Source organism: Triticum urartu, chromosome 2A (assembly GCF_056163025.1).
Source record: "Triticum urartu cultivar PI428250 chromosome 2A, HENAU_Tu73, whole genome shotgun sequence".
Taxonomy (NCBI): domain Eukaryota; kingdom Viridiplantae; phylum Streptophyta; class Magnoliopsida; order Poales; family Poaceae; genus Triticum; species Triticum urartu.
The window spans coordinates 751,149,354-751,254,279 of record NC_141874.1 but is presented as its reverse complement, the minus strand read 5'-3'; the positions used below and the strand labels follow the sequence as shown (position 1 = coordinate 751,254,279).

The following is a 104,926-nucleotide window of genomic DNA, read 5'->3' as shown; positions in this document are numbered from 1 at the left end:
TTCAACCATATTCGAGAGGGGAGGGGGTCGGATACGATAATTATTTTGTGTACAAAGAGGACAACCTTCGAAAGATTGGCTTTTCATGTTATTAGAAATGCACTGCAGCTATCCGAATGCTTGCATACGGAGTGCCCGGTGATCTTATTGATGAGTACGTCTGTAGTTGAACAAAATTCTAAACTGATGAACAAAATTTGAAATTCTAAATATTTTTTTGAAAATGTGAACAAATTTTGAACAATATGATTTTTAAAAAATCTAAACATTCTCTGAATTTGAACAACTAATAAATGTTTTGAAAAAATTTGAAATTCCGAACATTGTTTGAAAAGCATGAATAAATTTTGAAAATTTGAACAGAATTTGAAAATTTTGAATTTTTTTTATTATGTTGCAGAATTTTCGATTTTTTTATTTTTTAAAACAATAAAGAAAGAAAAAAAGAAACAAGAAAAGAGAAGAAAGAAACAGAAAAACGGAACAAGAAAAATGGAAAATGAAAACCATAATCAAAAAACCAGAAAAGAAAGTGTTTAGGAGCCTTCTGGAAGGTTCCCAAACTGGAAACGTTTTTTTTTCTAGGGAAAATCGGAACATTTTTTTCGGAACAGATCAGGAACGGTGGGTCGAACGCTTGGATGAGCCGGCCCAAACAATCGATCGGGGTGTGCGATGCCTCGACTGTTTGCCCCAAAATGCGGCTAATAGGAAATCTGCAAAGACTACTTTACTTTTTTTTCGATGTCAAAGACCGGTTTACTGGTAGGAAGCAAACCCACCTAGCGGTTAGTTTTTTTAGAAGAACACCACATTTTGTTTCATTCAATAATGTTTAAAGAGATACAAATGTGATCCGGTGGATCAATAAGCCACACATGTCTATCAATACAAAGTGTAGTGGATGATCTAGCTAATCTGGTTGCAACTCGTAACTCTTCGGTGTTCGTGGACAAACTCGCGACTCTGCAGTCTCGTCTTTCTATCGTCAATCTCTCTAAGGTTCATGCAGTACTTGCCAAGGTTCCGCTCGCTCTTTAGGTCGTTTATGACTCTCAGACAGTCAGATGGAATGCGTACTTTTCAGACGGCCAGGTCCTCCGCAAGAGCTAATGCTTCTCTGCACGCGCACGCCTATAGAGTAGCAGGTTCTGTCACACCTTGAAAAACTACCCCGGACGCTCCCAAGAATACGTCACGGTCACTTCGACAGACCACACCAACAACACCAAAGTTTGAAGATTTCGCCACCGCTGCATCAACATTCATTTTAACTGCCCCATGCTCGGCGGTAACCATTTTGTACCTCGCAAGCTTGATGTTGCGTTTGTTGTACATCTGGTTCGTCGCTTGGGTAGTTCATGTATCTCCTGCAAGTAACGCTCAATGAATAAATGTGTCAAGAATGGACTCTGGAACTCGTGTTCATGGATAGCCCTTCTTCTTGCCCATCAGATTGTCCATAGTGTGGCTAGGACCGAGATGAATTTATCCTTGCTCAATGTATTACACAAACTGAAAAGCCAAAGCTTGGGGTCCGGTGTCTCGTCGCCATAGACCGGGACCAGTGCATGATCCTCCTGGAGTGACCACACTCCTTTGGCCATGTTACAGTCGAGGAGATCATGCCTCCATAAGTCGACAGCAGCCGGCGAAGCGCTGAAACCAGGCCCAGGGTGCTTGTTTCAAGCCGTAGAGCGACTTGGCGAGGCAACAGACATGTTGAGGCCGATCGGATGTAACTTTTCGAGTAGATGATTTTTCATATAAAAAACTTTTTCATCCGAGTTAGTATGCAAAAGTTATGCCCATTTTTACAAATTTCAGAGAGATTTTGCAAATAAAGTCAAAATTCACATTTGCAAATTTTCCCAACAACTAGACCACATATCACATGGGAAACTTATTTTCTTTTATTTTTTTGACATTTCCATCATTTTCTTTTATTTTTTTTAAAACTGAAAAGGCGATCCGGGGGGGGGGGGGGGAGGGGGGGTAGAGTTTGAAAATGAGACCTTTAGTACCGGTTCGTGCCACGAACCGGGACTAAAGGTCTCAACCCCATTAGTCCCGGTTCGTGCCTCAAACCGGGACTAAAGGTCTAATCTTTAGTCCCGGTTTGAGGCACGAACCGGGACCAGTGGTTGTGGGCCAGGAGCGAGGCCCATTGATCCCGGTTCATCCCACCAACCGGGACCAAAAGGTCCAGATGAACCGGGACCAATGGCCCACGTGGCCCGGCCGGCCCTCTGGGCTCACGAACCGGAACCAATGCCCCCATTGGTCCCGGTTCTGGACTGAACCGGGACTAATGGGCTGATCCGTCCTGGACCAAAGCCCTGTTTTCTACTAGGGACTGGTGGGGAGAGCACGTCGTGCATCGCCTGCCTGGGGGTGGAGTGCCGGGGCACGACCTAAGGATGCTGGGCGCGGATGTTGGGGGGGGGGGGGGGGGGCGGTGGCGCAGGAGCGGAGCAGCGGCCGGCCATCAGTGCATGAGTCGCTCGCAGTCCGTACAGCCCGATGCTCCTCAAGCAGCAGAAAGGAGCGGACCTGGAGGAATCAGGGCAATGGCACCTGCGAGGTGACATGCGGGGTGGTACTGTCGGCTGAGCCCACAAGGAGACGAAAGACATGTCGCGTCTCCGTCACCAACTGGCCAAGATCACGCAGCTTATCAGTGAATATCTTCAACCGGGTGTAGTACTGCATGATGGTCATATGGCCTTGCACGACGGCAGCGTCAATGTAGACGGCACGCGCGAGTTGGCTGTCGTAGAAGATGCTGTGTCGAGACGGTGAGTGCGGTGTCTTGCGGGTGCATGACAGCGTCGAGGAGCTCCGGCGAAATGGTGGTGTAGAGCTAGTGCAGCACGACATGATACAATAACACTCGTGTCCCCCGCTGGTCGTCTAACACGGTCATCTCCAGCCTACGCCATGTCGGCCTTGCTTTTCTTCCTGTGGGCGTCCGACAGGAAATCGATCGGGTTCCCCGTGCTTTCTTTTGTCCCGGAGAGACGCCTTGCTCCGGAAGGATGTGCGTCGGCCAAAGGACGTGGGCATCCGGGGCCTCGCGGCGCAAAATTCTAGCACGAGAGATGCTACATCGATGTAAAGACTCACATATGTTTACGGGTTGGTCTGAATTGGCCACGTTTAATCTCTATTTTTAATGGAGCAGTTGGTAGTCTCGCTTCCAGATTTTTTTTGTCCCGTTTTTTTCGTAGGTTAACCATCGTAGATTTTTTTCGATGTTGGTTTCTTATTCACCGGTTTATTTACCCCTCAGCTCTTTCCTTGCAAATTAGTACTTTCCAAACGTGCACGCAATCATGGATCTAAATTTACTAACTTATCCAAATCAACCGATACCTTTCATTATTGCAAATTTCTTTAGGAAACAAATAATAGATTTTAAGGAAACAAATAAAAGATTTTAAAGACGCATCATACTTTACTAACAATCACTAAAAATCAAATCTAAATTAATTAACCTTATCTTAAATCACTCAATCACTTTAATTAGAAAACATTTTCTTTCCTAACTGCACCCCGCTTAGTGTGCACATAACAATCCGAAGTAATTAGAGTCACATGATTGAATCCATTTATTTAGAGCGACATGATTGAATTCATTTATTAACAATAATCCTCACCAAAAATGCATTTAGCAATTTTAGAGGGCGGACCAAAACTCTGCCATCCGCTCGCCCGCGTTTGTTTAGGTACAGAAAAAAATGGCATATGGAAACAACACGACCGGGGCGGCGGCGCAATCTTCGGGGATAGGGGATCGGAGGAGAAGGATTGGCCTGGCAGCATGATCGGGGGGCTTCCCCGTGGCCGCGGCCGTCCTCGCGATGCCACCTACCCGAAATCAACGCTGCTCCTTGCCGTCAGCCAAGGCGATGCCGCCTGCCCTCCTACCCACAGTCCGCTGCCGCGTGCGGCTACGGCGGGAGGAGTAGCGACGGGGCCGAGGTCCTTCATGCGTTTCGGGATGGAGGCCATGATTTCGTCGAGGTCGTTGCTGCCTCCTACACTCAGGGTGTGTCGCCGAGATCGAGGCGAGCATGAGGAGCTATGGTCACCGCCATGGTCACCCCATCGCAGGGGATGGAGCACGCCGTCGGCCTACAGCTTGTGGAGATCACTGTTGCTCTTCAGGTCGCGTGGTGACCGGATCTTGCCGATGTGTCCCTCCCCGACGACCTCCTCTTCGCCCGGTAGGCTGGCATGGATCTCGCCACTGCTGCCATCAACTTCTCTGCCTCGAGCTCGACGGTCAGCCACCATGGATCCCCCAGCTGGAGGGTCACGTGAACCAGCCGTCCTCCCATGCTGCAGCGGTGAGAAGGTGACATGGCTCTCCGTACACGAAGAGTGGAGTTCAGTCAAGTACTTATATACTTGGCCTCTACTGCTGATCCATGTACATGGAGAAGAACAGACAACCGCTCATTCATGCTTCGTTCCACTCCTTTGCGCTACATTACTGGAGGTGACATTTTCCTATCTCTCTATGTTGTAACAAGCCTGCTGCCGGCATAGTTAATGGATTTTTTATTTAAATTTATCGCTGCTTAGTGCTTTGTTGCAATTGTTCACCCAAGATTCTTATATATAATCTGAGCGTATGTAGGCATACTTAGCTTTGCTATTCCATTTTTTCTGGCGCATAGAAATAAGAGTATTGTCCAGGTTAGGTATTCAATTGAGTATGGTATTTGGATTGCTATCAGAATGTCTTTTCTATGCATGTGATTTCTCACATCTGGTTATAATATTTGTGAAGACGTGCATTGCACGTGCACTTGGAAGCGGGCCCGTGGCCCGCGCTGGACGGCGCCGACGCCGACCCGAGCCACCTCGTCCGCGTATTCTTGGAGCTGTGGCTGGTTGATTTACATGAAATTAATTCCCTCAGTTCTGGTGGCAAATATAATACACATAATCTATATTGTTATGCACTAGCGTGTATGTGTGAAATAGATGGATTATGGTCCCGTACCCAATAAGATGGATATATGTGTGTGTTAGAGAGAGAGGGAGAGGGGGATAGAGAGTGAGGAAGAGGGAGGGAGAGTGTGTGTCTGTGTGTGTAAGGATTTGATGGTTAAAAAGGTCGCCAATGTCGTAATATTGAACTCTTAAAGTTAATGTGGCCCTGTTGCAACGCACGGGTGTTCTTCTACTTGGATTAAGGGGAGGGCCGCGGGTGCGTCTGATTGGGTGGCTTGTTGCCAAAGATCGTGTTCACTCAACAAGTGCAACCAGGACGAGGACCGCTGTGAACTTTGTTGCAAAACCTCTGAAACAAGTGCGCACCTGCCCTTCGGCTGGTGTCGCATTGCCCACGTTTGGCACGCCACTGTTTTAGTAACAACTCTATGCTTCTTCTTTTATTTATTTTCGAGGTGCCGCTAGGGATGAAGACTGAAGACTTGAGTGTTGTTCTCAGAAAGAAGAAAGACGGGTCCTATATATTGATGGCTGGGCGAATTCTTTCTATAGTTCATGCCATGTTAATTGCAGAGAGAGCTATTTCCATATATGGCATTATAGTAGTTGAAGAAGTTGTATATTTACTGGGTGATGCAATGTGTATAGGAGGCAAACAAGAAACATAATATTTGATATCATGACCTACCCCATCATTAAATGCTATACATTGCAGTTTTCGGGCTTTTACACAAGCATGCCGATGATCAAAACGACCTACCAAAGGCATTAAGTAAGGTCTAGTTTGACAGAGTGAGCAGCAACTGTTCCTTTTCACTTTATTGAAGAAATCATATACCCAAATAAGTGATAGTGTGCTTCTGTGTTGTTCCTAGTTTTGGCTGATTTACAGAATTTCAATGCCTAGTCTGTTTTTATGTTTCCCGTGACAAACTGTGCCACTTTTCCACAACTTGCTCTAAGCTTACCTATTTAGAATCAAAGAATAAAATCCCAACTATCCATGAGAAAAAACTCAAAAGTATCCAATATTCTACTCAGAAAGAGGAAAGAAGGATCTTATATTTGTCACTGGGCCATTCCTTTCTCAAATTCCTGCCATGTTAATTGCCGAGTTATTTACTTCCATGGATGGCATTGTAGTAGTTGAAGAAGTTGTGCGATTCCTGGGTGATGTAATGTCTACAACATATTACTATTGTATATTAGGCCAGTTATAGGCGCCGATGCGCCGGGCCCAACTTTTGGCCGGATGCCTGGTAGCCATCCGATCTGGCGACTCCAACGAACTATATCCGCCCCGTGTACAGCAAAAAAAAAAAAGAAACACCAATGGCTTGAAGCATCGCCAAATCCGTCCGTGTCTAGACTCGAAGCACCGCTGGCTCGCCGCCGCCGCTCGTCGTTCTCTAGTCATAGCTTTTCTACCTGTTAGTCGTAGCTTTTATCGTCGTCGGTTGCAACATCCTTGTCTCTAGTCATATTTTTTCTCCTATCCAACACCCGTGGCATCAAACGCGACGGGGCTGGGGAAAGAGGTTTGTCGCGGAGGTGGCGTGGGAGATGGCGGCCAGCTTGCCGGAGGAGAAAACATGTGAGGAATGGGTAGGGGATCTCCCCCATGCTAATGGGAAGGGGAGGCCCGCGAGGCAGCGACTATTGACTTCTTCGTCACGGACGCCCGGACTCCGACGACTTCTTCCCCGACATCGACAACCTCCTCGACGACATGGCTGGCGAGGACATCGACCCCAAGACCGGTGCATCTTCTCCCGTTCCGTACGTTCTCATACTCTTCCTGTTAGAGGTTCTGTCACAACTTCTTGCTCTAGTGTCTGTTCTAGATGTGTTCGGTTCTAGTCCATATATGCATATGCTATTTACCTTCTCACTGTCAAATCACATGACTTGTTTTATCACTGCTATACTAGTCGTGCTTTATCTAGTATTTCTGTTAATAAAATCATTCGGTAAATTGCTCATATTTCCAACAGAATTTGCTCCTCCGACGATGGAGAGATATTCTTAGGGCCCTCTCGGTGTAACGATCTCCAGCATCGTCTGGCCAGACACAGGTGACTATGTCACGGGGATGTCGGAATACGTCAATGTGAAAGACGATCAAAACAAGTAATGAGGAGACCGGTATAGTAGCGTGTGTATGACTCAACAGGATACCGTTACATCTCACCTCGGGTTTTGTAAAGTATCGCGAAGCAAGGGAAACATCACATGATAACCAAAGGTTCACTCAGATGTCATTCGTGTAATCATAGGGATCGATATGGACATCCACAGTTCCGCTATCGGTCATTGAACGGCGGGGTTTCGTTCATGTCTATGTTTCACCGAACCTATAGGGTCACAAGCTTAAGGCTATCATGATCTGCTGAGTATTAGTAGGATGAGAGTATTGAGGATTTATTTGTGGAATTTTTCATTAATATTCAAAATAGAATCGAGAGGAACCGGAAGCATTTCGGGGTCACGGGAAGGGTTTCGGAGTTTATCAGGCAATATTGGGTTTTACCGATAAATAATATACATGTGGAAAATATTTTCAGGGATGTTTATGAAGGAAATATGCCCTAGAGGCAATAATAAAGTTATTATTTATTTCCTTATATCATGATAAATGTTTATTATTCATGCTAGAATTGTATTAACCGAAAACATAATACATGTGTGAATACATAGACAAACAGAGTGTCACTAGTATGCCTCTACTTGACTAGCTCATTAATCAAAGATGATTATGTTTCCTAACCATGAACAAAGAGTTGTCATTTGATTAACGGGATCACATCATTAGTTGAATGATCTGATTGACATGACCCATTCCATTAGCTTAGCACCCGATCGTTTAGTATGTTGCTATTGCTTTCTTCATGACTTATACATGTTCCTATGACTATGAGATTATGCAACTCCCGTTTGCCGGAGGAACACTTTGTGTGCTACCAAACGTCACAACGTAACTGGGTGATTATAAAGGAGCTCTACAGGTGTCTCCAAAGGTACATGTTGGGTTGGCGTATTTCGAGATTAGGATTTGTCACTCCGATTGTCGGAGAGGTATCTCTGGGCCCTCTCGGTAATGCACATCACTTAAGCCTTGCAAGCATTGCAGCTAATGAGTTAGTTGCGAGATGATGTATTACGGAACGAGTAAAGAGACTTGCCGGTAACGAGATTGAACTAGGTATTGGATACCGACGATCGAATCTCGGGCAAGTAACATAACTATGACAAAGGGAACAACGTATGTTGTTATGCGGTCTGACCGACAAAGATCTTCGTAGAATATGTAGGAGCCAATATGAGCATCCAGGTTCCGCTATTGGTTATTGACCGGAGACGTGTCTCGGTCATGTCTACATTGTTCTCGAACCCGTAGGGTCCGCACGCTTAAGGTTTCGATGTCAGTTATATTATGAGTTTATGAGTTTTGATGTACCGAAGGAGTTTGGAGTCCCGGATGAGACGGGGACATGACGAGGAGTCTCGAAATGGTTGAGACGTAAAGATCGATATATTGGACGACTATATTCGGACATCGAAAAGGTTCCGAGTGATTCGGGTATTTTCGAAGGTACCGGGGAGTTACGGGAATACGGGAGAAGAAGTATATGGGCCTTATTGGGCTTTAGGGGAGAGGGAGAGGCAGGCCGCGCCCCCCCCCCAAGGCCTAGTCCGAATTGGACTAGGGGGAGGGGCTGCGCCCCCTCCTTCCTTCTCTTCCCTCTTCCCCTTCCTTGTCTCCTACTCCTACTACATGGAAGGACTCCTAGTTGGACTAGGAAAAGGGGAATCCTACTTCCGGTGGGAGTAGGACTCCCCTAGGGCGCGCCATAGAGAGGGCCGGCCCTCCCCTCCTCCACTCCTTTATATACGGAGGCAGGGGGCACCCCATAGACACACAAGTTGATCTTCGTGATCGTTCCTTAGCCGTGTGCGGTGCCCCCCTCCACCATATTCCACCTCGGTCATATTGTAGCGGTGCTTAGGCGAAGCCCTGCGACGGTTGAACATCAAGATCGTCACCACGCCGTCGTGCTGACGGAACTCCTCCCCGATGCTTTGCTGGATCGGAGCCCGGGGAGCGTCATCGAGCTGAACGTGTGCAGAACTCGGAGGTGCCGTCCGTTCGGTGCTTGGATCGGTCGGATCGGGAAGACGTACGACTACTTCCTCTACGTTGTGTCAACGCTTCCGCTTCAGTTTACGAGGGTACGTAGACAACACTCTCCCCTCTCGTTGCTATGCATCACCATGATCTTGCGTGTGCGTAGGATTTTTTTTGAAATTACTACGTTCCCCAACAGTTTAATTAATAATAAAAGGCTCTAATAATTATTAGGGGACTTTTATATTTAGTTTAATATAAAATGGGTTTTAAAAGGCCAAGTGGTTGAACGCTATTTAGTTTAATATAAAATGGGTTTTAAAAGCCACTAGTATTGGGAAAAGATCTACAAGCATTACCATGTACACAAAAAATATGTGGAACCAAACCCAATCCATAGCACCCGCAATAAGGCCTGTCTTCAACATAGATGGTCCATCATCCAAGACAGTGTGAACAAGTTTTGCGACCATTATTTTTCCATGGTTGGCCAGAACCGGAGTGGTGTTGGAATCAAGAATCATGTAAGTTGACTTGATTCATTTTGTCATCACTTGAATTGCCAGTTTTGATTATTGCATTCCCATGAGTGATTCTTGTTTCCTAGATGGGGTTGACGGTTACTTTGTACGAACAAACCAAGGGGAAGGCATTCACTATGTGCCATTTGTTGGTTGAATCTCTACTCCTAATGAATGAGTTCGTACGTCGTTCGTGTGTGTGTGTGTGTGTTAGTTGGCGAAGTGTGCAGGGATGTGACCGCGTCAAGCGCTGGACCCGGCCGCGTCCGAGCGCGTGCGTGTGCGTGAGCTGTGGAGTGCGGGACGTGGCGATTGCGTGAGTGGGGTGTGTCGGGAGCGTATCATGGGGCATCAGTGCGCACACGTATAACCCCCCCCCCCCCATGTGTTGTAGCCAGTGGGTCGAGTTCGTGCGCGAGGAAGAAACCACCGTTGTTGCAGCGGGCGTTCGTGCGACGGAAAACTTCTTGTGTCCATCGCGTGCTCTCTCCCTTCTCCTTTCTCCATTCGGTTTGAGCCATAGAGAGGTGTCAGAGAGAGCTGCCGGCGTGCTAGGGTTGGAAAACTCCCAACAGTTGGCATTAGAGCCACGGTTGAGGGGGTGATCGCCGGTGATTTGGTGATGGGGAACGTAGCAGAAATTCAAAATTTTCCTACGTGTCACCAAGATCTATCTATGGAGAGACCAGCAACGAGGGGAAGGAGAGTGCATCTACATACCCTTGTAGATCGCTAAGCGGAAGTGTTCAAGTGAACGGGGTTGATGGAGTCGTACTCGTCGTGATCCAAATCACCGATGATCCTAGTGCCGAACGGACAGCACCTCCGCGTTCAACACACGTACAGCCCGGTGACGTCTCCCATGCCTTGATCCAGCAAGGAGAGAGGGAGAGGTTGAGGAAGACTCCATCCAGCAGCAGCACAACGGCGTGGTGGTGATGGAGGAGCGTGGCAATCCTGCAGGGCTTCGCCAAGCACCACGGGAGAGGAGAAGGACTTGGGAGAGGGGGAGGGCTGCACCAAAGGCAAAGGTGTGTCTCAAGAGGCCCTCCTACCCCCACTATATATAGGGAGCCCAAGGGGGGGGGGCGCCGGCCCTAGGAGATCCAATCTCCTAGGGGGCGGCGGCCAAGGGAGGTTTCCCTCCCCCCCCCAAGGCACCTAGGGGGTGCCTTCCCCTTGTGGGACTCTTCCCTTTTGAAACCCTAGGCGCATGGGCCTCTTGGGGCTGGTGCCCTTGGCCCATGTAGGCCAAGGCGCACCCCCTACAGCCCATGTGGCCCCCGGGGGCAGGTGGCCCTACCCGGTGGACCCCTGGGACCCTTCCGGTGGTCCCGGTACAATACCGATGACCCCGAAACTTGTCCTGATGGCCGAAACAGGATTTCCTATATATAAATCTTTACCTCCGGACCATTCCGGAACTCCTCGTGACGTCCGGGATCTCATCCGGGACTCCGAACAACATTCGGTAACCACATACAAACTTCCTTTATAACCCTAGTGTCATCGAACCTTAAGTGTGTAGACCCTACGGGTTCGGGAGACATGCAGACATGACCGAGACGTTCTCCGGTCAATAACCAACAGCGGGATCTGGATACCCATGTTGGCTCCCACATGTTCCACGATGATCTCATCGGATGAACCACGATGTCTAGGACTTAATCAATCCCGTATACAATTCCCTTTGTCTATCGATACGATACTTGCCCGAGATTCGATCGTCGGTATCCCGATACCTTGTTCAATCTCGTTACCGGCAAGTCTCTTTACTCGTTCCGTAACACATCATCCCGTGATCAACTCCTTGGTCAAATTGCGCATATGATGATGTCCTACCGAGTGGGCCCAGAGATACCTCTCCGTTTACACGGAGTGACAAATCCCAGTCTCGATTCGTGCCAACCCAACAGATACTTTCGGAGATACCTGTAGTGTACCTTTATAGCCACCCAGTTACGTTGTGACGTTTGGCACACCCAAAGCACTCCTACGGTATCCGGGAGTTGCACAATCTCATGGTCTAAGGAAATGATACTTGACATTAGAAAAGCTTTAGCATACGAACTACACGATCTTTGTGCTAGGCTTAGGATTGGGTCTTGTCCATCACATCATTCTCCTAATGATGTGATCCCATTATCAACGACATCCAATGTCCATGGTCAGGAAACCGTAACCATCTATTGATCAACGAGCTAGTCAACTAGAGGCTTACTAGGGACATGGTGTTGTCTATGTATCCACACATGTATCTGAGTTTCCTATCAATACAATTATAGCATGGATAATAAACGATTATCATGAACAGGGAAATATAAATAATAACCAATTTATTATTGCCTCTAGGGCATATTTCCAACAGTCTCCCACTTGCACTAGAGTCAATAATCTAGTTCACATCGCCATGTGATTAACACTCACAGGTCACATTGCCATGTGACCAACATCCAAAGAGTTTACTAGAGTCAATAATCTAGTTCATATCACTATGTGATTAACACTCAATGAGTTCTGGGTTTGATCATGTTGCTTGTGAGAGAGGTTTTAGTCAACGGGTCTGAACCTTTCAGATCCGTGTGCGCTTTACAAATCTCTATGTCATCTCCTAGATGCAGCTACCACGCTCTATTTGGAGCTCTTCCAAATAACTGTTCTACTATACGAATCCAGTTTACTACTCAGAATAATCTGGATTAGTGTCAAAGTTTGCATCGGCGTAACCCTTTATGACGAACTCTTTTACCACCTCCATAATCGAGAAAATTCCTTAGTCCACTAGTTACTAAGGATAACTTTGACCGATGTCCTGTGATCCATTCTTGGATCACACTTGTACCCCTTGACTGACTCATGGCAAGGCACACTTCAGGTGCGGTACACAGCATAGCATACTGTAGAGCCTATGTCTTAAGCATAGGGGACGACCTTCGTCCTTTCTCTCTATTCTGTTGTGGTCGAGCTTTAAGTCTTAACTTCATACCTAATAACTCAGGCAAGAACTCCTTCTTTGACTGATCCATCTTGAACACCTTCAAGATCATGTCAAGGTATGTGCTCATTTGAAAGTACTATTAAGCGTTTTGATCTATCCTTATAGATCTTGATGCTCAATGTTCAAGTAGCTAAATCCAGGCTTTACATTGAAAAACACTTTTCAACTAACTCTGCATGCTTTCCAGAAATTCTACGTCATTTTTGATTAACAATATGTCAACAACATATACTCATCAGAAATTCTATAGTGTCCCACTCACTTCTTTGGAAATACAAGTTTCTCATAAACTTTGTATACACCCAAATCTTTGATCATCTCATCAAAGCATACATTCCAACTCCGAGATGCTTACTCCAGTCCTTAGAAGGATTGCTGGAGCTTTGCATACTTATTAGCATATTTCAGGATTGACAAAACCTTCCGGTTGTATCACATACAACCTTTCCTCAAGAAAATCGTTGAGGAAACAATGTTTTGACATCCTATCTGCAAGATTTCATAAATAATGCAGTAATCGCTAATATAATTCCAACAGACTCTCAGCATCGCTACGAGTGAGAAAGTCTCACCGTAGTCAACTCCTTGAACTTGTCGGGAAACACCTTAACGACAAGTCGAGCTTTCTCAATGGTGACACTTACCATCATTGTCTGTCTTCCTTTTAAAATCCATCTGTACTTAACAACCTTACGACCATCAAGTAGTTCTTCCAAAGTCTACACTTTGTTTTCATACATGGATCCTCTCTCGGATTTTATGGCCTCGAGCCATTTATTGGAATCCGGGCCCACCATCGCTTCTCCATAGCTCGTAGGTTCATTGTTGTCTAGCAACATGACTTCCAAGACAGGATTACGTACCACTCTGAAGTAGTACGCATCCTAGTCATCCTACGAGGTTTGGGAGTGACTTGATCCGAAGTCTCATGATCAATATCATAAGCTTCCACTTCAATTGGTGTAGGTGCCACAGGAACAACTCTTTGTGCCCTGCTATACACTAGTTGAAGTAACGGTTCAATAACCTCATCAAGTCTCCACCATCCTCCCACTCAATTCCTTCGAGAGAAACTTTTCCTCGAGAAAGGACCCGATTCTAGAAACAATCCCTATTGCTTTCGGATCTGAGACAGGAGGTATACCCAACTGTTTTTGGGTGTCCTATGAAGATGCATTTATCCGCTTTGGGTTCGAGCTTATCAGCCTGAAACTTTTCCACATAAGCATCGCAGCCCCAAACCTTTTAAGAAATGACAGCTTAGGTTTCTCTAAACCATAGTTCATACGGTGTCATCTCATCGGAATTATGTGGTGCCCCTTTTAAAGTGAATGTGGTTGTCTCTAATGCCTAACCCATAAACTATCGTGGTAATTCGATAAGAGACATCATGGTATGCATCATATCCAATAGGGTGCAGTTATGATGTTCGGACACACCATCACACTATGGTGTTCCAGGCTGTATCAGTTGTGAAACAATTTCCACAATGTCTTAATTCTGTGCCAAACTCGTAATTAAGATATTCATCTCTATGATCATATCATAGATCTTTTATCCTCTTGTCACGACGATCTTTCAACTTCACCCTGAAATTACTTGAACCTTTCAATAATTCAGACTCGTGATTCATCAAGTAAATATACTCAACATCTACTCAAATCATCTGTGAAGTAAGAACATAACGATATCCACTACACGCCTTAGCACTCATTGGACTGCACACATCAAAATGTATTACTTCCAACAAGTTGCTTTCTAGTTCCATTTTATTGAAACCGAGGCTTTCAGTCATCTTGCCCATGTGGTATGATTTGCATGTCTCAAGTGATTCAAAATCAAGTGAGTCCAAATGGTCCATTTGCATGGAGTTTCTTCATGCATATACACCAATAGACATGGTTCGCATGTCTCAAACTTTTCAAAAATGAATGAGCCCAAAGATCCATCAACATGGAGCTTCTTCATGCGTTTTATACCGATATGACTTACGTGGCAGTGCCACAAGTAGGTGGTACTATCATTACTATCTTATATCTTTTGGCATGAACATGTGTATCACTATGATCGAGATTCAGTAAACCATTCATTTTAGGCGTAAGACCATTGAAGGTATTATTCAAATAAACAGAGTAACCATTATTCTCCTTAAATGAATAACCGTATTGCGATAGACATAATCCAATCATGTCTATGCTCAACGCAAACACCAAATAACAATTATTTAGGTTTAACACCAATCTCGATGGTAGAGGGAGCGTGCGATGCTTGATCATATCAACATTGGAAACACTTCCAACACATATCGTCAGCTCACCTTTAGCTAGTCTCCGTTTAATCCGTAGCTTTTATTTCGAGTTACTAACACTTAGCAACCGAACCGGTATCTAATACCCTGGTGCTACTAGGAGTACTAGTAAAGTACACATCAACACAATGTATATCCAATATACTTCTATCGACCTTGCCAGCCTTCTTATCTACCAAGTATCTAGGGTAATTCTGCTCCAGTGGCTGTTCCCTTTATTACAGAAGCACTTAGTCTCGGGTTTGGGTTCAACCTTGGGTTTCTTCACCAGAGCAGCAGCTGAATTGCCGTTTCATGAAGTATCCCTTCTTGCCCTTGCCCTTCTTGAAACTAGTGGTTTCACCAACCATCAACAATTGATGCTCCTTCTTGATTTCTACTTTCGCGGTGTCAAACATCGCGAATATCTCAAGGATCATCACATATATCCCTGATATGTTATAGTTCATTATGAAGCTCTAATAGCTTGGTGGCAATGACTTTGAAGAAACATCACTGTCTCATCTGGAAGATCAACTCCCACTCGATTCAAATGATTGATGTACTCAGACAATCTGAGCACAAGCTCAACAATTGAGCTTTTCTCCCTTAGTTTGCAGGCTAAGAAAATCGTCGGAGGTCTTATACCTCTTGACGTGGGCACGAGCCTGAAATTCCAATTTCAGCCCCCGAAACATCTCATATGTTTCGTGACATTTCAAAACGTCTTTGGTGCCTCAACTCTAAACCGTTTAACTGAACTATCACGTAGTTATCAAAATGTGTATGTCAGATGTTCGCAACATCCACAGACGACGTTCGAGATTCAGCACACTGAGCGGTGCATTAAGGACATAAGCCTTCTATGAAGCAATGAGGACAATCCTCAGTTTACGGACCTAGTCCGCATAATTGCTACTATCAACTTTCAACTAAATTTTCTCTAGGAACATATCTAAACAGTAGAACTAAAGCGCGAGCTACGACATAATTTGCAAAATCCTTTTTGACTATGTTCAGGATAAACAAGTTCATCTTATGAACTCCCACTCAGATAGACATCCCTCTAGTCATCTAAGTGATTACATGATCCGAGTCAACTAGGCCGTGTCCGATCATCATGTGAGACGGACTAGTCAACATCGGTGAACATCTTCATGTTGATCGTATCTACCATACGACTCATGCTCGACCTTTCGGTCTTCTGTGTTCCGAGGCCATGTCTGTACACATGCTAGGCTCGTCAAGTCAACCTAAGTGTTTCGCGTGTGTAAATCTGTCTTACACCCGTTGTATGTGAACGTTAGAATCTATCACACCCGATCATCACGTGGTGCTTCGAAACAATGAACTGTCGCAACGGTGCACAGTTAGGGGGAACACTTTCTTGAAATTTTAATGAGGGATCATCTTATTTACTACCGTCGTTCTAAGCAAATAAGATGTATAAACATGATAAACATCACATGCAATCAAATAGTGACATGATATGGCCAATATCATATTGCTCCTTTTGATCTCCATCTTCAGGGCTCCATGATCATCATCGTCACCGGCATGACACCATGATCTCCATCATCATGATCTCTATCATCGTGTCTTCATAAAGTTGTCTCGTCAACTATTACTTCTACTACTACAACTAACGGTTAGCAATAAAGTAAAGTAATTACATGACGTTTATGTTGACACGCGGGTCATAAATAAATTAAGACAACTCCTATGGCTCCTGCCGGTTGTCATACTCATCTACATGCAAGTCGTGATTCCTATTACAAGAACATGATCAATCTCATACATCACATATATCATTCATCACATCCTTTGGCCATATCACATCACATAGCATACCCTGCAAAAACAAGTTAGACGTCCTCTAATTGTTGTTTGCATGTTTTACGTGGCTGCTATGGGTTTCTAGCAAGAACGTTTCTTACCTACGCAAAAACCACAACGTGATATGCCAATTGCTATTTACCCTTCATAAGGACCCTTTTCATCGAATCCGATCCGACTAAAGTGGGAGAGACAGGCACCCGCCAGCCACCTTATGCAACTAGTGCATGTCAGTCGGTGGAACCGGTCTCACGTAAGCGTACGTGTAAGGTTGGTCCGGGCCGCTTCATCCCACAATGCCGCCGAATCAAGATTGGACTAGTAACGGCAAGATAATTGACAATATCGACGCCCACAACTACTTTGTGTTCTACTCGTGCATAGTAACTACGCATAGACCTAGCTCATGATGCCACTGATGGGAAACGTAGCAGAAATTCAAAATTCTCCTACGTGTCACCAAGATCTATCTATGGAGAGACCAGCAACGAGGGGAAGGAGAGTGCATCTACATACCCTTGTAGATCGCTAAGCGGAAGCGTTCAAGTGAACGGGGTTGATGGAGTCGTACTCGTCGTGATCCAAATCACCGATGATCCTAGTGCCGAACGGACAACACCTCCGCGTTCAACACACGTACAGCCCGGTGACGTCTCCCATGCCTTGATCCAGCAAGGAGAGAGGGAGAGGTTGAGGAAGACTCCATCCAGCAGCAGCACAACGGCGTGGTGGTGATGGAGGAGCGTGGCAATCCTGCAGGGCTTCGCCAAGCACCACGGGAGAGGAGAAGGACTTGGGAGAGGGGGAGGGCTGCACCAAAGGCAAAGGTGTGTCTCAAGAGGCCCTCCTACCCCCACTATATATAGGGAGCCCAAGGGGGGGGGGCGCCGGCCCTAGGAGATCCAATCTCCTAGGGGGCGGCGGCCAAGGGAGGTTTCCCTCCCCCCCCCCAAGGCACCTAGGGGGTGCCTTCCCCTTGTGGGACTCTTCCCTTTTGAAACCCTAGGCGCATGGGCCTCTTGGGGCTGGTGCCCTTGGCCCATGTAGGCCAAGGCGCACCCCCTACAGCCCATGTGGCCCCCAGGGGCAGGTGGCCCTACCCGGTGGACCCCCGGGACCCTTCCGGTGGTCCCGGTACAATACCGATGACCCCGAAACTTGTCCTGATGGCCGAAACAGGATTTCCTATATATAAATCTTTACCTCCGGACCATTCCGGAACTCCTCGTGACGTCCGGGATCTCATCCGGGACTCCGAACAACATTCGGTAACCACATACAAACTTCCTTTATAACCCTAGTGTCATCGAACCTTAAGTGTGTAGACCCTACGGGTTCGGGAGACATGCAGACATGACCGAGACGTTCTCCGGTCAATAACCAACAGCGGGATCTGGATACCCATGTTGGCTCCCACATGTTCCACGATGATCTCATCGGATGAACCACGATGTCTAGGACTTAATCAATCCCGTATACAATTCCCTTTGTCTATCGATACGATACTTGCCCGAGATTCGATCGTCGGTATCCCGATACCTTGTTCAATCTCGTTACCGGCAAGTCTCTTTACTCGTTCCGTAACACATCATCCCGTGATCAACTCCTTGGTCAAATTGCGCATATGATGATGTCCTACCGAGTGGGCCCAGAGATACCTCTCCGTTTACACGGAGTGACAAATCCCAGTCTCGATTCGTGCCAACCCAACAGATACTTTCGGAGATACCTGTAGTGTACCTTTATAGCCACCCAGTTACGTTGTGACGTTTGGCACACCCAAAGCACTCCTACGGTATCCGGGAGTTGCACAATCTCATGGTCTAAGGAAATGATACTTGACATTAGAAAAGCTTTAGCATACGAACTACACGATCTTTGTGCTAGGCTTAGGATTGGGTCTTGTCCATCACATCATTCTCCTAATGATGTGATCCCATTATCAACGACATCCAATGTCCATGGTCAGGAAACCGTAACCATCTATTGATCAACGAGCTAGTCAACTAGAGGCTTACTAGGGACATGGTGTTGTCTATGTATCCACACATGTATCTGAGTTTCCTATCAATACAATTATAGCATGGATAATAAACGATTATCATGAACATGGAAATATAAATAATAACCAATTTATTATTGCCTCTAGGGCATATTTCCAACATTTGGCTCATCCCGTACGGAGCTGGTGGTGGAGGCGCGATGTCACTGCTCGTCCCGCAGCTGATGTTGTTGAACTACACCTCCTGAAAGATCAAGGTGGAGGCAATCCTTGGTGCTCAGGGGTTGTGGGGCGTGGTGGCTCAGGCAAACGGTGTGGCGATCAGTGCCAAGAAGAGCAAGACGGGATGTGCGGAGATGAGATGAGGAAGAAAAGATAAAGATTTGCGGTGGGAAACAACGCGACATGATTTATGTGATGAGGGCACAATCCCTCCTCCTTGACGTGTCACATCGCAGTGCCCGTTGTAGACGACGGAGGCACCGGTCTTCCTCCTCTCTGTATCACAACAACTTGCCTGATGTAGATGACGAGGGCGTCGTCCCTCTTCACCACGTCACACCTTCGTGCTCGATGTAGACGACAATGCCGTCAGCGGTCAGTCCTTCTGCAATGACCAGCCGAATTTGGCCGACCACGATGCCAGATCGGCGGGCGTGTGGGCTTGGTGCCGAATAGGTAGTGCGAGAGGTTGTCGACAGAGAAGGAGGTCGGCGATGCCTTGGCGGGAGAGGAGGATGCGGGTGATATCGTCAAGAGAAGGGATGCTATGGGGACAAGAGGGGACGTGCTCGGCCAGTGGCGGGGAGAGCAGGGGCAGACAGATGGCGTTGAGGGATTGGAGGATGGGGCGACACGTTCGATGGAAGGGAGGTGGCGGGGACAGTAGCGAACGGGTGGCTGTGAGGGAGAGAGTTCTACACGAAGCCACATATTCTGATGTTGGCAAACTATTTGATAGCAAGCATGGGGTAGACAACACCGTCTCATTGTGCAACTTGGTAAGTAAGGTATCTTGTCCATTATTATCATGGTGATTTATGATTTATAATAGCTAACACTCGTAGAATATTCAAGATACAAGCATTTATTTTTGTTATCACTATATTCAAGATAATACTAATTTAGGAAATTGATGGGGTGTGTTTGGCTATTTTGGTTTTGATTTAATGCTCTCGTGGAATGATAAAAAATTGGTTTGCACGATGAGTATTCTGTATCACACATTTTTAGTCCTTCCACGTGAATTATTCGTAATAACTACATATATTGCTTGTGCAGAATGGTTATGAGTTGAGAAAGAAGTTTTCATTATCCTTTCTCAATGATTATGCGAACGAAACTAAAGACAACATTTATGATATAGTGTGAGAATATCTTAAGCGCATCAAGTATATCTTAATTCGTAATAGATTATTTAATTAGATCACTGCTCTCTATGTATACATCGCCAAATTACCTTTTTTATCGACTTACATTGCAAGTGAAGTAGACTTTAATTATTAACCGATTGTTACTTGCTATCTTTTACATATATGTGAAATTTACCATGCATTATGTTTATGTATAACTCCAGCAAAATATTTCAAAAGCCCATAGCAACGCACGGGCATTCTACTAGTTTGAATAGAAAACCAAAGTGACAACAACTCATCGATGACCTCGAGAACAACAATAAGAAGTTGAAGAGAAACGATGGCTCAAGGTCCCAACAATCTATTGGATAGGATGACGAAGATGAAGGGAAGGAGGGACAAGTCACGGTGCCAAATATGAACAACCAAGTGAATGGAAACAAGTGGGAGAAGGGCAGGGTCGCGCGTGACGTCGCAGCGAGCAAAATGTCCGTGATATGACGGGCATTTTTTCACTAAGGAGAAGAAGGACGTGAGGTACAAGCTCTTCTTGGATACACAAAAAGAGAGGATGGATTAGGAGCGGGAGAGGATGAACAACAAGTTGCAACATCGGAAGCAGATGATTGACTTGGAGAAGCAGGAGACGTATGCCAAATGGGAGCTCAAGAAGGGAAAGACTTTTGAATCAATTGATCTCTGGAAAGAGAGGAGCTCGAGAAAGAGAGATTGCAGCTGGCTCGGGACACGGAAGATCCGAGGATCTTGTTGGCTGATGCTTCCATCTTGGGTCCGGAAAATAATAAGTGGCTTGAGCCAAAGAAGGTGATTAACACGTGCAAGTGCCGGAATGATTCATTCTTGTATCTCCTATCTATGAATTGTCGTATTTTCTTTTGGCATGTGAACTGTTGAATTGTGCTTCGTTTTTGCTATGTTGCATTGGCAATGAATCTGTGCTATATGATGGGCGTGGTTGTCCGGGAGGCATTCACTATGTGAGGGGTGTGGTTGTCCAGGAGGACAAGTGAGGAGCCATCCAGCGTTGTCCGGGGACGTGCCCGCGGGCGTTTGGGGGTCAGATTTACCACGTCAGGCTCTAGATGCTCTCATCTGAGACGACGATCTTTCTAGTTGTCATCGGCATCATTTAACTCCTGTTTGTGTTTCAGAGGTGGCATCGAGAGCAATACGGCATGGATTTCTCCAGGACCAATGTGTAATTTCAATTTCTATATTGCATCGACATTTTCATTAAAAAATATTTAATTCCACAGTGCAGTTGTTTTTTGGGGGCAAGAGAGATGTGTGTCCGATGCACCGAGAGAAAAGGAATAAGTGAAGGTTGATTCAATGTGAATTCAACTTGAATTTATCGTATTGTGGGGCGAGGCCGGTTTGATTTGAATTTGATTGGACCGTGTGAAGCGAATGAATTGTGAACCGACAAACCTAGACTAGATTGACCAGGTTAATTCGGTGAAAGATATGGACGAAGACAAATCATGAACTAGAGAAGATAGAAAAATTGCACACCATAGCTAAAATATACGAAGAACACACTTGTATTTTAAAACTAAGCTAGCTGCCGGTTCGCTCTCGTATAAACTACTCCGTCTAAATTACATTAGCTCGACTCAACTAGATCGACTAATAGCTTCACTTTTCTAGAAAAATAATAGTAATAAATTACACTAGCTCTCTCGTCTTGACTCTGCGTAAAAATGCAGACAAAACCATACCGAACTAAATTGAACTAGATAACTAGTTCATAAACCCGCCGGGCAACCTGATATAAAACTGATCAATGGACTTAGAAGAGCAACATCATGGCCATCAACCCAGCGGCTGTCAGGGCCGCGGCCGGCAGGCCAGAGGCGGCCCCGCTGCTGCTCACGCCGGGCCTTGTCGTTGCTGGTGTTCCCGTGTCCGCCGGCTGGCCCGGCGTCGTCGCGCCGGTCGGAGGCTGGCTCTTCGCGCCGTCGTCAGTAGCCTGAGGAGGCGCCTGCGGCGGAGCGTACGACGGGCTCGATGCCGGTGCGATCCTGGACGATGGCCCTGCGGGGGCGGCCCAAGCCGACGGGGCTGGAGCGGGCCACGCGCCACCTCGATACGCTGACGGCGCCGGTGCGGACTTGGACGACGGACCTGCGGCGCCAGCGGACGGCGACGACGACGACGACGGACTCTTCGCGACGTGGTGAGCCGGGGACGCGGCGGGCGGCTTAGAAGGCGAGGGCATGGCTGGGGCCGGGGCGGGGGCTGCATGGTGGCGACGCCCGGTGAGAAGCGGCACTACGTCGGCCATCGACGCCGCCGGCGCCGCGGCGAGCACGGCGGCCACCAAGAAGAAGACGAAGAGCCTTCTGCACGAAGCCATGGTCGTCGATCGAGATGGTCGCCTACAAAGAAAGACGTACGTACGTGAGGACTGCAGATTGGGTTTTTCGCTGCTGCGCTGCTGTGAGATCGATGGCGGCGCCGGGGCGCCGAATAAATAGCGAGCCGGCATGGAAAGGCGACATCAGTTCCTGATCTGCCGCCGCGCATATATATGGAATGTGCTCGACCGACCGACGTACTGGTTCCTTCTTCCCCGCGTCCTGTGTGGACCGTGAATTCGTGATCGATCGATCGCGCGCGGCCGGCTACCACCATATGCATGGATGGAATCGGAAACAAATCGATGCATAGCTGGCCATGCCAGGCCACGCGCGTTCTACGAAGGTTCCCGGCCGACCGGACTATGGCGGTGCAGTCAATGCGTTCCATGATCCATCGTCTCCTTATGTCTCGCTGCTCAAACCCTGGATCTGTGTACGTTGTGGGTTGTTTAGTGCATGGGGTGTTTGATACATGCATTAAATGTTTCTTTTTTGGAGTTCGGATTTTGTCCATGGCAAATCGAACTTTTTTTATGGCAACTTTAGTTGACGCGAGGATATTTAGTTTAGTTGGTAAGCATGGTAATTTTGTCCTCGGTTTGTTTTTCTGCCAGAAAATTGCAATCCTCGCGTCAACTGAAATTGTCATAAAAAACATTCGATTTGTCATGGGCTAAATCCGAATGTTCGAGATTTATCATTTTTTTCTTTTTTTAAAGTAAGAAGAGCTATGCTGTGGACGAACACGCATAAACATAGTATTTGTCACGAAAAATGCTAGAGTATTATCATAGTAAGAAGAGCTATGCCTTTCTTATTTAACAAGCCGACCGATGGTAAAGTAATGTTGGTTGTGACCTCTATTGTTTGACCAAGCACTCAAGAAGGCAAGTCTATGTGCAAGATGCCTCTATTGTCTCAAGGTAGCTTCTAAAGTAAAAGTAGATTGAGCTTGAGAAGTCCAAGAGGTGAAAGTGAAGGCATGCAAATATTCACATGACGATTGTGGTGCCCTTTGGCACCTTTGTGTATGAGCATGTAGAGCCTAAGACCACATGTTTCAGTGAGGAAACTGGATCCCAAGAGTTAAACTCATGATTTTGCACATTTAACTTCATGTAAATAACAAAAGTCTAAGATCTTCATTATTTGCACATATAGGGATGCACTATCTAATGAACTGATGGTGGAATATTTTTCATTCATACACCATAGTTACATGTTCTTATGCTATAGTAAAAAATGGCTTCATTTGCACTACTTTTTTTTGTATGAGCAAAACTAATGGTAAAAAATGGACTGATTTACCTAAGAGTCCCTAGGGTTCCACGACCGCAAGCAACAAATATGTTGGAGTTACAATATGTTCCATCACATTGGGGCACCTTGAATTCATTTTAATTACCATCAACATTCTATACATGAGAGCACGTACACATTGATGTTATATATCTATGTCCATATTCTGGTCCACCCAATCGCAATGATAAGTGTATATGATCCACGAGTTCATCGTATTTGAAACAATAACATATAAAAATTATAGTAATATTGCAGTTTACTAATAAATATCAGCAATAAAAAGGTGTTTGCATGCTTTTCTACTTCCTAACAAATATCATATGCAATAATGTAGGTAAAGTCAAGTTGCATATTGGTGCTTTGGGAAATGGTATAAACTAATCTAAGGCATTACCTATTTGTTATAATAAAAATCACAATAAGTCGTGTTATAATAAAAATCACAATAAGTCGCGTTATAATAAAAATCACAATAAGTCGCATTCGAATCTCTGCCATTTTGTTGACACTCTCTTGATACATGAAACCTGATATATTGGTGTTTTCTTCCCTGTACAAACCTGATTTGCTTTAAAATTTACTTGGGCCCTCTTTGGCTGGGCTCAAGCAGCTTGTCTGTGTTGCTTCCATGGTCCTAAAAGCTCAAGCCCAATCAAACACCAAATATTGTTGATGGGCTTGGCAGAAGTTATCTCTCCAATTGCACTGGAATGGAAAAGCACTTCTGGACAGCCCTGAGCCCACCACCGCAGCTTCTCATCCACTTGTCACAAAATTTATCCCTCAAAAAAAAAAACTCGTCACAGAATTTCCCCTTGAGGGCTTGTGCATTATTGTCCCCTAAAGAATGTTGTCTTCTTTCCATTGCCTTGCACCAACGATAGTACTTTTTAGGAAAATACTATCTTGTTTGTTTGGGTTATCCCAATGACACCGGATATCTAGCTCCACACAAGGGAACAAAGTACTATCGACAAAGCCATAAACCAAGTGGAAAAATGGAATTCTTTAACCATGCTCATTTTCACTTGGGAATGCCATTGAGCGCTCCTTTGGTATGTTCAAGATGAAATGGCATCTTCTAAAATATGTCACAAGTTACCCGGTTGTGAACCAAACCCAGATAATAGTTGCATGTATGGCGCGCCATAATTGGATAAGAGAGAGTACTCTCCGTTACAAGTAGTTTACTTGTGTGAGTTTACTTGTGTGATTAGGATGACAACCATGTGTCGGGTAACATTCAATCTGAGCAATCTACATCACTTCATGGCCTTTATGTGGGAAATGAGCATGCCAACATGAATGACATTTGTGAAAAATATTGCAAATGCTTTGATGGGACAAGACGACAAAGAGGAGGATGACGAAGATGATGACTAGTGTGCGCAAAGACTTGGCTTGTATTTTGGTCCTAACTTAATTGTAATATGGGGAACCACTTATAGTTTGTGATCCTTTTATTACTAATCTATCATGAGGTATTAAAGTGGATGTGTGCATGTGTGCATATGTTAATGGATTTTATTAGTGATAATTACGTAGCAATAAAAGAAAATATATTTGGGCTAAATAGGTGCTAAGCATGTTTTTTGAGCTACTATGCAGCATAACTTGATAAAATCGGTGTTTAAATAACATGTTCGTTATCCGTGGGCATTATAGACTTTCACTGCCAGCTATAGCCTCACTAGCCGCGCGCCCTAAAAAAGTTACCAAACATGTTTGTTTGGCTTCTCGGCTTCTACTAGCTCCAGCCTGCTTCTCGGCTTCTATCAACTCCAACCGCTTCTTAGTCAGCCGCAGCCCCAACAAACAGGTCCTTAGACAATGGAACAAACACCTTTTTAGAGTTCATCGGAATAAATTAACGGTCTGTACATCAAGCCTGAGAGCCTCACAAGGAAGAGATAATTTTCATTGGTGATTGAATCGTCACACATGTATAGGGAAGATTATTGACCATTGCATAAAACTTTTGTCAATATCATTTTTCAGTAAAAAGAATTGAGTTCACTGAATCAGTGCCAAAGGCACACATGTGCTTGAGAGTCAAATGCTATGCGATTCCCACATTGTAACAGCACACTGCCGCCACACGCGCGGAGTCTCACACTCTTGCTCCGTCCCCCTTCCTCACGCGCGGACCACACGTGAGGAAGACACACGCGTTCGTTCCAAAGCCCGGGTCGGGTCGGGTCGGGTCGTGCGGCCGCAGAACAAGAAGACAATTTCCTCCACCTGCTCCCTCCCTCCCTCCCTCCCTCGGCTCGGCTGCTGCAGCGACAGGCTTTTCCTCCCTCCTTTTCCGCTGCTCTGCGCCAATGCTCCGCTCTTCATCACCACACGCCGCGCGCACCCACCCACCACCACCATCACCTCCGGGAGGGGGCTGCTCTGCTCGCTCGCCCCTATCCATCCACCTCCCCCTCACCCTCCGCCCCCGCTGCCGCATTCCTCCCCTCCCCTCCCTCCTCGCGCGCGCACGGCAGCCTCCGCCGCCGTCCGTCCCCGGCCGGAGGCACAGAAAGAAAGGTAGCACCACCGCTTCTCCCTCTCTCTCTCTCTCCCTCCGATGACCGTTCTTCCCCGGCAGATCAGCCTGCACGCCTTCTTCTTCAGCTCTCTTCTTTCCGCGGCCGATCCTCCTGCCAGCGGCGCAATGCTACCAGGCAGGCAGGCAGGAATGGGGTTTTCGGCCCCCTCGTTTTGCCCGATCCTTCCTATTTCGGGTGGGGGTTTCGGTCCACAACACAAAAGGGGGAGATTTTGGGCTGCGGCGATTTCCGCTGCTCCACGGCGCTCCGATTCCTAGATTCTGCTGGGGCTTTTAGCACGGACCAAAATCAACATCATCTGACTGTTTGAAACAAACTACTATAAAGTGCACATATATTCTGTATTTGATATATGACGGTGCCACGGAAATGCTGGGATGTGGATTCCATCTCGCCATGGGTTGCTGCCGTTGGTGTTGAAAAACTGCAGATTTCGTGCCTTCGGGTGCATAATTTTGGCACTAGTAAGTAGTAGGATGCAGCTTTCGATCTGCACTGATAGATAGCAGGGGGGTGTCACTCACAGACACAGTGCTGCAGATATATGCAACTCTCTACAACCACTTGAACCCCCAAGGGGAGGGGAGCAGACTAGCTGCCGTGCTGAATTAATTAAGGCTGTTTCATTTATGCGTGTTCCTTCTAGTTTTGTGGATGGCTACCAAAGTGCGCGCGCACAACACATCGTCTGCCTCGATTCGGCTTAACAGTCTAGGAAGAGAAAACATGCATCTTCTGTGGCTTACACTAGCTAGATCTCAAGGTCTCTACTGCCATTTGGGGAAGTGATTTATGTGTGTTCATTTCAGTTTTGTTTGTGACTGCCAAATTGTGCTGCTTCATATGGGCCAACTGATTACTCACTACTGTAGTGCACACAGCACATTGTGCGGCTCGATGAGGGTTAAGAGCGTGGGCAGCATGCACATTGTGCGGCTTACGCTTGAGTCTAGAAAACTAGCAAGTACAATGCAGCTCCATAAGGGAAGGGAACTAGTTTCAGCACCAAATCAAACAAGACCAGCATTGGAGGAAGTGGGTGCTCCACACTTTCTGAGGTTTCCGGTAGAGTCGCGGTTGTGGTAAACAGGAGTGCCACTTGTTCTTGTTTTCATGTGTTCCTTTTGGTTTCATGACTATCGAATTCCGCAACTTGGTGTAGGATCATGCGATTTACTTGTCACTGTAGGAAGCAGATTGTGTGACTCGATGCGGATTAAGAGTGTATAGGAAACATATCGTGCAGCTTACACTAGATTGCAAGGTTTATACGGGAGCACATTTGATTCATTTTTTTACAACGCGTCGATGCTGTAGTGTGTGCTGATCATTCGATTCTTCTTCTATATGTAGGCAGCGAATTGTGTGGCTCGATGTGGACTAAGTGTGTAGACAACACGGCTTGTGGCTTGCGCTAGATTTCGAGGTCTCTACCGAGGGTGAATTTCTCTTTTTTTTACAAGGTACCGATGATATATGTGTGCTGGTCATTTGATTTTTTTTTGAACGAATGGTCATTTGATATTTGTGCTATGTGTTTGCTGATCATTCAATATTTGCGTTAATAACAAACTGATGTCCTGTATTGCTTTTGCTAAATAATCTTCTCCTCTGTGAACCAGTTGTTGGTGCAAGAATGGGGCGCAAAAGTGACCTGGCTGACCAGCTGCAGGAGGATGGCAGTGATGGAATGAATGCTGTTGCTGCCGAATATGAAGAATGCAGTGAAGAAGAAGAACCATTTGAACGTGAATTCTACGATGATGATGATGATGATGATGATGATGATGACAAAGAAAATGTGGGTGAGCCAGAGACACAAGCTGTGGATCCTTGTGATGATCCTTTTGCGGAAGAAGAGGAGGCTAATGCAGAGGAACCTTGCGGTGGCATCACCCCACTTGAAGATGAGGATGCCAGTTACGATGAACCTTTTGTTGATGAACTCTGTTATGAGGAAGAAGACAGTGGCGAGCAGGACCCATATTATGCGGAGCCTTTCACGGATCAGCTCTGTGAAGTGGAGCCATGTGATGTTGAGGTGGCTCATGAGGAAAAGTTTGTGAAGAAGAAGTCCAGTCCTGTTCAGGCTATCAAGAAGGAACAAAATGAGGAAGAGGTCCTAAAACAGGCACTGGGAAAGGGCAGCAGCCATGAGCACAAGGTGGTACCAGTGACTGATGAAATTGAACTGAAGCCGTTCAAGAAACGATTGTCTGTCAGGTTTGCTACTGATGTGTCTTGTTACACATACAGTACTGAAAGTTTTGGTGCTGCCAGGTTGGAGAAAAGGAAAGCTCAGTTTGATGACCAGGACAGCCGCTTGTGTAAGAGGCAAGAACACACAGTTTCTTTACCTCAGGAAGGTGTCAAGCTGAAAGAAGTGGATGACACTAACCTGTATGTGGGTAACCTGCCAGCTTCTGTGACTTCTAACAAGCTCAAAGAGCTATTTCTACCTTTCGGACGAATCGTTCAATCAAGAGTGGCGGATGATCGTTTCACTGGTGTAAGCCGGGGATATGGCTTTGTGAAGTATGCTGAACCTCGTAGTGCCACAGCAGCTATTGAACGCATGAATGGGCGCCTGGTTGATGGGAAAACATTAGAGGTTAGAGTAGCTGCAGTTCCAGCTCCACCATCAGTATCCAATCCATCCATGCAGTCCGTGTCAGAAACTTGCAGTCTGCCCTCAAAGGAAATCGACCCAAGCTACTTGTATGTCTGTAACCTCCCCTCAGCCATGGACACGCTGAAGCTACTCGAGTATTTTCTGCCTTTCGGGAAAGTAACTGATATAAGGATGCCCAGGGATCACACCACAGGTTTAAGCAAAGGATATGGCTTTGTGAAGTACTCTGATTCTCATCATGCAGCTCAGGCCATCATCCATTTGAATGGATTTCTGGTTGAGGGTAAAAAGATAGACGTCCGAGTGTATGACACCTCTCCACCCAGACCCAACAAGGAAATCGACATGGCGAATCTATATGTCTGCAACATTCCTGTATCCATTGACACAAATAAGCTGGTTGAGCTTTTCTCGCCATTTGGTAAGATCACCCATGCTAGAGTGGCAGCAGACCAAGGATATGGCTTCGTCAAGTTTGCCGATTCTCAATGTGCTGCTGAGGCTATTGCACTAATGAATGGATCACTGGTTGAAGGGGAGACATTAATTGTCAGAGTTGCAGGCCTTTCATCATCAGCATCCAGCTCAGCTGTACAAGGCTCGCCAATTGCCTCTCCAGAAATCAACAAATTTAGACTGTACGTCACTAACCTTCCGCGGACCGTGAACGCTGATAAGCTGGTTGAACTTTTCGTGCCCTTTGGTCGGATCAGCAAAGTCATGATCAATCTGGAGTATAGCCTAGTGTTCTATGCAGATGTAGCGTCAGCGATCAAGGCTGTCGAACGCATGGATGGGTACCTAATTGGTGGAAAGAGGCTAGTGGTCAGGCGATCAGACTCCTCTTGTCCAACCGATGGGGCAGATCATGGTTCATCACAGTCAGCTGCCAAGCCCATGAGAGAAATTGATATGGCCAACTTGTGTGTTGCCGGCATCCCACCGACGATGACTGGCGATCAGCTGGTCGAGCTTTTCCGGCCGTACGGACAAATTGTGCAATCTAGGATGTTTCGTGGGTATGGCATGGTTAGGTACCAAAACTCTTCGTCTGCCGCTGCTGCAATTGATCATATGGATGGTTATCTCATTGGAGGAAGTACCCTGGCTGTCAGAGTATCAGGCCTTCCTAATCCTGTTGATTTCAACGCTGCAGCAAACGCTCCTCTAACGCTACAACAGAGGCCTGCCAATGCCAATGCTGCTGCAACAAATCCCATGGATCTCAACGCTGCCACAAATGCTCCCCCAACACTACAACTGCAACAACCGTGGCCTGCCAATGGGCAGCAGAAACAAATCGACATGACCAACTTATATGTCTGCCATCTCCCGCCCTACGTCACCACTGAAAAGCTGATCGAACTCTTTCTGCCATGCGGCCAAATCACTCAAGCCAAGGCAGTTGTTGACCTATGCACTGGTGTGTGCAAGGGATACGGATTTGTCAAATTTGCTGATACTTATGCTTCTGCCGTGGCTCTCAGTTACATGAACGGTTACCTACTGGAGGGCCACATCTTGGAGGTTAGGATAGCTGGTGTCCATCAAAGCGCTATGGGCAGCTACATGGCGCATCTCTACTCCCAGTTCACAGTCCCTGATCCCTCAAAGACGGCAATTGGAGTACCAACGTCGCATTGGCCATACCATTTTGCTGCCGAATCAGCATACACTGAGAACAGGGGCCAGGGAACCGACGCTGCTTCTCAAACATCTCAGCCACCTGAATCTCTATCAGCCAGTTCATCATTTGCTCCTGACATGGAATGGTCTCCTGTGTCCTCAACCCATCTCGCCGACACTAGTTCTCAGCAGCAACAGTTGTCAAGCCATGTCACCGACACTAGTTCTCAGCAGCAGCAACAATCTTCAGCAGGCTGGGCTGGTCCGCCTGGCTTCGAGCCCCCTCATGCGCATGCGGCGGTCTCTCCCCCTCAGCCGCCGCCGTCAGCAGTACCTTGGGCTGGCCCACCCGGCTTCGAGCCCCATTCCATCCCCAAGAAAGATGCCGCCACCGCGACAAAACCTTCCCAACATTGCTCCAAGGTCCATCTGGCAGAGTCAGGAGGCAACCAGAAAAGGTGTTCCATCGTCTAGCACCATCTGCTTTCAGGACACACTTGTGGCCCTCAACACCAATGATGTTCTTTTGTGCCTCAGTGTATCTCTTATATTACTTCTGGAACAAAATGAAAGATCCATGTGCTAATTAACATCATTTGGTTTAGCTAAGTATTTAACTAGTAGTAGACTTGGTTGGTTAGGGCGAGCTGGCTGCTAAAATGAAGACAATTAATTGCCAGCGTAATCGTATTGTTAATTAACCTGCATGGTTATTTGTGATGCCAGCTGATGGCCTCCACTTTAGTTAAGACGATTAATGGTTCCATTTCCATGCTGGCTTGCTGGTGTGATGCATTCTGAACTTTTAAATATGCTAGTATTTGTTCAGTCGAGTACAAGTTCTGTTCTGTTTTCAGAAGAAAGGAGAGTATCAGATTCCAGTTAAAAATCTACATAAGATTTTGGTTTTGTGTTGGGGATCTGTGTGCTCTCAGGCCGCAGATCTTTGAACAGAAATCGTGTCTTTTATTCTTCATTTAATTAGAATAGTGATCATGTTTTACAGTCTGTAGTACCGCAACTCTAATTTTTCAAATTGAGTTTCCACTAGTTTTTCTTTCATGTGTTGGTGTTTGCATTGCCGATTCAGCTATCTCTGGAGTTCATATCTTGAACAATGTCTTGTGAATTGTTCTCCAGGTGGTCTTATTTTGATGGCAGAGCTGGTTGAAGTAGAGCTCCGTTTTCATGCAGCTAAGATTCTCCTTTTCTCTTCTTTTTTATCCATTTAATTTTTTCAAGATTTTTTATTAGTTTTTAATGATGTTAATGCTATTCTTAATTTAGCACTCCCTCCGTCCGTAAATACTTGTCCTAGAAATAGATAAAATGGATGTATCTATAACTAAAATAAGTCTAGATACAACCATTTCCAGGACAAGTATTTCCGGACGGAGGGAGTATTTCTATGAGTAATTTCTTGCCATGAATTTGTATCATGGGTAATAAATTTTTTCTACATTTCAAAAAGTTGGCATGCATTGACATAGGACAGGAGGCTTAGCTAACACTGGATAGTTAGATTCAATATGAGGCCTTGCATGTGTCAGCAAATTTGTGAAGACGCTTTTTTAAAGAAACAAACCATCTACTTAGATGTTTGTAACTGTTAAGGTATAAAACTGACCCATACTTCTGTGATCAATAATGTACTAGCAAAAATCGCCATTTTCCGAAAGCACAAGAGAATTCTCTATTGTACAAGGTGAAAGCCCATATTAATTTTTAAAGAAGCCAATTGCTCATTCTTTATTTTTCCCAGCACATGAAAGTTGAACGATTGTTTGTCAAAAGCTGGCTAGTTTATTTTGTGGAAGACTGGAACTTTGATAGCTAATATAACCGGGGAAGCGTGAATTTGCTAATAATTCAGAAGCTCACATTCCATTCGAAAAGATTTTCTCAGCAGTTGTGCTCCAGGTATAATTGTTCAAGCACAGGAAAGCTGGGGGAACTAGACTGAACACCCACCAGAATCCATCAACCAGCCTACATTTACTAAGCAGTTCAGATCCAACAACCATCACACGCATGGACCAAGGAACTTCGGCGTCTCCAAAACACTGTCTCAACAACAAATCAACTTTGCGAATGAGTTCTTGGTTAGCATGGATATGGGCTGCTCGATGCTGATCTTCGCATTGCAGGCAGTCTGTGCCAACGCCTGCACCAACTCATCGACCCTTGGATGATCTTTCTGGCAGTAGATTTTGATCCTCTCGATGCAAGGGTAGCTGCCTGAGCCCGATGGCGACGCTCTCCTTATTGGCAGCAAGAGTTTGCATGTGGTGCATTCGTCCTGCAGAATATCAACATCAAGGTAGTCGTAGTGTCAGTAAGAGTTGTAGCAGACCAATTGGTACGTGGACATATATGCTTCTGAGTAAGTACCATTTCGAGCTTCAAAGTGAGCTCCTTCAGCTTGTCCGAGCACTGGAGAATCCGGTGCAGTGGGTACAAGTCAGCAGTCATGCACCAATCGCCCAGCACCAACCTTGTCAGGTTGCTGAACATCGGGCATGTTTGCAAAGTTCCCTCAAATGTGCGCTTGAAATTCATCCATCAGACATGAAAGCAAACATTCTTAGACTAGCAACATTGGCATTTTTCATCATATGGGTAAGAAACAGAAAAGAACCCATTCTTACCTCATGCAATGGCGCATGCAGCTCCAACGTTGTGGCATGTGAAAGGCCATCAAGTAGATGTAGATGATGATCCAATACTGTGTACTTATGATGAAAATATTTGGGTATTAGACTAATCGAAGCTGTTACCAGACAAGACAGATCCCTGGTTACTATACCACCAATTTCTGTGTCAAGGATAGAGAGATGGGTAAGGTTCCTAGCACAAATCAGGAGACCGGAGGTAAGCTGGCAGTCACTGATATGCAGAACCTTGAGTGACCTCGATGAGATCTCCTCACGGTCACAGAAACCACACCACTCCAGCTCTAGATGTTCAAGCACAGGGCAGTCGTAGTTCAGCGGCCTAAATAACCCATGTTTCAACATGACAGATTGGAGCCTGATTGTTTTGAGGTGCCGAGAAGGAAAGATTACTGTCCTATCCAAACTGAGAGATCCAGAAATATGAAGCAGACGAACTTTGTGCATAATGGCATGACGAACCACACGGAACATTTGGTATCATTAACCCATTGGGCAGAGATTCGGGCTTCATCCAAGGAAGTGGTACAGTCATGCAAGAGCAGCAAGCAGTCCCCGAAATTCTCCAGCTTCCGTTTATCCACGAAATCTTGGCTGTCGATGCGGATGAATGGTGTAGAGCACCAAAGATTGCGCCATCTTGGTGAGAGAAGACTTGTGCGCACGACCTCCGGCATCGGCAGGAAGGACATCACATGGTGGAGCAGATCATCGGATAGGCTGCTGAGCCTGTCGACACCATTCCTGCTGCCTCGCGCACTCTTGGAACCACGGGGAATCGAAGTTGGTGCCGACATTTCATCAAACAGAACAGCTGCATGAATCCACAAAGGGCTAAATAATCAAAATCACTGGTATACACATTTTGAGAAATCCTACATACACACGAAGGCATGAAACGATTTCAATCATGAAGCAGCTGTGTTAGCGGTCACACAATGCAACATTATGTAAACGCATATAGTTCAGGGAGCGAGAAACTGTGGAAAGTTTAAGCTGCAAATACCACCACCCTTCTAGTTCTAGAGAGGTGTGTTTACGACATTGCTTCAGAGCAAAGTGGTAAGCAAAAAAAGAATCTGAACCGGGTAGCACCTTTCTGTTAACACACTAATAGGAGCAATTATGTTCTCCAAGATATCGAAATAATCCAACAATCACTGCTTCGAAAAGTATTTTGTGTTCTTATAAGCATTCCAGTTTAAATTACAACACTTGACATAAGTTTAACAGTAGCAGCAAAGATGGTGCTAGATGCAGAGCATGGTAAATTGGTGATCAGTCACAGACAGAATTTTGTGCCCATTACAAAACTTACAAAGCTACTCTTAATGAAGAGAGTTCGGGCCATTACTTGGTTACAAAAAGGGAAACGTGGTGACCATTAAGTTGTTTCTCAAATACTTCCTCTGTAAACTAATATAAGAGCATTTAGATCACTAAAATAGTAATCTAAACGTCCTTATATTAGTTTACGGAGGGAGTATCTGTAAAGTAAGTTGACAGTTGATGTACTCACTTTAGTATATTTTCCTTGAGTACTTTCTAATTTATATAACCAGGAAGTATCATTGCATGATTGACATCAATTGTGTGTAGGTTCAATTGTATGGTTGACATGAACATGAATTGACATCAATAGCAATATAAGCAGGAGCACTGTGTGCATTAATTATGCATCTTTATCTTCCCAGATTTGGTAAGCAGAATTGCAGGGAGATCAGCTGTACCTTGCTAACTTGCTAAGGCAGGTCGGCAGTGCTGGTCTGGCGCCGCGGAGGAGGCAGCGATGATGCGGACTGCGGACGCCCAGCGGGTTGGAGGCGAGCCGGCGAGGGAGAGGACCGTGCGGCCGGCCGGCGCCGTGATGGGAGCGAGCTAGCTACAGCCGACAAGGGACAGTACAGCGGAGCTGCGGGGCAAGCCGGCGAGGGGAAGGAGAGGGCCAGAGGGGAGCGGGCCGGCGGCCGACCGGCGACGTCTGGGAGGGGAGCGGCCGACGGTCGAGGGAGAGGAGCGGCGCTGTCAGCCGCCGTGTGCCCGTGTGGCGGCGTCCCTCTCTGTCGATAGGAGAGAGAGGAAGTCATGGGAGCGGGCTGCTGCCTTGCTGGGCTCAGGCCGATGGGCTGCCGTTTTGGGCCCCATATAAATTGTCAGAATTCTAGGTGGCCCACGGCCCACCCGTGCTTCCCACTAGCGACCAAGGGGATGGTCTATTTTATTTTATTTTATTTTTTGAGACTAGGCCGGGCCCTACTGCTCATTGCGTCAAAATGTCGACAGAACGCACAGGCAATACCCCGCATCGCTAGCAATGGGCCGGCCCATTAAACCAGACCTAGACATCCGGTTTTGGGAAGCCTCTAGAAGGTTCCCTGAACCGTTTTTTCTTGTTTTTACCGTTTTTCCTGTTACTTCTTGGGTTTTTTCGTTTTTTCTTTTCTCTGTTTTTCTGTTTCGTTTTCTTGTTCTTTTTCTGGTTTCCGTTTTTTTTCCTTTTTTTTGTTTCTTTCGAAAATTGTTCAGAAAGTCCAAAATTTGTTCGTGTTTCTAAAAAAGTTCCAAATTTCAAAAAAATGTTCGTGTTTAAAAAAATTGTTCAAAATTCGAAAAATGTTTGCTTTTTCCAAAAATTGTTCCGGCATTAAAAAATTATTCTGAATGTTTTTGTTCAAAAAATTTCACATTTTTTAGAAAACGTTTCTGTTTTAAAAATTGTTCATGTTTTCATTTTTTCAGAAGTTTCAAAAAATGTTCCAGTTTTAAAAATTGTTCATGTTTTCATTTTTCAAAAGTTTAAAAAAATGTTCCAGTTTTAAAAATTGTTCACAAGGTTTTAAAAAATCGTGTTTGGAAATTTTGTTCAGGAATTTGAAAATATGTTCACCTTTCCAAATTTTGTTCTGAAATTTGTAAAAATGTTCTGGTTGCAAAAAAACTGTTCAAGATTTTGAAAAAATGTTCTTGTTTTTCGAAAATTTTATAGCTTTTTAAAAGTTGTTCACAAATTTGGTAAGTTTTTGCTTTTCACACAACATTCCGTTTTTAAAAAAAATATTGCTTCCGAAATTCTTAAACTAATTCGGATCTGCGTAGCTTGTTTGTTCTTTAAGTTTGATGCTAGCCATTTCATCAGGTACGACAGCTAGCCTAGTTGGCAAGAAGTCATGCTGTGTAGCCAAGCATCGCGTGTTCGAATCCCTGTTAACTCGTGTTATTTTTTTAGCTACAGGGCACGTTCGATTTCTGTTGCTGTCGCTGTCTTCATGGGCCGGCCCAGTCGAAGTCACCCCTGTGCGAAACGGCGACGATTTGACGCAAAGAGCGTCACATAGACATCGCCTCACCGTCCCAGTAAATTCTCCCGGTTCCTCACCCTAGCCCAACATGCAAAGAAACTCTTTGGCCTAATTCTTCTTTTGATGATCGATTCAACCTCTGATCAAAAAGATAGACATTGGTTCTATTTCATCTCTTCAACAAATTTAGTAATAAGCATAACGGCCCTATTGTTTCGATGGAGAGAAGAACCTATAATTAGCTTTTCGGAAAATTTCCAAACGAACAATTTCAACGAAATCTTTCAGTTTCTCCCGTCTCTCGTTCGCTATTCCGCCGCCGCGTCTTGTTGCTAGCTAGGGTTTCGTTTCGCCTCCCAATCATCTGATCGATGGCGGCCGAGGAAGGCGAGAAGAAGATGATCACGCTCAAGAGCTCGGACAGTGAGGAATTTCAGGTCGAGGAGGCGGCCGCCATGTAGTCGCAGACCATCTGCCACATGATCGAGGACGATTGCGCCGACAACGGCATCCCGCTCCCCAACGTCGACTCCAAGATCCTCTCCAAGGTCATTGAGTATTGCAAGAAACATGTCCAGGCCAGCCCCAAAACGGCCGACTCCGGCCGCCACCGATGCCAGCTCCTCCACCTCTACTGCAACCCCCGCCCCCGCCGAGGACCTCAAGAGCTTTGACGCCGAGTTTGTCAAGGTCGACCAGAACACCCTCTTCGACCTCATCCTGGCTGCAAACTACCTCAACATCAAGGGATTGCTCGACCTTACTTGCCAGACTGTTGCAGACATGATCAAGGGCAAGACTCCGGAGGAGATCCGCAAGACTTTCAACATCAAGAATGACTTCACACCCGAGGAGGAGGCGGAGATCCGCAAGGAGAACCAGTGGGCTTTTGAGTAGAAAATAGAATGCTTAGTCTTCGTGTTTTCTTTTTTGAGACTTCGTATCGTCGTATGTCGCTGCCTTTTCTATGTCCTCCTAGTGCTAGTGGTCGTAATTATTCTGGAGTCTAAACGTCGTTTATTCCTGCAAGAAAAAACCTATCTTTTGGCCATTGGTCATTACCTATGAAACTGAATTATTAATTGTCAAGTGGACGTTTTGCTTCGTTACGTCATCCTTAATTAGCTGTGATTTATGTGTGTGATTTGAGATATTTTTGGCTATCTTAAAATAGCCATATTGTTTCCTACAAGCAAACATGCCCGTGCGTTGCAACGGGAAGAAATATCCCCCACATGTCCTTACCCACTGAGCATGGTTAAAGACCTCATCCTCATTCCCCTAACCTAATAAACATGACTAATACCACGTCCTCAGGTCCATATTCTCCATTTCAATATGACATCAGACACATGTTTCCGCTTGTCCTCTTTGTTGTCCTTGTCGCCGGCGGTCGCAGTACCAGTTGTCACTAAACAATGTTGGCTAGGTCGTTGAGCCTCCCTCGTGTCCGACGAGATGACGAGCGTTGAACAAAGATTTTTTATCATCCGAGTAACATATTAGGAAAAAGTAGTGCACATAATATATGCCCGTGCTATCATATAAATTGAGTAGTTTGTGTCAGATAGACCATGAAGTCGTAATTGGACTCCTCATACATTATATGGGTGTCACTGGGCCGAGCTATGCTGGTCGTACGTGAGGAGGCGACGAAGAAAAGGATTCCTTCCATACCCCTAGTTTAATAAATTAAACTAAAACAATGCATTCATGGGTGTATTTCAAATATTCACCCCATTTTATTAGTAGATATAGATTTAAAAAAAAGTTAGTTATAGTACCTCCCATTTTTCAAGAATATTTATGTTTTGAACAAGTCTTTGCCTTTTCAAATTCAAATTTCATTTTTTGTTTTTAAAAATGTTCGCAAATTTTAAAAAATCAGTATAGCACCTCCTAGTTTTCAAAAATTGTTCATGTTTAAAAAAATATTCAGGTTAAAAAATGTTATTTTTCTAAGTGCTCAAATTTAAATTTTTTCTTCACAATTTTGCAAAATATTTGCGTCCTAAATTATATTCAGTTTTTGCAAAAAAATATGTTTTTCTTTTGCTCTCAGTATCTGGCATGGTTGCTAGTTTGATTTAATACGCTAACTGTCACATAAACATAAGAGCTTATCTAGTCTAGTGGATACCTTTATGAGCCCTCTAGCTTGGGTGTCTGGGTTAGATTCCTTGAGGCACAATATTCTTTTTCCGTGGACTTTTTTCGCTGGTGCGGGAGCTGTACTAATGGGCCGGCCCATCATGGCTATGAGCGTCTGAATTTTTTTTGGCAACAGAAAACGCGTGACGGGCGAAAATTTATGTGGGTCCGACCGTATGACCAAAAAAAGTGAAGAAACAATCCTTCCTTTAATATTAGATAAAGATAAAGATTACAGGATGGTCTATGGTTTGCTGAGCAAATTTGGGAATTCAAAAAATCATCCTACAGTCTGATTATGGACACAGTTACGCATACTATGCTACAGGCGAAATGTTTCGATAAAATTCGGTTTGCGCACTGTCCAAAGGAGGCCGACACGGGGTGAATGAGGTAGCTAGGTCTGTCTCTTTAAATTCTGATGAAGTTTGTGTTTGGGTCGCAACTTGCCTTTGCTTTTGAACCATGTAACTCTGTTTGATAATGAATAGAATGGGGCTAGAAGACTTTTCCTGAAAAAAACACTAATTAAACCTTATGCAGCGTACCAAAACAACGAAAATGGGGCCGAGCGGGAAATATCTTAGATTACGCAGCTACCAAATACACCCTCATACATTTTGCGCCAAATGTGCGCATACAAAATCCGCTATTTGTGAATGCATGCCACTGGTACTGTCTGTTTACAACAACAACGGCGATAAATTACTTCCAAAGGGGAGTAACGACAAAAATTGTACTGAGTTCAAGGGGAGATCTATTGAGGAATTATTCTGAAACGGGGAGCTGGTTGAAGCAGAGCCCTGTTTTCTTGCAGCGAGCTATTCAGTCTCTTTTTTCCCTTTCTTAACCTTTAGGTTTTTTTTCCAATAATTTTCTCAGTGTTTAATGATGTTTGCACTACTCTTAATTAATTTACTACTCCCTCCATCCCAGAAAGGATGTCGCAAAATCATGATTTCTTATGAGATGGCCATGAATTTGGCGAGTATTTCTTATGAGTAATTTGTGGCCGTGAATTTGTAATCATGGATGGCAAAAATCTTTGTACCCTTTCAAAAAGTTGACATGCATTGGCACAGGACAGGAGGTTTACCTAGCACTGGATAGTTAGATTCAAAATGAGGCCTTGCATGTGTCAGTGAATCTGTGAAGACACATACTCCCTCCGTTCCTAAATATAAGTCCTTTTAGACATTTCAAATGGATTACAACATACGGATGTATGTAGACATATTTTAGAGTGTAGATTCACTCATTTTGCTCTGTATGTAGTCACTTGTTAGAATCTCTAAAAAGACTTATATTTGGGAACGGAAGGGGTATTTTTTAAAGAAACAAACTGTTATTTAACGAAAACACGAGAAGAACTTGCATTTTCAGCAAATCTGTGAAGACACTTGTTTCTACACTTTTTTTAAAGAAGGCCTTGCATGTGTAGATGTTTGTAACTGTCAACGTAAAAAACTTACCCATACATCTGTGACCAGTAATGTATTAGCGAAAAGTGCCATTTTCCGAAAGCACAAGAGAATTCTTTAATGTACAAGGTGAAAGCCCATATTAGTTTTTTCAGAAGCCAACTGCTCATTCTTTTTTTCCCAGCACATGAAAGTTGAAAGATTTTTAGTCAAAAGCGGGCTAGTTTATTTTGTGGAAGGCTAAAGTTGATAGCTAATATAAACAGGGAACCGCAAATTTGCCAATAATTCGGAAGCTCACATTCCATTCGAAAAGATTTTCTCAGCCGTTGTGCAGGCAAGGCAATGCTCCAGGTATAATTGTTCAAGCACATGAAAGCTGGGGAAACTAGACTAAATACCCACCAGAATCCATCACCCAGCCTACATTGACGAAGCAGTTCAGATCCAACAACCATCACATGCATGGACCAGGGAACTTCGGCGTCTCCAAAACACTGTCTCAACAACAAATCAACTTTGCCAACGAGTTCTTGGTGAGCATGGATCTGGGCCGCTCGATGCTGATCTTCGCATTGCAGGCAGTCTGTGCCAACGCCTGCACCAACTCATCGACCCTCGGATGATCTTTCTGGCAGTAGATTTTGATCCTCTCGATGCAAGGGTAACTGCCTGAGCCCGACGGCGATGCTCTCCTTATTGGCAGCAAGAGTTTGCACGTGTGGTGCATTCATCCTGCAGATTATCAGCATCAAGGCAGTAGTGTCAGTAAGAGTTGTAGAAGACCAATTGGTACTTGGACATATATGCTTCTGAGTAAAGTACCATTTCGAGCTTCAAAGCGAGCTCCTTCAGCTTGTCTGAGCACTGGAGAATCCGGTGCAGTGGGTACAAGTCAGCAGTCATGCACCAATCGCCCAGCACCAAGCTTGTCAGGTTGCTGAACATTGGGCATGTTTGCATAGCTCCCTGAAATGCGCGCTTCAAATTCATCCATCAGACATGAAAGTAATATTCTTAGACTAGCAACATTGAGCATGTTTCATCATATGTGTAAGAAACAGAAAAGAACCCATTCTTACCTCATGTAATGGCGCATGCAGCTCTAACGTTGTGGCATGTGAAAGGCCATCAAGTAGATGTAGATGATGATCCAGTACTGTGTACGTATGATAAAAATATTTGGGTATTAGACTAATCGAAGCTGTTACCAGACAAGACACAGATCCCTAGTTACTATACCACCAATTTCTGGGTCAAGGATAAAGAGATGGGTAAGGTTCCTAGCACAAATCAGGAGACCGGAGGTAAGGTGGCACTGACTGATATGAAGAACCTTGAGTGACCTTGATGAGATCTCCTCATGGTCACAGACACTGCACAACTCCAGCTCTAAATGTTCAAGCACAGGGCAGTCGTAGTTCAGCAGCCTAAATAACCCATGTTTCAACATGACAGATTGGAGCCTGGTTGTTTTGAGGTGCCGAGAAGGAAAGATTGCTGTCCTATCCAAACTGAGAGATCTAGAAATATGAAGGACACGAACTTTGTGCATATGGCATGACGAATCCACACGGAACATTTGGTATCGTTAACGCAGTGGACAGAGATTCGGGCTTCATCCAAGGCAGTGGTACAGTCATGCAAGAGCAGCAAGCAGTCCACAAAATTCTCCAACTTGTGTGTATCCATGAAGTCTTGGCTGTCGATGCGGATGAATGGTGTAGAGCACCAAAGATTGTGCCATCTTGGTGAGAGAAGACTTGTGCGCACGACCTCCGGCATCGGCAGGAAGGACATCACATGGTGGAGCAGATCATCGGACAGGCTGCTGAGCCTGTCGACACCATTCCTGCCGCCTCACGCACTCATGGAACCACGGGGAATGGATGTTGGTGCCGACATTTCATCAAACTGGACGGCTGCATGAATCCACAAAGGGCAAGGGCAATGCTAAATAATCAAGATCACTGGTATACACATTGCAGAAACCCAAGATACACACGAAAACATGAAACGATTTCAATCATGAAGCAGCTGCGTTGGCGTTGGCGGTCACACAATGCAACATTATGTAAACGCATATAGTTCAGGGAGCGAGAAACTGTGGAAAGTTTAAGCTGCAAATACCACCACCCTTCTAGTTCTAGAGAGGTGTGTTTACGACATTGCTTCAGAGAAACTGGTAAGCAAAAAAAAAGTTGAACCGGGTAGCACCTTTCTATTAACACACTAATATAGGAGCAATCATGTTCTCTAAGATATCGAAAGAACCCAATAATCACAGCTTCGAAAAGTATTCTGTATTCTTCTAAGCATTCCAATTTAAATTACAACACTTGACAGTAGCAGCAAAGATGGTGCATTGGTGCTAGATGCAGAGCATGGTAAATTGGTAATCAGACACAAACAGAATTTTGTGCCCATTACAAAACTACTCTTAATGAAGAGAGTTCCGGCCATTATTTGGAAGTTCTTCTCAAATATCTACTCCCTCCGTCCCATAATAGTCAAAAACGCTCTTATATTATGGGACGGAGGGGGTATAAAATAAGTTAACAGTTCATGTGCTCACTTTAGTATATAAGCAGGAAGCATCATTGCATGTTTGGCATCATTTTATAGTTGACATGAACATGAATTTACATCAATGGCAACATAAGCAGGAGCACTGCATGCATCAATTATGCATCTTTATCTTCCCAGATTTGGTAAGCAGAATTGCAGGAAGGGGATATCAATTGTACTCCCTCCGTCCGGATTTATTAGGCCTAAAGACAACTTCTTTTAGACCAAGACACATAGTAAATTGCTCACATTAATTCTTCCATTCCACTCCCAATGCACTCTCTCACATGCATGCAGCCAATGAAAAAATATGCATAAAGTGAATTAATTTCCCAGCCATGGCACCAACAACAATGGCTTTCAATACAACCAATGAAATGGTTGCATGCATGCACCTTTCCAAAGCAAGGCCTTATAAAAAAGGACATGCTTGTGATGCTAAGAGGCCTAATAAACCCGGACGGAGGGAGTACCTTGCTAACTTGCTAAGGCAGGTTGGCAGTGCCGGTCTGGCGCCTCCGAGCAGGCGGCAATGGTGTGGACTGCGGGCGCCCTGCAGGTTGGAGGCGACCGGCGAAGGGAGGGTACCGTGCGGCCGACGGCGACGGCCGAGGGAGGGGAGCGGCGCTAGCTGCGGCTGTGTGCCCGTCTCGCTCCCCTCTCTGTCCGTCCGATGGGAGAGGAAGTGATGGGAGGAGTGGGCCGCTGCCTCGCTGGATTGCCGTTTTGGGCCTCAAAATCTGCAAATATGACATCATAAAATTATAAATTCTCAGAATTCTGGATGGGCTATGGCCCACCCGTGCTTCGCAAGGGGATTGTCTTCTATCTCAAAAGAAAAAAACAAACCTAAAAAAAATCTCAAAAGAAAAAAAAACCGCAAGGGATGTTCTATGGTTTGCCGAGCAATTGGGAATTCAAAAAAAAAAAATCATCCTACGGTCTGATTATAGATACAGTTACGCATACTATGCTAGAGGGCGAAATGTTTCGATGAAATTCCAACAAAGCTTGTTTTTGGGTAGATGACCCCCCCTAGTTTCCTCTTGCCTTTGCTTTTGAACACTGTAGCTTTGTTTTTTTTGCGGGGGCAATGTAACTCTGTTTGATAATCAATAGAATGAGATAGAAGACTTTTCCTGAAAAAATAATAATTAAACCTTATGCCCTGTACCAAACAATGAATAATGGGCCGAGTAGGAGATATCTTAGATCATGCAACTACCAAATACACCCTCATACATTTGTGCCAAATGTGTGCATACAAAATCCACTATTTGTGAATGCATGCCGCTCGTATAGTTCTGTTTACAACAACAATGGCGATAAATTACCCCCAAATGGGTGGATGAAACAAATGTATGAGTTCAAAGGGAGATCTATTGAGAAGTTATTCTGAAATGGGGAGCGTTTGAGGGGTGTGGGGTAAATTAATGAATCTAAATGGGATGGTACTCTGGCAATCACCCCGAGAGGAGGATTATTTGCATTGCTGCACCGTGTCATTGGGGCTGGTAACTGCACATCTAAACGGCCAATCAGCACCAAAGCCAGATAAATAAAATCATGGGTTGAACTCGGCTAAGAGACCGAACAAGACATCAACTTTAACCTCGCTAAGAAGTAACAGAAATTATGTTTCACATCTAATTCACAATGGGAGTTGTGCTATAATTCCGAAGGAGTATTGATGCCATGATACATATTCAATTCAATGCTCCACTCAAGAAATATGACCTAAAAATGCTAGTCCAGATGAGTAAAGAGTAGAATGCCATGCAAGTAATACGATGATGAAAAGCCGAAATACAGTTGTTTCACCATTCCAATATATGCATGCCTATTTGTTTTATATCTAAGAGTAATAAACTATACAGTTGGACAAAGATGTTCTCTGCCCCCTGTTCACTAGAGGACTATCCAAGAAATCCCCTATTCAGCATATCAAACAAACTTTCTTGGTTTCATTAGCATAAAGATATTAACTTTTAAGTTTCATTCCCTGCGGTTCTTTATCTCTTGAAAAATGTTCAAGTGTATAGCTGGCCGCAAAATCAAAATTCAAGGCATGATTTTGTTGTCATTCTGAGAATCAAATCAAACATCGACCGTAATATTCTACCGTGTTGCGGAGAGCTGTGAAGATTCATCCCATCTAGGAGTCCTACATAACCATTAGGAACAACATTAGACAGCACAATAAAACCATATCGACATGCTTTCTAACAGCAAGGCGGCTTCAGGTAGCCTTGTTGTGAAGGCAGGAGGTACAAGTAAGTAGAGCCCCATTCCACTCTCTGATGTCAACAAAAAGGCCTGGATGGATAACTCATCCATTAAAGAGGCTGAAGCGATCCTCCTCCGTGGCCGGCTTAGCCCACCCCAGCTCGTTCTCTTCATCCTCAACACCATAATCGTCGGCACCATCATCTGAAATTAGATATGGTTCCAATGTCGAACCCAAATCCTTGGTACCATTCGCATGCTTCGCTAAGGGTCCATCGGATCATTTTGTCCGGCTCAAACATCCTACATAATACGTTATAGATGTTTGAGCCATGGTGGAACATGGTGGAACCTTAAGATTAGTTTTTTGTGATTTGTTTGAAGATGTTTGGGTTAGATTTCGTTTAGAAGGAAGATATACTAGTTGTGTTGAAGTACTTGCTATTGTGTAGTATTGGATTTAGAGATAGAAAAAAAATATCGTGTTGAATCCTAAGATTATTTGTTCCTAATTAGTCTCGACTGGGGAACGCATGTTCATCTCTGGCGACTGGGGAAGACGACACCGAGGGAGGCTGCGGTTGGGCTAGGTCCCACCCACGGCCCCGCTTGAACTACTTAATTCAGGGCAGCAACGGCATGACACTTGGCGTTTCAAGCGTGCCACGTAGGGTGAGAAACGCGGGCGTGGCTTGACCGTGGGCCACGGAAGAAACACGCAAGGGTTTGTCGTTTCCATATGGATAAGAAACGCCACGGGCCCTGACGTTGCAAAAAAAAAGGTCATCTTGCAAAATAATCTGGTGAAGAGGTTATTTTGTGCTCAAGTTTTCTAACAAGGCCCCTGCTCCGCAGAACAAGACAAGGCACGGCAGCAAAAATCCCCCCTCCCTTCTCCCTCAGAAGCCCCTGGGATAGCCGCAAATTACCTTTCCCTCTCACATTTCCCTTCACCTTCTCTCCCTCCCTCGGCTGCACCTGCAAAAAGACAGGCTTTTCCTCTCCTTTTCCGCTGCTCTGCGCTGCTCTGCTCTTCATCACACGCCGCACGGCTCACGACGCACCCACCACCATCACGCCTCCGACTCCTCCGGGACTGCTCTGCTCGCTCGCCCGCCCCTATCCACCCACCACCCCACCTTCCCCTCCCCACGCCTCCTCTCCCCTCCCCTCGCGCGCGCACGGCAGGCTCCGTCTCCGTCCGTCGCCGTCCGTCCCCGGAGGCAGAGCAAGAAAGGTAGCACCACTGCTTCTCCCTCCCTCTCCCCTCCGATGGCCGCTTCTTCCCCGGTAGATCATCCCGCGCGCACCGTTACTGGGTGTTCTTTCCGCGGCCGATTCCCCATGCAGGCAGGAATGGGGTTTTTGGCCCCCTGGTTTTGGCCGATTCTTCTTATTTTGGGTGCGGGTTTCTTGCCACAAAAGGGGCAGAATTTCGGGCTGCTGCGATTTCCGCTGCTCCAGGGCGCTCCGATTCGGAGATTCCGCTGGGGTTTTTAGCACGGACCACATCAACTGAATGAGGAAATTTCCCTCAAAAAGGAAAACTGAATGAAGAAATGAAGTGCAGATGTAGTAGGTAGGACGGTTGCCACGGAAGTGCTGGAATGGATTGTTCCGTCCGGCCGTGGATTGTTCTTGCTGTTGCCAAAAAAACTGCAGATTTGGTGCCTTGTGTTGGATAATTGGCAGCAAGCAGGATGCAGCCCTTGATCTGCACTGGCAGCAGGGACAGGGAGGTTGTCACTCACGCTGACTGCTGCAGATGTATGGCACCCCTCTAAGACCACTTAAAACCCCATGGGGAGTGAGGGGACTAGCTGCAATGCCAAATCGAATAACGCTGTTTGATTTATGTGTGTGCCTTTTAGTTTTGTGGATGGATACCAAAGTGCGCGCAACACATTGTGTGGCTCGATTTGGCTTAAGAGTGTAGAAAACATGCGTGTTGTGTGGCGTACACTAGATCTTGAGGTCTCTACTGGCATTTGATTTGGGTGTTCCTTTTAGTTTTGTGACTGCCAAATTGTGCAATTTGATATCGGCCAAGCGATTACTTACTACTGTAGTGTATGCAACACATTGCATCGCTCGGATGCGGGTTAAGGGCGTAGACACCATGCATGTTGTGCAGCTTACACTTGAGTGTAGAAAACTAGCAAGTACAATGCAGCTCCACAAACAAGGGAAGGGAACTAGTTTCAGCACCAAATTAAACAAGACCAGCATGGGAGGAAGTGGGTGATCCACACTTTCTGAGGTCTCTCGTGCAGTCGTGGTTGCGGGAGTGTCACTTCTCTATGTGTGTTCCATTCAGTTCTGTGGCTATCAAATCGCGCATCTTGGTATTGGCCAAGCGATTCATTTGCATCTCTCTCTCTCTCTCTCTCTCTCTCTCTCTCTCTCTCTCTCTTTACAAGGCACCGGTGCTATATGTGTGCTGGTCATTTGATACTTGTGCTATATGTTTGCTGATCATTCGAATTAATAACGAACTGATATCGTGTATTGCTTTTTCTAAATAATCTTCTCCTCTGTGAACCAGTTGTCGGTGCAAGAATGGGGCGCAAAAGTGACCTGGCTGACCAGCTGCAGGAGGATGGCATGAGTGCTGTTGCTGCTGAATATGAAGAAGGCAGTGAAGAGGAAGAAGAACCATTTGAACGTGAATTCTACAATGATGATGATGATGACGACAGCAATGGGGGTGAGCCAGAAACACAAGCTGTGGATCCTTGCGAAGATCCTTTGGCAGAAGAAGAGGAGGCTAATGAAGAGAAGCCTTGCGATGGCGCCGCCCCACTTGAAGATGAGGAGTCCAGTTACGATGAACCTTTTGTTGATGAACTCTGTTATGGAGAAGAAGACAGTGGTGAGCAGGACTCGTATTATGCGGAGCCTTTCACGGATCAGCTCTGTGAAGTGGAGCCATGTGATGTTGAGGTGGCTCATGAGGAAAAGTTTGTGAAGAAAAAGTACAGTCCTGTTCAGGCTATCAAGAAGGAACAAAATGAGGAAGAGGTCCTAAAACGGACACTGAGAAAGGGCAGCAGCCATGAGCACAAGGCGGTACCAGTGACTGATGAAATTGAATTGAAGCCGTTCAAGAAACGATTGTCTGTCAGGTTTGCTACTGATGTATCTTGTTACACATACAGTACTGAAAGTTTTGGTGCTGCCAGGTTGGAGAAAAGGAAAGCTCAGTTTGATGACCAGGACAGCCACTTGTGTAAGAGGCAAGAACACACAGTTTCTTTGCCTCAGGACAGTGTCACGCTGAAAGAAGTGGATGACACTAACCTGTATGTGGGTAACCTGCCAACTTCTGTGACTTCTCACAAGCTCATCGAGCTATTTCTACCTTTTGGACGAATTGTTCGATCAAAAGTGGCGGATGATCGTTTCACTGGTGTAAGCCAGGGATATGGCTTTGTGAAGTATGCTGAACCTCGTAGTGCCACAACAGCTATTGAACGCATGAATGGGCGCCTGGTTGATGGGAAAACATTAGAGGTTAGAGTAGCTGCAGTTCCACCATCAGTATCCTATCCATCCATGCAGGCTGTGTCAGCAACTTGCAGTCTGCCATCAAAGGAAGTTGACCCGTGTAGGCTGTACGTATGCAACCTCCCCTTATCCATGGATACGCTGAAGCTACTCGAGCATTTTCTGCCTTTCGGGAAAGTAACTGATATAAAGGTACCCAGAGATCAAGCCACAGGTTTAAGCAAAGGATATGGCTTTGTGAAGTACTCTGATTCTCATCATGCGGCTCAGGCCATCACCCATTTGAATGGGTTTCTGGTTGAGGGTAAAAAGATAGATGTTCGAGTGGCTGAGGTCTCTTCAACCAGAACCATCAAGGAAATCGACATGGCGAATCTATATGTCTGCAACATTCCTGCATCCATTGACACAGATAAGCTGGTTGCACTTTTCTCGCCATTTGGTAAGATTACCCATGCGAGAGTGGCTGCGGACCAAGGCTATGGCTTTGTCAAATTTGCCAATTCTCAATGTGCTGCCGAGGCTATTGCACTAATGAATGGATCACTGGTTGAAGGGGAAACTCTAATTGTCAGAGTCGCAGGCCTTTCACCACTTGCATCCAGCTCAGTTGTACAAGGCTCACCAATTCCCTCGCCAGAAATGAAGAAATCTAGACTGTACGTCACTAACCTTCCGCGGTCGATGAACGCTGATAAGCTGGTTGAGCTTTTCGTGCCCTTTGGTAAGATCAGCAAGGTTGTGATCAATCTGGAGTATAGCCTAGTGTATTATGCAGATGCAGCATCAGTGACCACGGCTGTTGAACACATGGATGGGTACCTGATTGGTGGAAAGAGTCTAGTAGTCAGGCGATCAGACTCTTGTCCAACCGCTGCAGCAGCGCATGCTCCTTTATCATCACAGTCAGCTGGCGGCACGCCCACAAGAGAAATTGACATGGCCAACTTGTATGTTGGCGGCTTCCCACCAACGGTAACTGGCGATCAGTTGGTCGAGCTTTTCCGGCCATTTGGACGAATTGTGCAATCCAGGATGTTTCATGGGTATGGCATGGTGAGGTACAGTGATCCTTTGTCTGCTGCTGCTGCAATTGATGAAATGGATGGTTACCAAATCGGAGCAAGTACCCTGGCTGTGAGAGTAGCAGGCCTTCCTAATCTAATGCCTCGGGTGGATTGTCTAACAGCACCACAGGTGCCTCCTGGCAATGAGCAGAAAGAGGTTGACTTGACCAACCTATATGTAGGCCATCTCCCGCTCTATATCACCACCGAAAGGCTGACCGAGATCTTTCTGCCATGCGGCCAAATCACTCAAGCAAAGGTAGTCGTTGACCGGCACACCGGAGTGAGCAAGGGATTCGGATTCGTCAAATTCGCTGATACTTATGCTGCTGCTGCGGCTCTCAGTTACATGAACGGTTACCCGCTGGAGGGGCACATCTTGGCGGTCAGAATAGCCAATGTCCATCCAAATGATATGAGCAGCTACATGGGGCGTCTCTACTCCCAGTTCAAAGTCCCTGATCCCTCTACCATGGCGGTTGGAGTGCCAACATCGTCGTATTGGCCGCCGTGCTATTCTGCTGAATCAGCTTACGCAGAGGATTATCGGGGGCAGGGAACTGATGCTGCTGCTTCTCAAACGTCTCAGCTGCCTGAATCTGTGTCAGCCAGTTCATCATTTGCTGCTGAAAGGGATTGGTCTCCTGTGTCAAGCCATGTCGCCGACAGCTCTCAGCAGCAGCCTTCAGCAGGCTGGGCCGGTCCGCCTGGCTTCGAGCCCCTCCATGCGCATGCGGCAGTCTCTCCTCCTCCGCCAGTGGTACCTTGGGCTGGCCCGCCAGGCTTTGAGCCCCATTCCATCCCCAAGAAGGAAGATGGCGCCACCGCGACTAAACCTTCCCAGCCTTGCTCCAAGGTCCATCTGGCAGAGTCAGGAGGCAGCCAGAAAAGGCGTTCCATCGTCTAGCACCATCTGCTTCCTTCAGGGCACACTTGTGGTCCATGGAGCCCTCAATCGGCCCCAGATGATGTTCTTTTGTGCTCAGTGGATCTCTTGCATTGCTTCTGGCAGAAAGAAAAACCCATGTGCTAATTAGCATCATTTGGTTTAGCCATGTACTTAACTAGTACTGTAGTAGTAGACTTTGGTAGTTAGGGCGAGCTCGAGCTGCTGGTAAAATGAAGAAAATTAATTGTCAGTGTAATCGTATTGTTAATTAACCTGCATGCATATAGCAGCCTTGCATGGTTATTTGTGATGCCAACTGATGACCACCATTTCACCAGTTTCAGTTCCATTCCCATGCTATCAGTGCTTGCTGGTGTGATGAATTCTGAACTTTTAACTATGCTATCAATGTATTATTTGTTCAGTCAAGTTTCAGTTCAGTTCTTTTCTGTTTTGGTTTCAGTTAAATTTACTCATGAGATGATAAACTCACGCGCCTGCTGGATTTCGCTGGTTTTTTGTTGAGTCGACATCTTTGAACATAAATCATGCCATTATTATTTATTTTAAAAAGTACAATTATTCATTTGTGCTTCTAATTTTTCAACCGAGTTTCAAATAGTTTTTCTTCCAGGTGTTGGTGTTTGCCTTGCCCAATCAGCACTGCCATTCTAGCTCCTAAGTTTCACTGGCATGCAGCCTGCATTTTGTTTTTCCTTTAGTTTATCTCTTGAAAAATATAAGCGCAAAACTGATTGAAGTAGTTGAAGTAGAGCTCTGTTTCCTTGCAGTGAGCTATCCAGTTGCCTGTTTTTTCTTAACCTTTAATGATGTTTGCATTTTATTTCTCATGAGTATTTTGTGCCCATAAATTTGTGGCTTCTAAAAAGATGGATGCATGCATTGGCACACCATGTGATAAGCGCAAAATGGAAACAAGGCAAAAAAGAAGCGATTGATTGGCACACCATGTGTCAGCAAATGAGGTATTGCATGTGTAAGCAAATCTGTGAAGATACTTCTCTGTGAGAAACAACCATCAAGATGCCTGTTACTGTTAAGGTAGTACTCCCTCTGTAAAGAAATATAAGAGCATTTAGATCTCTAAACACTCTTATATTTCTTTACGGAGGGAGTACTTATTTGTTTTCATTATGCAGTACAGTAGGGTTTTTTGTTCTCCACTTGTGTCTACACTGAAGGTATCACATCACTGATCACAGATGTATATATAGGTAACTTATATTTCTTTACGGATGGAGTAATCCTGAAGTAGATTCACTCGTTTGCTCAAGTAAAACCAGAGTACTGACTGACTGACTCTCTACTTATACTTCATAAAAAGAGAGGCAAAATAAGTCAGTAGCATCATGCTACCAGAATAGTACAAGTCAGCTAGCACCAGTAACTAACTAATCAGATTATTTTGCAAAAAAGAAAAAACAAGGCAGATTAATCTACAGAGAAATAATACTTCGCACAACACATAACTCAGAAGTCAGTCTTGCGCAAACAAAGAAATTTCCTGGTGGATACAGAGCACAAGTTCCAGCGCCGTCCCATCCTGATATCAATGCTTGATATATGTGCTTTTGGGGAGAGATATTTGAAGAGAAACCATGTTATAAATTATTATTCGTGGTGTTTGCAGAGATATTTGAACGAGGTCTTGCTTTAGCATGGATCAGGGCCACTCGATGCTGATCTTCGCATTGCCGGCAATGGGCAGCAACGCCTGCACCAACTCATCGACCCTCGGATGTTCTTCTCGGCAGTAGATTTTGATCCTCTCGATGCAAGGGTAGCTGCCTGAGGCCGACGGCGGCGCTCTCCTTGTTGGCGGCAAGGCTTTGCATGTGCTGCATTCCTCCTGCAGAATATCAACACGAAGGTGGTAGTGTTAGTAAGAGTTCTAGCAGACCAATTGGTACTTGGACATATATACTTCTCAGTAAGTACCATTTCGAGCTTCAAAGTTAGCTCCTTCAGCTTGTCTGAGAGCTGGAGAATGCGGTGCAATGGGTAGAAGTCAGCAGTCATGACCCAATCGCCCAGCACCAGGCTTGTCAGGTTGCTAAACGTTGGGCATGTTAGCATACCTCCCTCAAATGCGCGCTTCAAATTCATCCATCAGACACCAAAGGAACATGTTACAGTGTTGCAAAGAAAATATAATACTAACATATACAAGGGGAAACTGTCAGTTTAAAAAAAGAAGACCGTCCCTTAACTTTGAACCCAGAAGCAGACTAACTAGGCAAGCAAATACATTCTCTCTCGAAATAGGCTTTCACCCCGTTTTATAAATAAAGAAAGCAAACACCACGTCCGTACAACAAGTTCAAGTGCAGCAAAGCAGATAAATACATTCACCTACACTTGTATGGGTAAGAAAAGAAAAAAAGACATTCTTACCTCATGTAATGGCGCATGCAGCTCCAACGTTGTGGCATGCGGAAGGCCATCAAGTAGATGATGATCCATTACTGTGCCCATATGATGAAAAGATTTAGACCTTAGATTAATCAAAGCTGTCACCAGAGAAGACAGATCCCTAGTTACTATAGCACCAGCATATGGGTGAAGGATAGAGAGATGGGTAAGGTTCCTAGCACAAATCAGGAGACTGGAGATAATGAGGCAGTGACTGATATGCAGAACCTTGAGTGACCTTGATGAGATCTCCTCATGGTCACAGACACTGCACAACTCCAGCTCTAAATGTTCAAGAACAGGGCAGTCGTAGTTCAACGGCCTAAATAACCCATGTTTCAACGTGACAGATTGCAGCCTGATTATTTTGAGGTGCCGAGAAGGAAACATTGCTGTGCTATCCAAACGGAGAAATCCAGAAATATGAAGGAGACGAACTTTGTGCATAATGGCATGACGAATCCATGCGGAACACGTGGTACTATCAGCACGGTAGGCATGGATTCGGGCTTCATCCAAGGAAATAGCACCGTCACGCAAGAGCAGCAAGCGGTCCCCGAACTTCTCCAGCTTGCATTGATCCACAAAGTCTTCGCCGTCGATGCGGATGAATGGTGTAGAGCACCAAAGAGAGCGCCATCTTGGTGAGAGAAGACTTGTGCGCACGACCTCTGGCATCGGCAAGAAGGACATCACATGGTGGAGCAGATCGTCTGACAGGCTGCTGAGCCTGTCGACACCATTCCCGTTGCCTCCCGCACTTTTTGAACCACAGGGAATGGATGTTGGTGCCGGCATTTCATCAAGCAGGACGGCTGCATGAATCCACAAAGGGCAAGGGCAAAGCTAAATAATCAAAATCACAGGTATACACATTTCAAAAAATCCTTGATACACACGAAGACATGAAACGATTTCAATCATGAAGCAACCATGTTGGCAATCACACAATGAAACCTTATATGTAAAAGCATACAGATTAGGAAAGGGAAATACATATGCAGCCTTGAGCGAAAAATTGTGGAAAGTTTAAGCTGTAAATACCACCATCCTTGACATAAATAGCTCAACCAAGTCTCACAACATTTCAGTTCAGGAAATATGTTCCAAATGTGTACATTTCGAAGCAATTGCATCAATTATTCAGTTGTATATAAGCAGGAAGCAGAATTGCATGATTTGCATCAAAGGAGATATGACATGAACATGAATTGACATCAATTGTATGGCTGGCATGAACATGAATTGGCATCAATGGCAGTATAAGCAGGAGCAGTGTATGCATCAATGATTCATCTTCATCATACCAGATCTGCAGGAAGGTCAAATGTACCTTGCTTAACTTGCTACGGCAGGTCGGCAGTGCCGGTCTGGCGCCGCGGAGGAGCCAGTGATGGTGCGGAATGCGGACGCCCTGCAGGTTGGAGGCGAGCCGGCGAGTGGAGAGGACCGTGCGGCCAGCCGGCCGGCGGCGTGATGGGAGTGGGCTAGGTGGCGTCCGCGTCCCTCTCTGCGGTTAGGAGAGGAAGTGATTTTTTTTTCTTTAGGCGAAGGAGAGGAAGTAATGGGAGCGGGCTGCTGCCTCACTGGGCTGAGGCCGATGGGTTGCTATTTTGGGCCTCGAAATCTGTCAAATATGATGACATGATAAAAAGAATCCTCAGAATTCTCGGTGGGCCACGGTCGGGACTCCCAGTAAACAATATATCAATTATATCCACTCTAACCAGAGTCCATTGAACCCTAAAGAAAACAGAGTCGATTGTCAACTCATTTGTTCGTTTGGCTCAAAAAAACAACTCATTTGTTCGTGACTGGACACATTGCCGAGCCGGAACAGATTCGCGTCCCAACAGTGCCACAAGCAAGACCAGCTTGTCCGATGAGTGTAGTTGTGCCAAGATGGGGATCACCTCCTGAAGGGTGCACTAAATTCAATGTTGATGCAGGGATCTCCCACGATCATGATGTTGGTGTAGCTACTGCAATATGTCGCGACCGTGATGGCACCTATCTTGGATCACCAATGTTGGTTATTCAGGGCCTTCTAGACTTGGGGACAGTTGAAGAAATAGCGTGCCGAGAAGCACTGGCATTGGTGGACGATCTGGGAATCCGTCACCCTTTGGTGGCTTCAGACTGCAAACTGGTTGTTGATTACATTCAGAAGGGTGGGGAGGAAGCTGTGAAGAAATTATTAAAGAGATTAGAGATGAGGAAAAGACTCTTATTTCTTGTAACTTATTTCATGAATCTAGAGGTTTGAATGCCGATGCTCATAGGTTAGCTAGATTTGATGTCTATCGCACTCCAGGGAGACACGTTTGGCTGGGCAACCCCCACGATCCTTTATTGATTAATATAAACACTTTGATTGATTAATAAAGCCTGGTTGTTTTCGCTTAAAAAACATTTTAAAAGGAACTGGCCAATTAACTTTGGAAAATTCACTAGTGCAGAACCGGACAATAGCACCGGTTCGTAAGGCCCTTTAGTGTCGGTTTCGTAACCGGCGCTAAAGTGTAGGCACTAAAGCACCCCCCCTTTAGTACCGGTTCAGCACGAACCGGTGCTAAAGGGCAACCACGTGGCACGAGCCAACTTCGGGGGCAGGGAGTCCTTTAGTACCGGTTGGTGTCACCAACCGGTATTAAAAGGTTGGGGGGGGGGGTTTGGGTTTATGATTTCTTTTTTATTTAATTTTGTATTTTCCATTTAATTCTTTTTCGTTTGTTGGTATTTTACGATACTACATATTGTACACATTATGCATATATATAAATAGAATTCCCCGGCGCCTGCTTCAGAGCCTTTGCGAGAATGGAATTTGATTAGATAATAATTAATCAAGTATGATAATTAAAGAGATGGCAGCTAGCTAGTACTACTTAATTGCTTACCTGGGGTCGATACCATTTCAGATTTTGATTCCATGGGCCTGGAGTGGCCCTAATGAACTTTGCCCAAGCCCTGCCCGCCGACAAAGAAAATAAATAAATGAGTTATTAAATAGTTGTTATCAGGAAATGACGAACTAATTAAATAGGCTGAGATATAGTTAATAATGATTGAAATTACCTGTTGACTATCTCCTTCACGATGGTGTAGTCACTTGCTTTCTTAAGTAGTGAGTCTAGTACTTCAACTGTTCCTTTATCAACTTTAATGATTAACAAGATCCAGTGAAATCTGCATGCACACACGTTTGCATGTCTTAATTAAGCGGGCATATGTAAGCAAAAACATGTAGTTAGCTAGTAGGCAAAAACAGAATTTGTAGTACAAGACAGTGTGACTCACTCGAAGTTGTAAGGAAGTAGTATATCTTCATTGTATTTGAGGCGCTTGAAGAACTCTAGCATGCTTTCCTCTACACTTTTTTTCGTAATATGGATCTAATTTTCATGTGTATTCATTAATGGTATTTGGATCAACGAACTCAATGCCATATCGTCCACCTTTTTTCATTTTATAAATCTTCATCCTGCATAATACCACAGAAAAGAATATAGTGAGGATAATTACAGGTAATGATTGATCAAAATGATCACTACAGCTAGCTTGAGAGTTAAATTACAGAAAGAAATCACTTACAGATAATAGCAACTGACGATAGATTTGTCGAGTGTGTCTTGATTGTATAGCTGAAACAGTTCTGAATACTCAACGGCCAGAGCTTTCTCATGGTAGTAATGCTCCTCCTTGACATTCACCATGAGGGACTCTCGATTAGAAATCTTGGTAATGTCCATGTACCATCGATGCAATTCATACATTCTCGTTGGGAGGTTCTTGACCTCGTCTGGCTCGACCAAAGGTTGGCCCCGTACATATTTCCGTTTTATTTCCTCCTCTCTAGTCGGAGACATGGGCTTGATATCGAGGAGTTGTCCAACAGTGATCCCGATCGCTTCAGCCTGTGCAATATGCTCCTCGGTTATTACCACATCGCCCACCCCGGGAACGTTAACGGTTTGCCCACAATAATATTGGGCGCGCCTACTCTCATGTGTTGTTGGCACAACAAGCGGGGGGATTGATTGCGCCGCCTGTTCTCCCAGCTGGGGAACGGTTTTACCGCTCCTTTTGCCAGCTGATTTGCTCGAGCTTGAGCTCGCCTCTTTCTGTAGACGTGCTCGATTTAACTTCTTGATGTGGCGCTCATAGTCTGTGTCAACAGGCTTGGGAGCTGGTGCTCTGGCCATACGAATGAAGTGGTCAATCTTTTCCACATGCACTTTCTCACTTGGCGGCGATGGCGGTTTCGGTGCAAAATGGGCTTCCACCTCGGCCTTCGATATGGCTACGTTTTCCTCCTCGGACTTGTCGTAAGGCCTTTGCGGAAGAGGCGCGAGGCTTGGACCATATTGAAATCGCTTGCCTCCGCCTGTACCTCCAGTACTACCTCGACTTGTACCGCTACGCACCATAGATGAGGCGGCTCTCTTCCGTGATTGCTGAGGCGGCGAAGACGGCTGATGTGGCTGAGTTGGAGGAGGAGGAGTGGCCTGAAGCTGTGCCGGACTTGGAGGAGGAGTGGCCTGACGCTTTGCCGGACTTGGAGGAGGAGGAGTGTCCTGAAGCTGTGCCGGACTTGGAGGAGGAGTGTCCTGAAGCTGTGCCGGACTTGGAGGAGGAGTGGCCTGACGCGTTGGTGGACTTGGAGGAGCGGGAGTCTGCTGACTCGGTGGTGGACTTCGACGAGGAGTCGGATGATGCGGTGTCGGTGGCCTTCGAAAGATGATGCAATCCTTTCTCCATAGGATGATACGATGGTTGGCCTCTTCCAGTGTGTGCTCATCGTCACCTCCAGGAATGTCAAGCTCTATCCCCGAATATTGGTCCACCATCTCATCAACCAAGACACGAGTATAGCCCGCTGGAATCGGGTTGCAATGGAAGGTTGCCTCGGGGGGATTTGTAAAAGCAAGGGCGTCCGCCACCTTCATGGATATGTTCTTCATTTTGAAGTGTAGCTCGCAGTTAGTGTTCTCCATGATGTCATCCACTGGGTAGCTATCCAGCAATGCGTCGCCCGGGGCGGAACCCACGCTGCTTCTCGGCATGGATGGGACGGTGCTATCCAATGGTGGATCATCCGCTAGCTGCTGAGATCCCCTTTGCTGGCTAAGTGAGTCGATCTGCTCCTACTGCCGCTGGAATTTGACTGCCAAGTCCGCGTGCGCTGATTCTAGGCCTTGAAGGCGTTCATAGTCTAGCTTCCTCTGGTCCTCCTCCATCTTCCTCTTCTTCTCCTCCGCAATCTTCTTTCTTGCATGGGTTCTGTAGTCGGCGTTCCAGTCCGAAAACCCCTCATACCACGGCATAGCGCCCATGCCTCGTGTTCTTCCCGGGTGTTCAGGATTTCCCAGGGCACGCGTAAGCTCGTCGTTCTCTCTGTTGGGCTCGAACACCCCCGATCGAGCCTCTTCTATTGCAACAAGTAGCTTATCTTCGGCTCCGTCCAGACATGCATTCTTCGAAACTTTGCCTGTCTTCGGGTCCAACTCTCCCCCATGCGCATAGAACCAAGTCCTGCACCTGGGGGGCCAGCTCAATGTTTCTGGAGTGACACCTGCATCCAGCATCTCTTTCTCAGACTTATCCCACTTAGGCATTCCCACCGCATAGCCACCTGGCCCCAGCTTATGGAACTTATCCTTTTTTGCGGCATTGGCCTTGTTTATTCTCGACCGTTCCTTAGATAATTCCGAATCCTTGAATTTCACGAAATCGTCCCAATGAGCACTTTGCTTCTCTAGTGTTCCCTCGAATACTGGAGTCTTCCTTCCTCCCTTGACGTACTTGGCCCATTCACGAATCTTGTGGTTCTTAAATGCAACCGCCATCTTCCTAAGAGCAGCGTACTTGACTTTCTCCACATCTGCATCTGTGAAATGATCTGGTAGGGTGAAATGTTCCATGAGCGTTTCCCAAAGCAGAATTTTTGTCTGTCGTCGACAAAAGTAACTCCTGGACGTGGCTTTGTTGGCTCTCTCCATTCTTGAAGGGAGATCGGGAGTTGGTCCTTCACAAGAACTCCGCACTGACGAATGAACTTGTCCGCAATCTTCTTAGGCGCTAATGGTTCGCCATTAGGTTTGATGGCCTCGATATTGTACTTTACGCCCTCCTTCAACTTTTTGTTCGGGCCTCGTTTCTTGTTGCCTGAAGATTTGCTCGATCCGGATGGCTGAAAGAAGAAAGATCGATTCATTAATATATCTTCAAGTCATTTAAAACATGTGATGATCACCAGATGCCTGCTTATATAAATATATATACCTCGCCGGTCTTTGTTGTTTCAAGATCAACATTTTCTTCGTCATGTTCATAGTTCATGACTTCATCAATTCGTTCGTCGCGATCGAATATCATATCACCCTCCCCGGTGTTGTTTAGATATTCGGAGCCGTCATAATCTTCTTCATTTTGATCATCATCTGGCCCGCGAGGATTGCGTATGATATTGAACAGGGCCTCTTCTCCCTCTCTGCCGGTATTGTCCGCCATAGGTTTTGTTTAACTAATCCAAAAGAAATATATTCAAATTACAATGCATGGATGCAATCAATTAATAAGGAAAAACTGAATCAATCATAGTACATAATAAGCATCATCGAATATAATCTCGAATACGTCGTCTCGAATAATAGATATAATTTCGAATACATCGTCTCGAATAATAGATATAATCTCGAATACATCGTCTCAAATAATAGATATAATATCGAATACATCACTAGCTAGCTAGCTAGCTAGCAAGCTAATAAAGATCGAATACTACAGAGTAATCTAGGCCACTCGCGGTTCCTGAGGTGCGGGCGATGGACACCCAAAGAGAAGGAACCATCACTGGATCATAGCTCGAGTGATCTCTCAAAAGAACCTGCCAGGTATTGGAGAACCTGACGTCCATAGCAGCCATGTAGCGATGGACGTGCTCGTCCTCCTCTCTGACACGGCGACGTACCACCTCCGGCGGGGCCGGCTCCCTGCGCACCGAAAGTGGCCCACGCGAACGCCACCAAAGGAGGTGAGGGTTGACGACGGAACCCGGGGCCGGGTTCCTCACCAAGCGTCGCGCCCCTGAAGGTAGCACCTCTTAGTGCCAGCCCGGCGGAGCCCAGTCCCGGACATGGGTCCTCTGAAGCAGGACGTCGTCGCGAATGGGTCGACGGCGAGGATGCGGGCCGGGCATCGTCGACAACAAATACTATATGCCGCAAAAGTAAAGTACCATTTTTTAAATGATGGATTGTGATTTCATATATGCAAATTCTAAATTTTATAACTAAAACTAACATTTCTAATATTTCTATAACTAAAACTAACATTTCTAATATTTCTATAACTAAAAAACATTTCTATATAACTAACATTTCTATAACTAAAACTAACATTTCTAATAATTCTATAACTAAAAAACAGAAAGATCGCTAACAATTCTATAACAATGTGTGTGTGTGTGTGTGGTTGGCGGCCGGGGCAGCAGCTCACCGGCGAGGCGCGACGACGGTGGGCGGCGACGGGGACGGGGACGGAGACGGGGCGGCGACGACGGGGATGGGGCGGCGACGACGGGGATGGGGCGGCGACGATGGGGACGGGGACGGGCCGGGCGGGGACGACGTACGGGAGGACGGGGCGGGGCGCGGCAACGGACGGCGACGAGGGCGGCGACAAGGGGCGGCGGCGACGGGGCAGAGGAGAAAGAAGCAGGGAGAGATGAGAAACTGACAATTTTTTTTGAAGTGTTTTCTTATATAGAACCCACCTTTAGTACCGGTTGGAGCCACCAACCGATACTAAAGGTCTGTTTTGGCCAGGCGAAGCGGCGGGAACCGCACCCCCTTTAGTACCGGTCGTGGCACCAACCGGTACTAAAGGCCCCCCCCTTTAGTACCGGTTGGAGCCACGACCCGGTACTAAAGGGTGTGCGCTGCCAGGCGAGGGGCGCAAAAGTTTAGTCCCACCTCGCTAGCCGAGGGGCACTCGCACCTGCTTATAAGCCCTGCCGTCGCTGCTGTCTCGAGCTCCTCTCTTAAGCAGGCCTTCTAGGCCTACCTCTTTTGCGATGCCCTGTTGGGCCTACTGGGCTAGCGGGCCTGCATCCTGGCCCAACTAGAATTTGGGTTTCTAGTCGTATGCAGGCCGCTGTGGCCCAGTAGGTGGGCTTTTTTTCTTATTTTTTTTGCTTTATTTATTTTTGTTTTATTTATTTTAGAGTTGTTTTTTTGCTGTATTTAGAGTTTGTTTGTGAATATTTTTGCTTTAGGTACAAAAAATTACAAACTTTCTGTTAGTACCGGTAGTTTACAAATTTGAATAGTTTAAATTTTGAATTATTTGAAATTTGTGTGAATCACTAGTTTTTGAATAATTTAACTTTGAAAATAGATTTTTCAGTGATTCTTTTTTCTTATATTTAATATTAGTGTGTTTTATCATTATATTCAATTTGGTAATGCTTAGGTTATTTAAAAAATGAAATGCCCTTGTAACAGATGAGTTTTCGTCCGAAACCCTGATACTTCGAAAGAGATTGTCCATTTTGTACACGAAGTGCATCCAGTTTTTGCGGTAACCCTCTCTACTTTTTTGCACATGCTATATGGGTGAAATTATGATACCAATGCCAACTTTCAACCTTTTCTGAGTTCATTTGAAATGCTTTTCAATTTCAGGGTCATTTAACTGAAAAAAATCAGTAAATGCATGAAAAATTTGCTTGCACATAAAATTTCTTCGCGTTTCAAATGCCAAAACACATAACTAGCTACCCTAACTATTACAGAGATTCCCTCCTGGATGTGAAACACAGAAGAAAAGTGATGATAGTGAAGCCGATCGCATTCCAGATCTTTGGGTGTGAAACTTTTTCTTTGCGTGTGTCCCTTTGCGCCGTAGCCATGGAAAATCTTCATCATTTAACTGGATGCTCGGGTTAATATTCACTGTGAATGGAGCAATTTCATCAAACTTTTCATAATCTCCTGGCATGTCTGTCTTGTCATCCACTCCCACGATGTTTATCTTCCCAGAAAGAACTATGTGCCGCTTTGGCTCATCGTATGATGCATTCGCTTCCTTATCTTTTCTTTTTCTCGGCTTGGTAGACATGTCCTTCACATAGAAAACATGTGTCACATCATTGGCTAGGACGAATGGTTCGTCTGCATACACAAGATTGTTGAGATCCATTGTTGTCATTCCGTACTGCGGGTCTTCCTTTACCCCACCTCGTGTCATATTGACCCATTTGCACCGAAACAAAGGGACCTTCAAACCACGTCGATAGTCAAGTTCCCATATGTCCTGTATATAACCATAATATGTTTCCTTTCCCGTCTTGGTTTCTGCATCAAAGCGGACACCACTGTTTTGCTTGGTGCTCTTCTTATCTTGGGCGATCGTGTAAAATGTATTACCATTTATCTCGTACCCTTTGAAAGTCATTATATTCGAAGATGGTAACTGGGACAGCAAGTACAGGTCATCTTCAATAGAGGCGTCATGCATGGTACGTGTCTGCAACCAGCTGGCGAAACTCCTGGTTTGTTCACGTGTAATCCAGTCATCAGACCGCTCCGGGTGTTTGGAGCGTAGCAAATTCTTGTGTTCATCCATATACGGAGCCACCAAGGCGGAATTCTGTAGAACTGTGTAGTGTGCTTCAGTGAGAGAATGTCCGTCCATACATATTATTTGTTCCCCTCCTAGAGTGCCTTTTCCATCCAGTCTGCCCTTATGCCGCGATTCAGGAACACCAATCGGCTTAAGGTCAGGAATAAAGTCAATACAAAACTCAATGACCTCCTCATTTTCATGGACCTTGGAGATGCTTCCTTCTGGCCTAGCATGGTTATGAACATATTTCTTTAAGACTTCCATGAACCTCTCAAAGGGGAACATATTGTGTAGAAATATAGGACCCAAAACATTAATCTCTTCACATAGGTGAACTAGGACGTGCGTCATGATGTTGAAGAAGGATGATGGGAACACCAACTCGAAACTGACAAGACATTACACCAAATCATTCTCTAACCTTAGTATGATTTCTGGATCGATTACCTTCTGAGAGATTGCATTGAGAAATGCACATAGCTTCACAATGGCTAATCGAACGTTTTCCGCTAGAAGCCCCCTCAATGCAACCGGAAGCAGTTGCGTCATAATCACGTGGCAGTCATGAGACTTTAGGTTCTGAAACTTTTTCTCTGTCATGTTTATTATTCCCTTTATATTCGACGAGAAGCCAGACGGTACCTTAATACTGAGCAGGCATTCAAAGAAGATTTCCTTCTCTTCTTTGGTAAGAGCATAGCTTGCATGACCCTGATGTATGCCGTCTTTTCCGTGCATACGTTGCTGGTCCTCCCGTGCCTCAGATGTATCTTTTGTCTTCCCATACACGCCCAAGAAGCCAAGCAGGGTCACACAAAGATTCTTCGTCACGTGCATCACGTCGATTGCGGAGCGGACCTCTAGGTCTTTCCAATAGGCCAGGTCCCAAAATATAGATTTCTTCTTCCACATGGGTGCGCGTCCGTCAGCGTATTCGGAACAGGTTGTCCACCAGGACCCTTTCCAAAGACCACCTTCAAATCCTTGACCATATCATGTACATCAGCACCAGTACGGTGGCGAGGCTTCGTCCGGTGATCCGCCTCACCTTTGAAATGCTTGCCTTTCTTTCTTACGGGATGCCTGCTCGGAAGAAATCGACGATGTCCCAGGTACACATTCTTCTTACAATTAGCCAAATATATATTGTCGGTATCGTCCAAACAGTGCGTGCATGCGCGGTATCCCTTGTTTGTCTGTCCTGAAAGGTTACTGAGAGCAGGCCAATCATTGATGGTCACGGACAGCAACGCCTTTAGGTCAAATTCTTCCCCCATGTGCTCATCCCACGCACGTACACCTGTTCCACTCCACAGTTGTAAGAGTTCTTCAACTAATGGCCTTAGGTACACATCAATGTCGTTCCCGGGTTGCTTAGGGCCTTGGATGAGCACTGGCATCATAATGAACTTTCGCTTCATGCACAACCAAGGAGGAAGGTTATACAAACATAGAGTCACAGGCCAGGTGCTATGGTTGCTGCTCTGCTCCCCAAAAGGATTAATGCCATCTGCGCTTAGATCAAACCATACGTTCCTTGCATCATCTGCAAACTCCTTCCCGTACTTTCTTTCGATTTTTCTCCACTGCGACCCGTCAGCGGGTACTCTCAACTTTCCGTCTTTCTTACAGTCTTCTCTGTGCCATCGCATTGCCTTAACATGCTCTTTGTTTTGGAACAAACGTTTCAACCGTGGTATTATAGGAGCATACTACATCACCTTGGCAGGAATCTTCTTCCTGGGGCGCTCGCCCTTGACATCACCAGGGTCATCGCGGCTGATCTTATAGCGCAATGCACCGCATACTGGGCAAACGTTCAAATCCTCGTACTCACTGCGGTAGAGGATGCAATCATTAGGGCATGCATGTATCTTCTGCACCTCTAACCCTAGAGGGCAGACAGCCTTCTTTGCTTCGTACATACTCTCGGGCAATTTGTTGTCCTTTGGAAGCATATTCTTTATCATTACCAGCAACTTTCCAAATCCCTTGTCAGATACACCATTCTCTGCCTTCCATTGTAGCAATTCCAGTGTGGTGCCCAACTTTTTCTTGTCACCTACGCAATTCGGGTACAACAATTTTTTGTGATCCTCTAACATGCGCTGCAACTTCTTCTTCTCCAAATCACTTGCGCAGTTTCTCTTTGCATCGGCAATGGCCCGACCTAGATCATCAACGGGCTCATCCGATGCCTCTTCTTCAGCTTCTTCCCGCATTGCCGGCTCAGCTTCTTCCCGCATTACCGGCTCAGCTTCTTCCCTCATTGTTGTATCATCGTATTCAGGGACCCCATGGCCAGAATAGCTGTCGTGGTCCTCTTCTTCTTCATTGTCTTCCATCATAACCCCTCTTTCTCCATGTTTGGTCCAAACATTATAGTGGGGCAGGAAACCAGACTCAAACAGGCGGACGTGAATGGTTCTTGACGTAGAGTAATTGTGACCATTCTTACAGCCAGCACATGGACAAGGCATAAAACCATCCGCCCGCTTGTTTGCCTCAGCCGCAAGCAGAAAAGTACGCATGCCATTAATGAACTCGGGAGAGCATCGGTCATCGTACATCCATTGCCGGCTCATCTTCAATACACAGCACCGAAAACACCAAATTAATACAATACATAAAGTTCATACATAAAGATCATACAACACTTAAATGCAACAAACAAATAGCTCTCTAGCTAAAGAATTTAAATGCAACAACAAATGCGATCAAGATCGCACCTAAGGTAACAATTGATCCAACAGCATAATGATACCAAGCCTCACTATGAATGGCATATTTTCTAATCTTTCTAATCTTCAAGCGCATTTTCTCCATCTTAATCTTGTGATCATCGACGACATCGGCAACATGCAACTCCAATTCCATCTTCTCCCCCTCAATTCTTTTCAATTTTTCCTTCAAATCCTCGTTTTCTCTTTCAACTAAATTTAACCTCTCGACAATAGGGTCGGTTGGAATTTCCGGTTCAACTACCTCCTACATACAAATATCTATGTCAACTTGATGGGCATAATTTGTCATAAACACGAAATGCAATGTATAGTTTTAAAAGAGAATATACCACATCCGAATCATAACCCGGACGAGGGCCGACGGGGACGGATATCAAAACCATGGCACTATGTATAACAAACAACGTATGGGTAAGATAATTATACGAGTAACTATATATCCAAATCACACAAACATCAATTTTTTATATAAAACTTCATGAACAAGAGGCTCACCACAAGGTGGTGCCGGCGATGGGACGTTGCGAGCGATCGACGGTGGTTACGACGGAGATTTAGAAGGTACTAAGTAAACCACACCTACATATGCAAACTAAGTGTTATTTTTGACCTCAAATTGCATATAAATCAAATACTAGCACATATATATAATTCCTCCCAAATTACTAAACTCAAAAATCAATCACTATATAAAGCATTGCACGAGCTAATCTAGCAATGAGAGATGAAAGGACAAAGTTGCTAACCTTTGTGATCATTTGAATGGATGGGGGCCTTCAAATCTTGACAAATTTTGGGCGAAATGTGTGATGAGCTTGAGAGGAAGAGGAAAAAGAACAAAGAGGAGAGAGGAAAGGGGAAGAACAGAGCGAGCTCGGATGGACGAAGGGTCTATGTAGGACGACCTTTAGTACCGGTTCATGATACGACCCGGTACTAAAGGTGCTGGAGGGGCCCCGGACTGACAACATCCTGCTACCACTCACTTTAGTACCGGTTCGTGGCACGAACCGGTGCTAAAGGTTCGCCACGAACCGGTACTAATGAGAGCGGCCGGCTAGCCGTTGGAACCGGCACTAATGCACACATTAGTGCCGGCTCAAATTCAAACCGGCACTAATGTGCTTCACGTTTGACTCTTTTTCTACTAGTGACTACATTCTAAGTTGAGCAGAAATTGTTGTCATTTGACATCTAAAGTTTCACCACCCTTACTATTGCCCGAAATACTGCTTTGGTGAGCTTTCCCCAAGGTGACACCGAAGGTCTACCTCCTTCCGTGCGTCCCGCACCTCCTTCATGAGGATGATCCACCGGATTCATTGCAGCACCATGAACAATGGGGCATTGCCTAAGCACCGGCACCCCCACCATGCTTACGGCTCTCTCCTCGAGGGAGGCCGCCGATCCCATCTTTTTTCCAACTCCACCCCATTGTCTGTTGCTTCCCCATTCTATCCTTTTTTTGTGTGTGCGCACTCTTTTGAGGAGTGTTGGTCGGATCTGTACTTGACGTGCTGGGTTCACCGTCACCCTCAAATCTTTCAACTATCTTAGCAACATTTTAAGATGTTACATTTTTCACAGGGACAAGAGCAAGGTTTATTTATTTCTACAGCATTCCCATATACTAAATCATACAGACCTCTCTTTCCAAGTAGATTTCCCGTCCTAGAAGCCTGAGAAGAATTTTGTTATTGTTTCCCTGGTTGTTCTCAGTGTCCATGCCCCCCGCCTACTTGAACAGGGCGTTATGGCGCCAGCTCGCCATTTGATTCACGTTCAGTCCCAATGGATCCTCGCCCAGCAATTCCTCCACTCGTTCTTTCCCATGACCCGATCCAGACGCTTCATGATGGCTCGTGACGAAACCCAAGGTTTTAGCGAGGGAGAAAGAGACCCCTAGCAAACCAAGGTCACTGAGCAGATGCAGCGCGCGCATCCGGCCGAGCAGTCAAGGTCTAGAGGGATCATCGGAGACTGAAGATTGAAAATCACGGCAGGTTGACCGCCGGAGGAAGTCTAAACCCCAGTCACGAGACTAGGGGATAAATATAATCACGAATCAAAGAGGTCGCCTAAGAATGTTTGGTTAGGATTAGTACTACTGTAATCAGCGTTGCCGGTTGATTATTACTCCCTCCGTAAAAAATATAAGAGCATTTAGATTAAAAATATTTCTTTACAGAGGGAGTAGTTTAGAAAAGGAAAACTAGTGTCTGTACCCACGCAAGAAAATATAGCAAAAAATTTCAAAAAATTCAGAAACTTTATGGGAATAATCATGAACAAATGTTATGAGGGCTTGCAAAGTTTGGTGGTCAAATAACATTCGAATCTCTCTACAAAAAAGACAAAATTACAAAATCTACTCAAATGGTGCACTTACATTTCGACTAATTTTCAATGAATTTGTCTTTTTTGTAGAGAGCTCCTCGAATGTTATTTGACCACCAAATTTTCCAAGTCTCTCTAACATTTGTTGATGATCATTTCCATGAAGTTTTAGATTTTTTTAAAAATGTTTTAGATCTTTAGAAAACTGTCCGATGCCTTTCTCCTAGTAGCTTACGGGTGCAAGTAGAATAGGAAAGCTCAACTTAAGTCAGTTTGGAGTTTCCTTATGGGTCGGTTTTTGTAACTCCTATCTGCGCGCGGCATTCTACGGTTTCCTTTTTGAGAATCTTCAGATATAAATAAGACAAGAAAATCAAGGCGCACAATAAACGTAGGCTATTGGAGCGTAACCACGCTGGACACGCAGCCTGCCGACGGCCCAGATCTAACCGGAACCGAATCCTCTAACATCAAGGAGAGAAGTCACCTAAACTAAAGTGCAAACTAGTGCAATGCAAAGAAGGAAAGTTAAAATACTTTAGCGAATACTGTATGATCTACTGTAGCAGGTACTGTGCGTAGTTACTGTTTGACAAAAATAAATATAAAATTAATTTTATTGCACTGTAATTTTGTTTGTATGTAATTTTTGTAAATTTATACAACAGATTTTGATTTGCAAATTAATTCAAGTCATTATAGTCTTAGTCATATGGATGTGAAGGAGGGAAGTTAAGGTATTGTAACTTCAGTTCAGGTAACCACATACGGGGAAATCTTTGTATTTATACTTTGGCCCGGCCGCCAAGAGCCACCGGACAAACACTAGAGATCGATTGATCCATGAGTTCCTTATTCTCTTCCCCAGCCGCCGCCGGCGGCGACGGCAGCTACGATTACGCCAACGCTCTCCGGGACTCCGACGAGTACATCGGCCGCTCCACTGTGAAAAAAGAGTATGTAATTCCTAGCTTCGTACTGGACAATTTTTTTACAAAATTTTGCTTAACTGCTTGCATGGGATCTATTCTTATATTCTTGCTACTCCTTCCATCTACATAGGACCTAATGCGTTTTTCGAGGCTAACTTTGACCAAATGTTAAAGCAATAATATATGACATGCAACTTACACAAAGCATATTGTCAAATTCGTATGTGAAAGGAGCTTTCAATGATGTAATTTTCACATTATGCATGTTATGTACTATTAATCTTGTCAATAGTCAAAGGCAGTCTTGAAAAACGCATTAGACCCTATAAGGAATATATGAGATTAATTCTCTGGATGAACGTCTGATTGTTGCCCTGAATAAGAATAACCAACCATCAAACGAAACATCCATCCATTATGTTTATTCTTTTAGAAAAGGATTATGTTTATTTATTTGGTGTACACTTGTTTATTTGGCGATAGAGAGGACATCGCCTTCCGAATTTCTACGCTGGTCGACATCGCCCTCCATCATTACAACTCCAACAATCCGGTATGATACTCTCTCTCTCTCTCATACATCCAGGTGAGTGCTTAATACTTCTGATTGAGAATTTGAGATCGATTGCTGCGATGTAGGGTGCCAAGTTCGAGTATCATGAGTATCCTCCCCAGCCGACATCGGAGATGAAGGCCGCCTGCGTCGGTTTTAGAGGAACTTTCTGGTACCACCTTAGCTTTTCGGCTCGCCCGGTGGACGCCACCGCCGAGAAGCAGCACTTCTTCGCCGAGCTATATTTGAAGGAAATATGCCCTAGAGGCAATAATAAAGTTATTATTTATTTCCTTATATCATGATAAATGTTTATTATTCATGCTAGAATTGTATTAACCGGAAACATAATACATGTGTGAATACATAGACAAACAAAGTGTCACTAGTATGCCTCTACTTGACTAGCTCGTTAATCAAAGATGGTTATGTTTCCTAACCATGAACAATGAGTTGTTATTTGATTAACGGGATCACATCATTAAGTGAATGATATGATTGACATGACCCATTACATTAGCTTAGCACCCGATCGTTTAGTATGTTGCTATTGCTTTCTTCATGACTTATACATGTTCCTATAACTATGAGATTATGCAACTCCCGTTTACCGGAGGAACACTTTGGGTGCTACCAAACGTCACAACGTAACTGGGTGATTATAAAGGAGTACTACAGGTGTCTCCAAAGGTACATGTTGGGTTGGCGTATTTCGAGATTAGGTTTTGTCACTCCGATTGTCGGAGAGGTATCTCTGGGCCCTCTCGGTAATGCACATCACTTAAGCCTTGCAAGCATTGCAACTAATAAGTTAGTTGCGGGATGATGTATTACAGAACGAGTAAAGAGACTTGCCGGTAACGAGATTGAACTAGGTATTTGGAATACCGATGATCGAATCTCGGGCAAGTAACATACCGATGACAAAGGGAACAACGTATGTTGTTATGCGGTCTGACCGATAAAGATCTTCGTAGAATATGTAGGAGCCAATATGAGCATCCAGGTTCCGCTATTGGTTATTGACCGGAGACATGTCTCGGTCATGTCTACATTGTTATCGAACCCGTAGGGTCCGCACGCTTAAGGTTACGATGACAGTTATATTATGAGTTTATGCATTTTGATATACCGAAGTTTGTTCGGAGTCCCGGATGTGATCACGGACATGACGAGGAGTCTTGAAATGGTCGAGACATAAAGATTGATATATTGGAAGCCTATGTTTGGATACCGGAAGTGTTCCGAGGGAAATCGGGATTTTACCGGAGTACCGGGAGGTTACCGGAACCCCCGGGAGCTATATGGGCCATGATGGGCCTTAGTGGAAAAGAGAAGAGGCAGCCCTACATGGGCCGCGCGCCCCTCCCCTCCCTTGGTCCGAATAGGACAAGGAGAGGGGGCCGGCCCCTCTCTCTCTTTTTCCCCCTCCGCGAATCCTATTCCAACTAGGATTGGGGGGGGGGGGGAATCCTACTCCCAGAGGGAGTAGGACTCTCCTGGCGTGCCCTCCTTGGCCGGCCAGCCTCCCCCCTTTAGTCCTTTATATACAGAGGCAGGGACACCCCAGAGACACACAAGTTGATCCACGTGATCTATTCCTTAGCCGTGTGCGGTGCCCCCTTCCACCATAGTCCTTGATAATATTGTAGCGGAGTTTAGGCGAAGCCCTGCTGCAGTAGTACATCAAGATCGTCACCACGCCGTCGTGCTGACGGAACTCTTCCCCGACACTTTGCTGGATCGGAGTCCGGGGATCGTCATCGAGCTGAACGTGTGCTAGAACTCGGAGGTGCCGTAGTTTCGGTGCTTGATCGGTCAGATCGTGAAGACGTACGACTACATCAACCAAACGCTTCCGTTGTCGATCTATTAGGTATGTAGATCATACTCCCCCTCTCGTTGCTATGCATCACCATGATCTTGCGTGTGCGTAGGAAATTTCTTGAAATTACTACGAAACCCAACAGTGTCATCCGAGCCTAGGTTTTATATGTTGATGTTATATGCACGAGTAGAACACAAGTGAGTTGTGGGTGATATAAGTCATACTACCTACCAGCATGTCATACTTTGATTCGGCGGTATTGTTGGACGAGACGACCCGGACCGACATTACGCGTACGCTTACGCGAGACCGGTTCTCCCGACGTGCTTTGCACATAGGTGGCTTGCGGGCGACAGTCTCTCCAATTTTAGTTGAACCGAGTGTGGCTACGCCCGGTCCTTGCGAAGGTTAAAACGGAGTCAAATTGACAAACTATCGTTGTGGTTTTGATGCGTAGGTGAGATTGGTTCTTGCTTAAGCCCGTAGCAGCCACGTAAAACTTGCAACAACAAAGTAGAGGACGTCTAACTTGTTTTTGCAGGGCATGTTGTGATGTGATATGGTCAAGACATGATGCTGATTTTTATTGTATGAGATGATCATGTTTTGTAACCGAGTTATCGGCAACTGGCAGGAGCCATATGGTTGTCACTTTATTGTATGCAATGCAATCACGATGTAATGCTTTACTTTATCACTAAACGGTAGCGATAGTCGTAGAAGCACAAGCTTGGCGAGACGACAACGATGCTACGATGGAGATCATGGTGTCACGCCGGTGACGATGGTGATCACGACGATGCTTCGGAGATGGAGATCACAAGCACAAGATGATGATGGCCATATCATATCACTTATATTGATTGCATGTGATGTTTATTCTTTATGCATCTTATCTTGCTTTGATTGACGGTAGCATTATAAGATGATCTCTCACTAAATTATCAAGTAGTGTTCTCCCTGAGTATGCACCGTTGCGAAAGTTTTTCGTGCTGAGACACCACGTGATGATCGGGTGTGATAGGTTCTACGTTCAAATACAACGGGTGCAAAACAGTTGCACACGCGGAATACTCAGGTTATACTTGGCGAGCCAAGCATATACAGATATGGCCTCGGAACACGGAGACCGAAAGGTCGAGCGTGAATCATATAGTAGATATGATCAACATAATGATGTTCACCAATGAAACTACTCCATCTCACGTGATGATCGGACATGGTTTAGTTGATTTGGATCACGTAATCACTTAGAGGATTAGAGGGATGTCTATCTAAGTGGGAGTTCTTTAAGTAAATTAACTGAACTTAAATTTGTCATGAAACTTAGTACCTGATAAGTATCTTGCTTGTTTATGTGTGATTGCAGATAGATGGCTCGTGCTGTTGTTCCGTTGAATTTTAATGCGTTCCTTGAGAAAGCAAAGTTGAAAGATGATGGTAGCAATTACACGGACTGGGTCCGTAACTTGAGGATTATCCTCATTGATGCACAGAAGAATTACGTCCCGGAAGCACCGCTGGGTGCCAGGCCTGCTGCAGGAGCAACGCCGGATGTTATGAACGTCTGGCAGAGCAAAGCTGATGACTACTCGATAGTTCAGTGTGTCATGCTTTACGGCTTAGAATCGGGACTTCAACGACGTTTTGAACGTCATGGAGCATATGAGATGTTCCAGGAGTTGAAGTTAATATTTCAAGCAAATGCCCGGATTGAGAGATATGAAGTCTCCAATAAATTCTATAGCTGCAAGATGGAGGAGAATAGTTCTGTTAGTGAGCATATACTCAAAATGTCTGGGTATAATAATCACTTGATTCAATTGGGAGTTAATCTTCCAGATGATTGCGTCATTGACAGAATTCTCCAATCACTACCACCAAGCTACAAAAGCTTCGTGATGAACTATAATATGCAAGGGATGAACAAGACTATTCCCGAGCTCTTCGCAATGCTGAAAGCTGCGGAGGTAAAAATCAAGAAGGAGCATCAAGTGTTGATGGTCAACAAGACCACTAGTTTCAAGAAAAAGGGTAAAGGGAAGAAGAAGGGGAACTTCAAAAAGAACGGCAAGCAAGTTGCTACTCAAGAGAAGAAACCCAAACCTGGACCTAAGCCTAAAACTGAGTGCTTCTATTGCAAGCAGACTGGTCACTGGAAGCGGAACTGCCCCAAGTATTTGGCGGATAAGAAGGATGGCAAGGTGAACAAAGATATATGCGATATACATGTTATTGATGTGTACCTTACTAATGCTCGCAGTAGCACCTGGGTATTTGATACTGGTTCTTTTGCTAATATTTGCAACTCGAAACAGGGACTACGGATTAAGCGAAGATTGGCTAAGGACGAGGTGACAATGCGCGTGGGAAACGGTTCCAAAGTCGATGTGATCGCGGTCGGCACGCTACCTCTACATCTACCTTCGGGATTAATATTAGACCTAAATAATTGTTATTTGATGCCAGCGTTGAGCATGAACATTATTTCTGGATCTTGTTTAATGCGAGACGGTTATTCATTTAAATCAGAGAATAATGGTTGTTCTATTTATATGAGTAATATCTTTTATGGTCATGCACCCTTGAAGAGTGGTCTATTCTTGTTGAATCTCGATAGTAGTAACACACATATTCATAATGTTGAAGCCAAAAGATGCAGAGTTGATAATGATAGTGCAACTTATTTGTGGCACTGCCGTTTAGGTCATATCGGTGTAAAGCGCATGAAGAAACTCCATACTGATGGGCTTTTGGAACCACTTGATTATGAATCACTTGGTACTTGCGAACCGTGTCTCATGGGCAAGATGACCAAAACGCCGTTCTCCGGTACTATGGAGAGAGCAACAAATTTGTTGGAAATCATACATACAGATGTATGTGGCCCGATGAATATTGAGGCTCGTGGCGGATATCGTTATTTTCTCACCTTCACAGATGATTTAAGCAGATATGGGTATATCTACTTAATGAAACATAAGTCTGAAACATTTAAAAAGTTTAAAGAATTTCAGAGTGAAGTTGAAAATCATGGTAACAAGAAAATAAAGTTTCTACGATCTGATCGTGGAGGAGAATATTTGAGTTACGAGTTTGGTGTACATTTGAAACAATGTGGAATAGTTTCGCAACTCACGCCACCCGGAACACCACAGCGTAATGGTGTGTCCGAACATCGTAATCGTACTTTACTAGATATGGTGCGATCTATGATGTCTCTTACTGATTTACCGCTATCGTTTTGGGGATACGCTCTAGAGACGGCCGCATTCACGTTAAATAGGGCACCATCAAAATCCGTTGAGACGACGCCTTATGAACTATGGTTTGGCAAGAAACCAAAGTTGTCGTTTCTGAAAGTTTGGGGCTGCGATGCTTATGTGAAAAAACTTCAACCTGATAAGCTCGAACCCAAATCGGAGAAATGTGTCTTCATAGGATATCCAAAGGAGACTATTGGATACACCTTCTATCACAGATCCGAAGGCAAGACTTTTGTTGCTAAATTTGGAAACTTTTTGAAGAAGGAGTTTCTCTCGAAAGAAGTGAGTGGGAGGAAAGTAGAACTTGACGAGGTAACTGTACCTGCTCCCTTATTGGAAAGTAGTGCATCACAGAAAACTGTTTCTGTGACACCTACACCAGTTAGTGAGGAAGCTAATGATGATGATCATGAAACTTCAGAACAAGATACTACTGAACCTCGTAGATCAACCAGAGTAAGATCCGCACCAGAGTGGTACGGTAATCCCGTTCTGGAAGTCATGCTACTAGATCATGATGAACCTACGAACTATGAAGAAGTGGTGGTGAGCCCAGATTCCGCAAAGTGGCTTGAAGCCATAAATCTGAGATGGGATCCATGTATGAGAACAAAGTATGGACTTTGGTTGACTTGCCCAATGATCGGCAAGCAATTGAAAATAAATGGATCTTCAAGAAGAAGACTAACGTTGACGGTAATATTACTGTCTACAAAGCTCGACTTGTCGCAAAAGGTTTTCGGCAAGTTCAAGGGATTGACTACGATGAGACCTTCTCACCCGTAGCGATGCTTAAGTCTGTCCGAATCATGTTAGCAATTTCCGCATTTTATGATTATGAAATTTGGCAGATGGATGTCAAAACTGCATTCCTGAATGGATTTCTGGAAGAAGAGTTGTATATGATGCAACCAGAAGGTTTTGTCGATCCAAAGGAAGCTAACAAAGTGTGCAAGCTCCAGCGATTCATTTATGGACTGGTGCAAGCCTCTCGGAGTTGGAATAAACATTTTGATAGTGTGATCAAAGCATTTGGTTTTATACAGACTTTTGGAGAAGCCTGTATTTACAAGAAAGTGAGTGGGAGCTCTGTAGCATTTCTGATATTATATGTAGATGACATATTACTAATTGGAAATGATGCAGGATTTCTGGATAGCATAAAGGGATACTTGAATAAGAGTTTTTCAATGAAAGACCTCGGTGAAGCTGCTTACATATTAGGCATTAAGATCTATAGAGATAGATCAAAACGCTTGATTGGACTTTCACAAACCACATACCTTGACAAAATTTTGAAGAAATTCAAAATGGATCAAGCAAAGAAAGGGTTCTTGCCTGTGTTACAAGGTGTGAAGTTGAGTAAGACTCAATGCCCGGCCACTGCAGAAGATAGAGAGAATATGAAAGATGTTCCCTATGCATCAGCCATAGGATCTATCATGTATGCAATGCTGTATACCAGACCTGATGTGTGCCTTGCTATAAGTCTAGCAGGGAGGTACCAAAGTAATCCAGGAGTGGATCACTGGACAGCGGTCAAGAACATCCTGAAATACCTGAAAAGGACTAAGGATATGCTTCTCGTATATGGAGGTGACAAAGAGCTCATCGTAAAAGGTTACATTGATGCAAGCTTTGACACTGATCTGGACGATTCTAAATCGCAAATCGGATACGTGTTTACATTAAACGGTGGGGCTGTAAGTTGGTGCAGTTCTAAACAAAGGGTTGTAGCGGGATCTACATGTGAAGCGGAGTACATAGCTGCTTCAGAAGCAGCAAATGAAGGAGTCTGGATGAAGGAGTTCATATCCGATCTAGGTGTCATACCTAGTGCATCAGGTCCAATGAAAATCTTTTGTGACAATACTAGTGCAATTGCCTTGGCAAAGGAATCCAGATTTCACAAGAGAACCAAGCACATCAAGAGACGCTTCAATTCCATCCGGGATCTAGTCCAGGTGGGAGACATAGAGATTTGCAAGATACATACGGATCTGAATGTTGCAGACCCGTTGACTAAGCCTCTTCCACGAGCAAAACATGATCAGCACCAAGGCTCCATGGGTGTGAGAATCATTACTGTGTAAATCTAGATTATTGACTCTAGTGCAAGTGGGAGACTGAAGGAAATATGCCCTAGAGGCAATAATAAAGTTATTATTTATTTCCTTATATCATGATAAATGTTTATTATTCATGCTAGAATTGTATTAACCGGAAACATAATACATGTGTGAATACATAGACAAACAAAGTGTCACTAGTATGCCTCTACTTGACTAGCTCGTTAATCAAAGATGGTTATGTTTCCTAACCATGAACAATGAGTTGTTATTTGATTAACGGGATCACATCATTAAGTGAATGATCTGATTGACATGACCCATTACATTAGTTTAGCACCCGATCGTTTAGTATGTTGCTATTGCTTTCTTCATGACTTATACATGTTCCTATAACTATGAGATTATGCAACTCCCGTTTACCGGAGGAATACTTTGGGTGCTACCAAATGTCACAACGTAACTGGGTGATTATAAAGGAGTACTACAGGTGTCTCCAAAGGTACATGTTGGGTTGGCGTATTTCGAGATTAGGTTTTGTCACTCTGATTGTCAGAGAGGTATCTCTGGGCCCTCTCGGTAATGCACATCACTTAAGCCTTGCAAGCATTGCAACCAATAAGTTAGTTGCGGGATGATGTATTATAGAACAAGTAAAGAGACTTGCCGGTAACGAGATTGAACTAGGTATTTGGAATACCGACGATCGAATCTCGGGCAAGTAACATACCGATGACAAAGGGAACAACGTATGTTGTTATGCGGTCTGACCGATAAAGTTCTTCGTAGAATATGTAGGAGCCAATATGAGCATCCAGGTTCCGCTATTGGTTATTGACCGGAGACATGTCTCGGTCATGTCTACATTGTTCTCGAACCCATAGGGTCCGCACGCTTAAGGTTACGATGACAGTTATATTATGAGTTTATGCATTTTGATATACCGAAGTTTGTTCGGAGTCCCGGATGTGATCACGGACATGACGAGGAGTCTCGAAATGGTCGAGACATAAAGATCGATATATTGGAAGCCTATGTTTGGATACCGGAAGTGTTCCGAGTGAAATCGGGATTTTACCGGAGTACCGGGAGGTTACCGGAACCCCCCGGGAGCTATATGGGCCATGATGGGCCTTAGTGGAAAAGAGAAGAGGCAGCCCTACATGGGCCGCGCGCCCCTCCCCTCCCTTGGTCCGAATAGGACAAGGAGAGGGGGCCGGCCCCTCTCTCTCTTTTCCCCCCTCCGCGAATCCTATTCCAACTAGGATTTGGGGGGGGGGGGGGGGGGAATCCTACTCCCAGAGGGAGTAGGACTCTCCTGGCGTGCCCTCCTTGGCCGGCCAGCCTCCCCCCTTTAGTCCTTTATATACAGAGGCAGGGACAGCCCAGAGACACACAAGTTGATCCACGTGATCTATTCCTTAGCCGTGTGCGGTGCCCCCTTCCACCATAGTCCTCGATAATATTGTAGCGGAGTTTAGGCGAAGCCCTTCTGCAGTAGTACATCAAGATCGTCACCACGCCGTCGTGCTGACGGAACTCTTCCCCGACACTTTGCTGGATCGGAGTCCGGGGATCGTCATCGAGCTGAACGTGTGCTAGAACTCGGAGGTGCCGTAGTTTCGGTGCTTGATCGGTCGGATTGTGAAGACGTACGACTACATCAACCAAACGCTTCCGTTGTCGATCTATTAGGTATGTAGATCATACTCCCCCTCTCGTTGCTATGCATCACCATGATCTTGCGTGTGCGTAGAATTTTTTTTTAAATTACTACGAAACCCAACAATATTTTCATAGACAGTTCCGCCAACTAGCCGTTCAAACATGCACCGTCTTAGATACTACCTAAATTTATCTTTACATTCGGACGTACTATGTTTGCTAGCCACTTAAGTATAGCATATTATTATGCAACTTGCAGCTAATTCTCTCTCTATAATGTCAATAGAAAAGCCGTTGTGCCGCTTTAGCAGCTCATGTGCATTTTGTCCAGAAGAATCCAATATTTTGCACCCAAGCGATGCAGAATTTGTCTGTGGAAAGCCAGATCACAAAAAAGAGTTCTTCCACAAGAGAGATATGCTAGTGCGGCCATTCAATTCTTTTATGATACCTCCTGATATAGATAACAGCAATGATCCATGACTCGACTCTTATGTTATGGCGTATGTATTGCAGTTGTAAGATAACAACAACAATTTTCTACTTGCTTATCATCCTTGTTCAATTTTATCGATCACTAGAAAAATAAAAACTAGTATTTTGAAATTTAATGTGCACAAGAACGAGTACCATAAATGAGAAGCGTTTTTTTAAGAAAAAGAGGATCACCCTCAGCCTCTGCATCGGAACGAGTACTATAACTAAGAAGCATGGGTACAACTATAATGCATACGATCCACCAGCATTTTCTCTCTCTTTTATTTCAGTGGTGCAATTTCTGTTATATTTCACTCAGCCGAGGCTCCCAATGGTAATGACCAGCTAGCCTTTTGTGTTGTGGCAATGCCATGGAGACGTTAGGCTATCCTAGTGTGTTTTTCCAACACTAGAAAATATTGATCGAGTTTTTATAAAGCTCCCATGGTATCAACTGTTCCCAAACTCATCCCTCTCATCTCTCATACGATATACTCCCTCCGTTTCATAATATATGACTTCCATCCTCCGTTTCATAATATATGACTTCCATTTGTCAAAATATAGATGTATATAGACATGTTTTAGTATATAAGTACATCCATTTTTGAACAAATGGAAGTCAAGTATTTTGGAACGGAGGGAGTACCTCCGATCACATACCTCTGTTAATCTCCGTTGACACGGTGATTCCACGTCCCGCACTTCTCCAATTTGAAAACTCCTGGGCCAAAAGGCCGGGCTGCTGAGCCGCAATCGAGTGCACTTGGGCTTTGGCCCTTCAGCGTTCAAACAACGCTCTATCTCTCGCTTCCGTGCTAAATTTTTTGAGAACCCATCTCAAATGATGACGAAACTATCTATCACACTGAGAACTGGAGAGAACACTTGTAAGTTTTTCATCAACATTCTTGATGTGTTAGAGGAAGACCAGCCTCTCTCACACCCTGTACTCTTGAAACAAGCTTTCGCCCCCTTTATAAATAAAGGCACGAACGGCCAAACTGATACATAGTGGTGAGGAGACCCTCATACAAGCAGGTCGAAAGAAAAATATAACGGCACTGATCTAGTGGCACACGTACCACTAACCCAACACCGAACAGGAAACCGGGACACACCATCCCTAACACATAACACCCACTACTACTGGACAAGACCGGAGGCGGGCCGCTTGAAGAAACCACTGGTCACCATGGTACCGAACACACCAAGCCAACTCCGAAAGGACCGCCTCACCGTAGAGGCAGCCCACTCGCTCCGGGCCGTGGAGCTCTCTCCGAAAAATCGTTATCAAAACCATCAGACAAAAGGTGAGAGAAAATGTGGCATATTGGGTCCAACATGGCAAGGTTCGCTCATCGACAGGGACGAAAACACATGAGAAAATCCTGCTGCTAGTGCACGCCAACCAAACATGTTTTCTCTCTGGCAGAAATATCTCTGAAAATTTTCTCAACACAACGGACATTCTCTACTGTTGCACCCATACCAAAGCTCCCGCACTTGTCATCAAGCTAGATTTCAAAACAGAGTTCAATTCGGTCTTCTGGCTATCCCTTCTAAAAGAAATCTGTGTTCAGTTCGGTCATCAAACTAGATTTCAAAAAAGAGTTCAAGCGCTTACAGGTGGACCTTTTCTGTCAGTAATCAGTTTAAACCTCTCCAAACCAGTCATGAGAGTTCATTGAGAAAATTAGTCAAAAAACTGGTAGATTTTTGGGGCGCCCAAGGAATGTGGTAGCAAATCCAGAATTGAACTTGAAATGTGGCAGTTTTTTGCAATTCACTTGAACTTATCCCGACTGCCTGCACCAATCCTTATGGTGCTACGGGTGCACCGTCCGTCAAAAATACACTGTACAAGTGTATTTTTTCACTTCGGTTCTGTTCTGTTTTCAGGAAAGGAGAGAGCATCAGGTTTAAGTTAAATCTACATATAAGATACTGGTTTTGTGTTGGGAATCTGTGTGCTCTCGGCTGGAGATCTAGATCTTTGCACAGAAATCATGTCATTTATTCTTCAACTAATTAAGAAAGTAATGATCATGTTTCATAGTCTGTAGTACCACAACTCTAATTTCTCGACTTAAGTTTCAAATAGCTTTTCTTTCATGTGTTGGTGTTCACAATTGAAAATGCCTTGTGAATCTTGCTCCCGGTGGTCTTATTCTCAGGGCAAAGCTGGTTGAAGCAGAACTCAGTTTTCTTGCAGCGAGCTATTCAGTCCCCTTTTCATTTCTTTCTCAGCCTACACCTTTTTTCTTAGTGTTTAATGATGACTTTTCTTATCTTACTAGAGTATTTCTTATGAGTAATTTGTGACAATGAATTTGTAATCATGGGTGGCAAAATCTTTCTACCCTTCCAAAAAAGTTGGCATGCACTGGCATAGGAGGCTTAGCTAGCACTTCACATTATAATTCACACAGAGTGCATGGCTCCCTGTACTACCAGTCTACCACACATTAGGTGCTACCATTTTCTTAAAACCACTTTTAAATGTTTCAAAAAATTCAAACAATTATGAGTGTTAGCAAGACACATGTCTACAATCTGTAAGAATTTCAAGTCAAAATTCAAAATGCACATCAAGAACAAAAAAGACAAATTCTAATGTGAAGTGTCATTTTGGTTTTTGTTAAGAAAATCTGTGAAAACACTTTTTTTAAAGAACAAATCACCTGATATTTGTAATTGTTAAGCTATAAGCTTATCCAAACATCTATCATCAGTAATGTATTAGCAAAAACTGGCATTTTCTGAAAGCACGAGAGAATCCTTTAATGTACATGGTGACAGCCCAAATTATTTTTTATAGATGCCCATATATATCCATATTCTTTTCTCCCCAGCACATGTAAGTTGAAAGATTGTTAGTCAAAAGCTAGCTAGTTTATTTTTTGGAAGTTAATGGCTAATTAATATAACCAGGGAACCGCAAATTTGCTAATAATTCAGAAGCTCAAATTCGCATTCCAAAGATTTTCTCAGCCGTTGTACAGACAAGGCAATGTCCAGAATCCATCAACGCGCCCAGTGCCAACATCCAACCAGCCTACATTGACGAAGCAGTTCAGATCCAACAACCATCACACACATGGACCAGGGAACGTCAGTGTCAACAAAACACTCTTGTCTTAAGAAATTAACTTTGAGAACGAGGTCTTGGTTAACATGGATCAGGGCTGCTCAATGCTGTTTTTCGCATTGCAGGCAGTCGGTACCAACGCCTGCACCAGCTCACCGACCCTCGGATGATCTTTCCGGCAGTAGATTTTGATCCTCTCGATGCAAGGGTGGCTGTCTGAGCCTGACAGCGGCGCTCTCCTTGTTGACGGCAAGGCTTTGCATATGCTGCATTCCTCCTGCAGAATATCAACATGAAGGTAGTATCAGTAAGAGTTCTAGCAGATCAACAGGTACTTGGACATACTTCTGAGCAAGTACCATTTTGAGCTTCAGAGTTAGCTCCTTCAGCTTGTCCGAGCGCTGGAGAATACTGTGCAGTGGGTAGAAGTCAGCAGTCATGACCCAATCGCCCAGGACCAAGCTTGTCAGATTGCTGAACATGGGGCATGTTGGCAAACCTCCCTCAAATGCGCGCTTCAAATTCATCCATCAGACACGAAACCAGCATGTTACAGAGTTGCAAAGAAAACTTAATACCAACATATACGAGGCATTCCTAGACTAATAGCAAAAATGGCATGTTTCATCATATGGGTAAGAAAAGAAAAGAACCCGTTCTTACCTCATGTAATGGCGCATGCAACTCCAACGTTGTGGCATGTGAAAGGCCATCAAGTAGATGATGCCCCACTACTACTGTGTCCCTATGATAAAAATGTTTGGATACTAGACTAATCGAAGCTGTTACCAGAGAAGACAGATCCCTAGTTACTATACCACCAATGTCTGTGTCAAGGATAGAGAGATTGGTAAGGTTCCTAGCACAAATCAGGAGACTGGGGGTGAGGTAGCACTGACTGATATGCAGAACCTTGAGTGACCTTGATGAGATCTCCTCATGGCCCCAGAAAGTGCACAACTTCAGCCCTAAATGTTCAAGCACAGGGCAGTCGTAGTTCAACGGCCTAAAAAACCCATGTCTCAACATGGCAGCTTGGAGCCTGATTGTTTTCAGGTGCTGAGAAGGAAATATTGCTGTCTTATCCAAACTGAGAGGTCCAGAAATATCAAGGACACGAACTTTGTGCATGATGGCATGACGAATCCACACGGAACATTTGGTACAATCAACGCAGCAGGGAGAGATTCGGGCTTCATCCAAGGAAGCGGTATAGTCGCGCAAGAGCAGCAAGCAATCAATGAAATTCTCCAACTTGCTATTATCCACGAAGTCTTTGCCGTCGATGCGGATGAACGGTGTAGAGCACCAAAGAAAGCGCCATCTTGGTGAGAGAAGGCTTGTGCGCACGACCTGGGGCATCGGCAGGAAGGACATCACATGGTGGAGCAGATCGTCGGACAGGCTGCTGAGCCTGTCAACACCATTCCTGTTGCGTCCCACACTCTTTGAGCCACAGGGAATGGATGTTGGTGCCGACATTTCGTCAAACAGGACGGCTGCATGAATCCACAAAGGGCAAGGGCAATGCTAAATAATCAAAATCACAGGTATACACATTGCAGAAACCCTAGATACACACGAGTAAATGAAACTGTTTCAATCATGAAGCAACGGTGTTGGCAATCACACAATGCATCCTTATGCAAACGCATACAGTTCAGGAAAGGGAAATACATATGCAGCCTTGAGAGAAAATTGTGGAAAGTTTAAGCTGCAATAAGCTCAGTATTGGGCTAAAGAATAACATAAATAGCCCAGTCAAGTCTCACAAACATTTCAGTTCAGGAAATATGTTCCAAATGTGCAGATTTGAAAGCAATGGCGTCAGTTATTCAGTTGTATATAAGCAGGAAGTAGCATTGCATGATTTGCATCAATGGCGGTATGACATGAACATGGATTGGCATCAATTCTACTGTATGGCAGTATAGGCAGAAGCTCTGTATGCAACAGTTTTATTCAGCTTCATCTTCCCAGATCTGCAGGAAGTTCAATTGTACCTTGCTTAACTTGCTACGGCACCCTGCGGGTTGGAGGCGAGCCGGCGAGGGGAGGGGACCGCGCGGCCAGCCGGCGCCGTGATGGGATCGGGCTAGCTGGCGTCGGCGTCTCCGCGACACCTGACAGGGGAGAGGGCGGCGAGCCGGCGAGCGGAAGGAGGGCGGCCGATCGGCGACGTCTGGCAGGGGAGCGGCGCTGGCTGCGGCGGCGCCTCGCTTCTCTCTCTGACGCAGGAGAGGAACTGTTTCCTTTTTCTTTCTTTCAGCGACACGAGAGGAAGTGACGGGAGCGGCCTTGCTGGGCTCAGGCCATGCTGCCGTTTTTGGGCCACAAATCTGTAAAATATGACACGAACATTTTTTTGAATTTGCTAACTCACACAATTCTGGGAACAACAATTTTTGAATTGATGAACTTTCTGAATTCGCGATTTTTTTTCAAAATTTATAATTTTTTCAAAACCCGTTATGATTTTTGAAATTCACGAATGCTTTTTAGTTCAAGAACTTTCTCAATTTTGTGAACAAGTTTTGAATACACGAACATATTTCAATTTCACAGACATTCTTTAAATCCGTGAACATTTTCAAATTCATAAAAATTGAATTCATAAACTTTCTCAATTTTTTTGAACAATTTTTGAACTCGCAAACATATTATCGAATTCGTGAACAATTTTTTGTAGTGACAAACATTTTTTCAATAAATATTTTGGATCCGTGACAATTTTTTGAATTTATCAACATTTTCTACACTTGTATTTTTTATTTCTTCAAAATTTTCTACACTTATGTTTTTGAATTCATGAATACTTTTGCGAATTAATAAATATTTTTAAATTCAAATAAAACCTACTAGCATTGAAAGACGGTATGCAGAAAAACCAAAATAAAATGTCGGCTTGCTGGGATACTTTTCCGAATTAATGAACATTTTTTTGTGAATCAATCTCTGTAAATTCTTAAGTTTGCACTTGGGTCGATAAACCAACCCAAGAGTTTGTTTCCTCTTGCCTTTGCTTTTGAACTATGCAACTCCGTTTGATAATCAATAGAATGCGCGAGAAGACTTTCCTAGGAAAAAATGTAGGCCTTACGCACCACACCAATCAACGAAAAATGGGCTGAGCAGGAAATATCTTAGATCAAACATGCCCTCATACAATTGCGCCCAATGCGCGTATACAAAATCCGCTGTTTGTGAATGTATGTATACCAATACAGTTCTGTTTACAACAACAATAGTGATAAGCTACTCCCAACGGGGAGGAACACAAAAAATGTACTGAGTTCAAAGGGAGATCTATAGAGGAATTATTTCAAGACGGCAAGTGTTCGAGGGGTGCAGGTGAACAAATGAATGTAAACGGCACGGTAGTCTGGCGATCACTCCGACAGGAAGATGGATTTGCACTGCTGCACAGTGTCATTGGGGCTGGTAACTGCACATGTAAACGGTCAGTCAGCACCAAATCCCGATAAATAAATCATGGGTGGGACTCGGCTAAAAAACTGGGCCAGACACCAGCTCTAGTCTCGCTAACAAAGCGGAGTAACAGAGTAATGTTTTGCAACTAAATTACAATGGGAGCTGTCTAATGTTTCTGAAGGGCTATTGATGCCCTATTATTTACTCGGTTACAGCCCGAGGTGCACTCTTCAGGGACGAATATGACTTGAAAAGGTGCTACTCCGGATGATTAGATATGATGGTGAAAAGGTAGTTTCTGACAGCCACTACAGCTCGATCATCAACAATTCAGAGTGGTTAGATATTAATGATACTGCCCTCATGGTTGAGCACAATGCCAAATATGGAATCAGTTGGCAACTAATAATATCATTTGCTACAAAGAGGTTCTCTCTGTCTCTCCTGTTTACTTATTAACCAACCCTTCGAGAAATCTCCTGTTAAGCTATGATATTTTTTACAATGCAAAATTGCTCGTTCAGGGATGTCCTCTATATAAATATAAATGCCTCCTAGATTTCATAACCATCAGAAGAATAGCTTTTAACATACAACGAGCATACCTGTATGACCAACTGTTCTGTCAGATTCAAATATCTCATGATCATTGCCACCCTATTAAATATAATCAGAGGAAAAACGAATGTCAGTTTCAGTTTGTAGTATACAGTACAGCTAAGTTTGTACTGTAGTAATTAAATGGGATGTCGTTAACAGTGGCTTGAAAAGTTTATCAAACAACATCTTGTGTGCACAAAGGTATTTCAAAAAAAGAAAAGGAGATTTCTTTACTTGGAAGCACTGCACAACTAAAGTATCTTACCTTGTAGGTTTTGTCCCCAAAGAAATGGATTTCTTTGAATTCTTCCAGATATCTCAAGCAGTAGGTTTTGTCCCAGCCTTGTGGGAATACCTGAATTCAGTGATGCAGTAGTAAATACCAAACTGAAGATTTCTAGCAGATTTTTATGAGTTCAGAACACTTACATCAAAACTGATCTGCCCTCCAATAGAAAAAGTCAGGTTCAGGTGTGCAAACTTTTCACGAAGCACTGACACCATTTTAGGCCGAACGTTATGTACCTAAACAAAACGAGTCGGTTCAGTTTCATGTTTTTCTAATAGCTATCCCCCCTTTCTGATTATTGACTAACTACTTGTTCTTATAAGACAATCTGTACCTTATCATACTTCTCAAAATCATCACGTTCTTCTTGACTACAGTTCCTCCCTATAGGCGACACATTGATCATTCCACTCCTGAACTCTATGAATGTACCCCTGTGGAAACATTTACTTTACCCGGTCAGTAAAGGGCAAGCGTCCGAGGGAATTCTCGAACAGGATTCCGCACTGACCTTTTAATTGGGATATCCAAATCCGCGATGTAATGAAGAGTGAAGTTAATGAATTCCTGCAAAGAACACATAAACATCACTACCAAGGCCTCAAAACTCATCTTCAACAGCAGTACAAGAAAAAAAAAACGTCACACAACACAGGCTCACCTTAAGCTGGTCATCTCCAAGATACGTTTTCAAGCTCTGCAGAGTGAAGAACACCAGGCAAAATTCAGTTGTACATCTGTGCTAAAACAGCGCGTATTATGCGGCGTGGGCACTTACTTGCGTCCCGATGAGCTTGCCGTCCTTGTGCGCGACCAGGCCGTTCTCGGAGAAGACGTAGTCATAGTCGGTGATGACTGCAGTGGGGAGAACAAATATCAAGCTCAGTCTTGCAGTTACAGTTACAGACAAGGTGAGTAAACAGTGCGGTTAGGGGGGACTCTGAATCCAAGCAGAGTGTCCTGCTGAATCCAAGCAGGGCGGGTACCTGATTTGCCGAGCTGCTCGGAGATCTTGACCAGATCGGATCCCCCCACCACGCCGACGGTCACATTCTGCTCCCAGGAAGAAAACCAGAGTGCCACAACCCAGACATACAGTGAGCAATCTCGCCTGAGAATTGTACGGAAAAGAAACTGAAACGAGAGAACGACAGACAGGGTCACATTCGGGCCTCACCTCGCGCAGGCGCTTCATGAACTCGAGCATCTCCGGCGTCACCTCCTTGCGGGGCGCGGTGAGGGTGCCGTCGACGTCGAAGAGCGCGAGCACACCGGCGTCCTTCCTCGCCGCCGCCATCTTCCTCCTGCTGCTGAGGCTGCTACGAGGAAGAAGAAGGGACGGGGCGCAGCTCCTCGCGGCGGCCGCGTGATATAGCGCCCCCGGGGTGGTCGCCGGGAGGAGGAGGTGGAGGATGCGTGCGGCGGAGAAAGAAGTCAGCTTTGCGGCGCGGATCCAGATGCGCCGGGGCTGCTCCTCTATCTCTTCTCGCTCCCCCCACGAGGCCACGAGGCGGCGACGGCGACGACGGGGATGACGTCGGCCCACGCGGGTCGGCGCGGGCCGACGACCGGGCGCCACGTCAGCCGCCTCGACGTGCTTCCGGCCACGTGGCGGTCGCGGAGTGGCGCACTGCGCGCAGAGTTCGTATCCACACCCCCCACGTAGGAGACACGCTGGGGCTAAAATCGCTATGGACTTTTTTTACCGCACACATTATATTAATTGAATTATTAATTAATACTCTCTCAGTAAAGAAATACTGAACTAAACGCTCTTATATTACTTTACAGAGGGATACTAAAAAACAGAATACAACTGCATATAAAACTAGCAGAAAGACGAAAACATGACAAATGTTCACGAAACATTGCAGAGCGAACCGCACATAAAAAACATTACAAATAGGTCCTTTGAGCATCCTCGCGGTCAAACACAATGTGGTAGCCCGCATGTGAAAAAATGTGTTAGCCAACTCCAACCGGGCAGATCGTTTCCAACCAGTTTCGTTCGATGCATAACGAACATAGTTCACATGAAAGCCTCTCACGCGCCCAAGAGACACCGATTGATTATCGGCAGGAACAAAAGTGCTCGCGACGGTTGTTCTTCCCGAAGCATGCTGAACCACAGCACCGATTACTTAGCCAGTGCAAGCTCCTCCCCCGTCAGCCTGTTGTCCTCCATGGGCCCAGGCCCCTCCATCTCCCCCTCCACGAACTCGGCCATCTCCCGTCGACGATGTAGCAAAACATCGCCGGCTACAATGAGCAAAGCCCTCTGGAGCGAGACATGCAAATGAAAGGGGGAGGATGTGCAATGAACGTCGCGTCTGAATTGCCCGTAAAACAACAAACTTATAGGAAAATGTAACCGCCTCAAAGAAAACATCAAAGCGCCAAGACACACCAGGGCCACGGCAAATCGACATAATGCCCCAGCCAAACTACCGGGTAGCCGAAAGGGCCAGGCAAACACCTCCCATAGGCCCCTTCAAAAAAACACCTCCCATAGGCAGCACAACGGCTAAATGGCCATCCGCACAGCTGGGTAGCCAGAAGACCCAGACAAGCGCCCCCAGCCCGCACAGACGGCTGGACATCCCTCTGCATAGCCGGCTGGGTGCATCAGGCGAGTGCGCATGTCTAGCTCGCGGAGAACAATGCTTGCACGGACGAACCAACACCCATAGAGCCAGGCGCACGCACTATGCCCCGCTTGCCCGACCAAAGCTACCCAGCATGGACCGCCGAGCCGGGTTGCCCAGGTACGCATCTTGGATGCCTAGCCCCATGTACGAGCCGTCTAAGACGGACACAACATACGGCCAGTGGAGCGATCGCAACGCATGAACCGCTTGTCGTGACCGGACGAGCCCGGTGTGGGGCGTACACACCGACAGGCGGGCTCGGCCAGGCTCTGGCATGTAGGCTTGTGCACGCCCAATGCCACCCAGCAAGGTCGCTCGATCTTCAAGTTCTACACGCCGATGTTGTAGATAAATCAAAAGAAGGTCAACATGGATACATGGCCAAGGTCATAGAAGGTTACAATTTCATCCAAGAGTTTTCGGCCGATAAAATTGATCTAGTCTTCAATGAGGTGATCCATGTGAATATCTTCTCTGTCAGCGCAGTCTCCCCAGAGTTAATAAGGCTTTGGGTACTTCAAGGAGCTTCAGATCGCCTACTCCAGCATCGTAAAGTGTCCTTACTCGATCTTTTTACATGCACTGCCACAACCTGGAAACCGGAAATAGTAGGAGCTCATCTTGGACTACTGTTCCCGTGCATGCTTGTGAATCATCCATGTAAGGACACCTTACTAGTGCCATATTGTGACAAGTAAGTCGTTAACATTCACTCATTTATTTTGAAACATATAAATGACCTTCTGGTTTCACCTCATCAATGCCAATTTCTTCTTTTTTTGCGCAGCGACCGATATTGGATCGTAATCACGCTACTGCCGACGCAGGGCTTGGCTTATTTTTTCGATTCGACGAGACACCCTAAAAAGCAATGGACCAGATTGAAGAAGGTTCTAAATGATGCTCTAGCCAAGTGTAAGAACTACAACGAGACGATAACAAAGCATTCCGAAATTAAGTTCTTCACTAGCGCTTGTTGCTATAGAAAACCAAATGTCAAATCCTCTCATAGGTCTTGCTATTGTGCCATGGCCATCATATACGACTTATTGAAGAAAAGCAAATATTTGCAAAAACATAGCCAGATCGTCAAGTGGTCCGAAGAGATGGAGAGGGACATAGACATAGGGGAATTATTAACAGAGTATGAGCGCATCCAAAAGGTGTTGGCCAAAATCATTAACAAAGAGGTTCTAAATGAGGACGGAGAGCATAATTGGTTCGCTGCCAAAAGTTGGCATGACAATATTTGGCAAATGTCAAATGTTGGCTACCAACTTTTCTTGTCAATCTCACAAAAAGTTGCCAAATTTTGGTGACTTTTGATTTTGCCAAATGTTGGCTTGCCAAATAATGGCAATGCAGAATGTTGGCATCAAACCAATTATGCTCGGAAAGTTCCACTACGAGCCAGAGCGAGATGAGAAATGACTTCACCGAGTCGAAGACATATTGCGGTCATCGATTGCGAGCGAATAGTCAAGTTGATACATACACCTCTTCAAAACAGCGTGATTCATTGTTCATTATATGAGTTGAGACATGCATGTTTTTATTTGTTGCCCTGCACTTCTTATACTATATGTTTGCTCCATTAATGCTCTTAATTATTGTATCACCATTGTAATATGATTGTTTGAATGCTAAGACAATATTCTATATATGTAATGCAATGGGATGATCAAGTGCAAATTATTGCAACAATGCCATTAAAATGCTGCCACGACAGCAGAATAACGCTGTCGCGACAACAATTCTTCTATATGCCTAGATCACTACCAGTAGCGAGTGGCAAAGGTGCATGCCAATGCTGCTACGCACGGCAGTGGCGAGCAGAGACCAATGCATCACTCGGTAGCTACAATAGTCGTGGCGGGCGGTACAACCCACCCGCCACTACAGTAGTGCAACCAGTGGCAGGCCCTCGCCCGCCATTGATGCCATCTTAGCAGTGGCGGGAGGTCCGTAGCGGGCACCCCTGAGAGCCTTGCCTGCCACTGCTAGGCATTCCTGCAGTAGTGACTTGGTGTTGGCACCGTCTGTCTGCACCGAGGGAGTGGAAATGAATACATCTGCTTCTACTCAAGGCGATGACTAAAGACGTAGAAATGGGTGAAAAATCATATTTTATTAGGCTTATCTAAGAAACGAAAATGAATTTCAACATCTAGGTGGCAATACTCGACCGCCAATATGGAGTTTATCGGTTTGAGTCATGGAAAGAAAAACAAGAGAAGAAAAGAAGAAAATGGAAGAAAGAAAAGAAAATAAATAAATAAAAGGAAAGAAAAGCAAAGTAAAGAAAGAAAGAAAGAAACTCAGAAAGAAAGAAAAGAGGAGACTAAAGATAGGAAAAGAAAGAAAAAGGAAAGAAAAGCAAAGCAAAGAAAGAAGGAAAAGAAAGAGAAAAAAAGAAATAAAAGGAAAAAAAGAAAAGAAATAAAAGGAATTTTCCCATAGCGTTTCTACTTGGCCACTAAGCAAACATTTGGGCCCGCGACTTGGCCCAAACTCCAGCCACACCCATTTCATCCTCAAATTTTGAACCCGCGGCATATAACCCTAGCTCCCCTTTATACCTTGCCTCCTCCCCCTCCCCCGCCGCCCCGACCTTACCTTCCATCACCGCCTCCAATTCTCAACCCTGCCAACCATCGGCCCCTCCTTCCCCCGGCGCACCTCCTCTCCCCTTATCCTCCTATCTTCGGCCCATCCGAGCTTCCTCGCCAAAGCCTTCCAAGATCCTCCCACCTCCCTCGACACGTCCTCCCCGTCGCCGAGCTCCACCGCCGTTTGAGATCCACCTTCCACCCTGGTTCCACCCGCCACTCTCACCGCCGTCACTGCCCCAAGGTAAGCCGCCATTTTTATTTCAATTTTTTAATGCCTTTTGTGATTTGTGATGGTGATGAATGGTTGTGTGGTAGTGACGTACATCATATATGTGAAGTGGTTGCATTTTTTTTTTGCTTGGTTGCAAATTTTCATGTTCGTATGAAATGTGAATTCATAAATGAGAAGAGAGATGAGGGAAAAGAGAAGAGATAAAAGGGAGGAGAGAAGAGAGAAAAGGGAAGAGGAAATAGGGAGGAGAGAATAAATATAAGAAGAGAGATTGAGATTTGCTATGCAAATTTTGTATATGTCAAAACTGCATATGCCATTGCTAATTTTGCTATGTCAAGAAACATTGTATGACATTGCAATTGTTTCCTATTGATATTTTTTATATGTAAAGAGACATGGTATGACATTACAAAATTGTCTTGTAAATAAAATTTTAGTGTACAATTTTGATATGTAAGTGTTTATGTGTGTATGTGTGAGTTATGAAAAATGAGTTGTTTGGCTAAAAACCACCGTGTGTGTGTGTGTGTGTGTGTGTGTGTGGTTCAAAACAGTTTCTGTTTAAGTGTGATCTTTTTCTTGTATGACATGTCAAATTTTGTTGCAATGTAAAACCTTTGTGGTGGTGAATCTTTAGGGATTGATCGTTCTTGTAGGCCTTTCAACAGGAGAGACACCGGTCTTTGTCCCCGGCCATGCTTCAAGGGTAATATCTCTATTCATGTGTATGTTCATTTATTTTTTACATCACCTAGTCAAGTAACATAGATGTATCCCATTTCTTGGGAGTTATATCATAAATATGCAAGTCTTCGCATATTTATTAAAATACCCTTTCAAATTGTTTATGATTTTTGGATAACGAGGATGTATAGATTGTGCTTGTTTCCATGATCTCCTCCATTCCAAGACAAAGTTTCAATAGCATCCCCCTGTTGTTATCAGAATACTCATTCTCTTGTCTTGTTGTCAAGATGTGTACACTACTACAATGCTGCTAAATCAGCCAAATGGTTATTCAGTGCGTCCGGTTCAGTGATCACAACCCGCATCACTAGCCAGCCAAAAACTGGTCTGTGTTGACTCACAACTGATGGCTGGAGCATTAGTAATGTAATTTAGAGGACATCATCACTAACCAGTACTTCACAATTGACCGGTCAGTGATATCTTTAGAAAAATACCCCAAAAATAGCAGAATCTCAATTCAAATACGAATAGTTGAGCCACATATACACATGCTTGTAATCAAACATAGAACTAGGAAGACTATATGAAGCACAACAAGAACATCACTAACATACAAATCAAACTCGAACATTATGAAGCGTGTCAAACAAAAATATCACTAAGTCGTAAACTAACTCGCAATGTGCTCTACATCACCGTCGATGCATGTGACCATCAGTTACCCATGCCTTCACACGATCTAAAAGGTTCATACAACCATGTAAACCTCTAATCATCAACTTCAAAATTGAAATGATGAACTATAGAGAATAGAATGTTATTCAATAGAAAGTTAAATAACCAAGTTACAATGAATGAATTGTGTGCACATGTTGACATTGTGTAAAACCAAATGAACATACAAGTGATATGGCTGTTACAATTTATAAGTTTGATAGAACATACTCCCTCCGTCCGAAAAAACTAAAAAACTTGTCCCTCAAATGGATGTATCTAGCACCAAGTTAGTGCTAGATACATCCATTTGAGGAACAAGCTCGGGACAAGTTTTTTCGGACGGAGGGAGTACAAGTGACAAGGGTCAAAAGATTGTCATATTGCATCGTCTCTAGAGGTCGCATACGTACATTGAATTAAGATGAAAAAAACAAAGTTGTTCAATTTGGTGAGGAGAACAACTTTCTTGTTGGGCAATTTTTCTTTTAAATCCATCTTGAGGGCCAAATAAGCGACGCCATACACCAGACTAATGTTTTGTGCCTCAACAATGTTGTATTCTAACTTTGGAGGTATGCGATTGTATGGAATCAGGCGATTGTATTCTAACTTCGGAGGTTGCATATCACCTCGGATGGAGATGGCCTATAAACTAATGTTTTGTGCCTCAACAATGTTGACAACTTTCATGTATTGATCAACCCTTCATAAATGGACCTTAGGTTTCACCAATGATATATTGTGTGTGTGTGTGCGTGTGAGAGAGAGAGAGAGAGATAGAGAGAGAGAGAGGGATACTAACTGAGATATGCCCATGGTGATGTCCGACAGAGAAAAGCGAGGAGAGAGGTTGATGGCTGCCGAGAAACCCATCATCAAGGCACATCACCTTGGCAATGGCAACATCGAGGTGCGTCTCTTTTCTCCCATGTTGTTTTGTTCAGGTCTACTTTGTTTCCAGGTTAGTATGATCAACATATACCGAATGACCTCTTCGTTCTTGCACGCTTTGTAGTACTGCACATCTCCTATTACGAGCATGATGTCCATGATGAAGAACAAGGTCACGCAATACCGCAGGTTCAAGAAGCGCGTGATCAGGGGGAGGTCAACGTGTGGTGATGTGAAGACACTACAGGTGAGCGATGAATTATGTGTGATACAGACTTACATAGATGTTGTTGATGGTGTTGAGATCTGAGGTGTGAACCACGGTTGTGTTATATGTTCAGGGCAACTATAGCTGGATCCCGGAGGGTTGGGCAATGGAGATAAGGGCTGAAGGGGAGGGGGTGAACAAAAAAATATTCAAGGTATGTAAAACAAAAAAAAATGCACTTGTTTAATAAGTTTCCAGCAGGTGGTGAATAGCTTGATTATGTGGCTAGCCTTGGCAAACTATATTGTTTGGACACTTTTTGCAACAGAAAATGTCTGACATTTCATATTTCATTGTGTAGAGCCTTATTTATACATTCATCCAAGATGTACTCCCTCCGTTCCATAATACATGCCTTCCGTTTGTCAAAATATAGATGTATCTAGACATGTTTTAGTATATAGGTACATTCATTTTTGGACAAATGGAAGCCAAGTATTTTGGAACGGAGTAGTATTGATTACAACCACGGCAACGACATTGCACAAATACACCTCTTTTCTTTTTCTAAAAAATGATTTGGAATAGATGGATCATTGTATTTAGTTATATATGTGTGTGAGAAATTAAATGGCTAGATAATATAACATATATTTTTATCTTGGAATGCACCATTAGTCAGATGAGAACCAAGCAAAGATACTTGTTCATCTAAGCAACTCACTAAACTTGAACATACCCTCATGCAGTTCTTCGTCCATAAGTCCTCCGAGGTGCGATTTACAAACAAAGATGATGTAGAGGTCTTTGAAAAAATAGTACGAGTGCCAAAGATGCCACTGCCATCCAAAGAAGATGGGTCTAAACAAGATGTGTCTAAAAAAGACGTGCTGCTCTTTGAAGAACCAATAAAAAAGAGGAAGACCCCCAGAGCCTGCAAAGACGCAGTAGAGTGCGACACGAGCTCTCAGGATAACGTATGTACATCTCTACATAGCACCACATACATACATACTTCTAGTGTGATCTTAATGCTATAAATTCTCAAGACTGCTAACATTCAGTCTTATGTATTATAGATGATTGCACAGCTTGACTTCTATACTGAGCGTTTGTCCGCTGGATGGGTGAAGGAAACCTACTTCAGACCAGACGACAAAAAAAAGAAAGACACGGTATATCTAAACATGTCATATTGGCCTATTTTTTTGTTAAATATGCATGCAAATTGCAAACACACGCTGTGCTTATCCATTTTTTTCATTGGTTTCAGTTTTCTATTCTTTAATCCTTTTGGTCTTCTGCAGTATTTTACCGACCCTTCTAGTTCTGAGTATCTCGTGTTCCGTACGAAGAAGGATGCAACGAAATACTTCTGGACTGGAGAACGTCCTAAAGATTCCTGGAAACCGACACAGAGTGTCACCAAGAAGTACAAAGACTTGCTTGGTAATTGTTGCTCCTGTTTTTTCACAACTCGTTGAGATGTACTCCCTCCGTAAAGAAATATAAGAGCGTCTAGATCACTTACAGAGGGAATACTGTTCTCGCCAAAGTTTCATATAATGAGAGGAGATATCTAGTGGGTTCTCTTATCTTTTTTACGGTGCTTCCATGCAAACCTACATTTCTGAATTTTCTGACAAAGTTGAGACAAGATGTGTCTAAAGTTCCCACATAATTTAATTTCAAAACTTGATACATATATAAATAAACAAAAAAAATGATATGAATAGTTACAAGCATCAAATATTCACAACAAATAACTGTGTACTTTTATCTTTCTTTCTGTTCTTGAGTTGTGAATCAAATTTGGTCTTCAAATTATGTATCATGGCTGTTGCACCATGTCTCAAGGTTGTCTTTTTTACATACAAAAAATTTCTTTTAGATTGTGCGTTTGTTCTTAGTAGATAGTGGAGAAATACCGTCAAGGAGGAAGCATCAGGAAAAAATGATGATTTTTTGGGAGCACGTATAGGACGTGCACTCAGGCACTAATAAGCTCATAGCTCATCCTTCTTTTTACAAAATTGCTTCCATTTCATTATTCTTTCCCCTCTTTTTTGGCGGGGGATTTCATTATTCTTTCCATCCTACCTATTAATTTGACTCTTTTTTTTACAGTTATAGTTGCAGATGAAAAAGACTTAGACGGTCAACATGAGCCCAAGCAAAAGAAGCCTAAGACTACAAGCACTGAAGCCGACGAGGCAATGACCTGCTCACAGGCTGGGCTGCTAGGAATCAATCAAGGCCAAGAGAAAAATTGAAGAAAATCAGTGAACAAAACTAGAGTGATCAATGGCAGCATTTTTCCCGCTTAAACAAAAAGAAAAAGGAACACTGTCGTTGCGAAGCTATTTCCACCTTGTGTTGTGAACTTAATTATATGGTGGGTTTGTCGTGAAACTTGCAATCAAAGGTGACAGTCGTAGGAGGTTTTCGTCCCATTGTCCGACTCCGAGTATGGGATTGGACCTCCTCGGTGTGTTGAACCTTGTTTGCTTTTTTTCTATTTTTGCTTTTGTGTTTTACCTCCTGAGAACTTAGCCTTGCCGTGGAACAGAATGATTTTGTGAATTGTTTAATTGGTGCCGAAATATATTTGGATTTTCTCTGATTTTACTCGTTTCCTGAACTGTAATCGTCTATACGGCATTACATGGCTCTGGTTCTGGCAGACAGGTAGGTTTTAACAATGAAACATCATAAGCATTTAGGCATTAAGGAGCTCAAGCTGTCGATCAAAAGGAATTGTGTGTGTATTTATCTTTATCTTTACCTAATAATAAAGGACGGAAACTTTCATAGTTCTCCATACGTCACTCTTTTATATTCGTTAATTTTACGTTAATCATAAAGATTGACGACCAAGATTTAAAAGTAGATCTATGTAATAGATTGAGAAAAAACTCCACATCTCCTCTTGCAATACGAGAAGAAAACCGAAAACAAAAGCGTGCGTGCACACATGCACAGATACGTTTCATGTACGGTTTGGTTCACGTCTCATGCTCGGTTTTTGTGTGTACAAAGATCTGAAAAATCTAACCCATAGAGCAAACCAGCCAACAAAATCTCGGCAGCCCACGAAAGACTCCCGACCCAAACCGTATCCCTCTCCCAAGTGCCAACACGCCGCCCAATCGACCCCCGTCCTCCGCGTGCGCTCCAGGCGCTGCAGGCCAAGGCCGGCATCGTCGTCTCCTCCATGCTCACCTCATAGACTCCAAGCGGATCTCCGCCAAGTTTCCGTCCATCGTGCAGCCCTGGTCCTCACTCTGGCGAGTACTTCCCAGATTCCCCTGCTCGCCTCTCCATCAAGGTTTCGAAGCTTTGGGCAACCTTGGGATCCGGTGCCGGCGGGTCCGAGTCACTCTCTGACCGGAGGCGCAGATCTCCACGCTCCGAGATAAGGTCGCTTCCCTGGAAACCACGTTGGGCATGCAGCGACTGGTCTTTTCCGAGCTAATTGGGTAAACCACCAGGCTCGGACGGACACCATGCCGGCGGCGCACTTCCCAACTTAGTCTTCGTAGGAGACCGACGTTGAGGCGAGCCTCAAGATGTCTGTGGCTTACGGCGCGTTCATGGATGTATTGCACTTCATCAATCCGTGCATTCACAACTTTTCTAGGCCTGGTGTGATGAGTATGAAATGATATAAGAACTTGGAGAAGAAGAGCGAAGACGCTAGCAAGGTTTTGTTTTCAAGGAATGCACATACAAACTAGCTCTGGCAATGATGACTTTAGGTATGGACATAGAGATCATGCTCGGCCAACAGTCAAAAGCTGGGGTTGTACGTAGCTCAGTCTTGGAGAGGTACTCGCCACTTTGCTTGATTGATTGAAGATTGACTGTCTTTCATTATTATATATAGTCTTACTTAAATCTCATTGTTTCAAACAGTCAAATATAACTTTATGATGTCGCATGGTTCGCCGGGGCGGCGCCCAGCCGGACCATGTTGGTATGACGCAGTGAGACGGGAATCAGCAGCGCGGTGGGGGCGTTTTCCTGCATTCGTGCTGAGACTGAAGGAGCAGACTGGGAGCGATGAGTACCTGTTGCACTAGCTATTGGAGGGCTGCGACCAAGACCTTAAAAGTATTGCCTTTTGAAAGCATAGTATTTTGTTTTCAAGAATAGTGATTTTATCCTGTAAAAGTAAACAAATTATTTGCACCATGGAAACTTATAGCATGCTATAGTGGCATTTTTTTTCTTGTGAGAACATTTTATATTTCTCTGAGTATGGAGATTATGGTTTAAACAAAGATTACATTATGTGTACATCTTGGAAGATGCTAATGCATGTTCTTTCTTTTCTCAATGCAGGCCAACTGAGTTGGATTGAGCATCTTGATTGAGAAGGTTGTATATCTGACATATTGCATGATAACACATGTTGTTGCCACATTAATTTCATATAGAATGACAAGCTTATCATACATAACATGTAGACGGTGAAAAAGCAATGACGGAAAAGAGCACCGACATTTTTTGAGCTCACAAAAGACTTATCTTAACGACTAAGTTTTTCTTCCGAAATTACTACACATGCAGTACTTTTATTCTGACGTGAGTGTGACTATGAATCCAATGTTGTATGTATTTTGTTGCTAAGTGTGGATGGTTTGATCTTGAACCTTGTACAAATATCCGATGAAAAAAATGGTATGTATAGCGTCATTGATTTTCTTGAGTTGTTTAACAACTAGATTAATTCAGTGTTTCCTTCCTGTTCTTCCAGCAAAGCTTTTTGGCAGAACTTGATCTTGAACAGTTTGTGAAGTCCGAGCTTTATTAACATCCCTACCTGCTGGATGGTAAACAATACATCTTTTTGTTTTTCTATAATAAATTTTAATATTTGGTTTACTGTTTATTCAATGCATTTCGATGCATTCTACAAAATTAGGGCATTATTTAAATTAGTTTATTGAGTTAGGGGTATATATTATTAAATAATAATTTGTTCCCGTTGCTACGCACGGGCCATTTTGCTAGTAATTTATATGGATGAGTGTATGTATATGCGTATGAGTGTCTATGTCTGTACCGTGTTTAAGAAAAAGTAGTTATCAATTTTGTCGGGTGTGATTATGACATACAACACGCCAGCACTATCTTGGTTGGGGATGCGCACTAGCTTTTCAGGCAGATAAAAGTTCCAGCCGCCACAGCACTCCTCCTTGTTTTCCTGGCGACGACGACCATGACGACGACGACACGTCAAGGGCATGTGTGCGTGTGTGATTATCTCTGCCAGAATGAAGGTGAGCGCGATCTTGATCTTGCCGCAGTACTCCTCCTTGACGACCTGGTGCACGCCCGGCGGCAGGATGCACTCCTGTAGCACCGTCTCCAGAGGGATGCTCAGGAAAATGTTCAGTGCATTACATACATGATACATGTCAGTTCAGAACGCTTCGAGGACTATGACACTTCTGGCATCTTGTTCTGATGAGAGTAGAGGCTTGTGTGTGTCTGGTTAGCTACTGAAGAAATCGGAGTCGTCAAGGCCCTTTGCGGAGACAAGCAGGACCTCTAGCTTCATGCATTGAACGAAGGGCACCTGGGGTAGGTGCACCCATTTTTTCCCAAAAAAAAGTAACTGTAAATATGGTCGAAATCACGATTTGTTTTAACAACGAACCTGGTTACGTATTACACTTGCACTTTTTTTTTACGAAGAAATGAGTTTTGTGGTATTGTTGACGGAAAAAACAAAATCAACACACATTACTGCTTAGCAAAAACAAAACAAAGTCAACTATCCACCTACATAGCCCATCTTCAGTAAAGGTCGCACACACCGACAATCATCAATGAACTCTTATATAGCATTACCCTCAATGCTTGCTCCTATTTTCTTCGTTGTTACTCGACAAGCCGGCCGGTGATAACAGTAATGTTGCCAGTTGCCTCGATTGTTTGACCAATGACTCAGGAAGGCAAGTCTGTGTGCAAGAAGGTTCTGTTATCTCTAGGTATCCTCCAAAAGAAAATTTAGATTGAGCTTGAAAATTCCAAAGAATGAAAGGTAAGGCATGCAAACATTCATTTGTGCTCGGCATTACATAGTTTAATGTAACATAGTAATTGTTGGGGAACGTAGCATGCAATTTCAAAAATTTCCTACGCTCACGCAAGATCTATCTAGGAGATGCATGGCAACAAGAAGGGGAGAGTGTGTCTATGTACCCTTGTAGACCGAAAGCGGAAGCATATGATAATGCGGTTGATATAGTCGAACTTCTTCTCGTTCTGACCGAGCAAGCACCGAACGTACGACACCGAGTTCTGCACACGTTCAGCTTGATGACGTCCCTCGAACTCTTGATCCAGCAAAGTATCGAGGAAGTAGATGAGTTCCGTCAGCACGACGGCGTGGTGACGGTGATGGTGAAGTGATCCGTGCAGGGCTTCGCCTAAGGACTACGAAGATATGATCGGAGGTGTAAACTGTGGAGGGGGGCGCCGCACACGGCTAACAATTGTTGGTCTGTGTTCTAGCGGTGCCCTCCCTCATATATATTGGTTGGAGGGGAGGAGAGGCAGCCAAGGGGGCGCCCCAAGTAGGAGGAATCCTACTTGGGGTCCTCCCAATTCGGCCTCCCCCCTTTCCTATTCCTATTCGGAGTAGGAAGGGAAGAGGGGGAAGGGGGAACCATATTCCCTTTTTCCTTTCCTTCTTCCCCTTTCCTTCTCTAATTTGGCCAGCCCATATGGGGTGGGGGGGGGGGGGGCGCACCAGACCCTTTGTGGCTGGTGGGTTTCCCCTCTTGGCCCATAAGGCCCATATCTTTTGCCCGGGGTGTCCGGAACCCCTTCCGGTGACCCGATAAGTACCCGGTGCATCCCGAAACACTTTCGGTGTCCGAATACCATCGTCGTATATATCGATCTTTACCTCTCGACCATTTTAAGACTCCTCGTCATGTCCGTGATCTCATCCGGGACTCCGAACAACATTCGGTCACCGAATCATATAACTCATATAATACAAAATCGTCATCGAACGTTAAGCATGCGGACCCTACGGGTTCGAGAACTATGTAGACATGACCGAGACACCTCTCCGGTCAATAACCAATAGAGGAACCTAGATGCTCATATTGATTCCTACATATTCTACGAAGATCTTTATCGGTCAAACCGTTATGACAACATACGTTATTCCCTTTGTCATCGGTATATGTTACTTGCCAGAGATTTGATCGTCGATATCTTCATACCTAGTTCAAGCTCGTTACTAGCAAGTCTCTTTACTCATTCCGTAATGCATCATCCTGCAACTAACTCATTAGTCACATTGCTTGCAAGGCTTATTATGATGTGCATTACCGAGAGGGACCAGAGATACCTCTCCGATACTCGGAGTGACAAATCCTAATCTCGATCTATGCCAACCCAACAAACACCTTCGGATATACCTGTAGAGCATTGTAACATCCCAAAAGATTGTCATATTGCATCGTCTCTAGAGGTCGCATACGTACATTGAATTAAGATGAAAAAAACAAAGTTGTTCAATTTGGTGAGGAGAACAACTTTCTTGTTGGGCAATTTTTCTTTTAAATCCATCTTGAGGGCCAAATAAGCGACGCCATACACCAGACTAATGTTTTGTGCCTCAACAATGTTGTATTCTAACTTTGGAGGTATGCGATTGTATGGAATCAGGCGATTGTATTCTAACTTCGGAGGTTGCATATCACCTCGGATGGAGATGGCCTATAAACTAATGTTTTGTGCCTCAACAATGTTGACAACTTTCATGTATTGATCAACCCTTCATAAATGGACCTTAGGTTTCACCAATGATATATTGTGTGTGTGTGTGCGTGTGAGAGAGAGAGAGAGAGATAGAGAGAGAGAGAGGGATACTAACTGAGATATGCCCATGGTGATGTCCGACAGAGAAAAGCGAGGAGAGAGGTTGATGGCTGCCGAGAAACCCATCATCAAGGCACATCACCTTGGCAATGGCAACATCGAGGTGCGTCTCTTTTCTCCCATGTTGTTTTGTTCAGGTCTACTTTGTTTCCAGGTTAGTATGATCAACATATACCGAATGACCTCTTCGTTCTTGCACGCTTTGTAGTACTGCACATCTCCTATTACGAGCATGATGTCCATGATGAAGAACAAGGTCACGCAATACCGCAGGTTCAAGAAGCGCGTGATCAGGGGGAGGTCAACGTGTGGTGATGTGAAGACACTACAGGTGAGCGATGAATTATGTGTGATACAGACTTACATAGATGTTGTTGATGGTGTTGAGATCTGAGGTGTGAACCACGGTTGTGTTATATGTTCAGGGCAACTATAGCTGGATCCCGGAGGGTTGGGCAATGGAGATAAGGGCTGAAGGGGAGGGGGTGAACAAAAAAATATTCAAGGTATGTAAAACAAAAAAAAATGCACTTGTTTAATAAGTTTCCAGCAGGTGGTGAATAGCTTGATTATGTGGCTAGCCTTGGCAAACTATATTGTTTGGACACTTTTTGCAACAGAAAATGTCTGACATTTCATATTTCATTGTGTAGAGCCTTATTTATACATTCATCCAAGATGTACTCCCTCCGTTCCATAATACATGCCTTCCGTTTGTCAAAATATAGATGTATCTAGACATGTTTTAGTATATAGGTACATTCATTTTTGGACAAATGGAAGCCAAGTATTTTGGAACGGAGTAGTATTGATTACAACCACGGCAACGACATTGCACAAATACACCTCTTTTCTTTTTCTAAAAAATGATTTGGAATAGATGGATCATTGTATTTAGTTATATATGTGTGTGAGAAATTAAATGGCTAGATAATATAACATATATTTTTATCTTGGAATGCACCATTAGTCAGATGAGAACCAAGCAAAGATACTTGTTCATCTAAGCAACTCACTAAACTTGAACATACCCTCATGCAGTTCTTCGTCCATAAGTCCTCCGGGGTGCGATTTACAAACAAAGATGATGTAGAGGTCTTTGAAAAAATAGTACGAGTGCCAAAGATGCCACTGCCATCCAAAGAAGATGGGTCTAAACAAGATGTGTCTAAAAAAGACGTGCTGCTCTTTGAAGAACCAATAAAAAAGAGGAAGACCCCCAGAGCCTGCAAAGACGCAGTAGAGTGCGACACGAGCTCTCAGGATAACGTATGTACATCTCTACATAGCACCACATACATACATACTTCTAGTGTGATCTTAATGCTATAAATTCTCAAGACTGCTAACATTCAGTCTTATGTATTATAGATGATTGCACAGCTTGACTTCTATACTGAGCGTTTGTCCGCTGGATGGGTGAAGGAAACCTACTTCAGACCAGACGACAAAAAAAAGAAAGACACGGTATATCTAAACATGTCATATTGGCCTATTTTTTTGTTAAATATGCATGCAAATTGCAAACACACGCTGTGCTTATCCATTTTTTTCATTGGTTTCAGTTTTCTATTCTTTAATCCTTTTGGTCTTCTGCAGTATTTTACCGACCCTTCTAGTTCTGAGTATCTCGTGTTCCGTACGAAGAAGGATGCAACGAAATACTTCTGGACTGGAGAACGTCCTAAAGATTCCTGGAAACCGACACAGAGTGTCACCAAGAAGTACAAAGACTTGCTTGGTAATTGTTGCTCCTGTTTTTTCACAACTCGTTGAGATGTACTCCCTCCGTAAAGAAATATAAGAGCGTCTAGATCACTTACAGAGGGAATACTGTTCTCGCCAAAGTTTCATATAATGAGAGGAGATATCTAGTGGGTTCTCTTATCTTTTTTACGGTGCTTCCATGCAAACCTACATTTCTGAATTTTCTGACAAAGTTGAGACAAGATGTGTCTAAAGTTCCCACATAATTTAATTTCAAAACTTGATACATATATAAATAAACAAAAAAAATGATATGAATAGTTACAAGCATCAAATATTCACAACAAATAACTGTGTACTTTTATCTTTCTTTCTGTTCTTGAGTTGTGAATCAAATTTGGTCTTCAAATTATGTATCATGGCTGTTGCACCATGTCTCAAGGTTGTCTTTTTTACATACAAAAAATTTCTTTTAGATTGTGCGTTTGTTCTTAGTAGATAGTGGAGAAATACCGTCAAGGAGGAAGCATCAGGAAAAAATGATGATTTTTTGGGAGCACGTATAGGACGTGCACTCAGGCACTAATAAGCTCATAGCTCATCCTTCTTTTTACAAAATTGCTTCCATTTCATTATTCTTTCCCCTCTTTTTTGGCGGGGGATTTCATTATTCTTTCCATCCTACCTATTAATTTGACTCTTTTTTTTACAGTTATAGTTGCAGATGAAAAAGACTTAGACGGTCAACATGAGCCCAAGCAAAAGAAGCCTAAGACTACAAGCACTGAAGCCGACGAGGCAATGACCTGCTCACAGGCTGGGCTGCTAGGAATCAATCAAGGCCAAGAGAAAAATTGAAGAAAATCAGTGAACAAAACTAGAGTGATCAATGGCAGCATTTTTCCCGCTTAAACAAAAAGAAAAAGGAACACTGTCGTTGCGAAGCTATTTCCACCTTGTGTTGTGAACTTAATTATATGGTGGGTTTGTCGTGAAACTTGCAATCAAAGGTGACAGTCGTAGGAGGTTTTCGTCCCATTGTCCGACTCCGAGTATGGGATTGGACCTCCTCGGTGTGTTGAACCTTGTTTGCTTTTTTTCTATTTTTGCTTTTGTGTTTTACCTCCTGAGAACTTAGCCTTGCCGTGGAACAGAATGATTTTGTGAATTGTTTAATTGGTGCCGAAATATATTTGGATTTTCTCTGATTTTACTCGTTTCCTGAACTGTAATCGTCTATACGGCATTACATGGCTCTGGTTCTGGCAGACAGGTAGGTTTTAACAATGAAACATCATAAGCATTTAGGCATTAAGGAGCTCAAGCTGTCGATCAAAAGGAATTGTGTGTGTATTTATCTTTATCTTTACCTAATAATAAAGGACGGAAACTTTCATAGTTCTCCATACGTCACTCTTTTATATTCGTTAATTTTACGTTAATCATAAAGATTGACGACCAAGATTTAAAAGTAGATCTATGTAATAGATTGAGAAAAAACTCCACATCTCCTCTTGCAATACGAGAAGAAAACCGAAAACAAAAGCGTGCGTGCACACATGCACAGATACG

At 44.5% G+C, this 104,926-nt stretch overlaps 8 protein-coding genes, 1 long non-coding RNA gene and 3 pseudogenes across 14 annotated transcripts; 6 read left to right on the top strand and 6 right to left on the bottom strand.

Moving 5' to 3' along the window:
- Positions 1-26,062: 26,062 nt before the first annotated feature.
- On the top strand, positions 26,063-32,320 carry LOC125540425 (uncharacterized). 3 transcript variants are annotated; one of them, XM_087545452.1, is made up of 4 exons: positions 26,174-26,311; positions 27,688-27,797; positions 27,957-31,050; positions 31,733-32,320. In XM_087545452.1, exons 3-4 carry the CDS (start codon positions 27,971-27,973, stop codon positions 31,761-31,763), a joined length of 3,111 nt encoding a protein of 1,036 aa, XP_087401578.1. In that variant the 5' UTR covers positions 26,174-26,311; positions 27,688-27,797; positions 27,957-27,970; the 3' UTR covers positions 31,764-32,320. The 3 variants fall into 3 exon arrangements, with proteins under 3 accessions (XP_087401576.1, XP_087401577.1, XP_087401578.1); XM_087545450.1 differs by lacking the exon at positions 27,688-27,797 and having other exon boundaries at positions 26,063-26,311; XM_087545451.1 differs by lacking the exons at positions 27,688-27,797; positions 31,733-32,320 and having other exon boundaries at positions 26,064-26,311; positions 27,957-31,648.
- A 129-nt stretch (positions 32,321-32,449) lies between these two features.
- On the bottom strand, positions 32,450-35,621 carry LOC125540426 (putative FBD-associated F-box protein At5g53640; annotated as a pseudogene). Its single transcript, XR_015617715.1, has 4 exons — positions 34,995-35,621; positions 33,241-34,078; positions 32,984-33,139; positions 32,450-32,891 (listed from the first exon to the last, which is right to left on the bottom strand). The product of XR_015617715.1 is annotated as a putative FBD-associated F-box protein At5g53640 (transcript).
- Positions 35,622-36,934: 1,313 nt separating this feature from the next.
- Positions 36,935-37,559, top strand: LOC125534592 (SKP1-like protein 1 pseudogene; annotated as a pseudogene).
- Positions 37,560-40,637: 3,078 nt separating this feature from the next.
- LOC125534593 (F-box/LRR-repeat protein At3g26922-like) lies at positions 40,638-42,040 on the bottom strand (annotated as a pseudogene).
- A 3,868-nt stretch (positions 42,041-45,908) lies between these two features.
- LOC125540427 (uncharacterized) lies at positions 45,909-50,821 on the top strand. Its single transcript, XM_048704044.2, has 2 exons — positions 45,909-46,166; positions 47,475-50,821. Exon 2 carries the CDS (start codon positions 47,489-47,491, stop codon positions 50,408-50,410), a length of 2,922 nt encoding a protein of 973 aa, XP_048560001.2. The 5' UTR covers positions 45,909-46,166; positions 47,475-47,488; the 3' UTR covers positions 50,411-50,821.
- Positions 50,822-51,015: 194 nt separating this feature from the next.
- LOC125540430 (F-box/FBD/LRR-repeat protein At5g22700-like) lies at positions 51,016-54,371 on the bottom strand. The gene is made up of 4 exons (XM_087545449.1): positions 54,159-54,371; positions 52,808-53,640; positions 52,352-52,507; positions 51,016-52,262 (listed from the first exon to the last, which is right to left on the bottom strand). The coding sequence occupies exons 2-4, from the start codon at positions 53,621-53,623 to the stop codon at positions 52,077-52,079; spliced, it is 1,158 nt and encodes a 385-aa protein (XP_087401575.1). The 5' UTR covers positions 53,624-53,640; positions 54,159-54,371; the 3' UTR covers positions 51,016-52,076.
- A 10,819-nt stretch (positions 54,372-65,190) lies between these two features.
- LOC147987746 (uncharacterized) lies at positions 65,191-65,995 on the bottom strand. Its single transcript, XR_015615315.1, has 4 exons — positions 65,946-65,995; positions 65,695-65,778; positions 65,529-65,586; positions 65,191-65,443 (listed from the first exon to the last, which is right to left on the bottom strand). It is a non-coding gene; the product is annotated as an uncharacterized LOC147987746 (long non-coding RNA).
- Positions 65,996-68,379: 2,384 nt separating this feature from the next.
- Positions 68,380-78,332, top strand: LOC147987745 (uncharacterized). The gene is made up of 5 exons (XM_087540425.1): positions 68,380-68,462; positions 68,952-69,021; positions 69,108-69,262; positions 77,973-78,022; positions 78,133-78,332. Exons 1-5 carry the CDS (start codon positions 68,380-68,382, stop codon positions 78,330-78,332), a joined length of 558 nt encoding a protein of 185 aa, XP_087396551.1.
- A 3,034-nt stretch (positions 78,333-81,366) lies between these two features.
- LOC125540428 (F-box/FBD/LRR-repeat protein At5g22660-like) lies at positions 81,367-83,545 on the bottom strand. The gene is made up of 4 exons (XM_048704045.2): positions 83,421-83,545; positions 82,081-82,916; positions 81,777-81,932; positions 81,367-81,694 (listed from the first exon to the last, which is right to left on the bottom strand). Exons 2-4 carry the CDS (start codon positions 82,897-82,899, stop codon positions 81,509-81,511), a joined length of 1,161 nt encoding a protein of 386 aa, XP_048560002.2. The 5' UTR covers positions 82,900-82,916; positions 83,421-83,545; the 3' UTR covers positions 81,367-81,508.
- A 1,000-nt stretch (positions 83,546-84,545) lies between these two features.
- On the bottom strand, positions 84,546-87,357 carry PMM (phosphomannomutase). The gene is made up of 10 exons (XM_048704046.2): positions 86,916-87,357; positions 86,725-86,791; positions 86,517-86,593; positions 86,400-86,435; positions 86,250-86,305; positions 86,073-86,172; positions 85,879-85,974; positions 85,715-85,804; positions 85,455-85,506; positions 84,546-84,862 (listed from the first exon to the last, which is right to left on the bottom strand). Exons 1-10 carry the CDS (start codon positions 87,033-87,035, stop codon positions 84,807-84,809), a joined length of 750 nt encoding a protein of 249 aa, XP_048560003.2. The 5' UTR covers positions 87,036-87,357; the 3' UTR covers positions 84,546-84,806.
- A 3,583-nt stretch (positions 87,358-90,940) lies between these two features.
- LOC147987744 (uncharacterized) lies at positions 90,941-96,367 on the top strand. 2 transcript variants are annotated; one of them, XM_087540424.1, is made up of 9 exons: positions 90,941-91,239; positions 91,890-91,939; positions 93,472-93,550; positions 93,656-93,778; positions 93,873-93,953; positions 94,489-94,716; positions 94,819-94,914; positions 95,047-95,188; positions 95,867-96,367. In XM_087540424.1, exons 2-9 carry the CDS (start codon positions 91,929-91,931, stop codon positions 96,010-96,012), a joined length of 906 nt encoding a protein of 301 aa, XP_087396550.1. In that variant the 5' UTR covers positions 90,941-91,239; positions 91,890-91,928; the 3' UTR covers positions 96,013-96,367. The 2 variants fall into 2 exon arrangements, with proteins under 2 accessions (XP_087396550.1, XP_087396549.1); XM_087540423.1 differs by having other exon boundaries at positions 91,871-91,939.
- Positions 96,368-101,275: 4,908 nt separating this feature from the next.
- Positions 101,276-104,567, top strand: LOC147987743 (uncharacterized). Of its 2 annotated transcripts, none has more exons than XM_087540422.1 (7): positions 101,276-101,750; positions 101,856-101,978; positions 102,073-102,153; positions 102,689-102,916; positions 103,031-103,114; positions 103,247-103,388; positions 104,067-104,567. In XM_087540422.1, the coding sequence occupies exons 1-7, from the start codon at positions 101,649-101,651 to the stop codon at positions 104,210-104,212; spliced, it is 906 nt and encodes a 301-aa protein (XP_087396548.1). In that variant the 5' UTR covers positions 101,276-101,648; the 3' UTR covers positions 104,213-104,567. The 2 variants fall into 2 exon arrangements, with proteins under 2 accessions (XP_087396548.1, XP_087396547.1); XM_087540421.1 differs by having other exon boundaries at positions 101,281-101,750; positions 103,019-103,114.
- The last annotated feature ends 359 nt before the right edge of the window (positions 104,568-104,926 follow it).

Bases quoted from the DNA above. Each gene is read 5' to 3' on its own strand.
- LOC125540425 (XM_087545450.1), top strand. From the start codon at position 26,101: ATGCTCCGCTCTTCATCACCACACGCCGCGCGCACCCACCCACCACCA. The intron at 26,312-27,956 runs GTAGCACCACCG...TCTGTGAACCAG, and splicing joins CCGGAGGCACAGAAAGAAAG to TTGTTGGTGCAAGAATGGGG. The intron at 31,051-31,732 runs GTGTTCCATCGT...ATTGTTCTCCAG, and splicing joins TCAGGAGGCAACCAGAAAAG to GTGGTCTTATTTTGATGGCA.
- LOC125540427 (XM_048704044.2), top strand. From the start codon at position 47,489: ATGGGGCGCAAAAGTGACCTGGCTGACCAGCTGCAGGAGGATGGCATG.
- LOC125540430 (XM_087545449.1), bottom strand. From the start codon at position 53,623: ATGCCGGCACCAACATCCATTCCCTGTGGTTCAAAAAGTGCGGGAGGC. The intron at 52,508-52,807 runs GTAAGAATGTCT...ATGAATTTGAAG, and splicing joins TGCATGCGCCATTACATGAG to CGCGCATTTGAGGGAGGTAT. The intron at 52,263-52,351 runs GTACTTACTGAG...GATATTCTGCAG, and splicing joins TAACTTTGAAGCTCGAAATG to GAGGAATGCAGCACATGCAA.
- LOC147987745 (XM_087540425.1), top strand. From the start codon at position 68,380: ATGAGTTCCTTATTCTCTTCCCCAGCCGCCGCCGGCGGCGACGGCAGC. The intron at 68,463-68,951 runs GTACATCGGCCG...ATTTGGCGATAG, and splicing joins GCTCTCCGGGACTCCGACGA to AGAGGACATCGCCTTCCGAA. The intron at 69,263-77,972 runs ATATTTGAAGGA...CGAAACCCAACA, and splicing joins CAGCACTTCTTCGCCGAGCT to ATATTTTCATAGACAGTTCC.
- LOC125540428 (XM_048704045.2), bottom strand. From the start codon at position 82,899: ATGTCGGCACCAACATCCATTCCCTGTGGCTCAAAGAGTGTGGGACGC. The intron at 81,933-82,080 runs GTAAGAACGGGT...ATGAATTTGAAG, and splicing joins TGCATGCGCCATTACATGAG to CGCGCATTTGAGGGAGGTTT. The intron at 81,695-81,776 runs GTACTTGCTCAG...GATATTCTGCAG, and splicing joins TAACTCTGAAGCTCAAAATG to GAGGAATGCAGCATATGCAA.
- PMM (XM_048704046.2), bottom strand. From the start codon at position 87,035: ATGGCGGCGGCGAGGAAGGACGCCGGTGTGCTCGCGCTCTTCGACGTC. The intron at 86,436-86,516 runs GTAAGTGCCCAC...TTCACTCTGCAG, and splicing joins GCAAGCTCATCGGGACGCAA to AGCTTGAAAACGTATCTTGG. The intron at 86,306-86,399 runs GTGAGCCTGTGT...TGTTCTTTGCAG, and splicing joins TTGGAGATGACCAGCTTAAG to GAATTCATTAACTTCACTCT.
- LOC147987744 (XM_087540424.1), top strand. The intron at 93,779-93,872 runs GTGAGCGATGAA...TTATATGTTCAG, and splicing joins GTGATGTGAAGACACTACAG to GGCAACTATAGCTGGATCCC. The intron at 94,915-95,046 runs GTATATCTAAAC...GGTCTTCTGCAG, and splicing joins ACAAAAAAAAGAAAGACACG to TATTTTACCGACCCTTCTAG.
- LOC147987743 (XM_087540421.1), top strand. From the start codon at position 101,649: ATGCCCATGGTGATGTCCGACAGAGAAAAGCGAGGAGAGAGGTTGATG. The intron at 101,751-101,855 runs GTGCGTCTCTTT...CACGCTTTGTAG, and splicing joins TTGGCAATGGCAACATCGAG to TACTGCACATCTCCTATTAC. The intron at 101,979-102,072 runs GTGAGCGATGAA...TTATATGTTCAG, and splicing joins GTGATGTGAAGACACTACAG to GGCAACTATAGCTGGATCCC.